This window comes from Scyliorhinus canicula, chromosome 13 (assembly GCF_902713615.1).
Source record: "Scyliorhinus canicula chromosome 13, sScyCan1.1, whole genome shotgun sequence".
Classification (NCBI taxonomy): Eukaryota; Metazoa; Chordata; class Chondrichthyes; order Carcharhiniformes; family Scyliorhinidae; genus Scyliorhinus; species Scyliorhinus canicula.
Window position 1 is genome coordinate 141,149,778 of NC_052158.1, and position 144,179 is coordinate 141,293,956.

At 48.5% G+C, this 144,179-nt stretch overlaps 1 protein-coding gene and 1 long non-coding RNA gene across 7 annotated transcripts; one reads left to right on the forward strand and one right to left on the reverse strand.

The window, feature by feature from the left end:
- Nucleotides 1–549: 549 nt before the first annotated feature.
- Nucleotides 550–70,837, reverse strand: LOC119976176 (phospholipid scramblase 2-like). Of its 6 annotated transcripts, XM_038816453.1 has the most exons (8): nucleotides 57,892–58,002; nucleotides 53,080–53,256; nucleotides 50,232–50,274; nucleotides 47,760–47,980; nucleotides 37,180–37,341; nucleotides 12,860–13,021; nucleotides 975–1,053; nucleotides 550–852 (listed from the first exon to the last, which is right to left on the reverse strand). In XM_038816453.1, the coding sequence occupies exons 1-7, from the start codon at nucleotides 57,928–57,930 to the stop codon at nucleotides 1,021–1,023; spliced, it is 837 nt and encodes a 278-aa protein (XP_038672381.1). In that variant the 5' UTR covers nucleotides 57,931–58,002; the 3' UTR covers nucleotides 550–852; nucleotides 975–1,020. The 6 variants fall into 6 exon arrangements, with proteins under 6 accessions (XP_038672381.1, XP_038672385.1, XP_038672383.1 ...); XM_038816457.1 differs by lacking the exon at nucleotides 12,860–13,021 and having other exon boundaries at nucleotides 57,892–58,036; XM_038816455.1 differs by lacking the exons at nucleotides 550–852; nucleotides 975–1,053; nucleotides 57,892–58,002 and adding an exon at nucleotides 70,793–70,837 and having other exon boundaries at nucleotides 12,670–13,021; nucleotides 53,129–53,256.
- Nucleotides 19,157–23,203, forward strand: LOC119976177. Its single transcript, XR_005462877.1, has 2 exons — nucleotides 19,157–19,284; nucleotides 22,508–23,203. It is a non-coding gene; the product is annotated as an uncharacterized LOC119976177 (long non-coding RNA).
- Nucleotides 70,838–144,179: the final 73,342 nt, after the last annotated feature.

The following is a 144,179-nucleotide window of genomic DNA, read 5'->3' on the forward strand; positions in this document are numbered from 1 at the left end:
CCTCCACCCTATCCCAGAACCCAGTAAAACCCGCCACCCAACACTAAAGGGCAATTTTGGACACTAAGGGGCAATTTATTCGTGGCCAAATCCACCTAACATGCACATCTTTGGGACTGTGGGAGGAAACCGGAGCACCCTGAGGAAACCCACGCACACACGGTGAGGATGTGCAGACTCCGCACAGACAGTGACCCAAACCGGAAATCGAAGCCTGAGACCCTGGAGCCTGGTGAAGCATTGTGCTAACCACAATGCTACCCGTGCCTTCCAACTCTAATGAAAAGTGATCAACCTCAAATGACTTAGACTTAGAAGTCACTGGATTTTGTTGGGATATGGTTCATGACTTAGAATTCCTACAGTGCAGACAGAGGCCATTCGGCCCATCAAGTCAGCCCTGACCCTCCGAAAGAGCACCCTACCGAGGCTGCCCTATTCCTGTAACCCCACCTAACCTTTGGACACTAAGGGGCACTTTAGCATTGCCAATCCACCTAACCTGCACATCTTTGGACTGTGGGAGGAAACCGGAGCACCCGGAGGAAATTCCATAATTTTCTGATTTTTATTTAAGAATATACACACATGTATTCCATGGTGTCGTGTCAAGATCAATTGCTTGTGAACTTTAGAGGAAAATTATTGCGCGTACACCACCATATGATTATCTCTTTTGCTTCAGTGCCTCTTTCTCCCTACACATTCAACATGGTCATACGTCACCTCACTAGGCATCAAAGCCAAAACATTTCAATGAGAAAGCAATGTAAGTAATGTCCTCAAGGAATTGCAGATCCATCAGTAATGGGAAAAGAAAGTCTTGAAAGAACTTCACAACGTAGTTGATCCCTGTAAATGCAATTACAAAAGCAGCAGGGTTATTGTTTGCAATTGTAACAGAGTTACAATGAATTAATGTTGGTAAATTTATGCACAGAGAAGAGAGGAGAATTAGTCATGTGTTTACTCACTCAGATTGTATCTTTCTTCATCTACCACATCCCAATCATCTGCTTCTCATCGTGGTCGCTTTTCAAAGTACATAAAATCCTGCAAAGGGACAGTTTTCATTCAAACATCAATTTGTACAGCATTTTAATGAGGAAAAAGTATCCACAGGCACTTTGCAGAAGCATTATCAGAGAACAACTGACACCGAGCCGAAGAGGAAGAGTCCTAAAGGAGGAAGAGGAGGCTGAAGTTTGGAAGATGTCCAGGGAGGGAATTCTAGAGGGACTAAAGCCCAGGTGACTGAAGGTAGTGATGCCTAATGGTGGGGCAAAGAGATTTTCAGGAGGCCAGAGTTGGCAGAGTTCTTGGAAAGTAAGGACTGGAGAAGCTCACACAGGGAGAGGGAGTAGTGAGACAATGTAGAGTATTGAACACAAAGATGAGACATTTAAATTTGGTGCATTTGGATTGGATTGGATTGGATTTATTTATTGTCATGTGTACCGGGGTACAGTGAAAAGTATTTTTCTGTGAGCAGCTCAACAGATCATTAAGTACATGAAATGAAAAGGAAATAAAAGAAATTACACAATAGGGCAACACAAGGTACGCAATGTAACTACATAACTCCGGCATCGGATGAAGCATACAGTGGTGTAGTATTATGAGGTCAGTCCATTATAGGGCTGTTTTGGAGTTGTAACAGTGGGGAAGAAGCTGTTTTTTAGTCTTTTTGTGCATGTTCTCAGACTTCTGTATCTCCTGCCCGATGGAAGAAGTTGGAAGAGTGAGTAAGCCGGGTGGGAGGGGTCTATGATTATGCTGCCCACTTTCCCCAGGCAGCGGGAGGTGTAGATGGAGTCAATGGATGGGAGGCAGGTTCGTGTGATGGACTGGGCTGTGTTCACGACTCTCTGAAGTTTCATGCGATCCTGGGCCGAGCAGTTGCCATACCAGGCTGTGATGCAGCCAGATAAGATGCTTTACATGGTGCCTCTGTAAAAGGTGATAAGAGTTAATGTGGACGTGCTGAATTTCCTTAGTTTCCTGAGGAATTCCCTAACAGCACTATGGGTGTACCTACTCCTCAGGGACTTCAGCGGTTCAAGAAGGCAGTTCACCGCCGACTGCTGAAGGACAACTGTGGACGTGCAATAAATGCTGGCCTCACTAGCGATGCACACATAAATGAATTTTTAAAATGTTGAACTTGATTTCATCCTCCCTCATCTGTTTTCAGTAAGGGCCACTGGAAATTATTCAGAAGCAGGCGATTCTAACTGCTGTTTGCCGCTTCTCCCTAATGCTGAGATGCGAAGGTCATATGGAGGTATTAACCATTCATGATACTTCTTAAGAATGATATTTAGAAATGTTGAAACTGATGCTTTCTCTTCTACCTTAATTCTGTAATTGAAACTTCATTCCTTCTGGTTGAGGACAGTTGTGTATCATATGGGTCACCATTACTGAGATGGGCTTTCAATTCCGGATTTATTAATCAAATTTAAATTCGACCAACTGCCATGGTGGGATTTGAACCCATGTCCCTCATGCATGAGCCTGTGCCCCTGGATTACTGGCCCTGTTACTCCACCATGACACTACCATCTGCCTCTAATATACATGAAGATAGTTAAATAATTTCCTAGCCTGACCGTCAAAGCTTGGCGTGAACCCTGATTTTATCACGGGGGGGGGGGGGGGTTGGCAGCACGGTGGCCTAGTGGTTAGCACAGCTGGCTCACGGCGCTGAGGTCCCAGGTTCGATCCCGGCTCTGGGTCACTGTCCGTGTGGAGTTTGCACATTCTCCCCGTGTCTGTGTGGGTTTCGCCCCCACAACCCAAAAATTTGGCCACGCTAAATTGCCCCTTAATTGGAAAAAATAATTGGGTAATATAAATTTAAAAAAAGAAGAAAAAAGGAAAAAAAAATTATTACTGGATGGGGATTAGCAGGTAGCGGTGGAAGTTGGTGGTCAACTGTCTAAGGGTCCTCTTGCCATGAGGATTATAGTCGGTATAGGCTAGGCTTTGCTCATTATCATGTCGGACATTAACTACAAAATGCTGAAGGGCTTGTAGCAATGCTTCCTTCTCCATGGTGGAGTACTATTTTTGGCTCAGACTTAGTTTCTTCAGAAAATATCCCACCAGTCTCTCTGTTTCTGACTTGTCATCTTGTAGGAAAACTATTCCCACCCCTGGGTTGCTGGCATCCATGGCCATTTTAAAGGGTTGGAAAAATCAGGAATGGCCAACATTGGGTCGCTTACCAATTTGGTCCCCAATTTGTCAAAAGCTGTTTGGCATTCTGCAGACCATTGAATTTTTGCATTACATTAATCAAAACTTACCGCTATGGTACTAAAATTAGGTACAAATTTTCTGTGAAGCACGCAAGTGCTGAGGAACCTCAAAATCTCCCTTTTCATTTTGGGAACGGGGAAATCTAGTAAATCTAGCCATTACCTTGCCTGTTCTGGATCCTACTCATTCCTGTCCCACAACATGTCCTCGGTAGGTCACATTTGCTTTGGCAAATTCGCTTTTTGCCGAATTCATGATTAAATTGGTCAACTGCGGCAATTTAAATAATTTAATAGACTATTAAGGATATAATGTTGGAATTGTATAAGACACTGGTGAGGACATAACTGGAGTACTGTGTGCAGTTCTGGTCACCGCATTACAGGAAGGACGTAATTACTCTGGGGAGGGTGCAGAGGAGGTTTACAAGAATGTTGCCTGGGCTAGAAAAGTATAGCTACAAGGAGAGATTGGATAGATTGCGGTTATTTTCTTTGAAACAAACAAGGCTGAGGGGTGACTTAGTTGAGGTGTACAAAATTATGAAGGGAAGAGATAGGGTAAAATTGTTTCCCTTGGTGGAGAATTCTAGAACCAGGGTACATAGATTCAAGATAAGTGGCAGAAGATGTAGAGGGACATAAAGAAGAATGTTTTTGCGCAAAGCATAATGAGTGTTCGCTGCCCGAGTTGGTGGTGGAGGCAGAGACCCTAAACGTTTTTTTTAAATACCTGGATCTGCACTGTACATGTTCTAAGCTCCAGGGCTATGCGGGACCGTAGGATTAGGAAGGGCACCTGGGTGTCTTCAGGCTGGCATGGACACGATGGGCCGAATCGCCTCCTTCTGTGCTGTAATTTTTCTATGATTCTACAACTCCTCCAATTGTCCTGCATGCTCCTTCCATGTGTTACTGTAAACCACCACATTGTCCAAGTAGACCACACGGTTAGGCACCCTAGCCACTACTTGATGTATGAGTCATTGAAATGTAGCTGGTGCACTTTTAAATCCAAACTGCGTCACTTTACACTGACACAACCCCTTGATGTCACACAGGTGGATAGCTCTTTAGGCCTAGAAACCTGCTAATACCCCTTTAACAAATCGATCTTTGAAAGGAATGACGCACTGGCTATCCTAGCGATATAGTCCTCCAACCTGGGAATCGGATACAAATCCGTTTTGATGATGGCATTGACCTTCCAGTAGTCTATACAGAACCGTTTGTCCCATCCGGCTCAGGTACTAACACGACCGGCGAACTCCAGGTACTCTGACTGAGCTCAATTAAATGATTCTCCACCAGATAAAGTGATGCAGTTTAGGCCATTCTACCATCCAGTGGTGATGTGACTTCAATCTCTGGTGATTTACTTTGTTCAGCCATTGCTCTGGTCATCACACATGACGAAAAAACATCTGGAAACTGTTCCTGTAACTGTTCTGACTCCATATCTTTTCCTCAGACTCTCAGTTATCATGGGTGAAGCTATAACCTTCACTCCTGCCATATCATTCTCAAAAGTTAATTTCCTCCATCGATTGGTAACCACTTAAGCACACTGACAACAACTGGACCTCATAATAAATCACATTCCAATTGCACTTTATACAATGGAATTGGGATATAATCCCCATTTATCCCATTCACTAACACCTCAGCTTTCATTGAACTCACTGGAGAGAAAACCAAATGCCTCTCCAATAAGAGAGTTTACATAGCACCTATGTCTATTAAAATAGTTATGGGTTTGGCTGCATTATCGGATGAAAATGGGTTGGTCTTCCCCTCAGACAAAAACCCTTCATATCTCACATCTACCTCATTCGCCCTACCTGCTCCCACAGCAGTATTTACCTCAGGTCTCCTAGTTCTAACTAGAACTACAGTCTGCTCTGTAATATTCTCCAATTTAATTCCCTTTTCAGAATCCTCCTTCTGAATCACAACAAGTCCCATGGGCTTGCCTCGCAACTTCCAATATGCTGAACAAATGCGCCCCAATTTATTACAAAGGTAACACCTAGGTCTTCGAGCCTCACCTCCACCCTCAGAACCTTCCTTCCAAATCTCAGGATATCGCAAAGCATTTCCAGCTATCCATTCCTTGCCTAGGAAAGGCTACCTGCCTTCCTTTCCCTCTCCCACTCCCTGTCTTTTAAAAATTTTGGGATTGACGGAACAAAGGTTTAAGATTATTGATTAGCTCATAATCATCAGCAATGATTGCTGCTTGTCTAGCAGTCATCACCCTTTGGTCTTCAACAGGAGTTCTTATCACAGAACGTAGTGAATTCTTAAATTCTTCCAAGAGAATTATTTCTTTCAGAGTTTCATAGGTTGTTTCAACTCCCAATGTGTGTACTGACCAATTAAAGTTGTTCTGCTCAAAATAACTCTGTCCCGGCTGTTTCCTCAAATTCCTCAAATTCTGAAACGTTTGCCAACATGCCTCCAAGGCTAGCACAGTGGTTAGCACTGCTGCCTCACAGAGCCAGGGACCCGGGTACAATTCTGGCCTTGAGTGACTGTGTGGAGTTCCTTAGGGTGCTCAGGGGCGGGATTCTCCGACCCACCCGCCGGGTCGGAGAATCGCCGGGGTCCGGCGTCAATCCCGCCCCCGCCATGTGCCGAAGTTTCCGGCACCAGAGATTTGGCGGGGCGGAAATCGTGCCGCACCGGTCGGCGGGACCCCCCCCCCCCCCCCCCAGCGATTCTCCGGCCCGCAATGGGAAATGGCCCGTGAACGCCCTGCGGCCTCTCTGGGCCGATGACATAGAGGAGGCGTGCACCCAAGACGACCTCGGGCTTGCGGCACAGCTATCTCCCACACCATCCACCATCCAAGAGACACTCACCCCGGTTGGGCTATTTAGTGATGAGGCTCCTGGGTCACAGTCTGGGTCACACATCACAGCTGAGCAGGTACAGCAGGTGGAGGTTGGAGCAGCCGAGGGCCCAGACTGGCGGAGAGCAGGCCAGGCCCAGCATCTAGCTGGCTCCCAGACGTTTTCCGAGTTCCTGGAGTTTCTCAATTCACCCGCACAGCCAATGCATCAAGAAACCCAGGGACACAATGACGGGATGAGGGCTGTCTTCCAGCATCTGCAGACGCAGTTAGAGGAGTCGAACCGCGTCCAGGAGCAGGGAGTGGTGCCGCTCATGGCAGCAACCCAGGCCGACACCGCACGGGTGGCATCCCGCGTGGAGGAAATGGGTCAGGTTATGCAAGGCGTTGGGCTTAATGTGCACACGTCATCCTCGGCCCTGGACAGGGTTGCCCTCTCACAGGCAGCAATGCGCCAGAGCCACCACGACATTGCCGGCGCGCTGCGGGCCTTGGCCGAGTCTCAGCAGGTCATGGCCCAGTCGCAGCAAGCCATGGCACAGTCACAGCAGTCGATGGCACAGTCCCAGCAGTCAGTCGCGGAGAGCATCAACCGCCTGACACACGTGCTGGATGGCGACGTGCACTCACAGGTTGAGATCGCACAGTCCCTGGTGGGAATGTCTAACTCTCTGGACTCCGTCTCTGCAAACCTTCGGATCCTGGTGGATACCGTTGCAGGCCTCCAGGACTGGCAGCGCCAGGTGTCGGTGGCGCGACGGGGCACCTCCCCGCTCGCACCTCTGTCCCACAGTGAGGCCCGGGGGCCAGCGGGCTCCCCGAGGGAGGAGGAGGTTTCGGGGCCCGTCCCATTAACTCCATCACGGGACGTCCCAGAATTCTCGGTCTCCCCCCGTCCCATCCTTGGTGCATCGGGTGGGCAGCGGGTAGGGCCCGTAAGGCAACAAAGAGAGACACAGAGTAAGTTGGCACGGGTGAAGGGCACAGTTTAGTTGTAGGGGCTAGGGCATCTGTAAATTATTGTTAACATTAAACGCACTGTTCTACATTACTTGTAATACCGTGTGATTGTTCCACAGCCACAGGGATTGTGATGGTGACCGAGTGTCGCTGGGGTTGACGAGTGGTGAAACTTCGGTGCCGGGTGTGCAGTCGCTGCCCCTCCCCCCACCCCCTCCCACAGCTAGCCCACGCGGGCACGTGATGGAGTGTCCGTGACGAACTCAGCGGCCACCAAGGTGGATGGTTCAGCTATTGCCATGGGTCAGACTCTCTCTAACGATTCTGAGCTCACAGCTCATCGAAGAGTGGGCTGTCATCATTCCACATGGCACTGATCACACCCGCTGACACAGCCATCAATGTTGTGCCATACCGTCTGGACCCAGTGGTAAGGGTGATGTCGAAGTGGAGCAGTGTACACTGAGAGGGAGTCGGGGGAGGAGGGGGGAGGGTTTGTGGTGGTGGCAGTTGTGCGTTGACCCTCTGCACGACTGGCGATGCAGGTGGTGGTTTGGTGTTCAGCGGGGACGTCGCATGCGACGCGTGAACCGTGCTGCCACCAAGGCGTCGCGTGCCCGCCATCCTCGCCGGGTCCGTCGGGTCCGTCGTGCCGCCTCCTGGGCATCACCAGCACCTGGGTCGTGTCTGTGTGCTGCGCCCGCCACTCCGTCAGCCTCCTCCTCCTCCCTCTCCTCCTCCTCCTCCTCTGTGCTGGCACCACTGCCACTGGCTTCTCCCTCTGCCTCCTGCAGCAGGTCATCTCCCCTCTGAATCGCGATGTTGTGCAGCGCACAGCAGACCACAACAATGCGAGCAACCTTGTCGGGCTGGTACTGCAGGGCCCCTCCAGAGCGGTCCAGGCACCTGAATCTCATCTTCAGGAGCCCAAGGCAGCGCTCCACCACACCCCTGGTTGCTGCATGGGCCTCGTTGTATCGGGTTTCCGCATTGGTCTGAGGCCTCCGTATATGCGTCATCAGCCAAGACCTCAGCGGATAACCCCTGTCGCCTAGCAACCAGCCCCTCAGCCGGGGGGGACGTCCCTGAAACATCGCAGGGATGAACGACTGCGCCAGTATGTAGGAGTCATGCACACTCCCTGGGAACCTTGCACAGACGTTCATGAACCTCATGTGGGGGTCGCATACCACCTGGATAATCATGGAGTATGACCCCCTCCTGTTTGTGAAGACCTCCCTGTGGTGAATGAGATTCACACGGTATTATAAGTTACCAATGTCACTCTGTTCCCATTGTATATATGTACCGATATTGTAAGTGCAGTTGCACTACCTGACCACCAGGGGGAGTAGCTCTGGGAGTACTCGAGAGTTTGTACTGGGCTCCCCCCTTGGCTCTGCCCAGAACTCCTCCCCCTGGAGCTGCTGTATAAAGATCCGTGCCACAGAGCCAGCCGGCCAGTTCATCGAAAGTTCAATGGCGAACAGGTTGGCTCTGTTGTAAGTATATTAAAACCGCTATTCTAATCCTACAAGCACCTGTTCGTAGAATTGATGGTTCCATCACTCCCTATCCCCTGCAGGCGGGCGCATGGAGACATGAACACAATCGATTGCACCCTGCACCATTGGTATCCCGGCCACGCTGGCAAATCCACGAGCTCGTGAATCTTGACTTGCTCGGTCCTCGGGAAAGGTGATGCAGCAGTCCGCGATGGCATAGAGGGCGTCGGTCACATCCGGATGCACCTGTGCACCGATGACTGGGAGATCCAGGAGAGGTCCCCGCTCGGAGACTGGAAGGAGCCGGTCGCATAGAAGTTAAGAGCGACCGTCACCTTGATGGCAACCGGGATCGCGTGTCCTTCCCCCGTTCCACGTGGGGCGAGGTGCGCCACGAGGTGACAGATATGTATCACCGTCCGCCTACTCAGCCGGAGTCTCCTCCTGCAGGTGATGTCTGTCATTGTTAGGAAAGAGATCCGGGCACAGTACACCCTCGGTCTTGGTCGTCGCCTCTGGCGCCGTGGTTGCACCCTCACTCTCTCCTCTTCCTCCTCCTCCCCCCCATGCTGCTCGACGACTGGCAACTCCTCGGCCCTTCCCTCTGCTGCTGCAGCTGGCCCTGCATCTACTGCGGGTTGTGGCTGTGGATGCTGCTGCATCGCCAAATGCAGTACAGCGGCCCCAACCACTGCGCAGAACATAGCCGTTCTGTTCCCATACATCGTGCTAACCTACAGAAGGGTGGTGGGGGCAGAGAAACGGGACATGTTAGACGGAGGTTAGTCGACACCTCGGCAGCCGCCTGCCACGGGATAACTGTGTGTCCCGGTGGCCTGGTCGCGCTGCTGACACGCGGGCAGCCTAACCCCTGGTCACTTTCTGCATCCAACGGGTAGTTAACTACGTCCTCCTCACCGGTGCGTCAGTGGCCTGTGGCCGTAAGCCACAGGGGAACCAGCGGCCGTGTACTCGTGACCGGCACGCCATGGCATGGTGGCAGACACTTTGTAACCGGGGTTGGACGGGCCACTCGCTCACTCTCTCCCTACCCCTCCACTCCCACTCCCCCCCTCAGTCTCCCATTTCCCCCTCAGTCTCCCACACTCCCCACCCCTCCGTCTCCCACACTCTCCCCCCCTCAGTCTCCCACACTCCCCCCTCCATCTCTCACTTCCCCCCTCCGTGTCCTACACTCCCCCCCTCCGTTTCCCACACTCCCCCCCTCAGTCTCCCACACTCCCCCCTCCATCTCCCACTTTCCCCCCTCAGTCTCCCACACTCCCCCCTCCGTCTCCCATAGTCCCCCCTCAGTCTCCCACACTCCCCCCCCCTCCGTCTCCCACTCCCCCCTCAGTCGCCCACACTACCCCCTCCGTTTCCCACACTCCCCCCCTCAGTCTCCCACACTCCCCCCTCCATCTCCTACTTCCCCCCTCAGTCTCCCACACTCCCCCCTCCGTCTCCCATAGTCCCCCCTCAGTCTCCCACACTCCTCCCCCCTCCGTCTCCCACTCCCCCCTCAGTCGCCCACACCCCCCTCCGTCTCCCATAGTCCCCCCTCAGTCTCCCACACTCCCCCCCCCTCCGTCTCCCACTCCCCCCTCAGTCTCCCACACTCCCCCCCTCAGTCGCCCACTTCCCCCCTCAGTCTCCCACACTCCCCCCTCAGTCTCCCTCACTCCCCCCTTTCGTCTCCCCCCCCCCCCCCCCACCCCGCTCTGGACCCCCCTCCCGTTCTTGGGGATGCCTTCCCCATTGTGGCCAGACTCCAGCAGTGCGCTGAGCGGTGCGCTGAGCGGTGCGCTCACCTCCTCGAAGCTCTCGTCAGCCAGCACGACTGGTTGACGAACTTGAAAAGCAGGTGTGTTGGCCGGCGTGAAAACATTGTGTGATGACGTCGGGACTTCGGCTCATCTGGGCCGGAGAATAGCGGGGAGGGGGGTCAATAAGTAGGGCTTCTGGTCGTGTCGGGGGGGTCTGTTGAGGCCTTTGCCGGGAATGCCGACGTGTAGTTTATGCGGGGTTCGGAGAATAGCGGGGAGGGCGTCGGACCGGTGTCACCGTGAAAATCGGCGCGGCCCGCTATTCTCCGAACCGGCGTGAGAGAGGAGAATCGCGCCCATGGTCTTGAACGTTGACCTTTTAATGAGGCCCCTCTTTGGCTTCTGTTAGGTGTGCTTCTCAGCGGTTAAGTTCCCCAAGCAACTTAAAGTGCCTGACACCATGGAAAGAACCAAGCAGGCAGTGTTAAAATTTCTCTAACCTTTATCATGGCAGACGCCTATACACCATTCCTCCATCTGGTGCATCTCTAGGTTTTTCCCAAGAGCTGCTTTATTGTGTTCACTTTGCCTACATTCTGCCCAGACTAATCCCATTCTCTTGCTGTCTCCTCAAAGGCTTTTGCAAACCTCTTCAACTAATGGTCCTGTATCTTTGGTTAATGCTGCAGTGAATTAAACAATCATAGCCACCCGCAACATTCTGATATCTCTGTGAGAAAGATCCTTAAATTTCCTCTTTTATTTACCAACTGCTTTGATTCAACTCGTAGTCTTGTGCACAGCAGGTCCTGTGGCATTGTGGCAGTGTTCTCTACCTTTGGGTTCAAATCTCACTTCATGACCTGTCGGCCACAGAAGTAGGTGTTTTTGTAATGTGGCCAAACAGTTTGTAATTCCTGTAACAGTAACCTGTAACAGGGGCTGGTTTAGCACAGGGCTAAAGCGCTGGCTTTTAAAGCAGACCAAGGCAGGCCAGCAGCATGGTTCAATTCCTGTATCAGCCTCCCTGAACAGGCGCCGGAATGTGGCGACTAGGGACTTTTCACAGTAACTTCATTTGAAGCCTACTTGTGACAATAAGCGATTTTCATTTCATTTCATTTCATTTAAAAGACATGGGGCTGGATTCTCCGCCCCCACCCCTCCGGACTCCGAAATCACGTTCGGCGTCAGGGCGGAGAATCCATTTTGCCGCGTGAAATCGGGACTGGCGCCGGTTTCGCAATTCTCCGCCCCCCTGAAAATCGGCGTACTTGTGGAATATGCTGTGCCGAGTATTCACCGCCTCAGGTCATTGCCTGAGGCCCGCCCAGCGATGCTCCGTCGCCGACCGGCCGAATTCCTGATGGCATGGTTCTAACGTGGTCCAACTGTCCATGATCCTTGTGTGGTGGCTGCGGACTCAGTCCGTGACCGCCACAGTCGGGGAGGTCCGATCGGCGGGCGGGGGGGGGGGGCTTCATTCGGGGCTGGGGTCAATGTGTGCAGGTGGTCCGGGGCGTGTGAGAGGCCGATGTAGGGCACAATTTCGGCAGTCCGCCATGGAGCATGGTTCAGCCGCTGGAGGCCGCCGCTGTGCGCATGCGCAGCCTATGACATGGAAGTGCGGGGGCAGTATTGGCAGCTGCCGCTGTGAGGTCTATGAAATGAAATGAAAATCGCTTATTGTGAAAAGTAGGCTTCAAATGAACTTACTGTGAAAAGCCCCTAGTCGCCACATTCCAGCGTCTGTTCGGGGAGGCTGTTACGGGAATTGAACCGTGTTGCTGCCATGCCAGGGGCTGGTTTAGCTCACTCAGGTAAATCGCTGGCTTTTAAAGCAGACCAAGCAGGCCAGCAGCACGATTCGATTCCCGTACCAGCCTCCCCGGACAGGCGCCGTGAATGTGGTGACTAGGGGCTTTTCACAGTAACTTCATTGAAGCCTACTCATGACAATAAGCGATTTTCATTTCATTTCATTTCATGCCATGGTCTGCGTTCAAAGCCAGCGAATTAGCCCTGTGCTAAACAGCCCCAGCTTGCTAGCCACCAGCAAAATGGGGAATCTGTGGCCTGAGTCACAGAATCCCAAAAACAGAGCATCCAGCCCAGGGGGTGTGATACTCCGGTCCGCCAGACACGTTTTCCTGGGCGATGCGTCTCGCCAGCAGCGGGATTCTCCGTTCCCACCACCTGCCAATGGGATTTTCCATTGTGACCATCCCATGCCTCCGGGTGCACTGCCGGCGCAATGGAGTATCCTGCCGGGAGAGAATCCAGCCCATGGTACCTGGAGGGAAAGGACATTCATGCATATCAACGGAAATAATAATCTATGTTTATCCCTTCAGTTGCTAAAAAAAATATATTTTGAACACTTTTACTAAATTTTCTCGCAATCTTCTTAGTTTGACAAGCTAAGCAATCTTGCTTTGTAATCCAACTCTCTCAGTTCTGCTATCAAGCCGATTAATTGGCCACATGCTTCACCGCAACCTTTATACTTACAATTAAAAAACAGGCGCCCAACAGAGTCGTTTTAATCCTAACATCCAATGTCATTGGAAAGTCAACCACAAAGTTATCTACATCTGTGAGAACTTCAGTAAGCATTCCACTCCAGTTCTTTGCTATCTTCCCAATTGTTTTAGATTCATCAAGGTTTTTAATCTGTAATAAAACAATACAAATTGTATCAGTGCAAGACCTCTATTGTCACCCTTTCCACAAGCATTCACTTCCTCCACTCCCGATGCGTAGTGGCAGCCGTGTGTACCATCTATAGATGCACTACAGGAACTTGTCAAGGCTCCTTTGAGAGCACCTTCCAAACCCATGACCATTACCATCTGGAAGGACAAGGGTAGCAGATTCATTAGAACCCCACCACTTGGAAATTCCCGTCCAAGTCATTCACTGCCCTGACTTGGAAATATATCACAGTTCCTTCACTGTTGTCGGGTCAAAATCCTGGGATTGCTTCCCAAACATGGACTGCAGAGGTTCAAGAAACAATTCACTATCATCCTCTCAAGGGCAATTAGAGATAGTGCAATAAGTGCTGACCTAGCCAGCGCCACCCAGACCCTGTGTTTGAGTAACAAAAAAGGTATTCATGCTGTTTCAAATTGAAAAGAAAACCTTGCATTTGTATGGCACCTTTTATGTCTTCACGATGTCCCAAAATGCCTCACATCCAACTAACTACTGTTGATGTATAATCACTGTTGTGATGTAGGTTGTCGCAGAAGCCAAACGGCACATAGCAAGATCCCATAAAGAGTAATTAGATAAATGCCCACTTCAGCACGGTAGCATGGTGGTTAGCATAAATGCTTCACAGCTCCAGGGTCCCAGGTTCGGTTCCCGGCTGGGTCACTGTCTGTGCGGAGTCTGCACGTCCTCCCCGTGTGTGCGTGGGTTTCCTCCGGGTGCTCCGGTTTCCTCCCACAGTCCAAAGATATGCGGGTTAGGTGGATTGGCCATGCTAAATTGCCCGTAGTGTCCTTAAAGGTAAGGTTAAGGGGGGAGGGTTGTTGGGTTACGGGTATAGGGTGGATACGTGGGGTTGAGTAGGGTGATCATTGCTCGGCACAACATCGAGGGCCGAAGGGCCTGTTCTGTACTGTACTGTTCTATGTTCTATGTTCTATGTTCATTTGATTGAGGGAAATGATATTTCACCTGAGTCAAAAAGTATAACGTCCAAGCTCCACTCCAGGCAGACCTGGTGAGGAGAGAATGAAATATACGCTGTGTTTATATCCAGAGGGCTATCCACGTTCATACAGTGACCAGTGACTCAGTAGTTTAACCACCCGTGAAATAGAAGGTACAGAGTCCACAATCCACTCCAGCACTGGAGGCGGACAACTCTGAATTCTGGGTTGATGTCCAGTGGAGGTTACCTGTGTCCAATAGGAGAAGGTGTTGCCTTCTCTTGCCCACTCTCCAGTACGGGCGGACCCATCCTTTCACCCTTGGTTGCCTGCACCAATAGAAGGTACCACAATAATAAAAGAGGAAAACAACATGAAGCTATCTCAACTCCTCTCCTCAGTAAGTGATCCAAGAGCTTCATGACTCAGTTGGAACTTGTCTGAGAGCAGGACTATTTAAGGCAATTAACAAAAGAAAAGCTGAGATGAGGCGAAATAAAAATGTTGCAGAGTGAAGTATCTGAAATGCACTGTCTGAAAGGGTGGGGGTGTGGTATTTCAACTTGAACCATAATTCCATGTGTATATCCCAATCTTTAGTTTGCTGTCCAGAAAATGAATAAACAGTGAAAGACAATCAGTGCTTTTTACTTCCTGGTTTGCTGTCTGTGTGGATTCTTCAATATGATTAGTTGCTTAGCTTGCTTGATAATATATTACTTTCGCTGGGTGCCAGATAACCGCTGGAGCTGACATCAGAATGAAAGCATGTTCAGGAGCATCTTTCAAAAAATAATTCAATAAATATTTGAAAAAGGAAATATTTTCCATGTTTTGGGAACGAACAGGGGATTGGGACTCATATAGTGCACGCAAAGATTTGGCACAGGCACAATGGGCCGATTGACCTCCTTCTGTGCCACATGAGTCAATTCAATGGCTTCGATTTTACAATTGCAACGATGGCAAAATTGTCAGCATTCACTACCATCGCGACTGAGAACCTGACAGCAAGCTCCGTTGCCTGTACAGCGCATACACGCTGAAATCCAGACATTACCGCCAATGATTCCCGGCAGCTCAAAGGGTCCCGCAGAAGGAAATCTTCTGAAATCAGCTGAAATGACATGAACATCCACTTTTATACTGTGAGACTCGCTATATGGGCGGCACGGTAGCACATTGGTTAGCACTGTTGTTCCACAGCTCCCCGGTCCTGGGTTTGATTCCCGGCTTGGGACATTGTCTGTCTGGAGTCTGCAAGTTCTCCCCGTGTCTGCGTGGGTTTCCTCCGGGTGCTCCGGTTTCCTCCCACAAGTCCTGAAAGACGTGCGTTTTAGGTGAATTGGACATTCTGAATTCTCCCTCAGTGTACCCGAACAGGCGCCGGAGTGTGACTAGGGGCTTTCCACAGTAACTTCATTGCAGTGTTAATGTAAGCTTACTTGTGACACTAATAAAGATTATTATCATACAAAGCTTGGAACATATTATACCACATTGGATGACGCGTAAATGGGTTCCTAACGGCATAATGAGTTTATAATTATTCCTGAACAACCTCTCTGGTCCTGAAAAAGTAATCTTCTCTTTGTTGAATGTCAAATTTCTCGAATTTGAAGACTTCAATTCGGACTGCAACCTTGTTTCTGTGGTTATTGATAGTGCATCATTCACCTGGGAGCTGTCAATGCTGTCCTCCATATAACACGATATGTCGATTCTTGGAAAGAATCAGGCCCATTTGGGTTCACTTCTGGATCCTAAACACAATGATTGGCAAAGGGTCCATGAGGTTCAGGTGGCGGCAATTTCATCAGCCGAGATTATATGTTTCACTCTCTGGGGGTGTAACCCAAGCTGTTTAAACAAGGCTAACTATTCAATGATCTTGAAAGGAAAGTGCAACAAGACTAAAATAAACCACATTTCTTCCCTTTGTTGCCAGTAACATTAATAAGCATAAATGTAAGCAAAATACGGCAGATTCTTGAATCTGAAACAAGAACAGAGGAGATTGGAATAACTCTATCAGGAGAAAACAGTGACAACAATAACAAGCATTCCCAATTCAGCTGCCGTAATATAGTGTGTCAACGCACCACTTGTTCTGATTCCAACCACCCCCCTCCCCCCCATACCAGCCCCAATTACCTCAAGGCATCATGGTACCACCTTCAGTTCCCATCACCCCTCACTCTATTTCAAAGGAATTTTAGTCGAGAATTTACTGGTGATGTTATTAGGCTCTAATAACCTAATAATTCTAATAATCACCCTGACAGAACAGAAAAACAGAGGTTGCTGGGAAATCTTCTCAGGCCTGGCAGCATCGGAGGAGAGAAAAACAGAGTTAACAGCTGGAAAGTTTCAGCTCTTCAAGCTGGGTGGGTGGGGGGGGGGGGGGGGGCGGGGGGGACACACTTCCCGGCTCGCCAATGTGTACAGAGATTTCAATGGGTCTGGCCTCGCCCTGTGGTGATTGTGTGTGGGTCAAGGGTGGGGGGAGGGGTGAGGGGTGGGGGTGGGGGGGGGGCGGTGGAGGCTGGGAAATTCTGGCCAACGTTTCAACCCCAGAATCCAATATCCAATTTTCAATCCTGACACTCCTTTGAGTGACAGCGGAAGATGCCGGAAATACCCAGCATGTCAGGTGACATCTGTGAAGCTGAACAGGTTTCTGTTTTTATCCAATAATTCCAGCATCTGCGGGATTTTGCTTCTGCCCCTCCTTTGTTTGCTATTTTAACGTAAATCACAATGTTTCAGGTGGGTTTATCACTCATTTAAACAACAGAAAGAATAATGTCTCGCATTAAACATGGTTTGGCTAAAAGTAATTTCTAAGCTCCATCTTAATTCCTGAACTATTCTGTCCTTGGCTCGGCGAGTGGCTTTGCTGTTCATAGAGTGAGAGTCATCTGCCCATGAACCTTGACTTGGATATTTAGTAAAGCATGACAGAGGAAACATAGCTCTGTTGCAAGGACTCCTCACGTGGTTATGTGTACTGACACACCCAGTTATTCTGGGGCTTGTCAACCTGCACGCAAAACCTTTGGGTTAAAGGAAATGACTAGTCTAACAACCATGTAATATTGGCATGTAATATCGGCAGCACAATCTATGGCAGACAGGTCGTGGATTCTTTTGTTAAGGCAAGAAATATCTCCTCTACGAAGATATGGGGCGCGGTTCAGTGGGCTCGTTTCGCTCGAGCAAGAGCATATCAAGGCAGTAAATAGCTGGAGAGGCCAAAAATGTGAACTGTGCAGGGCGCCAAACTGACCTGCTCTGGAGGCGAAGTTGGGATCTCGCCGTAGCATGGCGGAAAATGAAAAATCACCACTTAAGCCCTATTCCCATACAAGTAATGGAAGCCACCCCATATCCAACAACCTCCCCAGCAAGTGGTCCCACTGGCGCCGATTAGTACTCCTTTTTGAAAAACGGGAACCTGGCAGAAGTGCTGCTGTGGGCAGCCGAGGAGGGGAGTGGCCATCTTTTTTCACAGGCAGTGAGCCCGGGGCCACTGGACATGCTGCCCGTGTGCTCGAAAAGGGGTGGGGGTGCAGCCGAGGGGCGCAGTCCGGGGGTGGGGGTTGGGGGTGGGCCACCGCATGGGGCTGGGGGTATTGGGGCCAGAGGGAGGAACGGGGCTGAGGGTTTGTGTTCTGCTCGGGGGAACAACCATGGTGGGTCCTCCATGCCGACTCCTGCGCCGTGTGTTCCTGTTCGGGTGGCAACCCTAGTCCTTGCCTGTTTGACTACCCATAATTACCACTGACCGCGGAGGTCTCTGGTCTTACGAAGAAGGCTATTGCTAATAGGAATTTGGAAATTGTGGTTAAGTGAGCACTTCACACATCCGGGTGTACCCCAGGATGTACATCAGAGGAGAGGCAGCCAGCTGTTTATAGTTTGCGGCGTGAAGTCCGCGGGGCCTCATTAAGTGGACCAATTGATGTTCAATTGCATTGCCGGCCTTGCTGGGCAGAGTGCTGGGAAGCCCACGGCAGTTCTCACTCGCGACCACACTGAGAAATCTTTCCGGAGAATCGCGTCCACTGCCTTTAGAAATTGAGAACAGCATCATTTGGCGAGAAATTGTCTTCAGTGATATCTCAAGGCAAGTGGTACCAAACCAATAGCCTGTTTTACTCCTTATTTGATAGTCTTGTCCATCACCATCAACAATTTCCTACTCTAATTATTTACAATGGATGAAATGGTTCAGGCAAATCTATTCCCATTCCAGCTGCGTAGACTTGGGACCTACATAGTTGCAGCCCCCTGGCCCCATGACCCTGAGAATTGTACGAAGGCTATTGTAAACCATCAGTGAGAGAAGCTACGAAGAAAAATGTCTCCTGACGAAGCGCCAGTTGACAACGTGCCAAGGGCCTAGCTTTGGGCAAAGTGCACATGGAATGGAATGTGATCCATGTGATTAATATGTTCTTTTTAAAACATTTTTCATTCCAAACACAACAAGAAAGTCACACAACCAGCCAAAAAACACAGCCAAAGTACAAACTGTTTGTCACTTTTTGTCACACCCGTTTTTTAAACCTTGACTAACTTAACTCTTCCCCCAAAAATCACAAGAAAATAGCCCCCCTTTCCCCCACTGCTTCTCTTGCCGCCCCCCCCCCCCCCCCCTCACCTCTTCCCCCAGCCACTCGCTGGAGACAAACACATCTTTGAACATAGAAATAAAGAGCCTCCATCTCACATGAAATCCCTCCTCTGGCCCTCGAAAAGCAAACTTAATTTTCTCCAATTTGCAGGAATTCCGTCATATTCCCCCAGCCATGCCGACGCCTTTAGTGTTGCTGTTGATGGTGGTGAATGTCTTCACCTAAGTATGAACTGTCTGTATAGTGCTGTGACCTATGTAAGGTATATTCCCCGCGTACGGGGTGGTGGCACCCATCGCTCTGGCCAGGGTGCTTTTGGCAATATGTGTCGTGGTGGCTGCATGTTTGCTCCCACAAAGACTTGGCGCCGTTGGCACCGCAGGGTGAATGTAACTCAGAAGCGATATGCCAAATTGGTGACCCCGACGTTGGGGGGGGGAGTCGAACACAACTCCGTTTAAGATCGCAGAGACAATTAAAAGCCGGCTAAAAAGAAGGTACGGAGTCAAACCTGTTAAATCAAAACTCCAAATTGAAATTTTAAATTGTGTAATAATTGTCTCAGTGATTGAAAAAGGAGACAAAAATAGAAGACGACCATAGCCGGACGTCAAACGCCTTGGGATTGTGACACGTAAGTGTTAAGTTGAACTTAAAAGTCCTTAAGGTGTAAGATTAATGATTTCCTTCGACCAAATATTAGTGATAATATTTACTTAAAGTCTTTACTTAAAAAACTGTCAGATATCAGAAGTAGAGTGAGTCTTTACTTAAAAAACTGTCAGATCTCAGAAGTAGAGTGAGAAGGAAGTAGAGGACATGTTATTACCTTCGACCAAATATTAGTGATAATATTTACTTAAAGTCTTTACTTAAAAAACTGTCAGATATCAGAAGTAGAGTGAGTCTTTACTTAAAAAACTGTCAGATCTCAGAAGTAGAGTGAGAAGGAAGTAGAGGACATGTTATTACCTTCGACCAAATATTAGTGATAATATTTACTTAAAGTCTTTACTTAAAAAACTGTCAGATATCAGAAGTAGAGTGAGTCTTTACTTAAAAAACTGTCAGATCTCAGAAGTAGAGTGAGAAGGAAGTAGAGGACATGTTATTACCTTCGACCAAATATTAGTGATAATATTTACTTAAAGTCTTTACTTAAAAAACTGTCAGATATCAGAAGTAGAGTGAGAAGGAAATAGAATTATTACCTTCGACCAAATATTAGTGATAATATTTACTCAAAGTCTTTACTTAAAAAACTGTCAGATCTCAGAAGTAGAGTGAGAAGGAAGTAGAGTCTTAGAATCGGAAAATTGTTTTGTTGCCTTAGACTGGTTATTAAGAACAGAGATCTGTCACGTGAAGGTCGGGCATTGAAAACAAAACAGTTTTGGATCTATTATCACCGGTTCATAAGAGACTTGAAATATAAATGTCCTTGAAATATAAATGTACTTGAAATATAAATGTCCGGTAACATTAGCGCGCGAAAAGAGCATAAAAATTTAGAAGAAAAATGGCCACTGGGGGAAAACTAATGCATTAAAATTGGGTATAAAATTGACAGAGAAAGAAATAGTTAAAACAGCCAACGTCTTAAAAAAAAAGGACGGCACATATGGGAAAATAACCAAGTCATTAGGCTATCCGCCTTGAATCTGTATATTAATCCATGTGAGTTTAAGCTATATTCAGGCCTTTGTGTGAATATTTTCACCCCTAACATTTAGTGTAAGTCTGGAAGGATTTGCTGAGCTGGACGCCGCTCGAGCCGGTGGACAAGGCGAGTAGTCAAACCTTTGACCGCCTAAAATTAGAATCACTTGGCAAGGCGGACAGACGGTGAGGTAACATCCAATAAATCTAGTATCAAGGCCAAATGAGTAAAAAAGTCAGTTTAAAACATTTTTTTTTGGTTTTGAAGAGCAAAATACTCTGGTTAAAAAAAACAATGATAAAAGATGGGTGTGATTTCTGTGGAACAGAGAAAAATGGTGAGATACACAGAAGTAAAGATAAGACAAATAAAGTTCTAAGCACAAATGATAAATTAAACCTTCATACCATTTGGAAGACAGGCTGGTTTAAAGGAATTGAGCTCTAACTCCTTGAAACAAAGCAATCAAACGGGTAAAGATAGTGTAAAGACCTCACAAAACTGCCAACAATTACGGCTAACAACTGTCCCGGAATGTCTCAAGGAGAGAAAAAAAAATCAAATTAAGTGAAGTCCAAAAGATCAGAAAGGGGCTAAAACACTCAATTGGTTTTGTTCAGGAATATCTGAGGATGACTAACCCCCCCTCCCAAAACAAAAAAACGGGGAGGAAAATCAATACAAGGTTACGGTTAGAAACTTAAGAATGGATACATGTTGAGAATAACTTCAGATCGTTTCAAGCCGTCCAGATAAATTCAGCAGTAATTCAACTCACTTGAAATAAAAGAAAAATAAACATCCAGTAATGTCTCTTTCCAAAAAACCGGTTAAACAACGAACATTGAAAATTGAAAGAAAGGATGGGTAATGTCTAAGGTCACATAGTAGACGGAGATGGCACCATGCCAAGTTCTCCAACACTTTTGATTCTGTACAAAAATTTAACCATTTCAGCAAGCAGGTCATCTGCACAAAGAAATATACATCTCTAAGAAAAGCTAATGCCTCTAAAATTAATCAGTAGAAATTGACTTAAATGGAATGACACAGATAAAGTTTTTGAAGGAGAATGAAAAATTTTGTTCAGTATTTTAATTTTGTTCCATTTTAGAGAAAGAGAGAGACAGAGTTACGTAGAGAGAGTTACGTAGAGAGAGAGAGACTGATAGAGACAGCGAAAGTTGAGAGAGCGAAAAAGAGCGAGTCAGGGAGAGACAGAGAAGGGCAGGGGTAGTTAGATAAAGGTAAAGAGAAAGAGCGACAAGAGTTCCAGAGACAGACACAGAGAGAGAGGGAGAGAGAGTTTTAGGCATCTAAACTTTGTTCTGAACTATTCACAGTCTTTGTATTCAGACTTTGACTTCAGACCTTGACTTGTTACGAGCTGTGATTATTTGAAAGCTTCAAATTGTCTACGCATTGTCTTTAAAGATTATAGTTTGAGTACAGTTAACAATTTTTTTTTCTTTTCAAAGGCTATAATTTTAATCAGGGTGCAAAATCACGTATGTAAAAATAAGAAAATATTAGTTTTATGGTGTTCAGTGGAGGTTAGGATAGTTGAAATACATATGACAAATATGATCAAGCCGGTGTTCATTAGTTCAGGGTTAAAACTTCCCTGACACAAATAATCATCAGTAGGGTGAAACTAAACTGTCTCACAAAGCAGATGTTTTAATTATGAGATTGCAGAATGACTTATAAACAACAGATGGGTAAATGAAATATGTCCATGAGTTTCAATAACATATTGTGTTCCCTGAAAAACTTGATAACGGGAATTTGGCAGCACTCCAACTTTTACTCCCAGCCATTTGAGTGAAAAATTTAAAAACAAGTTTAGAGATGCGAATGGCATCATTCCAATTTATCCACCCACTATACCCCCCTTTTTGTCTCTGCAAGACAGTCAACCCTTTCAACAAGCTTTTGTGTGTAATCCAGAAGATGTCTTGACACTCCCATGCTGGTTTGCCTGCGAGTTCTGGCCTTTTAAATTCTGATAAAGTAATGAACAGTCCACACAGCTGAAGATGCTTTTTAATTGGAACTTACAAATCTTAAGTTTTGAATTTTCACCCTCTTAACGACCCAGGACCCAAGACCAACCCGGAGTGGGTGCAAACATGGGAAGATAGGGAAATTGAAATGAGTCAATATATCAAAATGCTCGGTAACATGGTCACTTTAGTTTCGCAACAGGTGAACAACGCGGCCGGTGACAGCGAAGAAGGACAGGAGAGTCCGATAAAAGAAGGGGACCTGGTGTGTATCAGAAAACCCGGAAAAATCCCGTGGGCTGAGGGCATTCGCCAACCGGGAGGAATTACCTCCTAGAAGAATACTTAGAAGCTGAAATGTGAAACTGGGGGGGGGAAGGGAACGAAAGAAAAACGCGCGGGTTATAAGGGGCAAGGCAAAAATTGTATGTAATGTACACCGCCCCTGGGAAGGACTTGAGACTCCGGAGGGTCGAGCCAAGAGGATTGGGGGGTCCTCACCTTCCTGAGACCTCAAGACCCAACCAGGCGGTATAGAACGCTTGGCAAAAAGGGTTTTTTATTTTCTTTTTGCGCGCGTTTCAAAACATAGGGGGCGCGGGAAGTAATTGTTGTCCTCATAAGAGGACAAAGGAGGGATTGTAAGGTATATTTGTGCAGCTGCTTCTAGCTCTGACTAAGGAGGGCGATGGGGGTGGCGGTTTAGATAACATTTATGTCAGCAACAGTACTGTGAGTGGGCAGCTATGTAACCCGCCCAAGGCCATTGCGCGCGGAACAACCTTTATCAGTGTGTGTAACTTGAGGCTCGGCAGAATGCGCCTTCTCCAGCCATGACTTGATGGCTGTACGTGTTACAATCCTAAGTAAAAAACTATTTGATTGAAGCCTTACTGTGTCGACTCACTCATTGAACTGAGATTTAGCCTAACACCTATGACCTTGTACTGGAACCCCGGTGGGCTCTGCCTCTGGCTCCGCCCTCCCCGGGGTGATATATAGACCGGCCACCTGTGGGTGGCACTCATTTGTACAGCAGACACTGGGAGGCGAGTTCCTGGATAATAAAGCCTTATATTCACTTGTTCTCACAGTCTTGCAGTGAATTGATGGTATAACAATTTATTATCCATTGACAGCACCATGGAAGCCGCTCTAAAGGCAGATAAACTCGAACTCGACGCGCGAGTGACAGAGCCCAAGGAGATCTTCTCACACTGGCTTCGCTGTTTCGAGGCCTACCTCGACTCCTCCGCAACGCCTCCCTCTGAAACCCTCAAGCTGCGACTCCTCCACGCTCGGGTGAGCCATCGAATCTCCGTGATGATAGAGAAAGCTGCCACGTATGAGGCGGCGGTCGCGACCCTCAAGGCGCATTTCATGAAACCCGTAAATGAGGTGTTTGTACGACACCTCCTCACTACTCGCCGGCAACGTGCCAGTGAATCGCTGAACGAGTACCTTGAACACCTGACCCTACTCGCGAGGAACTGCAACTATCGGGATGTAACGGCAGAGGAGCACATGAAGCTACAGATTCGGGAAACCTAAGTGGCTGGGGTCCGATCGAACTACATCAGGCAGCACCTGCTGGAAAACGGGACCACTGACCTGCAGGACACGGTAAAACTAGCTACCTTGTTAGAGGGGCCCACCAGAGCCTCAGTGCATTCCCCGTGGACCCGGCGAACCCCTCGTGGACACCATAATCGCAGCCCCCATCGAACCCGATTTCATCACAGGCCTGTGCTGCGCGGCTGCCCGTCCAGCCCAGGGAACCGCAGTGCTATTTCTGCAGCCAGGGTCAACACCTCCGGCAGCGTTGCCCAGCCTGCACAGCAACGTGTAGCGACTGTGGCAAAAAGGGGCACAGAGTCTGTCTGGGCCGACCTAAAGCCCAGAAGTCAAAAACTCACCAGGCCCGACCCATGGACTCACAGGCCCGTAGACCACGCAATGTGGCTGCATGTCAGCTGGGAACGCCCCCTTCAGATGCGTCACCAGCCTTGTGCGACTCGTGGGGGCCGCCATCTTGGTCGTCGGCTCCAACACCGACCGACACGTGCGACTGAAGGGGGCGGCCAACTTGGTTGTCACTTTCGACCCAGCCCGACATGTGTGACTCATTGGGGCCACCATTTTGTGACCCCGATACCGCCGACCACGCAGGCTACCCGCAGCTTGGCACAGTCACCTTCGACCAGTCGCAGCCAAAGCACCTGACAAATTCTATGATGGTCGTCCGGGTCAACGGAAACAGCGAAGCCAGTGTGAGAAGATCTCCTTGGGCTCTGTCACTCGTGCGTCGTGTTCGAGTTTATCTGGCTTTTCGACTCCGGGAGCACGGAGAGATTTGTTCACCCTGACACGGTAAGGCACTGCTCCCTTCACTCTACCCCGCATCCCAAACAATCTCCCTTGCCTCCGGATCTCATTCGGTTCAGATCCAGGGGTACTGCATCGCTAACGTCGCGATGCAGGGCTCCGAGTACGCTCGCTTTAAGCTGCACGTCCTCCCTCACCTCTGCGCCCCCCCTACTGCTTGGATTAGACTTCCAATGCAGTGACCGAAGCCTGACCCTACAGTTTGGCAGACCCTTACCCCCGCTCACGGTATGCAGCCTCGCGACCCTCAAGGTTCCCCCCCCTTCGCTCCTTGCGAACCTCATTCCCAACTGTAAGCCCCTTCCCACCAGGAGCAGGCGGTACAGTTCCAAAGACATGATTTTTATCAAGTCGGAGATCCAGCGACTGTTGAGGGAAGGGATCATCGAGGTCAGCAACAGCCCCTGGAGAGCACAAGTGGTGGTCCGGATCGGGGAAAAGAATCGGATGGTTGTGGACTACAGCCAGACAATTAACCGGTTCACGCAACTGGATGCATACCCTCTGCCCCGCATAGCGGAGATGGTCAAACATATTGCACAGTACCTGTGTTCTCAACGGTCGATCTGAAGTCAGCCTACCACCAGCTCCCGATCCACCCGAAGAGCGCCACTATACTGCTTTTGAAGCAGCCGGCCGACTCTTCCACTTCCTCTGGGTCCCTTTCGGCGTCACTAACGGGGTCTCTGTCTTTCAGAGAACGATGGACCGAATGGTGGAGCAGTACGGGTTGCGGGCTACATACCCGTACTTGGACAATGTGGCCATCTGCGGCCATGATCAGCAGGACCATGACACCAACCTTCAGAGGTTCCTCCAGGCCGCCCAATCCCTCAACCTCACATATAACAAAGAGAAGTGCGTTTCCCGCACAACCCGACTAGCCATCCTCGGCTACGTCGTGGAAAATGGAGTCCTAGGATCCAACCCCCCCCGTATGCGCCCCCTCATGGAACTACCCCCTCCCTACAGCCTCAAGGCTCTCAAACGATGCCTGGGGCTCTTCTCCTACTATGCCCACTGGGTCCCCAACTGTGCGGACAAACCCGCCCAATTATTAAACCACCACATTTCCCCTGACGGCTGAGGCCCGTTCGGCCTTCAGCCGCATCAAGGCCAACATCACGAAGGCCGCAATGCACGCGGTGGATGAGTCCGTCCCCTTCCAGTTAGAGAGCGATGCGTCAGACATCGCACTGGCCGCCACACTCAGCCAGGCGAGCAGGCCTGTAGTATTCTTCTCTAGGAGCCTCCACGCTTCCGAAATCCGAAACTCCTCGGTTGAGAAGGAAGCACAAGCCATAGTGGAAGCCGTGCGGCCCTGGTGGCACTACCTAGCCGGTAGGAGGTTCACCCTCATCACCAACCAGCCTTCATCTTTGACAACGCACAACGGGGCAAAATAAAAAATGACAAAATCTTGAGGTGGTGGATCAAACTCTCAACCGACAATTACGATATCAAGTATCGTCCTGGGAAGCTCAATGAGCCCCAGATGCCCTGTCCCACGGCACATGCGCCAGCACGCAAGATGACCGACTTCGGGCTATCCACGGTGACCTCTGTCACCCGGGGTGGTCACCCGGCTTACCCACTTTATTAAGGCCCGCAATCTGCCATACTCCACCGAGGAGGTCAAGGCCATGTCCATGGACTGCCAAGTCTGCGCGGAGTGCAAACTGCACTTCTACCGGCCAGACAAGGCCCTCCTGGTAAAGGCCTCCCGGCCCTTTGAGTGCCTCAGTATCGACTTCAAAGGGCCCCTCCCCTCCACCAACCGTAATATATACTTCCTAACCATCGTTGATGAGTACTCCCACTTCTCCTTCGCCGTTCCCTGCCCCAACATGACCTCGGCCACTTTGATAAAGGCACTGCACAGCATCTTCACACTGTTCAGTTTTCCTACGTACGTCCACAGTGACCGGGGCACATCATTTATGAGCGATGAGCTGCGTCAGTGCCTGCTCAGTAAGGGCATCGCCTTGAGCAGGACTACGAGCTATAACCTGCAGGGAAACGGGCAGGTGGAGAGGGAGAACGCGACGGTATGGAAAGCCATCCTTCTGGCCTTCCGGTCCAGAAGTCTCCAGATTCCCCGCTGGCAGGAGGTCCTCCCCGATGCCCTGCACTCCATTAGATCACTCCTCTGCACAGCCACGAACGAGACCCCTCACGACTGTTTGTTTGTCTTCCCTAGGAAGTCCATTGCCGGGATCTCGCTTCCATCCTGGCTGACAACTCCGGGACCTGTCCTTCTCCGGAAGCATACGAGGAGCCATAACACTGACCCCCTGGTCGAGAGGGTCCAGCTGCTGCACGCCAACCCCCAGTATGCCTACGTTTCGCACCAGGACGGACAGCAGGATACGGTCTCCCTACGGTACCTGGCGCCAGCTGGTTCCCCTGCCAACGCGCCCCCCTCCCCACTGCCTTACGCCCCCTGTGTCTCCTGTCTTGTCCCGCACCTGCACTGCCGCCACCCACCACCCCGCTGCCTAACCCCACCCCTCAACCGTCTCCAACACGCTAGACTGAGGCTCAAGCTCCAGACACCACGCCCCCGGAGTCACCACCTGCAACAACCATGCCCGCCGCATCGCCAGAGCCGAGGAGGTCTAAAAGAACGATCCGGACTCCAGACAGACTGAATATTTGATGACCCCACGTCACCCCCACTGGACATGATTTTTTTTAACATGGGGTGAATGTGGTGAATGTATTCACCTAAGTATGAACTGTCTGGATGTGCTGTGACCTATGACCTTGTACTGGAACCCCGGTGGGCTCCGCCTCTGGCTCTGCCCTCCCCAGGGCGATATATAGACCGGCCACCTGTGGGTGGCACTCATTTGTACAGCAGACACTGGGAGGCGAGTTCCTGGATAATAAAGCCTTATATTCCCTCGTTCTCACAGTCTCGCAGGTGAATTGACGGTATAACACTGACTTCCACACTATCAGAATTCACTGCCGGGGAATCAGTGAGGCGAAGGCCACGACACTGCCCCCACCCCCCCCCCCCCCCCCCCCCCACCTCCATTATCTCCGGCAGCTCCGATATCCAAAAGATCGCCACCAACGGGCATGGTTCCACCCATGCCCACACAATCTCTGACAGCGTCTTAAAGATCAGGACCAAAACTTCTGCACATATTCTCTGGCACCCGGTGCATTTCTCACACCTATTCGCCACCTGAGGGAAGAACCTCTCCGAGTCCGGGTGATATGAACCCTGCGGACTAGGCTCCTGGCACAGGAGGAAGTCAATTTCACCCCGAACAATATTTCAGCCTAGGCCCCGCCCCCCAGTTCCACTTCCAGCTCCTCCTCCCACTTCCCCAATATTTCTTCTAATGGCCCTTTTCCCAGTTCATCGTACGGTAAGAACCTATCCAGCAGAGTCTGCCTTGGCATCTGAGGGAATGTCGGGAGCTCTTTTTGCACGGTCCCGTAACTGCATGTACCTGAATTCACTCCCCATCGGCAGCTAGTATAACCCTCCAACGCCTTGAACCTCTGCTCCATGAACCAGTCCCTAATCCGTGTAACCCCCTCCTGACTCCAACTCCTATATGTGACGTTCACCCTGTTGCATTCGGTGTTCGATGTCAAGCAAAGAATCCACAGAACTGCTTGTGACTTGCCCAAACCAGGATCTTTATTAAAGCACACATGGAGTTTCTTTATACGCTCTTGGAACTACCCCTGTCCACAACTGTCCTCATGTATGTCTTATGACCCTCTGAGCATCACTAGATCTGCCGTCACTTATATGCGAGTGCCTTGTCACATGCCCACTGTCGCCAGATTGCATGGTGGATCTGTACCACCACCAGTTGGTTGGAGGTCGCACCACCAACTATCTGCAATATTGTTTACAGGCATATCACTCCCCCCCCTCCACCGGTGCAAACCGATGATTCCCAACCGCCACCCCCTCTGCAAGATAGCCCTCCAAATCCTAGGTGTTTTGCCTGCCCACACAAAGGCCGAGATTAATTTACCCACTCAGAAAAATGCCGAGGGGAGGAATATCCCATGGAGAGGGACCAAAACAAGAACACAAACCTGAGGAGAATGTTGATTTATATGGTCTGCGCACTCTCTGCCTAGGACAGTGACAGGGCTTCCCACCTCTTCTGATCCCCTCTCACCCCCTCCACCAAACTGGCCAAGCTCCAATTGTGCATCAATTATGAGTCACATGAATCGCTAAATACCTAAACCTTGTTTTGGTCATCTTGAACAACGGGCTCCCAAGTTAGCACTCCCCCAAACTTCCCTAATAGGCTCATTATCTTCTCCATGCACGCAAGTGGTCTGAGACATGCAGCAACAGGTCAACTGCATAGAGCTGCTCCCTATCTCCTCTTTCAACACCCTTCCACTCCTTTGACGCCCGCAACTCAATGGCCAGAGGCTCAATAGCCAATGCAAACAACAGAGAGCAGCACCCCTGTCTCTTGCACCAATGCAGCCAGAATGTATCTCGAGCTTTCAGAATTTGACCTTACGCTCACCATGGAGATGGCACAGTGCAATCTCATCCAAGAGATGAAGTTAGCCCAAACCCAAGCTGCCCTGGGACCTCAAACAGGTCCCTGTTTTCTACCCAGTCTAAAGCCTTCTCCGCGTCCATTGAAATAACCACTTCTGGCACCTTCCCCCTTGATTTAATCATCACCGTGTTCAACAGATGCCTGTTGTAACTCGACAATTGTTGCCCCTTGGCGAAACCCATCTGATCCTCAGAGACCACCTCCGGCACACACCCCTTCAATCTCCTCGCTAACACCATAGCCAGCACCTTCAAATCGACGCATATTCCACCCCCTCAATCCCTGGGCGTTTTGATTTCCCCACCACAAAAAAGTCTATTCGTGAGTATACTCTATGTACACGAGAAAATAAGGAAAACTCCCTCTCCTCTGGATGCCTAAACCTCCTCAGATCCACCCCCCATCTGGTCCATAAATATCTCCAGCTGCTTCGCTATTCCCGATGATGGGTTCGATCTATCCCATCCTGGGATCTGAAACAGAGTTGCAATCGCCACCAATAACCAGTTGATTCGACTCTAAGTCCAGAATGGCCGCCAACGTCTTTTTAATAATTTCTGAATGATCTCAATTGGGTGCATAATTATTAACTAAGACAACTGGTGCTCTCACAAGACCCCACTCACCATTATGTACCACCCTCCCTGGTCCCGCGCCTGAAATGCCAACACAAATACAACCTTCTTACTAAACAAAATCGGGACCTCTCTCGACTTAGAATCGAACCTCGAGTGGAAAGGTTTCCCCATCCAACCCTTCCTCAACCTCATCTGGTCCTTCACCCTCAGGTACGTCTCCTGCAGGAAAACCATGTCCACCTTTCAACTTTTCAAACGGGCAAACATCCCGCACCTCTGAATCGACCCCCTCTATTAACGTCCGCCATCCCAACCTAACAAGAATCTCCCACTACCTCCGGGCTCATCTGTTTTCCGGGCCCTCCCACAATGGCCATCACCTCCATTCTCATCTGCACCCATCACAAAGCCACCTGCATCACCTGCTCCTCCCCCTAAATCCCATCTCCTCTCCCACCACACCCCTCTCCCTCTCGAGCCTCCGATCCAATCAACCCCCGTGCCTCTCCCCTCCTACCTAACTGCTGTCCCCCACCCCTAGCTACACACTGCAACCCCTCCCCTACATTGCGTCCATTTATTAGCATCCCTGCTAGCATGGCAGCACCAGCCTGGAGATCTATACACAAAGGACTTCACCCACAATACCCAAACCACCCTTCCCCCAACTCCTCCTTCCCAACATTCACTCTTTGGTCAGTCCCTGCCCTGACCCCTCTCCTGACAGAGCTCCCAATCTCCAGCTGAAGAAAAAACTCAGGAATCGGAACCTACCCCCCATTGACCACAACAAAAGAAAACCATAACACTTCCAAACATTCACATTAGAAACATACCAAAACCATGAATTCCAACTATGCTTCCCGATAAAGTAATTTGCCTCCTCTCTAATCGTAAAATAATGTTCCTTGCCCTTAAATGTCATGCACCAATTAATTGAACGCGTCTGTGCCCGGAAGGGTAAAACCTCTAGTTAGATTCATGCCGGTCAAAAATGTTGGACTGTGTGGCAGTTAGTTAAGTTCCAGCTATAGAATATAGAACAGTACAGCACAGAACAGGCCCTTCGGCCCTCAATGTTGTGCCGAGCAATGATCACCCCACTCAAACCCACGTATCCACCCTATACCGTAACCCAACAACCCCCCCCTTAACCTTACATTTTAGGACACTACGAGCAATTTAGCATGGCCAATCCACCTAACCCGCACATCTTTGGACTGTGGGAGGAAACCGGAGCACCCGGAGGAAACCCACGCACACACGGGGAGGACGTGCAGACTCCGCACAGACAGTGACCCAGCCGGGAATCGAACCTGGGTTTCTATTGTGTTTAGAGAGTTATGGTATGACTAATAGATAAAAAGCACAAGCTTGCGAGTTTTTCTTAGCAATTATAGCCTTGTAAGATAGAGACGATTTTAAGATTTAGCTGAATCTGTGAGGCAGTTGGATTCAGATGGTGAGAGAGACGGAAGTTCGCACAACTCTGCTAGAAACAATTGGTTTAGAAGGCTAGAGAGGGAACATCTTTCACAGCTTTATTGGAAGAAAAGCCAAACCATGGAGTAATGGTTAAGAAAACACGTGCAGCGATCCGAAGAGCAGCTATTTAATAAAATGAATAAAAAGGAAGAGAAGTTTCCAAGAAGTTTGAGGTCAAAGATACTAGAACCAGAGCACTGTTCAGTAAAGACAGACTGAGCTGCTGAGAAGGCTGAGATGCCAGAAGGATATTTGAAGTGATTTTCAGGTTTATTTTGAGATTTTATTACAGCCTGTGGAACATGAGTAGAAATAACTATGGAAATCGGTGACTGGATCTGGAGTTTGTCTAAAAGCAGAAAAGGCAAAAGAAAGCTCAAAGGCAGTGGTGTGAAATTCTGGACTGGATATGATGTTAAAAGAGCAGTGGAGGGTTGTTTAAAAGAGTCATTTGTAAAACATGGACTGGATTTCGGAATGCAAATCACGAAGGGAAGATATTATTATGAAATTATGAGAGAAGAATTTAAAGTATGTTTTTTGGAGTGGAGTTTGAAACTCTCATACAATTATCTTCTGGGAGGATTCTGAGGAGAAACCTCCAGACACTAATTCGGGTTCAGAGCGGAATGCATATATTTGACCACAGTTATTTTGTGAGCTTAAAAAGGACCTTTGTGTTAATTAGACCATTGTAGCCAAAGAAGTACTTTGTAATGTTAATCCTAAAACATACGTGTAATTGTTAAACCAAGGTGGGAATAAAGGTGTATTGTCTCATAATCTAATTTTTTCATGTTTAACAATTTTTTAAATTGTTGTTAAAACTAATTCCTCCATGTTTTAGAAAAAAAAAAGGGCATGATTTTATGGCTATGCTGTGCTCGAAAGCAGCTCACTTCAGCGCAGCTTGGCCAATAGAAGCCAGGAGGTCAGCCTTCCAGTATCTACCCGGCTCGTAATGCCTTGCGATATCACTTTTTTACCAAATCTGCATATTAAAGCGAGGCAGCTAGTTTAACTTTAATGTGCGTGGCAAGGGATCATTCCCCTTCGAGAGCACAGGCGAGCGCTGTTCAGTACAGGTTTCCAGAAATGGGGGCCAGATGGAACAATACTTGTGGGGGGTCTCCCAGGAGATCGGAGACTCCCAGGTGCATTTGGGCAGGGTGGCACCTTGGCACTACTAGTGCCACCCGGGCACCCAGGCACCGCCAGTCTGGCATCCACTGAAATCCCCTATCAAACACAAGTGGAGTTTTATTGCCTTGTATTTCTCAGCACTGTGAGCACTGGGAAACACGTGGCTAAACATGCTCACTATGGGACTATGTTCCCTTTTAGTAAAATCGTACCATAAATAAAAGTTATGTTTTTTCAGCCACCGTTCCATTCTTGGATCTTCCCATCCCATTGTAATTGCATAATTGATAGTACAGCAAGAATTTAGAGGTTTAAACTTCTCAAAAGAAAATTTAAGTCTGACATCAGGCAGTTTTCATTCACATGATTGACTCATAGAATCAACCCAATTAAGGTGGAATTATTGAATAATCCAGAATTATTTGCGGTGGGACGAGGGTAGTGTATTTCTGGATGGATGAGCTAAGAGATGCCTAATTGCCTTCCTCACATGCATCTATTTTATAAACATTGGTGTATGGTGACTCCCAGGAATCAACACTTCCATCTATTCCTCTGGTACAGTAAGGAGTCTGACATCACCAGGTTAAAGTCCAACATGTTTGTCTCAAACACTAGCTTTCGGAGCACTGCTCCTTCCTCAGGTGAATGAAGCGGTATGTTATCTCTTCATTCACCTGAGGAAGGAGCAGTGCTCCGAAAGCTAGTGTTTGAAAGAAACATGTTGGACTTTAACCTGGTGTTGTAAGACTTCTTACTGTGCTCACCCCAGTCCAACGCCGGCATCTCCACATCATTCCTCTGGTATCTTCAAGTTACTACCCACAAAAAAGCACTCTCCCTCAACATGTCCACAATTACCAGCCTGTTCTCGGTTGGTAACACATGTGCCTGCATTCGGACTTGTCGTGTCAATGGCTATTCTAGAGACTTAATAATAATAATCGCTTATTGTCACAAGTAGGCTTCAATGAAGTTACTGTGAAAAGCCCCTAGTCGCCACATTCCGGCACCTGTTCAGGGAGGCCGGTACAGGAATTGAACCCGCGCTCCTGTCTTGTTCTGCATTACAAGCTAGCTGTTTAGCCCACTGTGCTAAACCAGCCCCAGAAATTGAACATGCAATCAAGGTGGTGCAGTAGAGAGAGAGTGCTCCCATTTTTCTTTGCGGTCCTTGAACTTGTATTTAGAAACATGGTATATACATATATTATATATATGACATACAAGGATCTATGACATAGTCTACATAATGTTTTGGCAAATGCTTATTTCCTGACAAAAACAGATTGGAGTGATATTAGCCCTATCTGCTTAGCAAAAACTGGGCAGGTGGGCAGTGAACCACCAGGAGCTGGATGACTGTAATTTAGACCTGCTCTCTTTAGCAGGCAGTGAGGATATCTGCCCAAGGTTAGCGAGGCTTGTGTTATCCTATTTATGATGCTCCTTGATGAAATGAAATGAAAATGAACATCGCTTATTGTCACGAGTAGGCTTCAATGAAGTTACTGTGAAAAGCCCCCAGTCGCCACTTCCGGCGCCTGTCCGGGGAGGCTGGTACGGGAATCAAACTGGTCTGCTGGCCAGCTTGGTCTGCTTTAAAAGCCAGCGATTTAGCCCAGTCCCGGCACCGAGGAGTGGAGTGAACCACTCCGGGATCGGGCCGCCCAGAAGGTGCGGAATCCTCAGCACCTTCAGGTCGGCTAGGCAGGTGGCGGTGGGGTTGGCACCATGCCAACCGGCGCGGAAGGGGCTTGGAGCCATGCCAACTGGCGCCAAAGGGCCTCTGCCAGCCGGCATGAGTTGGCGCATGCGTGGGAGCGCCAGCGTGTGCTGGCATCATCCCAACGCATGCGTAGGGGGGGTCATCTTCGCTTCGGCCATGGCAGAGGTCCACAGCCGGTGCGGATGGAAAGAGTGGCCCCACGGCACAGGCCCGCCCATGGATCGGTGGGCCCCGACCGTGGGCCAGGCCACCTTGGGGGCACCCCCCGGGGCCAGGTCCCCTCCCCCCACGCCCCCCGAGGACTCCGGAGGCCGCCTGCAGATCCAGGTCACGCCAGTAAGTACCTGGTCTCATTTATGCCGGTGAGATCGGCCTAAAACGTGCAGTCGCTCTGCCCATCGCGGGCAGGAGAATCGCCCAGGGGCCACTACCAGCGGCCGCCGACCGCGGGGCGAGATTCCCGCCCCCGCTAAAACCCTGGCGCCAGAGAATTTGGCAGGATTCACACCGTCCCTTTGGTGATTCTCCGGCCTGGCAGTGGTTCGGAGAATCCCGCCCTCATAACTAAATGCAGAATGTCCATTTCACCCATCCATCCAGAGGAGGCTCCTCTATTATCAGGAGGAATGAGGAATGATACCAATGGTGAACTTTTAAAGAGAATTGTTGTACTAGAAGCCTTGAGCCGGGATCGAACCTGGGACCTCGGCACCGTGAGGCAGCAGGGCTAACCTTCTGCACCACCGTGCTGCCCGCTGATCCCCTTATTAATCAAGAACCTATCTACCTCTGTTTTAAAGACATTCAGTGATTTGGTCACAAAGAAGTTCCACAGATTCACCACCCTCTGGCTGAAGAAATTCCTCTTCATCTGTAAGGATCGTCCCTTTAGTCTGTGATTGTGTCCTCTGCTTCCAGTTTTTCCTACAAGTTGAAACATCATCTCCATGTCCATGTCCACCCTATCCATGCCTCGCTGTATCCTGTAAGTTTCAATAAGATCTCCCCTATCTATCTAAACTCCAACGAGTACAGACTCAGAGTCCTCAACCATTCCTCGTACGACAAGCTGTTCATTCCCCTAGACCTCCTCTGGACCTTTTCCAAGGCCAGCACATCTTTCCTTAGATATGGGGCCCAAAACTGCTCACAATACTCCAAATGGGGTCTGACCAGAGGCTTATACAGCCTCAGAAGTACATCCCTGGTTTTGTATTCTCTCCCTCTTGACATGAATGCTAACATTGCATTTGCATTCCTAACTGCCGACTGAACCTGCATGTTAATCTTAAGAGAATCGTGAACAAGGGGAGGAATTCTCTGACACCCCAGGTTGGAAAATCGCTGGGGCGGCGTGAAACCCGCCCTGCCGCTCCAAGCCAGCTGCCGAATATTCCGACGCCATTTTTTTGCCGGGGGCGGGGATCGCGCCGTGCTTTCGGGGGCCGTTGTCAGTGCCCCCCCGCCCCGGCGATTCTCCGGTCCCCGATGGGTCGAGCGCCCGCCCATTTTCGGCCAGTCCCGCCGGCGTGGATTAGATCAGGCCCATAGTCGTGGGATCTGGCTCTGAGGGCGGCCTGCGGAGTCCTTGTGGGGGCGGGGGGGGATCAGGCCCCGGGGGGTGGGGCCCCACGGTGGCCTGGCCCACGATCGGGGCCCACCGATCTGCGGGCAGGCCTGTGTCGTGGGGGCACTCATACCCTCCGCGCAGGCCTGTGTAAAGCTCTGCCATGGCTGGTGCGGAGAAGAACCCCCCTTTGCGCATGTGCAGGAATCACGGCAGCGGTTCTGGAAACACGCTGGCGCTCCTGCGCATGTGTCAACTCGCGCCGGCCGATGGAGGCTGTTCAGCGCCGGTCGACGCGGCGTCAACCACTCCAGCGCCGGCCTAGCCCCCGAAGGTGCGGAGGATTCTGCACCTTCCAGGTGGCCCGACGCCAGAGTGGTTCATGCCACTCTTTGGTGCCGTTACGGCCCGCCCCACTAGATACCAGAGAATCCCGGCCAAGGACTCCCAAGTCCCTTTGTGCTTCTGATTTCCTAAGCATTTCCCCATTTAGAAAATAGTCTATGCCTAAATTCCTCTTTCCAAAGTGCATAACCTCACACTTTTCCACATTGTATTTCATCTGCCAAATCATTGCCCAGTCTTCTAGCTTGTCCAAATCCTTCTGCAGCTCCTTTGCTTCCTCAATACTACCGGTCCCTCTACAGATCTTTGTATCAGCTGCAAACTTAGCAACAGTGCCTTCAGTCCTTTCTTCCAGATCATTAATATATATTGTGAAAAGTTGTGGTCCCAGGACAGACCCCTCAGGCACACCACTTGTCACCGGCTACCATCCTAAAAAAGACTCCTTCATCCCCACTCTCTGCCTTCTGCCAGTCAGCGAATCCTCTATCCATGCCAGGATCTTACCCTTAACACTATGGGCTCTGAACTTATTTAACAATCTCCTATTTGGCACCTTATCAAAAGCCATCTGGAAATCGAAAAAAAATCATGTCCACTGGTTCTCCTTTGTCTAACTTCTTTGTTACCTCCTCAAAGAACTCTAACAGATTTGTCAGACATGACCTCCCTTTGACAAAGCTGTGCTGACTCAGTCCTATTTTACCATGCACTTCCAAGTACTCCGCAATCTCACCTTTAATAACAGACTCTACAATCTTACCAATGACCAAAGTCAGACTAACCAGCCTATAATTTCCCATCTTCTGCCTCCCTCCCTTCTTAAATACTGGTGTTACATTAACCACTTTCCAGTCCTCTGATCCAATGATTTAATTGTTATTCCGAACAAGTGTTGCACTGGATTTGAAACTCAATTTGTACAGAAGCTCAATTTGTGCAGATGCAGCCTGACCTGCTAACAATCTCCAAAATGTTATGTTTTTATTTCAGATCCCCAGCTTTTCTTTCTTTGTACAAGTTGGACCAATGTAAATAACACACCCCTGGCATCTTGTAAAGGGCATACCTTAAAGTTAATTGAATGGCCGCAGCTGGACAGACAGCATGGACCACGGATCTTCAAAACAGCAGCTTTGTTTTCATCTTGAATAACAAATTTCAGCAAGCACGGGTGCCATTTTTGGACAATGTATCCTATGGGCTCACCAGGCGGGGCTTGCACTTCCAACTGTGAATGAAATAGATTAGAGCAAAGAAAATAAAACAAAGTTGTGCAAACAGTTGCATAGTTGCATATCAGTACTGGATTTATTGTATCGTGGGTAAGTAAGCAGCTTCAAGCTCAAAACTGTGCGGAAATATTTCACGAGAATGGCTCCCAAGGATAATGGACTTCACGACGGTAGATTGGAGAAGTAAGAATTATTTTCCTTTAACAAAGAAAGGCTAAGAGGAGACTTGATAGAGGTATTCAAAATCATGAGGGATCTCCATTTGTCACAATTTTGCACGTTGGTACAGTGGTTAGCATTGCTGCCTCATCGTGCCAGGGACGTGAGTTCAATCCCACCCTTCGGTTACTGTGTGGAGTTTGCACGTCCTCCCTGTGTCTGTGTGGGTTTTCTCCAGGTGCTCCGGTTTCCTCCCTCAGTCCAAAGATGAGCAGTTTCGGTGGATTGACCATTCTAAATTGCCCCTTAGTGTCCAAAGGTTAGATGGGGTCACAGGGATAGGACAGGGGAGTGGGCCTAGGTGGGGTGCTCTTTCGGAGGTTTGGTGTTGACTCGATGGGCCAAATGGCCACCTTCTGCACCGTTGGGATTCTATGAAACAATTCCCATTTAGTCTGTTGTTAATTGTTACACAATAAGCATTCCTCACACTAGTACTGGAGTAGGATCACTCTAGGCTATTGGCTAAGAAATTCCTACTTGCGAATCTCAATGTGAGAAAGCTATGTAAGTAAGCCTTTTTGTTTACTTCATTATGGGTCAAAATGTAAGGCAGATGTATAACTTGTCCGGAATTCTCCAGGTGTTGGGATTCTGTTTAACTGTTGGCAGCAGCACTCCCCCCCCCCCCCTCCCCCCCCACCACCACCACCACCTCTGTCTGCGGCCTGGGGTAGCTTCAATGGGAAATCCCATTGACAAGAGGCGGGAGGACAGAATCCCACCCCCAGCGAATGACACGAGGGCCTGGGAGACTGGAGAATCCAGCTCCTTTTATCACATTGCAGCATGTGCAATGTTGGCATACTGCTAATCTCACCAGGCCCGTGACCAGGAAATGACCTGAGGAAGGTGAGTTCAAATTCAAACATGATAGCCGATGGAATTTAAACCAAATTAATAAATCCAGAATATAAATCTACTCTCTGTAATGGTGGCCATGAAACTATCATTGATTGCCATAAAAGTACAATTCATAAATCTCCCTTCAGGGAAAGAAATCTGGTCTAAATGTGACTCCAAATCTACAGCAGTGTAGAGTTGACTGCATTCTATCATGGCCTTGCCAGTACAAGGCCTTACCAATGAGGCCCATGTCTTCTGAAAGAATTTTTAAAAAGTGATACATTTTGGGCAAGTATTCCAGACAGTTTTCTTTGGACACTGACGCTATCTAGGAAATGTGGCAGATAATCTGTATTCAGCAAGGTCCCACAAACAGCATTCAATAATGGCCAGATGATCAGCATTTTTCCAGTGAAGTTGCTTGGGAACAAACACTGGGTGAACTACTCTCCTCTTCTTTGAGATAGTGCTAAAGGGATCTTTTACAATCGACTGGAACCTAAATTTAGCATTTCAACCGAAAGACAGCACCAGCTCCAAAGAGTACAATATTTTCCTCGGTGCTGTATTGCACAGTCAGCATAGATCTTGGGCGGGAATCTCCCAACGGGAGTCTAAATGCTGACGCTGGAGCAAAAACCGGAGTGTTTTACTCCGGCGTTGGTACCTGTTCCCAGACCCCATTCTGGAGCCAATGTGGGGCTGGCAAGGGAGTGGCGCGATTTGCGGGGGCGGGGCCTTGGCACGGCGTCGGAGACCCGGCGCAGCGTAAAAGACACGCCGCCTTGGGTCCCGCGCATGCGCGGTTGGGCAGGCACCGGCGTCAGGGCTCCAATTCTCCGGCCCGGAGTGGGACCTGAACTCTCAACTTTCATGACCTAGAGGTACGTGTCCCGCCAGTAAGCCACCAATTGATCACAGTGGAAAAGAAAATTGGACAGGCTATAAAATGGACACAATGGATAGGAAAGAACATCGGGGTTCAGATGGTAGGGGGAAATCAATGGCACATTGATCAGCCAAGGCCAGACACACATTAATTTGTAATCTTACATGGACTAAGAAGTAATAAAAGTAGATGTCTTTTCAATCATCACTAACCTTAGGAGCTGCAAATGGGACAATAGCATATTGTGTGTCTATCAGGACCTGAGCGTGGAGGTGGCCAGAAGGAGGGCAGGCTTCAAGCAAGTTAAGGAGATCCTGTTTAAGAAGAAGGTGAAATTTGGGCTGCTCTACCCGGCGTGTCTGTGGGTTACGCACGAGGACCAGAACCATTATTTCGAGTCGCCCGAAGACACGATGGACTTTGCAAAGAAGAAGGGGCTGGCGCAGAACTGAGAACTTTTTGGTTTAAGTTGTAACTTTTCCGAGTGATGTTTATACGTTTTGATTGTCGTTTTGCTTCTGCTTCGAAGTTTGGGTGAAGATGGGGAAGTAAAAGTTATTCGGTTTCTCTGGGTTTTCGGTGTTTTGGTGGGGATGGCTGGTGGGGGCTTTTTACTTTTTTATTACTTTGATTTGCACTATTGGGGGGGTTCTTTGGGGGTTTTTCATTTTGGGTTGTCTCCTATGGTAATTGGGAGATTGTTTGGTCTCGGTTTGAGGAGGGAAATAGTTTCGATGAGCGGGGGTAAGGGAACAATAGGTGGAGACTTCTTGGCGGCGGAGGCGAGGGTCACCAGGCTAGCTGGGTGAGCTAGTCTCCGGAAGCACAGTGGTGAGGGGTCATAGATCATAGATCATAGAATTTACAGTGCAGAAGGAGGCCATTTGGCCCATCGAGTCTGCACCGGCTCTTGGAAAGAGCACCCTACCCAAGTTCAACACCTCCACCCTATCCCAATAACCCAGTAACCCCACCCAACACTAAGGGCAATTTTGGACACTAAGGGCAATTTATCATGGCCAATCCACCTAACCTGCACATCTTTGGACTGTGGGTGTATATGTTCAATATATGGTAGGAGTTAGGTTACAAAGTGGTGTTGCTGGGGTGCGGGGGGGGGGGGGGGGGGGATAGTTACTCTGCTGACGATGGAGGGACTTAGGTTTTGGGACAGAAAGGAGGTCGGGGGTGGGGGCTGCCAAGAGGCGGGCCGATGGGGGCACGGCGCATGGGCTGGGGATGGCCCTGGAAAGGGGATGGTTGATCGGCGGGGGGGGGGTGGGAGGTAGGGGATGCAGTGCCCCCCCCCCCACCCCCAACCAGGCTGATCACCTGGAAGGTTAGAAGGTTGAATGGGGCCGGTCAAGAGGGCACGTGTGTTCGCACATCTGAGGGCTCCGAAGGCGGACATGGTGATGTTGCAGGATACACACCTGAAAGTAGCGGATCAAGTTAGGCTAAGGAAGGGTTGGGTCAGTCAAGTCTTTCACTCGGGGCTGGACACCAAGACTAGAGGGGTGGCGATTTAAATCAATAAGCGGGTGCAATTCCAGACGGGCAGTATAGTCTCGGACCGGGGAGGTGGGGGGGGGTGGCGTTATGTCATGGTGAGCGGTAAGCTGGAGGGGAGGAAGGACTCACCAGGGAACTGACTGCCTCCGTACCAGCCCGCATTCTGCAAATGCATATGTGATCTTTAAACACTGGCAGGTGTGTTTTAATAGCTATCTGACTACTGCAGCCGGCAAGCCAGCCAAGGAGCAGAAACTCCACATCCTCCACTCATGCGTGGGCACATCGGTCTACGCAATGATCTAGGACGAAGGCGATTATGATGCGGCCATGGAGATTCTCAAAGGACACTTTCTCCGGCCGGTCAACGAAGACAACAGTTCCCTGGTGAGTCCCTCGACGAGTTTTACCAGGCCCTCACAGCTCTAGGGAGAATGTGCGCATGCATCCAGGTTTCGGCAACTGAGCACATGGAACTTCTAATCAGAGACGTTTACGTTGCTGGCATGCAGTCTCCTTCTATCCGCCAACGATTGCTGGAGAAGAACACCCTCAGCCGAGCTGAGGCACGGACTCTTGCAACCTCCTTGGAGGTTGCTGACCTGAACGCCCGCGCATATGCCTCCGGCCGAGCAGCAACCCCTGACTTCACGGCACGCGCCACCCCCATCCTCTGTGGACCCCGACACCCCCAAGCCTGCGCCACGGGTCGATCCGACAAACTAGCGGGGCCCCGTTGCTATTTCTGTGGCCTCTCAAAGCAACCCCACCCGCGCTGCCCGGCCCGCTCCGCTCTGTGTAAGAGCTGCGAGAAGAAGGGCCACTACGCGGTGGTCTGACAGACCAAGTCGGTCGCTGCTCTTCCGCGCAGCGACCGCGGATCCCCCCCCGGGCCCCCCTAGGTCCTCCCGATCCGCTCTCCCAGCTGCCCCGATCGGCCCGCAGACGCCGCTGACACTGCCTCCAGCCGCCACGAGGCTCCCACGGGCGCCGCCATCTTGGGCGCCCCGGCTCCACATGCGAGTCCTGGGCACCGCCATCTTGGGACCCCGACTCCACGTGCGGGTCCTGGGCGCCGCCATCTTGGGCCAACACGGAAGGCCCTGCAAGCGATTACTCTGCCACTGAGGATGATCTGGAACTCTCACCACGACTGGCTTCCATCAGACTCGACCAGTCGCGACCACGCACGCCCGCCAAGACTACGACAATGGTTCAGCTCAACGGACACAAAACGAGGTGCCTGCCGGACTCCTGGAGCACGGAAAGTTTTGTCCACCCTGACACGGTAAGACGCTGCGCGCTCTCCATCCACTCAGTTAAACATAAAATTGAATTGGCCTCAGGTTCGCACTCCGTCCAAATCACCGGGTGCTGCATAGCGGACCTCACGGTCCAAGGGAGGGTTTTCACAAACTTTTGTGAAAAGTTTACGCAGCTGGATGCGTATCCTCTCCCCCGTATTTCCGACCTGGTTAACAGGATCGCGAAGTACAAAGTCTTCTCCACGGTGGACCTTAAGTCCGCCTACCACCAGCTCCCCATCTGCGCGAATGACCGAAAGTACACTGCGTTTGAGGCAGATGGGCGCCTCTACCACTTCCTCAGGGTTCCATTCGGTGTCACAAATGGAGTCTCCGTCTTCCAACGGGAGATGGACTGAATGGTCGACAAGCACGCTTTACGGGCCACCTTCCCGTATCTCGATAACGTCACCATCTGCGGCCACGACCAGCAGGACCACGACATCAACCTCCAAAAATTCCTCTGAACCGCAAAACGCCTTAATTTAACATACAATAAGGATAAGTGCGTGTTTAGCACCGACCGTCTAGCCAACCGTGGCTATGTAGTGCGTAACGGAGTGATAGGCCCCCATCCCGAACACATGTTCGATAATGCACAGAGGGGCAAGATCAAGAACGACAAGATCTTGCGGTGGCGGATCGAGTTGTCCACGTACAACTACGATATCTTGTATCGTCCTGGGAAGTTCAACGAGCCTTCCGATGCCCTATCCCGCGGTACATGCGCCAGCGCGCAGATTGACCGCCTCCGCTCCCTCCACCCGGACCTCTGCCATCCAGGGGTCACCCGTTTCTACCATTTTATTAAGACCCGCAACCTGCCCTACTCCATTGAGGAAGTCAGGACCGTCACCAGAGACTGCCACGTCTGCACCGAGTGCAAACTGCACTTCTACCTCCCCGAACGAGCGCATCTGATCAAGGCATCCCGCCCCTTTGAACGTCTCAGTATAGACTTCAAGGCTTCCCTCCCCTCCACCAACCGTAACACTTATTTCTTGAGTGTTATCGACAAATACTCCCGCTTCCCATTCGCCATTCCCTGTCCCGACATGACCACGACAACCGTCATAAAGGCTCTCCTATCCATCTTCTCCTTGTTCAGTTACTTCGCGTACATCCACCGCGACCGGGGGTCCTCCTTTATGAGCGACGAACTGCGTCAATTCCTGCTCAGCAGGGGCATAGCCTCTAGCAGGACGACCAGTTATAACCCCCGGGGTAACGGTCAGGTCGAGCGAGAGAATGGCACCATTTGGAAGACCATCCTGCTGGCCCTACGGTCCCGAGATCTCCCTGTTCCCCGTTGGCAAGAGGTCATACCCGACGCCCTGCATTCAATCCGGTCTCTCCTCTGTACTACCACTAATCAAGCACCTCATGAACGTCTTCTTGTTTTCCCCAGGAAGTCGTCCTCAGGATCCCCTCTCCCGACCTGGCTGGTGACACCCGGGCCCATCTTGTTCCGGAAGCATGTGCGGGTGCACAAGTCCGACCCGTTGGTTGAGCGAGTCCAGTTACTCCACGTCAACCCGCAGTATGCGTACGTGGAGTATCCCGACGGTCGGCAAGATACGTTCTCGCTTCGGGACCTGGCACCCGCCGGCGTGCGGCCTTCTCCCCCTACATCAACACCTCACCCCCAACTCCAATTCCCCCAAGCTCCCCCCGCGCCCCCACGACCCAGCGCACATGCCCCGTCTCCCCCGATTACAGCATCTCCACCACCGGCCCGGGGTACAGAGACACATCTACGACCGACGCTCCCGGAGGCAAGGATGACCATCGGCCCGACGTCACCGGCTCCACTGCGACGGTCCTCCAGAACACCACGTGCACCCGACAGGCTGATCGTCTCCATCTAATGCGGCCATGGGACTTTTTTTGTGTTATTCTGTTGTTAGTAGTGGTAGTATTGTTTTGCCACGAGCCAGTGGGTAGCCCACTCTTATCGATTTTCGCTGCTGATACCACCAGTCCTCGGACCACCCCCCCTCTCTCTCTCTCCCACTTACACCCCCCCCCGCCTTCTTTCTCCACAAGGGGTGAATGTGGTGGTATGGATATGAGCACTGCCATTGGTGCAGAGCACTGGCTTCCCATTGGCTCTGGCTGGTCATGTGCCTCTCGTCCGATTGGTTGGGACTAGTCATGTGACTGCTCTCCAATTGGTTGAGAGGCAAGTAGGCCCCGCCTCTGAGGCGGGGTATAAGTACCCAGAGTTTCCGGCGCTCGGCCATTCTCTGTAGTCGACCACCGGGCTAACAACTAGCTGATTAAAGCCACAGTTCGGATCCTAAATGTGTCTTGAGTCGAATTGATGGTACATCATGACTGCATGCAATACGTGTGACACGAATATAATTGATTGATTGTATGTAAATGAGAAAACAACTAATTCCGCCCCTTAAATCTGTATATTAACCCGTGTGAGCATTAGCTCAAGTGGGATAAGGTGCTGTCAGGGGCTGCAGAGTCCCCAGACCTTGTCTCCCAGAATTCTGACATATTAAATTGCTTTTTTTATTCATACTCAGGCCTTTGTGTGAATATTTTCAGCCCTAACAAGGAACATGGGGAGAAGGCCAGCAGAATGATGACACAGCAGCTTAGGAAGAGGGAGGCGGCCAGGGAAATAGAAACGGTGGTCGATGGGGACGGGAACCTGGTTAGGCGAGGGATAGAGTGTGGTGCTGCCCCCGACTATGTCACAGGCCTCTATTTTGTTAATATTGAAGTGGGACAAGAACCCGGATCTATGTGGCTCTTATAGGCCGATCTCACTGCTTAATGTGGACTTGGCTGGGCTAAACAGGGCCTTCAGGGACTCTCACAGCAGACTATCGCTCTGAACCCCCCACAGGGCCCGAGGGGATGAGGACTGACCTTCCCAAGGGTGGGCAGGGAGCTGGCGGATGGGCTGGGGGCCCCAATAAGGACCGAAGAAATAGCTGAGGGCTTGATGGCTGAAGTGTTGGACAATGTAGACTTGCGAAGTTAACATATGCCACCAACACTGAAGATGGTTCAACTCTATTTTATTAATTAATTACAAACTAATCGGCATACGAGAACTGTGGGTTTAAACGATGCTAGTTTAACTAGAGACCTGTGCCTGTCCGAACCAGTTGAATCTCTCAGCACGTGGTGTGAGTCTGTACTAAACTTGATGAGCTCTTGTGCTTCTGAGAGACAGCATCCAGAATGAGCAGGAAAAGTGATGCCCTCTGCCTTTACAATGTGTGTATTCTAACTGGTGATTGGCTGCGGTGTTTGTGCATGTTGACTGGTCCCAGTGTATGTCCATCAGTATGTGTCTGCACCATGATAGACTGGTGTATATCATGACAATGGCAATGCAGTCGGATAAGGCCCCAGGGCCGGACGGTTATCCTGTGGAATTCTACAAGAAATTCTCGGGGGTATTAGGGCTGTTGTTGGTCAAGGTTTTCAATGAGCGAAGGGACAGAGGTGTGCTGCCCCCAACGATGTCACAGGCCTCTATTTGATTAATATTGAAGCTGGACAAGAACCCGGAGCTATGTGGATCTTCTAGGCCGATCTTGCTGCTTAATGTGGGCGCCAAGCTGCTGCTCAAAGTTCTGGCCTCCAGGATTGAAGATTGTGTGCCGGATGTGATTATGGAGGATCAAACCGGGTTTGTCAAGGGCAGGCAGTTGGTGGCCAATGTAAGAAGGCTGCTCAACGTGATTATGATGCCCCCGGAGAATAGGGAGGTTGAGGTAGTGGTGGCCATGGATGTGGAGAAGGCGTTCGACCAGGTGGAGTGGGACTATCTATGGGAGGTGTTGGGGCGATTTGGGTTCGGTAGGGGCTTTATCGTCTGGGTTTCGCTGTTGTAACAGACCCCGGAGGCTAGTGTAAGGACGAATAGGACAACCTCGGACTACTTTGGACTGCACCAGGGGACAAGACAGGGATGCTCCCTCTCCCCACTGCTGTTTGCGTTAGCTATAGAGTCGCTGGCAATTGATCTTAGAGCTTCAAGGGGATGGAAGGGACTGGTTTGGGGGTGGTGGTGGTGTGTGCAACATAGGGTCTCGCTGTAGGCGGACGACCTGCTCTTATATGTAGCCGATCCAGGGGCAGGGATGGATGAGATCATGGCGCCTTTGGGGGAATTTGGCCGGTTTTCAGGATATAAACTGAACATGACAAAGAGCGAGATGTTTAGTTCAGGCATGGGGGCAGGAGGGTCGGCTGGGTTAGTGGGGGACAGTTTTAGGTACCTAGGGATACAAGTGGCACGCGACTGGGACCGGTTACACAAGTTGACCTTGTCTCGGCTGGTCGAGGAGATGAGGGGCGAGTTTCGGAGATGGGATGCGCTACCGCTGTCGCTGGCTGGGAGGGTGCAGGCGGTTAAGATGACGGTCCGACCGAGATTTTTATTTGTATTCCAATGCCTCCCAATTTTCATCCTGCGGTCCTTTTTTAAGAGGATGAATATGACGATGCTCGAGAGGAATCGGGGGGAGGGGGGGCTTGCCCTGCCAAATTTCAGTAATTACTACTTGGCGGCCAATATTGCTATGATAAGGAAGTGGGTGGTGGGAGCGGGGTCGGTTTGGGAGCGGATGGAGGCGGCTTCATGTCGGGGCACCAGCTTGGGGGCGTTGATAACGGCACCTCTGCCATTCCTGCCAGCGAGATATTCCACCGGCCCCGTGGTGGTGGCGGCCTTGAGGATCTGGGGTCAGTGGAGGAAGTACGTTGGAGCAGGGGGAGCATCGGATTGGTCCCCAATATGTGACAACCACCGGTTTGCCCCAGGGAGCCTGGATGGGGGGTTTCGAGTATAGCGAAGGGCGGGAATTGAGAGGATGGGGGATCTGTTCCTGGAAGAGATCTTCCCTAGCTTGAGTGCGCTGGAGGACAAGTTTGGGTTAGCAAGAGGGGACGACATCAGATATTTACAGGTGCGGAATTTTCTGCACAGGCAGGTGTCATCCTTCCCATCCTGCCACTAAGGGGGATCCAGGATAGGGTAGTGTCTAGGGGATGGGTGGGGGAGGGGAGTGTCTCGGACATCTACAAAGAACTAGTGGGGGCTGAGGAGACGCAGACCGAGGAGTTGAAGCGAAAGTGGGAGGAGGAGCTTGGGGGGGAGATGGAGGACGGCTTGTGGGCAAACGCGTTGAGTCGAGTCAACGCACCTGCTACATGCGCAAAGCTCAGCTTGATCCAATTCAAGGTGGTACACTGGGCCCATATGACAGTGGCCCGGATGAGCAGATTCTTTGGGGTGGAGGACAGGTGTGTAAAATGTGCGGGGTGACCAGCGAACCATGCCCACATGTTCTGGGCGTGTCCAAAGCTTTGGGGATGTTGGCAGGGGTTTGCGGACGTCATGTCCAGAGTATTGAAAACAAGGGTGGCAATGAGTCCAGAAGTGGCGATTTTTGGGCTGTCGGACGATCCGGGAGTCCAGGAGGAGAAAGAGGTGGAAGGGTACGGCAGCGGAGAGTAGAGGGTTAAATAGGCGGATCTTGGAGGGTCGGGTGTCGGTGTTTGCACTATGTTTATTGTTCTTTGTACACTGCTTTTATACTGTTGTTGTTTGTAATGCCAAAAAATACCTCATTAAAATTGTTTGTTAAAATAACAAATCATCACAAACCTTTTGCAAACAGCATGGACACCAGCAGCTGGTACATCGCACAGGCCGTCTCATGCGTATTACTTCTGTCCCCATATTGTCCATGATGTGAATTTTTAACGATCGCCGTGACCCACAGATCAGTTTGCAGCAGACGTTAGATGATTCAGCGGCAAAGTAGATCTGTTGGCCGATCTTGTTTTTAACTTCGTATTTGTTGTTCATCTCAAATCCCAGCAAGGCTGAAAGCAAAGAAATTTACAGTGGCTGCTAAGAGCAGTGTGGCACTCGCAGGCAGAACATATCATTGGGGTATTGCAGCAGTCATTGTTGAAGTCCTTTCATGAGACCAGAGAGCTTGATGTCATTAGGGCCACATTAATAAGGGATTTAGGAAGGCTGACAAATCAATATTCTATTTATCCTACGGGAGGCGGAGGGTGGGCCAAGTTATTCAGGATGGAGCTGCAGGAACAGGTGCACAAAACAAAATCCAAATGCAAGAATAAATGACCTGGTCCCCATTGTCCCTGGAAGTGGCAACGTCAGCAGATTTCCAATACTTTTATGCATTCTATATTTGTGGGCCATCACAGCTGAGCCTGAATTCACTCTCCCCTGACATGCACGCGTGCAAGCCTTCCAGACAGAGCCTTGGCTGGTTTTAGTCCCCTTCTGATACCCGGGGCTGGTTTAGCTCAGTGGGCTGGACAGCTGGTTTGTTATGCAAAACCTAGGCCAGCAGCGCAGGTTCAATTCCAATACCAGCTGACGTTATTCATGACTTCAACCTTGCTCCTCAGGTTAAGTCACCACTCGTCAGCTCTCCCCCCCTCTCAAAGGGGAAAGCAGCCTATTGTCATCTGGCAACTTTACCTTTATCAGGGGCATGAATGACAATCCTTCCATCTGTCTTTCCTGCAGTCACTCTCATCTTCCCTTGGGCAAAAGTTTCCCCTTGCGTCACTGACAGAAATTGGGTTTCTGCTTTGCTGGAGGAACACCATGTTGACCAGACTTTCCAGCCAATGTATTTTTCCAGCTAACTCTGAATGCCATTTGGAGGAAGCTATCTTTGACGTTCCAGAATCGGTGAGTGGACAAGTGAACATTTCTAATCAACTGCCCATTTTATACTTTTATTCCCAACTGGGATAAAAATGCTTGTCGCTGGTCAATAACTTGCAACACAGGGCGAACAATATGAGTGTTGGGTCAAAATCATTTGGAAGACATTGGGGTATTTGGGCAGTTGGACATTGGGGTATATGACATTTGGGCAGCACGTTAGCACAAGTGGATAGCACTGTGGCTTCACAGCGCCAGGGTCCCAGGTTTGATTCCCCGCTGGGTCCCTCCCCCACGGAGTCTGCACGTTCTCCCCATGTCTGCATGGGTTTCCTCCAGGTGCTCCGGTTTCCTCCCACAGTCCAAAGATGTGCAGGTTAGGTGGATTGGCCATGATAAATTGCCCTTAGTGCCCAAAAAGGTTAGGAGGGGTTATTGGGTTACGGGGATAGGGTGGAAGTGAGGGCTTAAGTGGGTTGGTGCAGACTAGATGGGCTGAATGGCCTCCTTCTACACTGTATGTTATATTTTCTATTCACACAGTCAGCCAGGGAGGAGCCGCAACACTTATATCATTTATCCCAATAAAAACAATGGCAACTCAATCAAAATTGGGGCAGATACTGGGTCAGAATGCCTTGGCTTGGTAAAGTCAGCAACAGTTGCAATATCGCAGGTTTGCCTATTAATACAGTACGCATAAGGCAGATTTTAAAAAGTGCCTTTTCACCTCAAAACAGCTGGCAGCATGTCTAAGGGCAGAGCACAGTGACTGGTGTCATTTAGGGACTTGTACCATGAAGACTGTGCCAACAATATTTGACAAACAACAATGAGATGAACCTACCAATCTGCCATTCTTTTTGGTGTTGATTGGGGAAGAAATGCTGGCCAAAATTTGGGATGGAATGTCGACGGCAGATAGAACATAGAACATAGAACAGTACAGCACAGAACAGGCCCTTCGGCCCTCGATGTTGTGCCGAGCCATGATCACCCTACTCAAACCCACGTATCCACCCTATACCCGTAACCCAACAACCCCCCCTTAACCTTACTTTTTTGGACACTACGGGCAATTTAGCATGGCCAATCCACCTAACCCGCACATCTTTGGATTGTGGGAGGAAACCGGAGCACCCGGAGGAAACCCACACACACACGGGGAGGACGTGCAGACTCCGCACAGACAGTGACCCAGCCGGGAATTGAACCTGGGACCCTGGAGCTGTGAAGCATTTATGCTAACCACCATGCTACCGTGCTGCCCATAGGACTTTCATGCTTTTATTGAAAACTCTTACATACACAAGCTATTTCAATTTTCAGGGAGTGAAAGAAAAAAGTTAGTACAGTGTACACAGTTCAAACTGGAACTGAAGTTGATGTGCCCCTGCCACCTCGTATGCATCTGCAGTCACTTACCTTCCACAAGCTCCAACTGCTGACGAATCAGAAAGCCTTCTATCTGTGAAACAACAGACATGAATTGATTTTCTATTTCCTTCATACGTGAACATTACTGCCGGGATAGTTTTTGTGGGTTATTACTTAATTAAGCATAGTTTTGGCACGACTGTTTTTGTGTAGTTTCCTGCTGTTTTATATCACATGTCTCAATTATCTTTCACGCTTTGCATCTCTCATGAGGTTGCTTTGCAAATTTGAAAGATAATGGATAAAATAATCCAGCATTAGGACCTGTCCTTTATTAATAAATAATCTTTATTAGTGTCACAAGTCAGCTTACATTAACACTGTAATGAAGTTACTGTGAAAATCCCCTAGTCACGACACTCCGGCACCTGTTCGAGTACACTGAGGGGGAATTAAAAATGTCCAATTCACCTAATATCACGTCTTTCGGGACTTGTGGGAGGAAACCGGAGCACCCGGAGGAAACCCACACAGACACGGGGAGAACGTGCAGACTCCGCACAGACAGTGACCCAACGGGGAATCGAATCTGGGACACTGTCGCTGTGAAGCAGCAGTGCTAACCACTGTGCTACCTTGCCACCCTACAAGGCCAACATAAAATGACACTGGCACCTTTGTGTCTTCTCTTCTCCTCTATAAAAAATAATGAGATATGGGGAAAAGAGGCACTCTGTGTCCATTCATTCCTTTCAACATGCAATGGAGCACTTTTATCCAAAGGTGCTCTTGAGGACAAGGTAGAATGTTTGCTTGGCATCCCAACCCCTTCCTTAAACATACACTCCCTCCACCACTGATGCACATTGGCATGTGCATCCCATCTCAAACTTCATTGTAGCAACTTGCCAAGGCTCCTTCAACAGCACCTCTCAAATCCACAACCACTACCACCTAGAAGGACGAAGGCAGAAAATGCATGGGACCTCCAGCTGTTGCAAATTCCCCTCCAAGCCACACCCCATCCTGACTGGGAACTACTTTAGCATTTCTAAATTGTCAAAATCCGGAAATCCCTTCCTAACAGCACTGTGGACATTTCCACTCCACCTGGATGGCAATGGTTCCTGACAATAGCTCATTATCTTCTCCAGGGCAATTAGGGATGGGCTATAAATGCTGGCCCAGCCAGCGATGCCCACATCCAATGAACCAAGAATAAAATGGCCGAGCCTTGGTTACTGCACGAGGACGCACAATCCATGTGATTCTCCATCTGTTAACAGGCACAGGGAGAAAAGCATAAGGAAATAGCCTGCATTTCTTGTTTAGTGCGATTTCATGCAATTCCTGCTAATGTTCCAGAAACATCCCCACTTATGGTTGATACAAGAACAATTTGCTTCTACTTGTGATTAAAAACCCAACTGTGTCAGGAGGCATTTTAATAAACTTGTACAGTGACTGGATACTGTCAATGACTTGTCAAGAATTACAGCCCAATCCTTTTTGTTTTTCTCCTCTGCCCATTGATATAAGGCTTGACCCTGTCAGTGATCAGGACCTCCTGGCTCGGAGGAAATGTGGCGATGTGCAGGAGTGAAGCTGCTGATTTCCATTCCATTACTTTTAATCTTAGACTTAGAATTAGAACAGTACAGCACAGAACAGGCCCTTCGGCCCTCGATGTTGTGCCGAGCAATGATCACCCTACTCAAACTCACGTATCCACCCTATACCCGTAACCCAACAACTCCCCCTTAACCTTACTTTTTAGGACACTACGGGCAATTTAGCATGGCCAATCCACCTAACCTGCACATCTTTGGACTGTGGGAGGAAACCGGAGCACCCGGAGGAAACCCACGCACACACGGGGAGGACGTGCAGACTCCACACAGACAGTGACCCAGCCGGGAATCGAACCTGGGACCCTGGAGCTGTGAAGCATTGATGCTAACCACTATGCTACCGTGCTGCCCCCTAGTCTTATCATTTCCAACTTGGCATTAGGGTGAGGGCTAGTCATTATTGGAAGCACTTGCTCAGAGAACCTATAGAATTTTTTTTCATAGAATTTATAGAATTCATAGAATTTCATAGAATTTACAGAATTTGCAGAAGGAGGCCATTCGACCCATCGAGTCTGCACCGGCTCTTGGAAAGAGCACCCTACCCAAGGTCAACACCTCCACCCTATCCCCATAACCCAGTAACCCCACCCAACACTAAGGGCAATTTTGGACACTAAGGGCAATTTATCATGGCCAATCCACCTAACCTGCACATCTTTGGACTGTGAGAGGAAACCGGAGCACCTGGAGGTAACCCACGCACACACGGGGAGGATGTGCAGATACCGCACAGACAGTGACCCAAGCCGGAATCGAACCTGGGACCCTGGAGCTGAAAAGCAATTGTGCTACCACAATGCTACCGTGCTACCGAACTAATCCTTTCATTTCTCTTTGAGGCAACTAACTGTGCCCAGACAGAGAAAAGCACCGTGACAAGGCGCTCTGTGACGGCATCCATGACCATCCATTCTCAGAGTAGCAAAGTTAGTATCAATTCTTAATTCTGACCTGCGAGGACACCCTCTGGGGGGGGAGGAGGGGGAGGGGGGGGGGGGGAGGGGGGGGGAGGGGGGAGGGGGGGGGAGGGGGGGAAGGGGGGGGGAGGGGGGGGGGAGGGGGGGGGTTGTTGGGTTACGGGTATAGGGTGGATACGTGGGTTTGAGTAGGGTGATCATGGCTCGGCACATCGAGGGCCGAAGGGCCTGTTATGTGCTGTACTGTTCTATAAAGGCACGGTACAGGTTCAGCTGCCTGCTGTTCGCAAAGCCTAATCTTTCTAGTTATTGAAGGAAGGTGAGGTGAGCATCACCCTTACGTACCATCGTAAAAAGGTTAAAAATGAGCAATTGGCCAAAGTGCCTTTTGTACCTCGAGAAGATATTCCAGCCCTGGTGGGCAGATTGCGGGAAATGGAGACACCGGTTGTTCAGCCATTCCGGGTGGTCCTCGTGGGAGTTGAAGACCAGGAAATTTGACGAGGCGCAATCCCGGGTCAGCTAGATTGAAGCAGAATTCAGTGATTGCAGATAATTTTTTATTAATGGAGAACACTTTAATCTTTACACAACACAAATGCTACCACAGATAGAAGGATACATAAATGTACAAATTTTCAAAGATTAAAAATGGGATTGTAAATTTGACATATAAGCAGCGACACAGATTGAGGGTGCGGATGTGGGGGAGGAGTGGGGGCTGGTCATGGGTGTGGCAATATGCATCACTGTAGATACACAAGGGGTTAATGTAAATACACATAGACTAGATAGACACTAGAGGGAGCACTGGAGACATGACAGACATACATTCATCCAATAGGCCAATAAGATAGGACACGGCCAATGGGCATTCATGATACACACAGAGGTGACACTACCACAGGGGGGCATTACACCAACCCATATATAAAGGACACAGCACACATGATCTTCCTCTTTCCAGTGGAGACACTCAGTGAGTACAGACACAGGGTTGATTCAACACATCATACCCACCACCTGGATTGTAGCAGACTGGTTTGTCAGTCTGAGTAGCTATAGAAGGATTAACAGTAGAGGCGAATCCGAGTAGGAGAATTGTAAATAGTTTAATAAACGTGTTGAAATTATCTCCATGTCTGAACCTTCCTTTGTCAGAGTGAACATCAAGGAAGCAGCTTATGCTATGCCAAGAGCATAACAAGACATGGTACCAGTTGAGTGACTGTTTCAATCCATATAGTTACAACTCAGCAAACAGTGACAACCAGCAACAACAGCCAGGCAAGACGATGTTCGGGATTCCGGTTCCGCAGCAGCTCAGGTACCAAGGGAATCTCAGTGAAAACTGGTGTTGGTTCAGGCAGAGATTTGAGATCTACCTGGTAGCGTCCGACCGAGATAGCGTGTGGATGCAGAGAAAATAAAGCTTCTACTCACCATCGCGGGTCTAGAAGCAGCTGAAATCTTCCAGACCTCCAAATACTCAAAGGTGCAAAACAAGAGCGATTTCCAGCCAGTCCTGGACAAATTCCAAGAATTCTGCGAGGAGAACACAAGAAAAAACGGTAAAAGAAGCAGCAAAACTCACCATGAGGTAGGCTTGCAGCAGAAATCTGCAGTTTTGAATTGCAGCCATCTTGGTAAAGGTGCTGCACATGCGCAGTGGAGAAAAAGGCCCCAAGTAAAGGAACAGCGATCTGAGCATGCCCAATCGCTTCCTACGATTGATGTTACACGCTTCGTGACGTCAGAGGCCCCGGACCATGCCCACTAAAAGGGCAAATGTCCCAAAACACGAAGAAAAATTCTTAAAGTCGTAAAACAAAATTTTCCACCTGGAACGACAGCACAATGTCTGAAATTCGACCAGTAGCTTAAAGTAACCTCCGCAGAACCCTGCAACAAGCAGTTTGCACCGCCCAAAGATATGATACAGTCCTTGAAGACTATGGGCGCGATTCTCCCAAACAGGGAGAAATCGTAAGGCTGGCGTTAAAAACGGGCGGGTTTGACGCCAGCATCCCTCTCCCCGACCGGGAACCGATTCTGGTCCCCGGTCGGGGCTAGCATGCCGCGGCCGTGAACTCCGGCATCGCGGGCTTAACGAATTTCGTTAAGCCCGCTTGCCAGAGTTTGCGACGGCTGACGCGTCATATGACGTCAGCCGCGCATGTGCGGATTGGAAGACTCCAACCCGCGCATGCGCGGATGACGTCATCGCGCATTTGCGCGAAACCCGCGCATGCGCGGGCCGGGATGCCCCTCAGCCGCCCCGCGAATTGATACAGCGGGGCGGCGGAAGGACAAAGAGTGCGCGGGAATCGGACCCGCTGCCCGCGATCGGTGGGCACTGATCGCGGGCCCATGGCACCCTGGTCGTGGTACTGCCGTGCCAATCGGTGCCATGGTTGCCAAGATCGGGACTTTACGGCCGTTTTTACGAACGGCGAGACCAGGTGTGTTTGCCGTTCGTAAAAACGGCCGTAAAGGGCTTGGACTTCGGCCCATCGGCCAGCTGAGAATCGCTGCTCGCCGTAAAAAAACGGCGGCAGCGATTCATGTCGGGAGTCGGGCGTGGGGGGGGGGGAGAATAGCGGGAGGGCGTCAGACTAGCGTGGCCGTAAAAATTTACGACCCCCGCTATTCTCCGCACCGTCGTGAGTGCGGAGAATTGCGCCCTATGACTCAGACCTTGAATTCTTCTTTGGACATCGCGAGTCCAATGCCAGTTCCGACACAAAACGTGATGATATGGTCTTGGAAGACAACGACTCAGACGAAGCTTTCACTTTGGGAGGCTACCCCAATACCAAATCCGAACCACAACTAGACGTGTTGTACATTCAAGACCCCGATGACGAGCTCTTTGGATTTGAGGATCTTCAGCCCAGCATATACGAAATCCCGACTCGTGAGTGCAGGATTATGCTGTGGCCTGTCACCAAGACACAGAGAGCGGTACAAGCCTCCACAGTGAGCTCGTGGACAGACTACACGACAGAAGAAACGAAAGACTCCACACCGCAGTCTTTGCATGAACAAGAAGTGACTCGAGTGACACAAACCTCCACAGCGAGCACGTGGACAGACTCCACGATAGAAGCAACGCAAGACTTTAAAGCGCAGTCCTTGCATGAGCAAGACCATGAGGGTCTAGCAACCTCCTCTGAGCAACCAGCAGCAGACGATGCAAGACTCCCACACTCAAGTAAACAACAGAAAGACTATGACAGTCTGCCACGCTCAAGTGCACAGCAAGACGACTATGATAGTCTACCACGCCCCAGTGAACAGCAAGATGACTATGACAGTCCACCCACATTGTTTGAGCCACCAGAAGAAGAATCTGACAGTCTACCCAGCCCAAGTGAACAAGAAGCTACTGAGGCTCTACCCACTGTATGTGAGACAAGTGATGACAGCATCCCACTTCCCATACAAGATGTGCAATGTGACAGACCTCAGCTAGTGTGTACAGAGGCACTCGACGATCACAGTGAGACTACTGGTGACTCCGGTGACACCACGTTACTTCAAACCTCATTCGCTCGAGCCTCTCCACAAGCAAATGCATTTCTGAATGCTTTGACTCCAGACATGGATCATCAAGAAATCTCAGCTGACTTCAGTGAACCTGCTATGACTCCAGACGGGGAGCATCGACAAACCAAAACTGACTCAGGTGACACAGACCAGACTCAAGATGGGGAGAATCAAGAAGCCAAAGCTGATTCAAGTAAGACGGACATGACTCCAGACGGGGAGTGCCACAAACTCAGTGACTGCACGCTCAAGAAAACAGCAGATGCCACAAATCAAGCTGACACGAGTAACTGTGTGAAGGATCCGTATTATCCACAGAGTGTGGGCCTTGAGCGCAGCAAACACGGCAACAAAACCAACCAACACAACATCACAACCTATGAAAACCATATCAAAGACAACGACATGCGCGTACCAAAGGCAACATCGTCGACAGCAAGCACGACAAAGACTACACCAATGGAACTACGTCTGGTACGACATGTTACAACTCTGCCCATGAGGGACACTGTTACTGCTCAGCTCAGTACAATGACATACCATGGCAGGACGATGCATCTTCCCAATTCACGTTTGCTGCACTACCAACAGGCAACCTGGCTTTCAGGACAGATGCCATCCAACATCGCTACCACAAGCATCGGAAGAAAACAAGACTCCAAATCAGACAACAAAGTGATTTGACCACTTCTTGGTTCCTTACGCACAGGGACACTGACGGCGTTTACAAAGCAATGCCACCATCAACATCAGCACCTCACCAACCCAACAAGAAAGACACTCGACCATAATAATTGATGGGTTTTGGACTCATACATATGAATTGGACTTATTGTTTAATGACTGTTCTCATAACTTGTACAGAGCATCGCTTATCTACCTGTTTTATTTTGCTCAATTTTCTTTAAGTGTACAGAAAATATGTAACACGAAAAAAGGGAGGAAGTGGTGATATGCATCACTGTAGATACACAAGGGGTTAATGTAAATACACATAGACTAGATAGACACTAGAGGGAGCACCAGAGACATGACACACAGGCATTCATCCAATAGGTCAGTAAGATAGGACACGACCAATGGACATTCACGATACACACAGAGGTGACACTACCACAGGGGGGGCATTACACCAACCCATATATAAAGGACACAGCACACATGATCTTTGTCTTTCCAGTAGAGACACTCAGTGAGTACAGACACAGGGTTGATTCAACACATCATACCCACCACCTGGATTGTAGCAGACTGGTTAATCAGACTGAGTAGCTATAGAAGGATTAACAGTAGTGACGAATCCGAGTAGGAGAATTCTAAATAGTTTAATAAACGTGTTGAAGTTATCTCCACATCTGAACCTTCCTTTGTCAGAGTGAACATCAAAGAAGCAGCTTATGCTACGCCAAGAGCATAACAAGACAATGGGGCGGGGGAGGAAAAACACTTTGCTCCCGGTAGTTTTCCATCCAGGTGGGTCAGTTGAAGTGCGCCGCCCCAGGAAGTGTCAATGGGGAAGGTGAAGGTGGGAATAACCAATTCCGATTACAACGCAGCTCACTCAAAGCCAGCACTAATATTTAAGTAATGCAACACAAACATGTTTACCCAGTGTTTGGAACAAATCCACCAGGGAGTGCATAGCATCTGTGAACTGCCTCATAACAGTTCTGGGCATCAAAACAATCACCACATTAAACAAGTCATCCTGATCTGCTGATCAGCTGTTGTTGGAATTGTTCTCTTTTGGGTTGCAGGGTAAAAACCCAATGACAACAATCAAAATGTAATTGTACATATACACAGAAATTTTTTTTAAAAAACAACATATTGTGCAACTAATGGACCAATCGTCACTGGTGGTGATTTAACCTGAAGATCACCACACCTCAGGCAAGGGGAAAGCTTGAGAAGGCAGGGCCTTCATGAATAACCTCAGCCGGTACGGGGATTGAACACATACGCTTGGCCTCGCTCTGCATCATAAACCACGTGTCCAACCAATTGAGCCAAACTGGCCCCCTTTACTGGATTACCAGTTCAACATTAGCATTATGCATTTTCATCATGTGATTGTGTTGAGCTATGCTGCATGGCAGTAAAAGATCATTTCTGCAGCTCTTTGGCACCGGGTCCAAATCCCTTGCACAAAACAAACCTGATATGGGCAGTTGAGTCATTGCTATTGAATGGGAGGAAATGAAAGTATTGGATTTGGAGTTGGGGACCAAGGGTAATGTGTCCAAGTTTGCAGATGACACTAAGATGAGTGGTAAAGCAAAAATTGCAGAGGATACTGGAAGTCTGCAGAGGGATTTGGATAGGTTAAGTGAATGGGCTAGGGTCTGGCAGATGGAATGCAATGTTGACAAATGTGTGGTTATCCATTTTAGTAGGAATAACAGCAAACGGGATTATTATTTCAACAATAAAATATTAAAGCATGCTGCTGTGCAGAGAGACCTGGGTGTGCTGGTGCATGAGTCACAGAAAGTTGGTTTACAGGTGCAACAGGTGATTAAGAAGGCAAATGGAATTTTGTCCTTCATTGCTAGAGGGATGGCGTTTAAGACTAGGGAGGTTATGCTGCAATTGTATAAGGTGTTAGTGAGGCCACACCTGGAGTATTGTGTTCAGTTTTGGTCTCCTTACTTGAGAAAGGACGTACTGGCACTGGAGGGTGTGCAGAGGAGATTCACGAGGTTAATCCCAGAGCTGAAGGGGTTGGATTATGAGGAGAGGTTGAGTAGACTGGGACTGTACTCGTTGGAATTTAGAAGTATGAGGGGGGATCTTATCGAAACATTAAAAATTATGAAGGGAATAGATAGGATAGATGCGGGGAGGTTGTTTCCACTGGCGGGTGAAAGCAGAACTAGGGGTATAGCCTCAAAATAAGGGGAAGTAGATTTAGGACTGAGTTTAGGAGGAACTTCTTCACCCAAAGAGTTGTGAATCTATGGAATTCCTTGCCCAGTGAAGCAGTTGAGGCTCCTTCATTAAATGTTTTTAAGGTAAAGATCGATAGTTTTTTGAAGAAAAAAGAGATTAAGGGTTATGGTGTTCGGGCCGGAAAGTGGAGCTGAGTCTGTAGAAGTGGATTTCATTTGGAACTTCGCTGATAGGGTTAATATAACAGTTCTGAAAAGCTCTGTGAAAGAGATGTCAACAGGTCAAGGGATGAAATAAAGGGAGCGTGTTCTGACCGGCATCTGTGAAAGCAGAGATGTCAGAAGGTTATGGGATGGAAAGAGGGGAGTGTGGCTTTGGTACTATTTAATGTTCTGACCCGCATCTGTGAAAGCAGAGAGGTCAAAAAGTCAAAGAATGGAATGAATGGGAAGCGTTACTTTATTGCAGAGATAACGCACTTAAGCTCGTTTGACCAGTTGAAACAAATAAACATGAAAATGAAAATCGCTTATTGTCACGAGTAGGCTTCAATGAAGTTACTGTGAAAAGCCCCTAGTCGCCACATTCCGGCGCCTGTCCGGGGAGGCTGGTGCGGGAATTGAACCGTGCTGCTGGCCTGCTTGGTCTGCTTTAAAAGCCAGCGATTAGCCTTGTGAGCTAAACCAGCCCCTTGAGATTGAGATGTAAGAGGAATGGGCTTTGGAATGAGATAAGCCAGATGGCCATGGGATACAAAAACCTTTGTATTAATATTAATAGTGACTTGTGCTAATGATTATGTCAAAAATAACCTCCCGACCTCGAAGAATAATTCCATATATGTACATGTTCTGGATCCTTGCCAAATCATAGGTGTATCTAGGAATTTAAGGGGACCACCCCTAAGCTGTAAAATGTATAAAAATACAGTCCTTATTCTGGGATTTTGGCACTTCTCAAAGGTGGTTACCCGACTGCTTAGAGATTTGTCCCGGCCGTAAATAAACGAATATTCGTTACTGACGTGTTCGAGTGTTTTACTTCTGGACTGACGATCAGATACGTGAAAGCGCAATTCACATTTGGTGGCCCGTACGGGGATCTCCAGAGGGGTCTGCGCAACTAACCGGCGTAATCGACTGAGCTCGTTCAAAGTAGAGGACGAATTTGGCCCCCAACGTGAGTAAAAATTTGTTTTCCACCTTGGTATTCGCCTACTACCAGTTTGATCGTTGCTCAGCCTTGCCGTTGGTTTGTCGAGAAGCCTCTGCGAGATCCAGGTCAGTCCAGCGAACCCGTTTTAAAGAGGGTAAGTGAGTGAACCCTGCGGTTATCGTCTCTAGGGGCAGCCTGGAACTGCCGCCGTGATTCCAGGCAGCGTTCGCTGGAGTTACGGGCGGGGTGGCCAGGACTGCTAGGGGCAGCCTGAGACTGCCGCCGTGATTCCAGGCAGCGTTCTCTGGAGTTACGGGCGGGGTTATCAGGACTGCTAGGGGCAGCCTGGGACTGCCGCCGTGATTCCAGGCAGCGTTCGCTGGAGTTACGAGCGGGGTGGCCAGGACTGCTAGGGGCAGCCTGAGACTGCCGCCGTGTTTCCAGGCAGCGTTCGCTGGAGTTACGGGCGGAGTTCTCAGGACTGTTAGGGGACGATTCCGGGCTGTGGGCTCCGGACGGGACTGCCGCCGTGATTCCAGGCAGCGTTCTCTGGAAGTTACAGGCGGGGTTCTCGGAGCTTATCCCCCGGTATAACCCATACTTTCACCGAAGAATTTTACCTACTTACCCCTTAATAGCATTGGTGTCCTGGGTCCTGCGTTATTAAGGAAGTGAAGTAAGCTAATAACCACTTAAAATCTGGTCTTCTTGAGTTGTATTAGCTGTTTAAACTCGGCTGCTTTCCTTGTCTTTCTCCAGCAGGCTGCGTCTCTCTCTCTCTCTCTCTCTCTCTCTCTCTCTCTCCTGTTGCTGTTGCAGAGTGCTGCTGCTTCTGCTCCCTGGGTTTATATTCTCTTTCGAAGAGTTATTAAGTTTTAACGACTGTATTGTATATGGGCTTGTTTCACTTTGATAGTTTAAAAGTATCTTTGATGTAAACATCTTACAACAACTAATTATTCATTTCAGGCATATCGTCTCCTCACAGATTTGATTTAAAAAATTGCTTTCGTTTTAATAGTTAACTTTTATTTCTGTGATTACAAATCGTTTAATATTCCAATTGTCTACCGAATTAGATTTCCACCATGGGTAATACGGTAGACACTTGTAATGACTCGGGCAGTGCGCTCCAAACTCTGTGTGAACAATACCCTGAACATTCTAAGCAACTCCGACAATTGTCGGGGGCCCTCCATAAGAGCCTAGGCGAAGATAAATGGCCTCTGGGGGGACCTAAAGATTTGGGTCCTGTCCTGGAGGCCCAACAAGTAATCTGGAAAACCAATCGCGGTTCCACCGCAAAGAAATTAATTGCCTTGTGGAGGGAATACTGTCAGTCAGTGAAAGATGCCTCTATACTGGCTAGCTGGCAGGCAAATGCCTCAAAATTGGGTATTGGCCTCACCAAAGGGGGAATTGTTAAAACAGTAGAGGTCTTAAAGAGGGAATGTAAAGAATATAAAGAACGTAAGAATGCTACTCCTACCCCGGCGCCGGTCAGCAATGCGAAGCAAGGTTGGGAGGAAGGGGACGATGGGGATGAGGAACATCTGTTCAATTGCAGGGGACGTCAGAAGCCTCCCCAGTCTCCACCTAACGCGCCCATTCAGAATCCACCACCTTATGCACCACCGCCCCAACCAGCATATCAACCCCCGGCCATGAGTACAAGGTCGAGAACAAGGGGAAAAGGGAGACCATTCATGCAATTAGTCCAGTTAAAGGAGGAATTGGGAAAACAATTAGATAGTCTTTTCCAAGACCAGGATGAGGACGAGGAGGTACCTCCTCCTCCTCCTCCTCCTCCTCCTCCACCAGCCCTCGACCATCCCTCACCCCCACCACGACAGATGCCAATGCGCCAGGTGCCAAATCCTGCCTATGACCCTAATGCAAACGCGGGCAACCCTAATGCTGAACGTACCATGAATATTTATTTTCCGTGGAAACCCAATGAGATCATGTCCCTACTGGCTGGAATACCAGATAGGAAAGTGTCCCCTAGTGCCTTTGTTGACCAACTCCAATGCACAATTCGTGTATATGAGGCCGAAGCACGAGACTTATGGGCCTTGGTCCAGCGGGTCTTGCGCCCAGAGGAACACGTTCGCTTCTGCAATGTCTTACAACAGCAGAATCCTACTATTACCCTCCCTGTGTCTTTAGCGTCCCTTAACGTGCTCCACCAGGCGGACCAGCTACGCCAAGATGCTATTTTTGCTGCCTTAGACACTACTCTTCAAAAGCCTGTAGATATTACTAGAATACTTGAGACCAAACCCCGCAAGGATGAGGAAGCCGACTCCTTTTTAGAGCGTTTTAATGAGGCCTACCGTAATCAAGCCGGAGACGCTAATTACCGTGCTGGCAACAACAGCCCACAGTATTGTGCCATGCTCTTGAGCTGCCTGCCCATCTCCTTATCAGATGCAATTAAGACTAACAATATGGATTGGTCCGATAATAGTCCCACCCAAATGGCACGAGCTGTGAGGTACTACTGGAAAAACAGCTCACCTGAGGGTCCGTCTAAAGTAACCCCTAAAATTAAGACTGAGTATGTCCTTAGAAAAGACGCCCAGGAGGTACCAACACCCTCCCGGGAGCCTGATAACACGGGCTGCCAGGTGGAACCTCAGTGCCGCGCCCCTGCTTGGGTGACCCCACAGGGTGGAGGATATACCCCCCATCCAAACGGGCCCCAAGCACCGCTCTATGGGCCTCCGTATGCCCCCCCGGGAGCAGTGGCGGCCTACGCGCTACCCCCCTTTTATCCCTATGCCACACCCTACCAGTACCCCCCCTTCCCCCATCTCCCTATTATTCACCAGCGCTGACCCAGGTAGCACCTACCCCCGCACAACCACCACAACAGGCAAGGCTCTGTTATAGTTGTGGTCAGCCAGGGCATTATGCTCGTAGCTGTCCCACGCACCCTAACCACGGCGGAGGGGGTCGTAGAGGGGGAGGACGGGGCAGGGGAGCGCCCGCAGTGGCTGCTCCAGTCACTACTCCGTTCACTCAGAATAACCCCTTCCAACAAAACTGACAGTCGATGTTGCCTTCTCGTTTAACCTCCCCTGATTCTGAACCTGTTCTTTCTTTAACCATTTACGGTCACTCTTACCCGTTTCTCATAGACACGGGCGCTACCATGTCTTCTGTACAGGCTCACCTCAACCTTCCCCTCTCATCAGGGACCCAGCAACTATCTGGTTTCCAGGGACAGGTAGCTAGTTACCCCATTTCTTTCCCTGTGCCCGTTTCCTACCAGGGCTACACCCTCCAGCACCGATTTATTGTTACAACCGGACTAGATTGTAATCTACTGGCCCGAGACCTTCTCTGTGCCTTTGGAATACATCTGGAATGTGGGGATAACGGGATCACTGCCCATTCACCCAGCATACCACGCCAGTTGCTCACCCATGTGCACCCGCAATGGTGGGCACTTCATTTGATGCCTGAGCGGTTGTTCCATGTCACGCTGGCTTACGACTCGACCGGAGCCGATGAAGGCCTGGTCGATTCTTACAGCCCTCATCTTGAACAAGAATTCTCAGTCACCCTTTTTGCTTCTGTGAGCGGGCCCCAAGGGACTGCGGATGCGGCGCAAGTGCCTGCCTGGCTATGGCGCCAAGACGGGTACACCGCCCCGCATGTCACCCGCCATGTCCACTACCCCCACCATGCCAAGGATCTAGGGCCAATGGTCCGACAGGCGTTGGACCAGTCTGACCCCTCTCTTCTGGAACCCCAACTCCTCCCTGGCGGTCTCACCATTACATACATGTCACAACCAGCTACATCCCAGTCCATTCTTTTACACCATCGCGCCCGGACCGATGCGACTGTTTCTCCCCACGTATGGGCTGCGGATAAGTTTGATGTTGGTCTCGTCCCTACCCAGCCTATCACTATTCCTCTCCTCCCCGATGTTCAGCTCCCTTCGATCCGCCAATATCCCATTAAGGCACAAGCTCGCCACTCCATCGATGCACTCATAGCTAAACTTCTCGACCAGGGCATCCTAGTTCCTTGTCAGTCTCCGTGCAATACCCCCATCCTAGCGGTGCCCAAACCTGGGAAACCAGATCAGTACCGCCTCGTACAGGACTTACGTGCTATCAATTCTATTGTTCAACCTCTCCACGCCCTTGTTCCTAACCCTGCTCATATTCTCGCCCAGGTCCCTGCAGATGCACTATTTTTTTCCCTTGTAGACCTCCAGCATGCCTTTTTCGCTCTGCCACTCGATCCATCATGCCAGTATCTCTTTGCATTCACTTATAATGGCCAACAATATATTTGGACACGGTTGCCTCAAGGTTTTATTCACTCTCCCACTCTTTTCTCCCGCTGTCTCCAACGCCAACTACAATCCCTCTCCTTCTCCCAGGGCTCCACTCTTGTTCAGTACGTCGACGATCTCTTGATCGCTAACCCGACTGAGGAGGGATGTCGGGCCGATACTCAACTTTTACTCAATTTTCTGGCTTCCCTTGGTTACATTGTCTCTCCCTTGAAGGTTACGATTGCTCAGCCTACTGTTAAGTTCCTAGGTGTTAGGATGTCTGCCACCTCTCGTTCCTTAGATCCAGACCGGATCCGCCCTATCTGCGATTTCCCACCCCCAACGACGGCCAAGCAGCTCCGTCAGTGGCTCGGCATGGTCAATTATTGCCGTCAGTGGATCCCGAATATTACTCTGGATTCCCGCCTCCTTACCCCCTACACCAATGAACCCGGTACTTTTTCCTTGTCCCCGGAAGCCGCACTGGCCTTTAACCGCCTCAAGGAGGCACTCCTCCAGGCCCCTGCCCTTGGTCGACCCTTATATGATCGCCCTTTTCAGCTCTATTGCACAGTCCTTGCCGACTGCGCCACAGCTGTCCTGACCCAACGCCACGGCGACCGCTGTCACCCGGTTGCATACTACTCCTCTAAACTCGATCCGGTAGCCCTTGGCTATCCTCTCTGTACCCAAACTCTTGCAGCTATCTACAACAGCCTGCAATCGGCTGCTAATATTACCCTCCAACAAGATATCACTGTCTATAGTTCCCATTCTGTTACGGCCCTTTTGGGACAGCTACAGACTCAGCATCTCACGATGGCTCGTCAGAACAAATATGAGATTGCTCTCCTTAATAACCCGAAAGTCCAGTTTGCCCACTGCACCACTATCAACCCTGCTGACTTTTTGACGCATCCTCCCACAGACATGCTCGACCCAACTCATGACTGTCTGCAACTGTTGCAGGAAGTCTCCTCGGTTCGAGACGACCTCTCCGATATACCCCTCCCAAGTGCAGATTGTTCCTTTTTCACCGATGGAAGTTCTTCCGTCGGCGTAAGGGGGGATAGACAATCTGGCTATGCAATCATCGATCAAGACGGTGACGTAGTAGAAGCAGCAGCATTTGAAGTTCCCTTTTCTGCCCAACAGGCAGAATTGTTTGCATTAATACGAGCATGCATATTGGCACAGGGGAGGAAGGTTAATATTTATACAGATTCCCGATACGCCTTCGGGGTAGTACATGATTTCGGGCAATTATGGAAAAACAGAGGATTTCTAACCTCCGCTGGTACACCCATCTCACACCAGCAGTTAGTAACCCAGTTATTGCAGGCCCTTATGCTCCCAGACAAGATAGCGGTGATAAAATGCGCAGCGCATACAAAAGGCACAGGACTGGTGGAAACGGGCAACAGGAGAGCGGACGAGAAGGCAAAAGAAATTTCTAAATCTGGCAAACTAATGGTGCCTAGAATGATGAGGCAGACTAAAACTCCCCCGGAAAAGTCTCCCTCTGAAAAACCTATGCCAACCATTGCTGACATAATCCAAATGCAGGAGGACGCTCCTGCAGCTGCTGTAAATATGTGGAAAAACTTAGGATGTATATATGATATCGAAAATAAGCTGTGGGTCACCCCGGTAGGACAAACATGTATGACCGATGCATTAGCAGCCTGGGTGACCGAATGTGTACACTTTGCAACTCACTGTGGAGCTCGTGCCACAGGGGACATATTGTTAAAAAGCTGGTGGCACCCACGACTGCAAGAAATGGCCCAACAAATTAGCAGTCGGTGCCTAATCTGTCAACAGCACAACCCCGGTAAGGCCGTCCCCTGTGATCCTGGCACAACCCCCTTACCTGAGGGTCCATTTGAGACCCTACAAATGGATTACATTGAGTTGGAAAGATGTCAATGCTATAAATATGTGTTAGTCATTATGGACACTTTTAGCAAATGGATCGAGGCCTACCCGACTACGGATAACAAGGCCTCGACAGTAGTTAAGGTGTTAATGCGAGAAATTGTTCCGCGATTTGGAATTCCAGCCCGGCTGAGCTCTGACAATGGTCCCCACTTCATAGGTCAAATCAATAAGGAATTCTGTGCTCTGCTTGGAATAAAGCAACAGTTTCATTGTGCCTACAGACCACAAGCCGCTGGAGTGGTGGAAAGGGCTAATCAGACTCTAAAGACTAAACTCGCTAAACTACAAGCAGACACTGGGGCCACTTGGCTCAAACTCCTGCCTTTAGCACTCTTCCAGCTACGTGCCACCCCCGCAGGAAAAACTCGCCTAAGCCCAGCGGAAATACTATATGGCAGACCCTTTCGAACGCCTTGGGACAGCAGTGTTCCACGGAATGTTCAATTCCATTACATGACTACCGAGATGGCTAATTATATATTAACACTAACTAGAATTTTGAAAGGATTACACTCCCGAGTTTGTGCCACCCAGGAAGAAGTCCCCTCCATTACTCATGACGTCTCCATCAACCCTGGGGATTATGTCCTAATTCGAAATTGGACACGTAAAGGTTTGGAACCTCGATGGGAGGGTCCCCTCCAGGTTCTACTCACTACCCCCACTGCAGTAAAAGTGGAGGGCCGGAACGCATGGGTACATATGCACCATTGTAAGTTAATTAAGTATCCATGATGTTCTAAACTTTTCCTTTAAGTCCTAGGAACACGAGTACCAGGATGAGGCCCCTCTTCGCCGTCACAATACTCGCCACCCTGCTCTCTCTCGCTGCATCCGAAAGAAGGAGATGCCTGTACGGAAGCCGACACCCACCCATGTGCCGGGAAGGAACCCCACGATGTGGAACAACGACAGATCTCCGATGGATCACCACCGCTATCAGAAACTGCCCGACCACCGTTCCTCCCGACGACCAGAAGCGCCGATTCCTGATTACGTACATGGTTCTAATGTACGATCGCCGCACATGCAGGTGGAACCACCGGTGCATTGATAAGGACAGGGTACAAATTTTACCACCAAGGACTACTCACCCCTACTCGCCTTCCAGAAGGAAGCGGGCAACGCACCATGTAACGGCAAATTCATTTCTGTTTATGTCCTATGTCTATGCTAAGAAAGTGGGTGTCTCCTCTTGCTGGGTATGTACACAGGTCCCGACCCATGCCCATGGAGGCGTTCCCTTGATATCTGTTCCTTTCTCGATCGAACAGACGGCTGAATGGGTTATATTCCAGAACAGGACAGTAACTAGTCACTCTGCCTTACCAACCAGGGCCTCCAGGTCCTCCTCTGTAAACCACAGGGAAGCAGCCCAAGAATGGCTGAGTGCCGGCTACCCTTTGCGGGATTTTTTTGGTTGGCGACAGCCATCTTACTCAGCAGATCGCACACCCCCATTCTTCAATATCCAGAACCCCCAGACCGGAACGGTCTGCTTACTCCGGGAAGTACGAACTCCTGGAACATATGTGTTAGGAACCAGTTCATGTAAGTACACTTTTGGTCTTACTGACTGGAAAGGCCACGCCATCATCAATAACATTATTAACCACACAGGGGGCCCTGATTGGACCCAAATATGGACCTCCTCGATGGTAACTAGCCTCACCTCCTATAATGGCACCTACTTCATTTGTGGCCATAAGGCTTACCCCTGGCTCCCCACTGACTGGGCAGGGTCGTGCTACTTGGGTTTCGTTGTTCCGGGTACTACACACTATGCCCAGCTCGAACATCATCCCCACTTTCGAGCCCAGAGGTCAGTACCACCGTGGGAGATGGTGACTTCCCTCTTATGGCCCCAAATAGGCGCCATCTGGTCCCTCAAGAAGTACGCGCTCCTCCGCGACCTATTGGAACAGGTTGCAAATGACACCGCGGAGGGATTTAGTGAACTCAGTGCAGAGTTGGTAGCCGTACGAACGGTAGCCCTACAGAATCGCATGGCCCTGGATTATTTACTAGCCAAAGAAGGGGGGACCTGTGCTATCATAGGGACCGAATGTTGCACTTACATTCCAGACAGTTCAGAGAATATCACGCGTCTGGTAACCCATATCAGAGATGGAGTACAGCGCTTGCAACTCGCCGGTCAGGCTGACTGGTGGAGCTGGATGTGGTCCAATTCTTGGGCCACTTACCTATTCCATGGGCTCATTATCTTCGTTACCATCTGTTTGTTGCTCTGTATCATAGCTACAGGTGTGAAATGCCTATGCAACCGTTTGGGTGCCACTGCATTACCACAGATGCTTCAGAGATCCGCCCTAGACGAAAAAGAAAAACTGGTTCCACCTACCCCTGACCTATATGAGGAAGTGGCATCCTGCCGGAGCCTAGTAGAGGAGGAGTACCTCCGCCTCGCTCTCATTTCCATCTAAAGTATCCTGAGTGTTATGTGATCAAGGAATGATCAAAGGGGGGAATGTAGAAGTGGATTTCATTTGGAACTTCGCTGATAGGGTTAATATAACAGTTCTGAAAAGCTCTGTGAAAGAGATGTCAACAGGTCAAGGGATGAAATAAAGGGAGCGTGTTCTGACCGGCATCTGTGAAAGCAGAGATGTCAGAAGGTTATGGGATGGAAAGAGTGGAGTGTGGCTTTGGTACTATTTAATGTTCTGACCCGCATCTGTGAAAGCAGAGAGGTCAAAAAGTCAAAGAATGGAATGAATGGGAAGCGTTACTTTATTGCAGAGATAACGCACTTAAGCTCGTTTGACCAGTTGAAACAAATAAACATTGAGATGTAAGAGGAATGGGCTTTGGAATGAGATAAGCCAGATGGCCATGGGATACAAAAACCTTTGTATTAATATTAATAGTGACTTGTGCTAATGATTATGTCAAAAATAACCTCCCGACCTCGAAGAATAATTCCATATATGTACATGTTCTGGATCCTTGCCAAATCATAGGTGTATCTAGGAATTTAAGGGGACCACCCCTAAGCTGTAAAATGTATAAAAATACAGTCCTTATTCTGGGATTTTGGCACTTCTCAAAGGTGGTTACCCGACTGCTTAGAGATTTGTCCCGGCCGTAAATAAACGAATATTCGTTACTGACGTGTTCGAGTGTTTTACTTCTGGACTGACGATCAGATACGTGAAAGCGCAATTCACAAGTCCACAAAAGATCAGCCATGATCTCATTGAATGGCGGAGCAGGCTCAAGGGGCCAGATGGCCTACTCCTGCTCCTAGTTCTTATGTTCTTATGTGATGCAGATACATGTTTAATAAAGATGTGAGAAACACATTCATTTACCACAAGCAATAGAATTGAAAACTACAACCACAAGCCTTGACATTGCATGTTGCAACTTGTTTGCAAGTTTCCTTCCGACCCGACGACGACTAGATGTAAAATGCTTTGGGACGCCTTGAGGCCAGGGATGCTTTTTAAATATATTTCTTTCTTTTCATCACAAATACCGACAACTGGCTTCCTGCAGATCCAGAGCCGTCTTTCCTCCAGCTCTGTAGGTGGGACACTAAGGGAACAGGTAGGCAAACTACCTAAAACAAATACGTTGTTCAGCCCATTGCATTGTTAAAGTGGGTGATAATTACTAGCTCAACTACTGGTTCATGGAATCCGAACAGTGCAGAAGGAGGCCATTCGGCCCATTGAGTCTTCACGGGCTCCCCGAAGGATCACCCTACCTCAGCCTACTCCCTCCCCGCCCTGCCCGCAAACCCACCTAACCTGCACATCTTTAGACACTAATGGTCAATTTAGTTTGGCTGATCCACCTGCACATCTTTGGATTGGGAGAGGTACGCCAGAGGAAATCCACGGAGACATGGTGAGAACGTGCAAACTCCACACTGACAGTCATCCAAGGTCGGAATTGAACCTGGGTCCCTGGCGCTGTGGGACCTGCCTTCTCAACCTTGCCTGAGGTGTGATGATCCTCAGTATAAATCACCCACCTGTCAGCTCTGAAAACAGCCTACGGTCATCTGGGACTATGGCAACTTCACCCCACTCCTGAAAAACAGAGTCAAAATGCAAATAACCATTAAGCAATATTCTGTATCCAAAGCATTGAGCCAGGATAAAGAGAGGGAGTAGGGATTATGAGCATTAAACGTTGATTAAAAATAAACAAAAACAGCCGCAAACAACATTAAAATAGTAGCCCAAGATAACTTACAAATGTTTTGGCATGTAGCCCTGTCGAACTGGCAGTTTAACTGACTCTCTGAGAATCTTGAAGTGAAACTGTTCTAAACCTATGACTGAAATGGAATGTGCCTTCCTGTTGAACATTGATATCAATTTTGTCCATTGTGCATACATGCAGCAATACTGGTGTTGCAGAAACCCGCATCTCACACTTTCAAAGCAGGCCTGTACTGACGTAGTTGATCTGATAGTCAGGGTAAAATAGTTTCCTGAGTGAGCGAGCTTTCGCATTAATACTGATCGCAATCGGGTCAACGTCTGCACGATAGAACAAAGTACAAGAACAAAGAACAATACAGTAAGAAGATTCACCTGAGGAAGGAGCAGTGCTCCGAAAGCCAGTGATTCGAAACAAACCTGTTGGACTTTAACCTGGTGTTGTAAGACTTCTTACTGTGCCCACCCCAGTCCAACGCCGGCATCTCTAGATCAAAGAACGATACAGCACAGGAACAGGCCCTTCAGCCCTCCCAGCCTGTACCGGTCATGATACCAGCCTTGGCCAAAACCCCCAGCACTTCCTTGTGCCGCATCCCTCTTTACCCATTCTGTCCACACATTTGTCAAGATGCCTTTTGAACGCTGTTGATGCATCTGCTTCCACAACCTTCCCTGGCAACGCGATCCAGGCACTCACCACCCTCTGTGCAAAATACATGTCTCGCACCTCTCCTCTAAACTTTGCCCCATGAACCTTAACCTTACGCCCTCTGGTGACTGACTCCTCCACCCTGGGGAAGAGTGCCTGCCTATACGCACTATCCATGCCCCTCATAATAGTTGTGATATTGGTGTGGGGTCAGATTAGGCTTGGCCACGGCTACTTCTTATTAAAGATTGTTAAATTAAAATTATTAATAATTAAAATTCAAACAGTTGAATAGTTAGTGATGGGGGGGAAGGGAGGAGGGTTTAGGTTTAGGTTTTTCTGTTCCTGAACCTGTAATAATTCTTTTGCGGGGCTAAAGAGAACACAGGATGTGGGTTGTGGGCGGAGGGGGAGATTTGGTGCTCTCATTGAGGCACTGCTCCCTGGTGATGGGTTACCCAATTTCAATAATTTACATAAAGCGTTTCTGTTAGTGGAGGAGCTGTTTTACCTTGACACGACGGTTGGTAACCAAGGGAAACTGATATGAGATCATTAGCAAAAGAATCGGAGGGACACGCGGACATTGGCTTTCACCCGCATGTTGATATGAACTAGCTAAAAGAATGGAGGGAGGAGATTCGATTGCAGTTTTTTGAAAGGATAGATTTTCGAAAAGGAATTCATTGCAGAGCTATCAGTGAAGATTGAGGGGCTGGGTGGGTGGGTGGGGGGGCAGGGTAACTAATAGGATAGCTTCATTTGCCACAGATACACTGGGCCAAATATCGGGCGCAATTCTCCGCTCCCCACGCCGGGTGGGAGAATCGCGGGAGGGCCGGGCGAATCACGACACGCCGCCCTGGCACCCCCGCGATTCTCTCCCCCCCCCCCCCCCCCATGGCGTTTTTCATGGCGACCGGCGATTCTCCGGCCCGGATGGGCCGAGCGGCCGGACGAACCCAACCGGTTCACGCCGGCGCCAACCACACTTGGTCGCTGCCGGTGTGAACATCGCGCGACAGGTAAGTTTGGGGCCTGTGGGGGGCGGAGAGGGGATCGAGCACCACGGCCGTGCACGGGAGGGGACTGGCCCACGATCGGTGCCCACCGATCGTCGGGCCTGCGTCTCTAAGAGACGCACTCTATCCCCTCCACCGCCCCGCAAGATCAAGCCGCCATGTCTTGCGGGGCAGCGGAGGGGAAGACGGCAACCGCGCATGTGCGGGTTGGAGCCGGCCAATCTGTGCATGCGCGGCTGACGTCACTTAGGCGCCGCCGTCGCGTCATTCTCGGTGCGCCGCTTTGACGCAAGCGTCAAGGCCCGGCAGCCGAGTTTCTCGCAATGCCGCTGCTAGCCCCCTGGGGTGGGGGGGGGGGGGGAGAATAGGGTGCGAGGAGCGGCCTCCGACGCCATCGTGAAACTCGGCTGAGTTCACGTCGGCTTTTCCGATGCCGCGCGGCATTGGAGAATCGCGCCCATCATCTTTCTGCGATGCCTGATTTGTCTTATTTAAATCTGAACATGGAATGTCGCCAGCACTGGCAAAAACCAGCATTTGGCATTGTGAGTTCTTTGTCAAACTGGTCAGCATATCTCTTATACATGATCCCTCAGCTACGTCGAAAGTATTGCTCAACCTTCTGGTCTGTTTGCACGAAATACTGGAATTTAGGACCCGATTTCAGCGATTCCCTTGAGGGAATTTGAGACTTTAACAAAAAAAGGCAAAAGAAGAAAGTCCAGTGAAGCAACTGAGGAAACTTTACTTTTTTACATAAATGTTTTCATTAAGGGTTTTTATTATACGGAACAAATGTAGTCGTGCACGTACTTGGAAAACAAAATAAATTTTTAAAAAAGGAAAATATACATACATCGACCATTTTTCATTATTTATAATAGTTCCAGCACTCGTTTTACGTTCTCTGCTAGGCATTCAGTTCTAGCTGGTTCCCCTGATTTGCTCTTCCCCTTTTTCTTCCTGACCCCTCTTCCCTTCTAGTCGTCTGGCCTCAGCTCTTCCCTCATCAGCTCTTATATCGGACAACCAATCTGCAGCTTTGGGTGGTGCAGTTGATTGCCAGTCGAGCAGGATTCTCCGGCGGGCGATTAGGAATGCAGAGACAAGGGCGTTGTCCCTCCTCCCCATGAAGAGATCTGGCTGTTCTGATACCCCGAAGATCGCTAGTCTTGGGCATGGCTCCACCCCCATCCCCACCACCTGGACATTGCTTCGAAGAAGGCTGTCCAAAACCCGGCAAGTCTGGTGCAAGACCAGAACATATTGCCGTGATTGGCCGGGCCTCCTTGGCACTTTTCGCATTTGTCATCCACCTCCAGGAAGAACCTACTCATTCAGTTAAGTGGGCTCTGTGTATCACTTTCAGCTGCATTAGGCTTAGCCTTGCGCAAGTGGAGGTGAAGTTGACCCTGTGAAATACTTCGCTCCAGAGTCCCTACCCTATTTCAAACTCCACCTTCTCCTCCCACTTCCTTCTTGTCTCGCATGGTGTCGAGCTTTTAGAGTGTGGTTGGAGCTGCACTCATCCAGGAAAGTGGAGAGTATTCCATTACACTCCGGACTTGTGCCTTGTAGATGGTGGACAGGTTTTAGGGAGTCATGAGGTGAGTTACTCTCTGCAGAATTCCGAACGTCTGACCAGTTTTGTAGCCGCTGTATTTATAAGGCTGGTTCAGTTTTTTGTCAATGGTAACCCCCAGGATGTTGGTAGTGTGGGATTCAGCAACAGTAATGCCATTGAATGTTAAGGGGAGGTGGTTAGATTCTCTCTTGTTAGAGATGTTCAGCGCCAGGAGCTGGTCAAAGGGATAGGGAACATGCAGTCGGGGAAGGCGCCGGGGCCGGATGGGTTCCCGGTTGAATTTTACAAGACATATGCAGACCTGCTGGGCCCCCTGTTGGTTAGGAACTTCAATGAGGCAAGAGAGGGGGGGCTTTGCCCCCCGACGATGTCTCGGGCGCTGATCTCCTTGATTCTTAAGCGAGACAAGGATCCCCTGCAGTGTGGGTCGTACAGGCCGATCTCACTTTTGAATGTGGACGGCAAGTTGTTGGCAAAGATCTTAGCCACGAGGATAGAGGACTGTGTGGCGCAGGTTATCCATGAGGATCAAACGGGGTTTGTGAGGGGGAGGCAGCTGAACACTAATATACGGAGGCTCTTGAACGTTATCATGATGCCGGCGGTAGAAGGGGAGGCGGAGATAGTGGTGGCGCTGGATGCGGAGAAGGCCTTTGATAGGGTCGAGTGGGGGTACTTGTGGGATGTGCTGGAAAGAACCTTTCCAGGGTTTGGGGTTTGGGGAGGGGTTTGTCTGTTGGGTGAGGCTGTTGTATGAGGCCCCGATGGCGAGCGTGGCCACGAATAAGAAGAGGTCGGAGTATTTTCGACTATACCGAGGGACGAGGCAGGGGTGTCCTCTGTCCCCCCTACTTTTTGCGCTGGCAATCGAGCCCCTGGCTATGGAGCTGAGGGAGTTGGGGAATTGGAGGGGGCTGGTGCGGGGTGGGGAGGAGCACCGAGTGTCACTCTATGCGGACGACCTATTGTTGTATGTGGCGGACCCGGTGGGGGGAATGCCGGTGGTGATGGGGATTCTCTGGGAATTTGGGGATTTCTCAGGGTATAAGCACAACTTTGGGAAGAGCGAGCTGTTTGTGGTCCACCCGGGGGACCAGGAGGGGGGGATTGGGAGGCTCCCACTGAAAAGGGCGGAGAGGAGCTTCAGGTACTTGGGGGTTCAGGTGGCCAGGAGCTGGTGGGCCTTACATAAGCTAAACCTCACAAGGCTGGTGGAGCAAATGGAGGAGGAGTTTAAGAGGTGGGACTTGCTGCCGCTGTCTCTGGCAGTTAGGGTGCAGTCAGTCAAGATGACGGTGCTCCCGAGGTTTCTGTTCCTATTCCAGTGCCTTATATCCTTATATCCTTACATATCCTTATCCCGAAGGCCTTTTTCAGGCGGGTTAACAGGAGCATTACGGGGTTTGTGTGGGCACACGGGACTCCGAGGGTGCGACGGGTGTTCTTGGAGTGGGGCAGGGATAGGGGGGCTGGCACTGCCCAACCTCTGTGGGTATTATTGGGCTGCCAACGCAGCGATGGTGCGTAAGTGGGTAATGGACAGGGAAGGAGCAGCATGGAAGAGGATGGAGATGGCGTCCTGTGTGGGCATGAGCCTGGAAGTGCTGGTAACGGCGCCGCTGCCGCTCCCTCCAACGAAGTATATCACGAGCCCGGTGGTGGCAGCTACCCTCAAAATTTGGGGGCAATGGAGGCGACACAGGGGGGAGGTGGGGGCCTCGATGGGGTTCCCGATACGGGGGAACTACCGGTTTGTTCCGGGGAGAATTGATGGCAGGTTCCTGAGTTGGCACAGGGCAGGTGTCAGGAGGCTGGGGGACCTGTTCATAGACGGGAAGGTCGCGAGCCTGGGTGAGCTGGAAGGGAAGTTTGGGCTCCCCCTGGGGAACACCTTTAGGTACATGCAGGTAAGGGTGTTTGTGAGGCGGCAGGTGGCGGGGTTCCCTCTGTTGCCGCCACGTGGTGTCCAGGACAGGGTGCTCTCGGGGGTATGGGTTGGAGAGGGGAGGATCTCGGAAGCGTACCAGGTGATGCAGGAGGTAGACGAGGCCTCGGTGCAGGAGCTGAAAGGTAAATGGGAGGAGGAGCTGGGTGAGGAGATTGAGGAGGGGACATGCGCGGATGCCCTAGAAAAGGTGAACTCCTCCTCCTCTTGTGCGAGGCTTCGCCTCATACAGTTTAAGGTGCTGCATAGGGCTCATATGACCGGGACAAGGATGAGCCGGTTCTTCGGGAGTGAGGACAGGTGTATTAGGTGCTCTGGGGGCCCAGAAAACCATGTCCATATGTTCTGAGCATGCCCGGCGCTGGGGGAATTTTGGAAGGGTGTAGCAAGGACGGTATCGAGGGTGGTAGGATCCAGGGTCGATCCAGGCTGGGGACTCACAATATTTGGGGTTGGGGTAGAGCCGGGAGTGCAGGAGGCGAAAGAGGCCGGTGTTCTGGCCTTTGCGTCCCTAGTAGCCCGGCGGAGGATTCTTCTTCAGTGGAAGGATGCGAGGCCCCCAAGCGTGGAGGCCTGGGTCAACGATATGGTGGGGATTATTAAATTGGAGAGGGTGAAATTTGCCCTAAGGGGATCAGTGCAGGGGTTTTTCAGGAGATGCCAACCATTCCTAGATCTCCTGGCAGAACAATAAAAAAAGAGATCAGCAGCAGCAATCTGGGGAGGGGGGGGGGGGGGGGGGGGGGGGGGGGGGGGGGGGGTTGTCTCTTTGTTTTGTTTTGGGTTGAATATTTGTTCTTTGCCAATGACGGGGGTTAATTTATTTTTTCTCTTTTGTATATATGTATATCATGAGATATGTATGTAGGGTTCTGATCTTTTTGTTCTTAGTATTTTCTGTTATTGTTGTTTTTTTTGTGAAAATGTGAAAATTTGAATAGAAGTTATTTAAAAAAAAAAGAGATGTTCAGCACCTGGAACTTCTGTGGAATGCAAATTAGATGGACTCCTGTACAGATCCACCATCTCGTATTGTCCAGTCAACTCAAAAACAGGAATGGAATGATTTTCCTCAGCCAGCCAGTGTTGTATTCTGTGACCTTACCATTGCAATGATGCACACAGAACATCTGGTGACTTAACTAGAATGGTGATTTATTGATTAACACATGGAAAGATAACAAACAGAGTACTCTACAGACTAGGTTCCTATTTGAGTTCTATGAATGCTCCTGGAACTACCCTATGTGCGACTGTCCTGCTGTACGCCTTACTACCAACTGGCGAGTGTCTCACGTCACGTGACCGATGTCTGATGCCACCAGCTGGTTGAAGGTCGCATTGCTAACTATGTACAATGCTATTCACAGGCAAAGCACCACAACCAGTTTTCCCCTCAATGACTTCCAATGGATGAGTCACTATATAATGCCTCAGCCGCCACTAACAATACTTACTAGATTGCCAGCGCTATCTCAAGGGATGTTCTCTGTCATGCCTACTTAAGTGGGCTTGGTTGTTTTCTCCTTTCCAATATCAGCTGCTTCTGGATTACAGTAGGGTCAGGATATTCCCCAGGGGCCATGAATTTATCCTCCACTGAAATGTTACATGACACATCTCCTTAGCGCTGCACAATACTAAAGCCAGTTCTTCTCTCTCACTACTCTCTGGGTCTTGAGCTGTGTGTCATCCACTCTGTTCAACAGTCACATCATATCTGCTAATACTGTGCTCTGTAGTGGTAACTGGGAGTTTTGGTCTCCCCTGGCAACAGCAGAAGCTCATTCATCACCTGTCGCTCTCAATCAGCTGACTTCATCTTTTCCATCAGTGAGGAGCTGACAGAAGATCTGGATGACTGGCAGACTTTCCTGTGCTAAAATCTTCCTCTTTGCTTTCCTGCCACACTGATGACGTGGATTAATGTTGATCTAACTGAAACCTATTCAAACTAATGGCAGATTTGACACACTCCGCTAGCTTGCTCGAATCCAGACTCCTGTTAGAGATTCAGACAATTTGAATGCATATTAAGAATTGGCGACAGAGAAACCAGTGGGCCTTCCATGAATATAAATGGAGAATTATACAGAACACACTGAACCTCCACGCTCTCCTGTCAGATGTCCGCTAATTCATATAACGTAAGGGAGCACGTGAGAGAAATAGATAAGGATTTTTAAAAATATATAAATTTATAATAATAATAATCTTTATTAGTGTCACAAGTAGCCTTATATTAACACTGCAATGAAGTTGCTGTGAAAATTCCCTCGTCGCTACACTCCGACACCTGTTCGGATACACGGAAGGAGAATTCAGAAAGTCCACTTCACCTAACAATCACGTCTTTTGAGACTTAGAGTTCCTAATATTATTTTTCCCAATTAAGGGGCAATTTTAACTTGGCCAATCCACTCACCCTACACACCGTTTGGGTTGTGGGGGTGAGACCCATGCAGACATGTGAAGAATGTGCAAACTCCACACTAACAGTGACCCAGGGCCAGGATCGAACCAAGGTCCTCGGTGCCATGATGCAGCCGTGCTAACCACTGCGCCGCCCTTAGATAAACAAATAACTTGCAATCATGCAGTGCCTTGAAAATCCTCAGAAGATCCCCAAGTGCTTCACAGACAAGGGAACACTTTCCTAGCGGAGTTTTTAATATATGCAAGCGTGGCTATCAATTTGTACGCAGCAAGCTCTCAAAAACACATTAATGATCATGAGATTTGGTTGTGACATAAATGTTGGTCTGGATGCTTCCCTTGTATTTTTTCCCCCCCAACTCCTCATCCACCTGAGAAGAAGCCAGGGCCTTTGTTTAATCTCTTGTGTGAAATATATAGGCTGGATTCTCCAAGAATGGGGCTATGTCCCCACACCAGCATCAAAACGCTGGTGTTTCACTCTGGACTTTCCTTAACAGTGCCCAGAGTGATTCTCCTACCTGCAGGGGGCTTGCAGGGTCCTGGAGTGCTTCACGCAGCTCTGGCTGCGGATATGGGGCCCTACACTTCAGGTCGGGAGTCCGTGCATGCGACATGGCGGACTCGCACCGCGGAGTGGCACCAAAAATGTAGGCCAGCCCGAGATCGCGCGTGCCCGCGGATCGGTGCCACCCGATCACTTGCCTGGCCGTCCATGAGGCCCCCCCCCCAGTGAAGGAACCCCCACCTGTGGTTCCCGACGGCCAATCTCGGGACGTCAGGAACTCGGCAGTTACCCTCGGTGAATCGCGGGGGAGGCGTCTCTGTCAATGTCCCTCTACCCGCGCTGGTAGACCGCTTGTGCGCGATTCACGAGTGATTCTCCAGGCTCGCTTCAGCGGCGCCGGCCACGATTCCAGCGCAAACGCCCATTCTCCGACCCCGCGCCGAACGGGATTTTGGCACGGAGGCTCAGAGAAGCCAGCCCAGGGCCTCCCGTGGTGTATCTTACATTCGACCACAACCTTCCAGGAATAGTGCCACCACTGAACAAAGGTTTTCAATTAGGCTCTGGGGTATATAACCCATCATCAGAAGTGAAATCCAACAGCATCTTGCCGAGATGTGAACTCATCCTCCAATTTTGCACATTGGTTAACCTATAGCGTTCTTTTATCTTTTCATTGAAAATTTGGGAACATTTCCTCAGATTGCGCTATCTGTTCTTAAAAATTGAAAAGCAGAATACTGCAGTTGCTTAATCTCAGGTAGAAACAGAAAAAAGTGCTGGAAATGCTCAGCATGTCTGACAGCTTCTGTGGAGACAAACAGTTAACATTGCGGGTATTCTCATGAAAGGTATAGGTACTCAAGGATGAGTCTGGAAAGGGAAGTCAAAAATGGTTTATTTTTCAACCCTTGGTTTAGGAAAAGTACATACATGCGACAGCCGGGACTACACTGGGAACTCGGCTCCTAGCTGGTTTTACCCTGTGGAATTAATGAGCGTGCTGTTGGGCCTCCGCCCATCAGTGGGGAAGCTCGTACTCCCGATGTTCCCGATGGTGTGGGTGTCCAGACCAGGGGTCACAGCCTGAGGTTATGGGGTAGGACAGAGATGATGAGAAATTTCTTCGCCCAGAGAGCCTTTAACCTGTGGAATTCGTTACCACAGGAAGCAGTTGAGGCACAATCACAGAATAATACAGCACAGTAGAGGCCCTTTGGCCCATCGAGTCTGCACCAATGCACGAGGAACACCTGACCTGCTTACCTGATCCCATTTGCCAGCACTTGGCCCATAGCCTTGAATGTTATGATGTGTCAAGTGTTTTCAAGAAGCAGTTAGATAAAGCCATTGGAATGGAGGGGATCAAAGGTTATGGGGGGTGAAAGGGAAATTAGACTATTGAATTGGTTGATCAGCCATGATCATAATGAATGGCAGAGCAGGCTCGAGGGGCCGAATGGCCACAAGTGCTGCCTGACTTGCTGAATATTTCCAGAATTTTCTACTACCTATTCTCACTCAGCCTCCCAACCATTTGTGAAGGTCTCAATAAGATAAATAATCAGAAAATCTGTTTTTGTAGTGATGTTGGTCGAAGGATAAATATTGGGCAGGACACTGGGGAGAACTCCCTGTTGTGATCTTTGTTTTAGTTCTTTCAGGATGGTGAAGGTTGTAGAGCTAAGAAAGAACAGCAAACTGTGTTTAATAAACAAAGCTAATTTATTACAGTACACTGAATTAGATTCAAAAATATTACTAAGAAATTAGTTAAGTAAAGATTACATCTACTCTATCAATTACACTATTACTTCAACTATCTCACAACTACTCTGTCTTGCTGTCTCTCACTCTCTCCATCTATATCTGTCTTCCAGAAGTCATGGAGGCATGTAATATTTATGGGGTTGCGCTATCGCACCATCCAGTGACTAGAATAGGAACATTACATTAACCCTTTATGTGGTTTACAATATCTACACATTGTGATATTCCCCTGCTCTTCAGGGAAGTGTCAGGGGATCTCTTACAAACACCTGCGAGAGCATATGGACTTTTGGTTCAGCATCTCGCCTGAAAGATTCCACTTCCAGCAGCACAGCGCCCTCTCAGTACAGCGTTGGAATGGCAGTCCAGAATTCTTCTCCGAGTTTGTGCAGTCGTCCTACCCACTGAGTCGCTTTTGACATTAAAACCTTAAAGTGAGGGGCATCGTGTTTGTTTTTTCTGCACAGGAGGAGTAAGGCCGATGTTAATGACACAAATCCTTTTTGGCTTTTTGCACGCAGTGCTCCACAATATTGCTGACCCCATTTAGTCGAGCAGTGATGACCCTGTATGGTGGAGGGGTTAAAAATTGTGTTTAACTATCCTATGGCGAGTCGTCCTTCTATTTCGCTGGGTAATTTGTACCTTTTTTTCATAAGAAAACTCCCGCTTCTGGGTTAATGTAAAACAGAAGCTTGGGGTCAAATTTGACTTTCTTTTTCAAAGTTAATATCACATTCTGACCCATGGAGATTGGTATCAAAGGACAGAGTTAATTCCTGCCGAGAAGTCACCAAATCCTCTGGCTCAAATTAGCAGGTTCTTGCACGTTGAGGGGGCAAACATGACCTCGGTTTAACAGGTCAACTAAAAGTCACGGCCTGTGACTGTACAGCTCTAAGATAGAGTTACTGCAACAAAAGGAATCACAATATCGAGAGCAGGCCAATCAAAGACTTAAATTAGATAATGTTGGCCAAATAATCCATTTCAAAATTGATATTTTCTCCACACTTTGCCTCTTCCTTGGAAGCATTATTGCACTCTTGTGTTCGTTATGTAAGACAGATACAAGGACCTTCATGTAACTGAAACTATCCAATAAGTTACTGCACTCATGATCCTGCAATGACACTGGTCGGGCATTATTACATGCCATCTGACACCCATGCAACTAAACCTCTCCAGTAATTTACTGTAACATAAAATCTAGATTCCACTTAGCAATTTCCTGAAATATGAAGCGAATTCACTGCGTTTGTGACTTCTGATCACAAGTATAAATACGTATGACGAATGGACCCCCTCTAGCCAGCATCTCTGCAAATCCCTTTTCACCCAGTGCTCAGCTGACATTCGCCTTCGGGTGAGCCATTCAGCCGCTGGCATTTTAAGCACACTGATCAGGAAACTAGGAGAGCTACAGTGCTGGGGTTTTAGGAACTTGTAGAGGTCTGTGCCTGCCAACAACCAACACCAGCCCATTATCTTCCTTTTTCAAGTCACACAAGACAGCCCATGCACCCAATTACCCACTGAATTACCGGCAGAGTTTTAAGCAGACATGGACATTAGATGGAATAATGGACATTGTGCTTTCTATAATTCAGTAGCTTCTTGGCGCCTGCATAATATGGAATGATAGCTGGCAGTATCTAATGGGGATTTATTAAATTACATGTTGGATACTAGATACTTTGAGTACTGAGTAATCCATTAGGAAGTGTCAGATGGCATGTAATAATGACAGGCCAGAGTAGTTGCAGAATCAGGGACACAGTAATGTATTGGAGAGGTTCAGTTACATGTGTATACTGTGTACAAAGCACTGAGTACAACAGCAGGCAAAAAAAGGAGAAAATATAATATTGAATCGGTTATTCAGACAAGAGTATGTCCATTAAAAAAAATCTTTTACTCTTGGATCTCGATATTGTGATTCCTTTTTCTTGGGGGGGGGGGGGGGGGGGGGGGGTTTGTTAATTGCATCTCAGAGGACTGCTGTCACATGTCCAATCTTTTACAGAAGCTGCAAAACTGATGTCACGTTCAACGTCTCAGAGAGACATAAACTGTCCCAGGATACGATTGTGGAGGAGATTAGGGAAGTTTTCCCGGTACTCACGATACGCAGTGTCGTTTTTACCTCACCACTATTCTTAGAATTTCCCCCTATACCAGAAAAGGGTCAATGTATTCTAACTGGGGAGCAGGGATTCGAACTCCCTGACTCCTATGCAGACTTAAGCAGATGCTATTCGGGTCAAACTAATGTTTCAAGTTATCCCCCGGCATAACCCGTATCTTCGTAGAAGAATGTTATGTACTTACCACCTAGTAGCTTACCTACGGATCCGGCTTGCTAAGTAAAGTAAACTTTCAAAATGGTAATAATAACCACTCATTCAGGTTATCAACTTGAACTTAACTTTATTTTCAAGTTAGAAAAGATTAAATTACTTTTTTTAGAAAGGTAAAAAAGATCTTGTCTTGTTGGGACCAGTTGCAGACTTTCAAGTCTTGCTTGACAATCAGTTTTCTTTAACTTTGGATCTTCTGCTCATTTCTCTGGGTTGCTCGGTCTTCCGATGTTACTTTCCCATCACCGAGTAAGGTTCTCTCTCTCTCTCTGAGTTCTCTCTGAGTTCTGGGGTGGTTCCTGCTCTGGTCTCTGGGTTAATATTCTCTTTCTAACAGTTAATATGTTTTAATGGCTTCATCATAAAGTAATCTTTATTTCACTTGGATTATTTGCCTGTTTGGGAGAAGGAATCCTGCTCTTTGCAGCTGCTGTTAACCCTTCGTGCGATCTTTCCCTGTCTCCTCTCATGTTTCTCTCAGGCCAGATATTGCCAGACTTCCATGTTTCAAATGACACATCTTTCCACATTTTCAATTACAGCAGACAAAAATAACAGCTCATTTCTCTCATTGCTGTTTGTGGAGCTTTTAAAAAGAATTTAGTGTACCCAATTTTTTTTTTCAATTAAGGGGCAATTTAGTATGGCCAATCCCCCTACCCTGCACATCTTCGGGTTGTTGGGGGGTGGGGGGGTGAGATCCACGCAGACACGGGGAGAATGTGCAAACTTCACACGGGCAGTGACCCAGGGTCGGGATTGAACCCTCGGTGCCGTGAGGCAGCAGTGCTAACCACTATGTCACCGTGCTGCCCCAACTGTTTGTGGAACCTGACTGTGTGTAAATTGATTGCTGTGTTTTCCCACAAACTAATAGCAACTAAACTTCAAAATAATGCGAAGACTGCCACTGGAACACCCGGCAGATGTGAGAGATTTAAACATGCACATTCGTCCCTACTTTCATATCAGCAGCTATTTATTTTTGAGCAGAAAAGGTCACCGAATGGATTTGTAACGCAGAGTATTTTAAAAATTCTTTGACAGGATCTGCGATCGGGTGCGGCAGGCGGTAAAGAAGGCAAATGGCATAGCGAGAGGATTCGAGTACAGGAGTGAGAATGTCTTACTGCAATTATACAGGTCCTTGGTGAGGCCGCACCTGGAATATTGAGAGCAGTTTTGGTCTCCTTATCTGAGGAAGGATGTTCTTGCTCTCGAAAGAGTCCAGCGAAAGTTTACCAGACTGATTCCTGGGACGGTGGGACTGATGTACGAGGAGAGATTGAGTCGGTTAGGATTACATTTGCTGGAGTTCAGAAGAATGAGGGCGATCTCATAGAAACCTATAAATTTCTAGCAGGACTAGACAGAGTAGATGTAGAAAGGGTGTTCTGATGGTGGGTTGTCCAGAACCAGGGGTCATAGTCTAAGGATATGGGACTGAGATGAGGAGAAGTTTCTTCACCCAGAGAGTGGTAAGCCTGTGGAATTTGCTATCCCAGGAAGTAGTTGAGGCCAAAACATTGTCTGTTGTGAAGAAGGAGTTAGATGTAGCTCTTGGGGCTAAAGTGGTGAAAGGATACGACGGGAAAGCCGGAATGGGTAACTGAGTTGGATGATCAGTATTATTGAAAATATGGAAAGATTTGTCATTTGAAACATGGACGTCTGGCAATATCTGGTCTGAGAGAAACATGAGAGGATACAGGGAAAGATCCCACAAAGGGTTAACAGCAGCTGCAAAGAGCAGGATTATAAAATGCAGATTCTTTCTCCCAAGCAGGCTTAGCAAACACACAGGATTCTTGTATGGAGCTAAAAGAATGGCTCACACCTTCATTGAAACTAACTATCTCAGTAAGCAGCTGAAAAGGAAAGGATGAGGGTCAGTTGAATTTGGTGACAATTCTAGGTGTGAAGTTCTGCCGATATCAGGTAAATGAAAGAAAACTGGAGACTATCAGTCTACAAGAAACATAATTTAAAGCCAAAAGCAAAGTCAATATTATGAGCTGAGGACACAATTAGAAAATAAAACTATAGAAATGACAGGAACCAAACCAAAATTCACACCTCTATTGAAACCAAAGCATTTTTGAATATCCCAAAGAAACTTTGAACATCACAAAGGAAACAATGTAATCAGAGACCTGAGAGGTGAGGTTATGTCAAAATGAATACTTAGTTGTATTAGAATGTTCAGATCAAAGATACTTTTACAATCAAAGTGAAATAATAGTTACTTTACAATAAGGTCATAAAAACTTAATAAGTGTTAGAAAGAGAATATAAACCCAGAGACCAGAGCAGGAACTACCAGTACCAGAATTCAGAGAGAAGGATAGAAGCAAGCAGAGTCAGCTGACAGCCAGCTCGGTCATGGGAAAGATAAGACATAGTAGCTGAGCTAAAACAGCGAATACATCTAAGGAAGACAAGAATTTAAAGAGGAGGCAGTCAGCTCAGAGTCAGCTCAGATAGCCAGCTCTCATAGCTCAGTACATGGGATCGACAAGACACAGCAACCAAGCTCATCGGCGAATACATCTAAAGAAGACCAGACTTTAAAGAAGATTGATTGTCAATGTGGGCCTGAATGTCCCTTCAACCAACGAGAAGGATACAGAAGCAAGGTCCTTTTACATTCCTGTAAAGACAGTGATTGCAGCTTTTAAAAGAAAAAAATATATTAATAAAATAATTTAATTTAACCTGAAATAGTGGTTATTCCTAAGTCTACTTTACTTACTTAGCAATGCGGGACCTAGGATCGATGCTACTAAGTGGTAAGTAGATGAAATCTTCGGTGAAGGTATGAGTTATACCGGGGGATAACTTGAAAATATAATTTGACCTGAATAGCACCCACCGAAGCCTGCATCGGAGTCAGGGAGTGAGAATCCCTGTTCACCATTTAGAATGTCGGCCCTTTTTGGTATAGGGGGACTTCTAAGAATAGTGGTGAGTTTTCAACAACATCAGGTGGAGCAGGCTTGAAGGGCCTCCTCCTGTGGGCATCACTGGCTCAGGAAGCATTTGTTGCCCAGCCCTAATTGCCCTTGAGAAGGTGTTTGTGGGCTGCCTTCTTGAACTGCTGTAGTCGATGCGGTGTGATATACCCACACTGCTGTCAGGGGCAGGGTTCCTGGATGTTGACCCAGCCACTGTGGAATATGACAGCATCATTCTAAGTCAGGGCGGTGTGTGACGTGGAGGGGAATTTGCAGTTGGTGGTGTTCCCATGTAACTGTTGCCCTTGCCCTTCAAAGTGATAAAGTTTGAACGTTTGAAAGGTGCTGTCAAAGGGGTCTTGGTGAGTTGCTGCAGTGCATCTTATAGGTGGTACACACTGCTGTCCACTGGTGGCGCAGAGAGTGAGTGTTTCTGACAACGGATAGAGTGCTGATGAACCTAACTGCTTTGTCCTGGATCATCTGGCCCAGTTACATAGAAACGTAGTGATGAGACCATCAATTCACAAGACACGTGATTGGAAGTAAACCGTGGTTTTAATAGTCTTACAACTGAGCCTGCCTGCGACGAAATGAACATAGAGCAGGCTTACGACTGCAGTGCTTTATACTTCTGGTTAGTGGGAGGAGCCATGGGCGGAGCCAAGGGTGGAGCCCAGTACAAACTCCTCATCTCCCCCAATGGGCAGAGCCGCGCAACGGCTCGTATACAGAGCCCACAAGGACACAATACATGTAAGGCAATACAGTGTGAATTAACGAGATATATAATTCACCACACGTAGAAAATAGGAGCAGGAGCAGGTCATTTGGCCCTTCGAGCATCCTCCAGCATTCAATATTTTCATGGATGATGCTTTACCTCGATACTCCCGTGCTCTACGCATATTGCTTGACACCTTTAGAGTCTAGAAATCTGCCAATTTCCTACTTTAAAAAAAATAACTTTAGAGTACCCAATTCTTTTTTTCCCAATTAAGGGGCAAGTTAGCGTGGCCAATCCACCTAACCTGCACATCTTTGGGTTGTGGGGGCAAAGCCCACGCAAACACGGGAAGAATGTGCAAATGCCACACGGACAGTGACCCAGGGCAGGCTCGAACCTGGGACCTCAGCGCCGTGAGACAGAAATGCTAACCACTGTGCCACCGTGCTGCCCTGCCAATTTCCTTCTTAAATAAATTCAGTGATTTGGTCTTCTGTGATAGAGAATTCCATGGGTTCACCACCCTCAGAATGAAGAAATTTCTCCTCAGTTCAGTCCTAAATGGCCTATCCGTATCCCGATCAATGGTGGCTTCCAGGACATTGAAGGTGGGGGACAGAGACGGTAATACCGTGGCATAAAGTGTCTGCGTGGGTTTCCTCCGGGTGCTCCAGCTTCCTCCCACAGTCCAAAGCTGCGCAGGTTAGGTGGGTTTGTGGGGATAGGGCGGGGAAGTGGGCCTAGTTGAGGTGCTCTTTCAGAGGTGCAACCCCTTTGGGCCGAATGGCCTTCTTCTGCACTGTATGAATTCTATGATTCTACTTATTAAGCTGGTTGCCTCGGGATTGAACTGGTTTTCAAATCTTCAACGAGCTTCAGTCATCACAGGGAAAAGCACCCAATCTACATTGCAACACTGCCATCTGCTGTTCAGAACTAGCAACACAACCCGGCTGGAGCAGGATCAGCTGAATGATGTTTGGTGGCTTGGTTAGAAATACAGAAACATCAACAGAGCATGTCAGTGAGGGAGGTCATTCAGCTCGTTGTGTCTGTACTGGCTCAGAATAATTATCTCGCCTAATCCTACCTTGCAGCTTGATGAGCCATCAATTGCACGAGAGACAAGTTGCTTTACAAAAGTTAGGCTTTAATAAACTAGAACTTAGCCCTGCGGTTGTCTACAATAAAATGGACGACCGCCGGGCGTTTGACTATTTATACCTCGGCAAGGAGGCGTGGTTAACTCAGCCTCTCGACCAATCGGAGAGCTGTCACATGACTGGTCTCAACCAATCGGTCGAGAGGCACATGACCGACCAGGGCCAATGGTAAGCCGGTATTCTGCCCCAATGGCAGACAGCTATGCAAATCATATCACCACACAGCTTTTGTTCCCAGCCCTGTAAGCTTACAGTGCTTCAAGTGCCTTTCCAAATGATTTTTAAATGAGAGGAGTGTTTCTGCCTCCACTGACCTTTTCAGGCAGTGAGTTCCAGATCCTATCACATTGTCTCTGGGTGAAAAAAAAACACTCCTCGCTTCCCCTGTGATCCAGCTGGCAATCACTTCAAACCTATGCCTCCAGCTACTGGCTTCTGCTAATGGAAATACGTCCTTTCTAATCCAGGCCCTTCATAATTCTTGAAAACAGTCCTTTTTCCAAAACAAATGAAGTACATTTTTTGGGTGGTATGGATGAAATGTATCTTAAGTTGCCTTGCAGCAAAACACCTTCTATGCTAGTGGTTTCCGGACAGTTGCCATAGAATCATCGAATCCCTACAGTGCAGAAGGAGGCCATTTGGCCCACCGACCCTTCAAGCTAGCACTCTACCCATGTCCACTCACCCATCCACCCCGCCCTACTCCCGTAACCCCATAACCTGACCCGCACATCCCTGGACACTAAGCGGAAAGTTAGCATGGCCAATCTACCTAACCCGCACATCATTGGACTGTGGGAGGAAACCTGAGCACCCGGAGGAAACCCACGCAGCCACGGGGAGAACGTTCATACTCCACACAGCCAGTGACCCAAGGTTGGAATTGAACCCAGGTCCCTGGTGCTCTGAGGCAACAGTGCTAACCATCGTGCCACACTGCCGCAGTTGTGGAACCTGCATCTGCAAATGTTCGTCCAGTTCAAGTCAACAATTAAAGATTCCCAAGGTCATTCAGTAGCTACGGTGTTGTCAGATTCCCTCTTTGCCTTGCATGGGTTTCCCTGAGGCTGAAGATGTGTGCAAATCAGAGCAGAGTTTGGAAGTAGCGGCAATGCGCCTTCAGGTGACGTCTTCATGTAGGCAATGAGTTAAAGCGCGTCAGTTGGTGCTATCCAAAGACAGAGAATGAGCGACTCTGTGGGAAAATAATGATCTGGACAGTAATCATTTGCAGTGATTCATAAAACGTGTACAGTTATTTGCGAAGCCTCGAGTGTTGTATAGCAAGACTCTGTGGAAACTTCTTGTGAATGCGTGATGCGTGAGGCTTCAGTAGGTCTATCTCACCTGTGATTTGCTGAATTTCCAATGAGCAATTTCTACCACAAAGGTATTGTTCCTTCAACAGTGACTAGTGGCAATGAGCACCTGCTTTTTATCAATGAAGCAATCCAACGATGAGAAGACCCAGCTGCTCTGTACTCAGCGAAGACAATCTCAAACTACAATCACAGCCTCACTCCCTGAGGGGGAGACATTATGCCCATTATATTCAACAACGTTTTCTTAATCAATCTCCTCCCCAAACGATTTACAAATCAAACATTCATTACCTTTTAAGATTGTGTCAAATTTGGCTTGTTGTAATTGAAGAAAGTGCAGCCAAGACTTAACGTCGGCGGTACATACCAAGCTACTCTCAATAGGTCTGAGCTGAGTTGTCCCCTCACCTCAGGAATCAAACGATTCCACAACACTTTCACAAGATCTCGGCTGAAATTTTAGTGTAGGAAGTCCTGCATTGCTGGACGCGCCATCGGTTGGACAAGATGCTGCCTACTCCCTCTGGCAAACGTAACAATATTTCGACAAAGAGCAAGAGAGAATTCCCCGGTGTTGCGACCAATATTTATCCCTCCGCCCATGAGCCAAAAGCAGGTCCTGCTCAATAACCCATCGTTGGTGGGGCTTTATGGCACTGTGTATAAATTAGCTGATGTGTTTCCTGCATTGTAAGTTACTGCACTTTGAAAGGACTTCATTGGCCATTCGACAGCTTGGGACATCCTGAGGACGCGAAAGGTACAGCGTAAATCCAAGTTGTTTTTTTGTGAGCAATTCACCACTTACGTATGGCAGCTGGTTTTATCTAATTCCTGAAAAAAATAATTTTGTCAAAGTTTTGCATGTTGCACTCATCAGAACAATGCACAAGAATGCCAAATGTAAGTTCATTTCCCCTGACATTGGCATTCTGCAATTTGTCCTGATGAGTCATGATGAAAAACTTTGACAAAAAATGTCTCTCACTTTTCTTCAGCAATAGGCTGAATTCCAACTACCACTGAAGGATAAATCGTAATCCATGGAATTCTGTTCCGCTCGCTTCTCTTTTAGAATTTACCGGAAGCTGCATTCCCTGTATATTCTAGAACATGCAACGTGAGTGAATGTGATTGGTCTGTCTTTTTACTTCTCCTGATGAGTTTTGACAGCCACAGACTGATTCTCTGCCATTTCCCTGTAGTGTTTAGAGTCACAGGAATAGGTTTCCAATTTACAATCTGCCTGAAGAGCTGCAAATCGGTTGGGCATTAGCAAATTGCTAGATTTCCATGTCAACCAATTTCAGTGGAGATAGAAATTGGACGGTTTTGACAACAGGCAGCCAATCCAAAACAGCAGATTTCCATTCAGAAAGCAAGCCGAAAATCTCACCTAATATCACCTCATTATATGAGGACAATTGGGCTTTCTCTTGTCTCTTATTAATGTAAATCCATTAGTGTTTCACTTTCACTTTCATGCAAAGTGGGTGACTTGTCCTTGACGGCTGAATCACTCCGGACTGATCACCACCAGGTTTTTGTCTTTGTATTTGCTTGGCGTCGGAATAAGATCAATCAAAAATCTTGTGTGAAATGTATTTATTTTTGTAGACAGAATAGTTTTTCCTGTTGTATGTTGCAGCAATTTTAACATTACAATCGAATCACAATATCAGAAACACCAGGACTGATTAACTAAAATCTCTCTTGCTGTCCTCTCTCTATCTCCGTGAAACTTTTGTTTAGATTCATTTTGTTTCTGGTTCTCATTGGGGTAGATCTCAACTTTGTGCGATTCAAAGTGGAGGTGGTGAGTTGGCAGACCGTTCCGGTTAAGCTCAGTGGGCTAGACAGCTGTTTCGTGATGCAGAGCGAGGCCAGCAGCGTGGGTTCAATTCCCGTACTTGCTGAGGTTATTCATGAAGGCCCTGCCTCATTAACCTTGCCCCTCACCTGAGGTGTGGTGACCCTCAGGTTAAATCACCACCAGTCAGTTCTCCCCCTCAAAGGGGAAAGCAGCCTGTGGTCATCTGGGACTATGGCGACTTTATTTTTTAGCAATTCTTAATTCCATCAAAATGGGGAAGAGTTGTAAAATGGGCTATCAACTCACTTTCACCTGCTTCACAATATTGAATGAAGGCAAGATCCCAATCCACTCTGTGCTATCTCCAAATCTTTCTCTTTTCTCTTTATATCTGCCTGATTGTTTTTGTCTTTCCTCTAACTGGGCACCTCACATTGTGATGAGAATCCACAATCACCGTCTCTCACTCTATGTGAACACCTTTTGCTTGTCTATCACTTAATCTTTATTATCTTTATAATCTTTACATCTATGGTGACTTCTGTCACCTAAACTTTTGGTGTTTACATAATTGTCCTTACCATTTTTTGTCCTCCACTCCACACTACACCTTCCTTCTCTATAACAAGTTGGTTCCCTGTACCAACAGATGCACCATACTGGCCAACTTTAACATACTTAATGTTCCCATTGGAGGCCAGCTGCTAGTTCCGGAGATCATAGGCTGCTCGAGGATCACCATTGACATCGAATCTTACTTCATCCCCGAAAGTTGTAAATTTCACCTATGCAAAGAAATCACAGAATGTTCTTTTATATTTTTATACCTGTCATATTTTAAGCCTGAATTTGGGCAGCATGGTAGCATAGTGGTTAGCACTGTGGCTTCACAGCGCCAGGGTCCCAGGTTCGATTCCCTGCTGGGTCACTGTCTGTCAAAAAGGTTAGGAGGAATTATTGGGTTAGGGGGATAGGGTAGAAGGGAGGGCTTAAGTTGGTCGGTGCAGACTCGATGGGCCAAATGGCCTCCTTCTGTGTGTTCCATGTTATCTATGTTAATTGTGTCATTTAAATTCACTCTGGGGCTGATGTTATGCTGGTAACTTTCTCATAGATTTGAAGTGACTTTAGGTGCATTTTAGATATTTGCATCTGAGACACACGTTCGGGGGTTCAAGTGTGACTCCAGAAATGTTTAAAAATACATTTTTATTCCAAACGTAGCAAAACAAGACAAAGACAATACAACTCACGGACAACATTGCAACAAGTATATGTAGAACCCCCCCCCCCCCCCCCCGCCCTCCAACTCTCTCGTTGCTAGAGCCGAACAGGTCCTTAAAGCCGGTAATGAACTGCTTCCACCTGGAGCGGAATCCCCTTTCTCTGATCCCCTCCCCAACCAGCTTCCTGAGGATCTTCGGGATGTACTCGGTTGGGCTCTTACCTCTGTGCCCTCCGGTAGTCGACAATCCGGAGGTTCTGACGCCGAGACCGGTTCTCCTGGTCATCAACTCTGGAATCCACCACCTTTTGGGTCGCTGCCAACATGGTTATTATTGCGAGGCACCCCATCAGCCTCTCCGTCGAGGACTGGGATGGTATCGATGACTCTGCCATGTGTGCCATGTTCAACCTTGTGCTGCCACGTGGAGCCACTGACTCCTAAGCGGGGGTTTTGTTCTGTTCATTTTTATTCCCGATGCGTCTCGTTTGGTAACCCGCCGATATTCCAAACTGGCGGACAAGGGTCAGGTTTGTACAATTTGTTTAATGTTTGGTGCCTATTCATCGGTCCAAAATGAGGTTCCAGGTGGGAGCGCCCTTTGTGCAGACACTTAGCTCATGGGCCCCACCGGAAGTCGGTGTGTGAAATTGCGAGCCCAATTTCGGCGCTTGCTTTCAGATGTCTGGCATAATGGGAACCTGCACCTTTTTTATCAGACATTGCACAATCCTTGGCGCCATTGCCAAAAGTGTTGCTCTTGACATGGTAGTTGCAATCTGCCACCCATTATGTAGGCTGCCCAATGTACATTGTACTCAATGGGCAGGATTACCTGGTCCAGCCAATGGCAGGCATCGTTGTGGATGGGACAGCCAAACGTTGTGGCTGCTTTTCTAGTTTTCCCATCCCACCCACGGCGATACCCACGAAGGGAAAGCTGGAACAAAAGGAAACCATTCAACCCCTCAAATGTGTCCTGCAAGTCAAGGACACCATAGCAACCAGCACCTGAATGTTATTTTCCCACCCTTGCTCCATATCATTTGATAATCTTACACGGAAACATGTAAAACAAGAGTTGGCCTTTTAGCCCCTGGAGCCTGTTCTGCCATTCGATCAGAACATGGCTCAGAGGGAAATATGCATTAGCGGCAGGAGTAGGCCACTCGGCCCCTCAAGCCTGCTCTGCCATTCAGTAAGATCCAATAATCCTTCATCCCCCCCTTGTTAATACTTGTTAATCAAGAATCTATCTAGTTCTGCATTAAAGTATGTAAAGATTTTGCTTCCACCGCCTTTTGACGAAGAGATATCGAACAGATGGTCACTCTCCAACCTCCTGGATTGCATTTCTGCTGCAGTTGAGTGTTACTGTCCACCATGCAGAAACTGGTCACTTCCTTCATCCTTTTTAGCTTAAGAAAGCCCGCCTCTCATTGGTGCATCCCCTGGTTCACTGCCAACATCACAAACTGCAACCTGGTAACCCACGTGAGTGGTGAACATTATTACATGGAAAGTGAGCCACTTGAGGATTGGCCAGGGAAATCTGGCACTTTCTTCACACAATGAGCATGAAGAACGGCTCTAATTGTCAAACCATCATCCATAAACCGAACCTCCGCCCTCAGAAATCCACCCCTGGTGACATCACAACCATTCACATTGGATCAGCTAAAGCCATTGAATGGACTGTTAACCTCGACATCAAACTATACCTGGTTTCCCAGCCATACGAGTAAAAAAAAATACTTGAGGGAAAAGGTACTATCTGTTACGCTTGAACTGCCCTTTGTTCTGTTAGTTTGAAGTTCAGCCTCTGTCCCTGTTGAGAAATGAAATAAAAAGCTTTTAAACAGCATGGGGTTTGGGAGACAATCACAATCTCTTCAAGGACCTGTCAGGGATGTATCATCCCATTGATTCCCTCCCCTCCTCCTATCTTCTTCTCTTATTGCCTTGAATCTTTCCAGATGGATTCATTTGTTGACTGTTGGAATGAAATTAGGATTTATAGATGTGGGTGGAGGGGACATTTAGCAGGGAGGTTGTTTCAGACCAGCCGATGTCAAGGCAAGTGTCAAATCCCCAAACACCACCGGATGGCAGTGATTTGAGGCCCTGGGTAATTTAATTCCTCCTGTCCACCTGCCCACCTGAAGTGGCTGTAAAGAGTCGGGTAGCTGGCAAATGGCAGTCGATGCTTTGGTACTCAACGAGTGCCAATGAAGAGCCACTTTAGGCCTCAGCCTGCCGCCACCACTAGTATGAGAAGAGTGGTGGGGTAGGACTATACCATGTGTGCAGGCAGCCAGGAGGTATACCATGACGGGCCTGCCTGCAACCTGGGTGAAGGGGGGGATCCCTCCTGTGTGGGCACCCTGTGCCTAATGGAAGGAAAGGCCAATGGAAAAAACATCCCTGCAGGAAGACCCCTTTTGCCAATTAATCTGATTCTCCCTTCCACCCATTACTGGAGTCTTCCTGACTGACTGCCTCACGCGAGGCCTAGTTTACCTCTGTTCTGGTGCCCAGTGGCTGCTCGTCCTCATGGCAACTACTGCAGTACCAGCAGTGGACATAACTCCTGGTGGCACTGCTGGCACTAAAGAGCTGCTGGCTTCTGATTGGCCGATAGCTCTTGGAGATCCTCCCAGCCATAGAAACCCCGATGTCAACCAGATAAGTGCCTGATTGGCTTTTAATAGCTTCGGGTTTCCAGAAATGTCCTCCCTTTGAATACAACTACACCATTTACTTCAAGGTCTGGTTTAGCACAGGGCTAAATCGGCGGCTTTGAAAGCAGACCAAGGCAGGCCAGCAGCACAGTTCAATTCCCATTCCAGCCTCCCCGAACAGGCGCCGGAATGTGGCGACTAAGGGCTTTCACAGTTGCTCTCCAGCGGGCCCACTGGTGGTGGATAATGATTCCAGGCCAATGTTTCTGCTTGTGGGGAGGCTAAACTCGAGGCCCTGATATAACTTGGTCACTAATTGGGAAATCAGAAGAAGCCGCTTTAACCAAAGAATGGTCAGAATGTTGAACACATCGCCAATGAAGTAGTTGAGGTGAATAGCAAGGATGCGTTTAAGGAATAGCTAGGTAGAGAAATGGTGAGTGAGCACTAAAACGATTGTTAATATATGGTCAGAAGAAAAGCGTGGGAGGAGACTCCTATGAACATAACACCGAAACAACCAGTTGCGCCAAATACGCTATATGTGTTGATAGACTTCTGGGCCGGGATTCGTCCCTACCCGGCAGGCGGGGGGTCCCGGCGGGATGGAGTGGCGTGAACCACTCTGGCGTCGGGCCGTCCCAAATGTGCGGAAGTCTCCGCACCTTAGGTGCTAAGCCCTAACCTTGAGGGGCTAGGCCCGCGCCGGAGTGGTTGGCGCCCCGCGGCCCGGCGGGAAAGGCCTTTGGCGCCACGCCAGCCGGGGCCGAAGGGACTTCGCGGCCGGCGGAAGTCCGCGCATGCGCCAGAGCATCAGCGGCTGCTGACGACATCTCCGTGCATGCGCAGGGGAGGGGGTTACTTCTGCTGTCCGCCATCGTGAATGCTATGGCCAACGTGGAAGGAAAAGAGTGTCCCCACAGCACAGGCCCGCCCGCCGATCGGTGGGCCCCGAACGCGGGCCAGACCACGTGGGGCACCCCCCGGGGCCAGATCGCCCCGCGCCCCACCCTAGGACCCGGAGCCCGCCCGTGCCGCCAGTCCCGCCAGTAAAGGAGAATCGCCGGGGGAGCCGCCGACAGGTGCGGCGCGATTCCTGCCCGCTGCCGAATCTCTGGTGCCGAACACTTTGGGAGATGACGGGGACTTCGGAGACAGATGACCAAAGGTTTTGTTAAAAGGCATGTTTTAAGATGTATCTTAAAGGAGAAAGTGAGGTAAAGAGATAGGGAGATGCAGAGGGATGGAATTCCGAAACTTAGCACTTGCTGAAGGCATGGACACCAACGGTGGCACATTTATTATTGAGAATGCACAAGAGGCCAAAATTAGAGGAGCGCAGATATCTCAGGGAGTTGTGTGATTGGAGGAGATTACAGAGATAGGGAGGGATGGAGCTATGGAGGAATTTGAAAACAAGGCTGAGAATGCGCTGCTTCGAATAAAGTGGACAATGCAGAATTTGCACCCCAAATCACTGGTTAAAATCAAAGATATCACGTAATAATTTAGGTTGCTTGACTTGGAAATCAATGTAGGTCAGCGAGCACAGGGGTGATAGCGGACTTTGTGTGTGCTAAAACGCAGTCAGCAGAGTTTTGGATGACCTCAGTTTTATGTCGGGTAGAATATGGGAGACCAGCCGGGAGTGTGTGTTGGTATAGTCGAGCCCAGAGGACTGAAGGCACGTATGAAGGTCTCAGCAGCAGATGAACCAGAAATTGGTGAAGTCGGGAAATACTACGGAGAGGGGGGTGGGGTGGGGGGTGGATAAAGGCTACTTTGGACGTGGCACAGGTCTGTGGCAGGGAGTTCACCTCAAAATCAAATGTGACACAAAGTTTGTGAACAAACTGGATTCAGCCCTCTCCCTGGTAACAGTCTGCAATTGAACTTGTAGTTCTGGAATTAAGTTTGAATGGGACACTGAAAAAAGTGGCTTCAGTCTTCCCAGTAATTTAATTGGGGGAGTTTCTTGCTCCTCCAGTACTGTATGTTGAACAAGCAGTGGGATAACTTAGTAACCGCGGGGGAGTCAGGAAAGGAGTTTGGGAGGTGGGTCGGGAAAGTATACTTTTCAGATAACTGAGTTGACAAGTAGGTGGCAATAGCATCAAGTTCTTCGTAATTCCTTAGTAAGTATCGAAAATGCCTGCTGTAATAAGGTTTACTCGATGGACACTTGTGCATTGAAATTACTTGTTTTTATTGGCGACGGGAAGATTAGGCTAAGGTCTGGAGGACATGTCCATGAATCTCCTGCTGATTGGCCTGTGGAAAATGACCCCTCTAGAGTTCAATTAAGATGTCAACCCCCCACCCTGAGCAGATTATTCTATCACGCAACAACTGCAAACTCAATTTCCTTTAAATAACTAATTCCACATTTTGCTAAGATATAATGAATAAAATATTAACATCCTATGCCAGTGGCTCATTTAAATGAATCTGTGTTGCAATTTCATTATAATAGATGTTGAAGCAAAAAGCATGGGAGTAAGACATCCACCTGTCACATGAATAACATAAAACTGTTTCATTATATTCATCTGGTCAGCACAATCCCCTGGAGCAGTTTTCCTATATCTTCAAAATAAAGGTTAATCCTTTGTGGTGTGTGTGTGTGAGTTGGGGTGGGGGGGGGGGGGACGGGGGGGGGGGGGGGGGGGGGGGCAGGGGGCTGGATTTTCAGGGTAACAACTAGTTTGAGGTTTCAGTACATAATGGACAGAGAAAGGATTGCCCACCTTGTATATGCCGCACTCATTATTCAGACTTCAACTGAGGTCAACACAATTATATACTGTGTCGGTCATATTACAGGTGGTTGATATGCTCTCACTATCTTGCACTACAGTTTAGAAGCAAGATCTATAATTCTGTCTTTTGCAGGCCAAAAGGACAAAAGATCATCCGCACTTTTATCCATCTTGTCTGCTTTTCATTTCCATTGAAGACATGGAAAGGAAAATTGGGGTATGGGGTCTATTGGATGAGAACAGGGTTTGGGGGGCGCAGGGTTTAATTTGTCCAACCTCTTCCGCTGAACACTAGTTGTACAACAGAACGGTATTTTCATCTTGTTCAGAGAGACAACGGGATGGTGCAACTGTTTTCAAAATTCATTAATCAGGAGCCAGACATCCTTAGCCGTGTTTAAGCATTGCAAAGATGATGATTGACTAATGGCTTTTAAACATATCTCAGACTGGTAGCTGCACAGTTTTGAAGTGAAGAGAGTGGCAGAAGTTTTGAGCAAATGAGCTTTGTTGTGTTCCATCCCCGACTGGTTCGAAGTTACTGGGAGTGAAATCCTCCTTCACGCAACCTCCGGCCCTGACGACATCACTTTTGGGGACAGGATGGTGGGGTTGCCAAGGTAATCCAGAAGGTTCTGCCAATTCTGCTCGTTCACACGCCTGTACAGAGCTATTTATGGACAACCTACCTTTAACTCCCAGCATGATCATTTAAAAATATTCTTCCTGGGATATGAGCATAGCTGGCATGGCTACATTTGTTACCCATGCGACTTGCTCTTGAGAAGGTGGTTAGTGAGTCTTGAACTGCTGCCGTCCATGTGGTTGCAGGTACGCCCAGAATGCTATTCGGAAGCGGGTTCGAGGATTTTGGTCCCATAACAGTGAAGGAATGGCGATATAGTTCCAAGTCAGGATGGGCCGGTGGCTTGCTGGGAAACTTTCAGGTGGTGGGGCTCCCATGTGTTTACTGCCCTTGTTTCAGAAGGTGGTAGGGTCTTGGAAGGTACTGTTGGAGGAGCCTTGGCGAGTTTCCGCAGTGCATCTTGTCGATGTTATTCATTGCTGCCATGATGTGCCTGTGGCGAGGTGAGTGATGTATAAGAGGGGTGCCAATCAAGTGGGGTGTGTTGCCCGGTGTATTGCCGAGCGTCCTGAGAGCTGTTGGAGCTGCAGCCACCTGGGCAAGTGGAGAGATTTCCATCACACTCCCGACTTGTGCATCTTAAAATACTACTGACAAAACAGCACTCCTGCAGTACCACACTGAAATGTTGGTCTTGATTACGTGCCTCAGCAAATCCTAGGGCAGGATTTTGCAGAGCTCTCCACTGGCGGATCATCTAGTCCCACCGTAATCAATGGGGAATTGAGTAGATCACTGCATCCGCTGAGGGAACATCTGTAGCTGGCATAGACATAGATTTACAGTGCAGAAGAAGGCCATTCAGCCCATCAGTTCTGCAACAGCCCTTCGAAGAGCACCCCCATCCCGTAACCCAGCAACCCCACCCAACCCCCTTTGGGACACTAAGGGCCAATTTAGTATGGCCAATGCACCTCACCTGCACGTCTTTGGGACTATGGGAGGAAACCCGAGCACCCGGAGGAAACCCACACAGACAGAGGAGAATGTGCAGACTCCGCACAGGACAGTGACCAAGCCGGGAATCGAACCTGGGACCCTGGAGCTGTGAAGCAACTGTTGCTAACCACTGTGATACCATGCCGCCCAATGACAGGAAAGACTCAGTGGTGTGGTGGGCAGGGTTTTTGGCCCACAACTTTTGGGATTTCAGTGGCAAGAATGCAACTCGTTTACTGTCTTTACTGTGTTAAGTATTTAAATTGGAGGTCTGATTCTCTCAAACATGGGAAGTGCCTTATTTGATACCGAGCCAAAGAGAAGAACTACGAGGTACAGATGATCAGAAACCAGAGGCAGATTTGAAGCAGCGGGTTGATAGGAGGAGACAGATGCAGAGAGGCAAGAAGCTTTAAGGGAGGAATTTTAGAGATTTGAGACAGAGGCAACTGAATGAGGAGTGGCTATGTGTGGCTTGCAGTGCAAGTGCCCTTGAGAATGGCATGACTGTCAGGCGTCTCCTCATTCAGGTACATTTCTCCTCGAACCAAGGTGAGAGGCATGGCGAGGAAAGGGGCCTGGAGGACACAGCCTGAAACACCTACTCACTACCCGCCAGCGAAGGAGCACATCTGTACAGGGGCTTTGACCTCTTCATGAAGGGTCCTGTTATGTCTTTGACCACCTCATACTGTGGTATTTTTGTAATGATATAAAGGCGCTAATCATTTATAAGGGATTGCACCTTTACTTCATTATAGGCAAAAGGGAATGTCACAATCATAGAATCTGTGGCATGGTTAGCACTGTTGTTTCACAGCCCTAGGATTCCAGGTTCGATTCCCAGCTTCGGTCACTGTCTGTGCAGACTCTGCACAACGTCCCCATGCTTGCATGGGTCTTCCTCCGGTGTGCTCCCGTTTCCTCCCACAAGTCCTGAAAGACATGCTTGTTAGGTAATTTGGACATTCTGAATTCTCCCTCTGTGTACCGGAACAGGCGCCGGAATGTGCAACTAGGCGATTTTTCACAGTAACTTCACTGCAGTGTTAATGTAAGCCTACTTGTGACAATAAAGATTATAAGATTATTATTATTATGGAGACAGGCCTTCGGCCTAAACTGGCCATGCCAACCAAAAAGCCCATCTAAGCTGACCCCATTTGCCTGCATTTGGCATAGAATCGATACATAGACTTTACCATGTCACAGAAACACCTCTGCACTTCATGCACGCCACTCCCCCCCCCCCCTCCCCCAGCACAACGTACCTAATCTTAATCCTTTTATGCAACCCAGAGAATTGCCCAATGCAGCATTTCCCAAACTGAGTTCCACAGAACCCGGGTGCTCCATCGGAGACATCGGCAGTTCCCGCAGGAGGTCCAACCGTAATTTTGATAAAGGTTTCCCTCCCAGCTTGTTTTTCAGACTGCGTTGGACACTAATAGGTGCAATAGTCAGCCTATCAGCAGCCATTGCACTGGGAGCCAACCTCTGCTCGACGATCTGGAAATTCAGTATTGAAGGATCAGGCAAGGGGGGAGAGTGAAGGTGACAGTAGAGATAGGCAGGACGCAGCCACAGGCAGGAAAGGATGTGAACTTAGAGCTATGGAGGGGGAAACAGCCTCAGAGCAATGGAGGGAAAGTGGACTTGGAGGATGGGAAGGGAAGCAGCTTCAGGGCAACAAGAGAGAGGTGAGAGTGTGTGTGCATGAGACAGGTGAGAATGTGGTGTATAAGAGAGAGACGAGAGTGTGTGCGTGAGGGATAATTAAGATTGTTGTGCATAAGAGAGGGGTGAGAATGTGTGTGTGAAAGAGAGAGAGGTGAGAGTGTGTGTTGAGAGAGAGGAGATTTTGAGTTTGTATGTGAATGAGAGTGTGGGGTGAGATGTGAGAGTGTGTGTGAGGTGTGTGTGTGTGTAAGAGGTGAGACTATATGTTGAAAGAGAGGTGAGAGTGTGTCCGTTTTTGTATGAGTTGGGAGTGTGTGCGAGCGGGAGGCGAGCTTGTGTGAGGTGTGTGAGACATGAGAGTGTGTGTGAGATGTGAGAGTGTGTGTGTGCAAGAGGTGAGACTATGGCTGGGATTCTCCGGCCCTGTGTCGGGTCGGAGAATCCCTGGGGGGAGGGGGGGGGGGGGGGAGGCGTGAATCCCGTCCCACCGTCCCAACACTGGCTGCCCTAAACTTCAGTAGCATTTGTTGGGGGCCGGCGCGATTCCCGCCACGCCGGTCGGGGGCCGTTGACAGCACTCCCATTCCCTAACGATTCGTCCTGGCCCCAATTGGCCGAGTGGCCGTAAAGTTTTGGCTAGTTCCACTGGCGTGAATTACTCACCTCACGCACGGCGGGACCTGGCAGGTAAGTGTGCGGGGTCGTCCCTGGGGGGGATGCAGGGAGATGTGACCCTGTGGGGGGGCCCCCACGGTGGCCTGGCCCGCGATCGGGGCCTACAATCTGCGGGCGGACTGGTTCCGGGGGGGACTTCTTTCCTCTGCGTTGGGCAGCTGTAGGGCTCCGTCATATTGCCTGGGGGCCGGCGCGGAGAATGGAACCCCCACGCATGTATGAAAATACGCCGGGCCGGTCCACGCATGCGCTAGATCACAGCAGCCGTTCCACGCATGCGCTAACTCGCGCTGGCTTTTCGGCACCTAGCCCCGAGAAATTGGAGAATTCCTCACTTTCGGGGGCTGTTGACGCTGGAGTGGTTGGCGCCGGTTTTCCCACCTGCTGGGGACATAGCCCCATTTTCAGAGAATCCTGCCCCATGTGTGTGAAAGAGAGGTGAGAGTGTGTGTGTTTTTGTGAGAGATGTGAGTGCGTGTGTGTGATACTGTGTGTGAGAGAGGTGTGAGTCTGTGTGTGTGTGAGAGAGAGGTGTGAGTATGAGTGTGTGAGAGGTGAGAGAGTGTGGGTGAGAGAGGTGTGTGTGTGTGTGTGTGACAGAGAGATGTGAGTGTGTATGTGTGTTAGAGAGATGTGAGTGTGTGTTAGAGAGATGTGAGTGTGTGTGTTAGAGAGATGTGAGCGTGTGTGTGTTAGAGAGATGTGAGTGTGTGTGAGTGTGTGAGAGAGAGAGGTGAGAATGTGTGTGTGTGAGAGGTGAGAGAGTGTGGGTGAGAGAGGTGTGTGTGTGTGTGACAGAAAGATGTGAGAGAGTGTGGGTGAGAGAGGTGTGTGTGTGTGTGTGTGACATAGAGATGTGTGTGTGACATAGAGATTGAGTGTGTGTTAGAGAGATGTGAGTGTGTGTATGTTAGAGAGATGTGAGTGTGTGTGTGTTAGAGAGATATGAGTGTGTGTGAGAGAGAGGTGATAGTATGTGTGTCAGAGAGATGTGAGATTGTGAATGAGAGAGAGAGGTGAGAGTGTGTGTGTTTTTGTGAGAGATGTGAGTGCGTGTGTGTGATACTGTGTGTGAGAGAGGTGTGAGTCTGTGTGTGTGTGAGAGAGAGGTGTGAGTATGAGTGTGTGAGAGGTGAGAGAGTGTGTGTGAGAAAGGTGTGTGTGTGACAGAGAGATGTGAGTGTGTGCGTGTTAGAGAGATGTGAGTGTGTGCATGTTAGCGAGATGTGAGTGTGTGTGAGAGAGAGGTGAGAGTGCATGTGTGTGTGTGTTAGAGAGGTGTGAGTGTGTGTGTGAGAGAGGAGAGAGAGTGTGTGTGTGTATGTGTGTGAGAGAGAGAGACGAGTGTGTGTGTGAGAGAGAGAGGTGAGAGAGTGGATGTGTGTGTGAGAGAGAGGTGAGAATGTGTGTGTGTGAGAGAGGTGAGTGTGTGTGTGTGAGAGAGAGAGAGAGAGAGAGGGGTGATAGTGTGTGTCAGAGAGGTGTGAGATTGTGAATGAGAGAGCGAGGTGAGAGTGTGTGTGTCGGTGAGAGGTGAGAGGGTCATGTGTGAGGTGAGAGTGTGTGTGAGAGAGGAGAGAGTGTGTGTGAGTCAGAGAGGTATGAATGAGTGTATCCGTGAGGTGAGAGTGTGTGAGAGAGAGGTGGGAATGTCTGTATGTGTGTGAGAGAGAGGTGAGTGGTGTGTGAGAGAGATGTGAGAGTGTGTGTGTGTGAGAGGTGAGAGAGTGTGGGTGAGAGAGGTGTGTGTGTGTGTGTGTGACAGAGAGATGTGAGTGTGTATGTGTGTTAGAGAGATGTGAGTGTGTGTTAGAGAGATGTGAGTGTGTGTGTGTGAGAGATGTGAGCGTGTGTGTGTTAGAGAGATGTGAGCGTGTGTGTGTTAGAGAGATGTGAGTGTGTGTGAGTGTGTGTGAGAGAGAGAGGTGAGAATGTGTGTGTGTGAGAGGTGAGAGAGTGTGGGTGAGAGAGGTGTGTGTGGTGTGTGTGACAGAAAGATGTGACAGAGTGGTGGGTGAGAGAGGTGTGGTGTGTGTGTGACATAGAGATGTGAGTGTGTGTTAGAGAGATGTGAGTGTGTGTATGTTAGAGAGATGTGAGTGTGTGTGTGTTAGAGAGATATGAGTGTGTGTGAGAGAGAGGTGATAGTATGTGTGTCAGAGAGATGTGAGATTGTGAATGAGAGAGAGAGGTGAGTGTGTGTGTGTGTTAGAGAGGTGAGAGTATGTGTGTGTGTGTGTGAGCGAGAGAGGTGATAGTGTGTGTGTAGGTGAGAGTGTGTGTGAGAGAGGTGAGTGGGAATATGTGAGAGAGAGAGAGGTGAGTGTGCATGTGAGAGAGAGAGGCGAGTGTGTGTGTGAGGGAGATGAGTGTGTGTGTGCGAGAGAGACGAAAGTCTGTGTGCAAGAAAGAGAGAGAGAGGTGAGTTTGTGTGTGAGAGAGAGGTGAGTGTATGTGTGAGAGCCGGGTGAGAGTGTGTGTCTCCAAGAGAGAGGGGGGTGAGTGTGTGTGTGTGAGAGAGAGAAAGGTGAATATGTGTGTGTGTGTGAGAGCGAGAGAGATGAGTGTCTGTGTGAGAGTAGTGAGAGTGTGTGCAAGACTGAGAGAGTTGAGAGTGCATGTGAAAGAGAGAAGTAACAGTGTGTGTGTGTCTACGAGGAGGGAGGTGAGTGCCTCTGTGTGTGAGAGAGCAGGTTGAGATAATGTGCAAGGGAGAGAGAAGTGAATGTGGGTGTGTGATAGGGAGAAGTGATTGCGTGTGTATCTATGAGAGACAAAGGAGTGACAGTATTGTGAAAAAGAGAGAGGTTAGAGTCTGTGTGTCTGTGAGAGAGCGAGAAAGGTGAGAATGTGTACAAGGGAAAAAGAGGTGGGTGTGTGTGTGTGTGTGAGAGAGAGTAGAGAGTGTGTGTGAGGGAGGTGAGAGTCCTGTGTGTGTGTGTGAGGAGAGTGAGTGTGTGTGAGAGAGGTGAGAGTATGTGCAAGGGAAAAAGAGGTGGGAGTGTGTGTAAGAGAAAGAGAGGTGAGGAGAGTGTGTGTGTAAGAGAAAGAGAGGTGAGGAGAGTGTGCGTGTGAGAGAAAGAGAGGTGAGTCTGTGTGTGCGTGTGTGAGAGAGTGGTGAGAGTGTGTGTGTGTGAGAGAGAGAGAGGTGAGTCTGTGTGTGTGTGTGTGAGAGAGAGGTGAGAGTGTGTGTGTGTGAGAGAGAGAGAGGTGAGTCTGTGTGTGTGTGTGTGAGAGAGAGGTGAGAGTGTGTGTGTGTGAGAGAGAGAGAGGTGAGTCTGTGTGTGTGGTGTGAGAGAGAGGTGAGAGTGTGTGTGTGTGAGAGAGAGAGAGGTGAGTCTGTGTGTGTGTGTGTGAGAGAGAGGTTAGAGTGTGTGTGTGAGAGAGAGAGGTGAGAGTATGTGCAAGGGTGTGTGTGAGAGAGAGAGGGATGAGAGTGTGTGTGTGAGAGTGTGTGCGGGATTTACTGTCTGTTCGTGCTGGTGGGATATTCCGGACTAAATTTACATTCCAACGATCAAGGTTTCTGTGAAAAGATCAAGTGTACCCAATTCATCTCTTGACAAAAAAAGTGCCTATCAAATGAACACCATCGTCAACAATAACTGCATCAACATATGAGCCTCCAGCAAAAGCTTTGTGGTGCCATCTGTGATCTAATTGGAAGAAAACTGAACCCAACTGATATTAAGATGATCCTCGAAGTTCCTTCACACGAGAGGTTTTGTATTCACAGGAGGAAAGGATTTTGTTCTAATGTGTTTAAATTGTAGAGCAATGTTTGCCTTGGGAAAGATGGAATGGAGAGTTGGGGTAGGGTTGGGAACGCTCCTGTGAGTTTGTATCCCAAAGGTTGCTTGAGAACCCTTTTTTTTGCATCAGGCACATTGTGGTCATGACATAACAACGCAAGGTGATCAAACAAAGACCTTGAAGAAACACAACAATCTGAATATTATTCCTGCTTCTGCATGTCAAAGAAAGCTCCTCCTCATTTGAACATGAACAAGAAAGGTGACAGGAATTACGACAGAGAGAAGATGGAAGTAATAAATGTTTTCTGCCTGAACAGTGAATGATGCAATTTTATGTTTGGAGACAGCAGCAAAGAACAAAGAACAGTTGTGGTGAACGTATCGCTACTGCAATTCACCACTGTATTGTGTTGTATTATGTTGATGCCCTTTGGGTTCTGCCTGTGGCTCCGCCCCCTCAGGTGTGGTATATAAAGCTGTAAGCCTGTAGGCGGCACTCAGTACAGAGCAGTCACAGGCAGGCACAGATCTAGCTTACTAAAACCTCTGTTCACTTCTACTAATTGTCTCGTGTGAATTGATGGGGCTGGTTTAGCACACTGGGCTAAGTCGCTGGCTTTTAAAGCAGGCCAAGGCAGGCCAGCAGCACGGTTCAATTCCCGTACCAACCTCCCCGAACAGGCGCCGGAATGTGGTGACTAGGGGCTTTTCATAGTAACTTCATTGAAGCCTACTCGTGACAATAAGCGATTTTCATTTTTTATTTTCATGGTCGCATCAACAATACAACCCAGGAGCAGGCCCTTTGGCCCTCTAAGCCTGTACTGGTCATGTTACCAACCCTGACCAAAACCCTCAGCACTTCCTTGTGCCGTCTCCCTCTATACCCATCCTATCCATGTATTTGTCAAGATGCACTTGGAGTAAAATATTTTCTTCTACTTTTGGCACTGGGTGCCAAGCAGTTGCTGGTTAGATATAGGAAGGAAAGTGTTCTCCCGGTTGTTATGTGTAAATTGGCATCTTAAACATAGTGGGAGGACTTCCCTTGATAATTATTTCCAGCAAAATTGTAAACCCTACTCTTTTCAAATACTTCTAATATTTTGCTCAAAGTATCAAACTTTCTGTATACTTCTAATGGCGGCAATGATGATGCACGCTCACAGACTTCTTCAGAATCATGAGAGGTATTTATCAATGAGAAAAACTGTACAGAGGCCAGCAGCCTCCCTGCTGCCCTAGAGCAGCCTACCGACCACCTTAGTCCCTACATGTCCTTTACACGTCTTCCAGATTTATTCTGCCTATTATAGAACTCCAACCCCTGGGGCGATTACCCACTCTTGATCCCAATTGGTCCCTCAAGACGGGTGACGCTCTTCTGTTGTGCTGCCTTAAAGGGATTATCACCAAAATCCTGACAGCAGCCAATGGAAATCTGCCTCTCAGTGCTAATTTATATATAGGAACCCAAGGTACTGTGATGAATGTAAGAAATGGATTTGTATATATATTGTATTTAATATCTGTTGCAGTAAAGTTTTTTCAAAGCTTGGCTTAGGGTATATACGTGTTGCAGTAATATTATTAAAGAATCTAGGTTAAGGTATTCAGGCTGTGGGTCTGCTAAAACTGTAATTAGGAGTCACAAAATGTGAGGTCATGATTGATTCCAACCATTTCTTGTTTACAGAGTGATTCATAATGCAACATAGTTATGATTGCTGGAGATTCCCTCGAGTGTAGATAATTTATGGGGGAGGGTGTTCAGTCCTAGCTAAGCAGATGATGGAACATTATAGTGGGATACAGTTAATGTAATTAATGGAAGGAGCCAGATCTGTCTGCAGTTTTTTTTGTAGTGTGCTAAAAGATTTTAAGTTGAACGGCAGCTTTGCCAACTGCTGTCAGATTGAGCAGGAGCTTCTGAAAAGACAGAGGATTTTCAGGTTGTTCTTTAAAGGTTCCCTCTCCAAAATGTCTCCACACAGATAAGCAAGTAAATCTGTTTTGTTAACTTTAATTATAAGTGGTATTTGAACTGTATTGGGGTTGCTTCATTGGAGTTAGTGAAGGTGTAAGGCGTAAGTTGAAGTTTTTCTTTGTGTTTCAGAACCGTTTATCGATAATTATCAAGCAAGATGATTTTGTGGTTAATTCTATATTTAAATTAAAGTTTATTTTAACATAAAATATATCTATTGCTCAGAGACATAGGCAGTTAGATATAGCACTTGGGGCAAAGGGGATCAAAGGTTATGGGGAGAAAGCAGGATTAGGCTATTGAGTTGGATGAGATTGGGGCAGCACGGTCGCACAAGTGGATAGCACTGTGGCTTTACAGCGCCAGGGTCCCAGGTTCGATTCCCTGCTGGGTCACTGTCTGTGCGGAGTCTGCATGTCCTCCCTGTGTCTGCGTGGGTTTCCTCCGGGTGCTCCAGTTTCCTCCCACAGTCCAAAATGAAAAAAAAGTGCAGGTTAGGTGGATTGGCCATGATAAATTGCCCTTAGTGACCAAAAAAGGTTAGGAGGGATTATTGGGTTACGGGGATAGGGTGGAAGTGAGGGCTCAAGTGGGTCGGTGCAGACTCAATAGGCCGAATGTACTCCATCTGCACTGTATGTTCTATGTTTCTATCGGCCCTATAGGCGCTGTAATTCCTTCCCTAAACCTTTTTGCCTCCTCTGTTGTCACTTGAAGACATCTGGGTGTGGTAAGTTTATTCCAAAGGGCCCACAATCCTTCTGCATGATTACTGCCCAGGTGGTGAAGACAGATGTCTTTCCCTGAGAAAGTGCCACTTGTAAAGCAAAAATGGAGGACGCAGTCCCTAAGGTTGGATGGCTCTCCAAACACTTTGCAAAACTTACCTTTAGATATTGGCAAGAACATTTTCTGAACTTTCTTTCGGAAGTTAACTGAAACTGAGTAAAGCTCATTGGGACTGCGAGTGGACAATCACCCCTGGTAGTGGAGTCCTCTCTTCGGGGAAGACATCGAGAAGACATTCAAGTTGTGTAGGGACTGGGGCAGTCTGTGGGTTTCTGAAGGGCATCTGGGGGAGGGGTGTCTGCTGGTCTCTGTAAAGTTTTTTCTTATTAATACATAACCTTTGTCTTCCTGGCGAAGTCTGTTTGCGTGAAATTATTACATTGGCGATGAGGATGAGGTAGGTTATGAGGACACTGCCTCTGGCCTGAGACACTTGAGTGGTGAAGTGTTGAGATTTTGCCAAACCTTGAGGGACAGACACAGAGCAAACTTGAATTGACCGGTACAGTCATAGGTTCACTAGACTAATTGGTGGGATGGCAAGACTGACATGTGAAGAAAGACTGGATTGACTGGGCTTGTACTAACTGGAGTTTAGAATAATGAGAGGGGATCTCATAGAAACATATATAATCCTCCTGGGACTGGACAGGCTTGATACAGGAAGAATGGTCCCAATGTTGGGGACGTCCAGAACTAGGGGTCCCAGCCTACGAATAAGGGGTAAGCCATTCAGGACTGAGATGAGGAAGAACTTCTTCTCTCGGAGAGTTGTGAACTTGTGGAATTCTCTGGCACAGAAAGCTGTTGGGGCCAGTTCACTGGATATATTCACGAGGGAGCTGGACATGCCCCTTGCGGCTAAAGGGATCAAGGGGTATGGAGAGAAAGCGGGAGTGGGATACTGAATTTGCCTGATCAGCCATGATCATATTGAATGGTGGAGAAGGCTCGAAGGGCCGAATGGCCTACTCCTGCACCTATTTTCTCTGTTGGTAAATATTTAGAAAAAAAGACAAGAGATAATAATCTTCAGAAGCAAGAACTGTGAATTCTAGTGAAAAGAAAAAATGGAACTTAAGAAAGAAAAGGCAGTTGTTTTGTTTGAAGAGAGAAAGCAAAGAGCAGACGGATCAGTGAGTTGCGTGAACGGGGGAAAATTGTCACCAAGGAGTTGCCCCAGAAACATGGGAAAATGAAGAGACTGAGATTGCCAAACTCTGATCCGCGAGAGCCTGGTTTGGGGGCGGGGGGGGGGGGGGGGGGGGGGCGGGGGGGGGGGGTGTGTGGAGGGTGGGGGGAGGAGCGGGAGTAAGGTTCTGGGTAACAGTCACTGCACTGAAGGACTGCAGTGTTTAAAAGAAAAGTTAAAAATTGATAAAACAGCCCCTTGGACCGGGGGGTCTCCAGTGAATCCAACAAAACCGACACATCACAGAGCAAAGGGAAAACAGACTCTTCAAATGGCCAGGAGATGTTTCGAACAAGCCGCAGAGATCGCTTGGAGGGCTTTCTACCAATACAAGGGAAGTTCAAAAACACGGGAAAAGCACCGAAAGAGAACTGATAGCTGCTGATAGGTTTTTTTTAAGCTGCCAGTCTTAAAGCGGTAATACATTCAATGTGGCAATGCATTTAACACAACAACCACAAGAAGAAACCGAGGTCAATGGACAGGAAATTTTGGAGAAGACCCCAGATAGAGGGCAAACTTCAAAATGGTTCACAAGCAACGAAGACCTCAGGGAAGAGGCAATGTAAGACTCTGGAAGGAGGACACCGAAAGTACCCTTCCATCCATTGGGATTGAAGGCGGAGAAATCCCCAAAGCCTGATAATCTGCATCCCAGAGTGCTTAAGGAGGTGGCTCTGGAAATAGTGGATGAGTTGGTGGTCATCTTTTGGGTTTCTATAGGTTCTGGAGCAGTCCCTGCAGATTGGAGGTTAGCTCATGTCACTCCAATATTTAAAAAGTGAGGTGGAGCTAAAACAGGGAATTATAGACCAGTAAGCCTAACATCAGTAGTGGGGAAAATTCTTGAATCCATTATCAAGGACTTTATTGCAGAACATTTAGAAAGCAGTGGTAGGATCAGTCAGAGTCAGCATGGATTTATGAAGGGGAAATCATGCTTGACAAATCTGTTGGAATTATTTGAAGATGTAACAAGTACAGTTGACAAGGGGGAGCCAATCGATGTGGTATATTGGGACATTCAGAAGGCGTTTGACAAAGTCCTGCATAAGAGATTATTGTGCAAGATTAAAGTGCATGGGATTGGGGGAAGTGTATTGAGGTGGATAGAAAACTGGTTGGCAGAGAGGGAACAAAGGGTAGGGGTTAATGTTTCCCTCTCGAATTGGCAGCCGTAACTAGTGAGGCCCACAGGGATTGGTGCTGGGACCCCTGCTATTCACAATATATATTAAGGATTTGGATAAGGGAACAAAATGTAACATCTCAAAGTTTGCAGATGATACTAAGTTGGGTGGGAGGGTGAACTGTGACAAGGATGCAGAGATCCTACAGCAAGATCTGGAGAGGTTGGCAAGTGAGCAAATCAATGGCAGATGTAGTATAATTTGGGTAAGTGTTAGGTTATTCACTTTAGAAGCAAAAACAGGAAGGCAGATTGCCTGAACGGTTGTAAATTAGGAGGGTGTGTGCAGCGGGACCTGGGTGCCCTTGTGCACCAGTCGCTGAAGGTAAGCATAGAGGTGCAGCAGACGATAAAGAAGGCTAATGGGACGTTGGCCTTCATTGCAAGAGGTGTTGAGTACAGGAGCAGGGATGTGTTGTTACAATTATACAGAGCCTTTGTGAGGCTACATCTAGAATATTGTAAGCAGTTGTAGTCTCCTTTTTGGAGGAAGGATGTCCTTGCTCTCGAGGGAGTGCAGCGAAGATTTACCAGACTGATTCCAGGAATGGTGGAACTGTCAAATGAGAAGAGATTGACTAAGTTAGGATTGTTCTCGCTGGAGTTGAGAAGAATGAGGGGCATTTCATAGAGACTTATAAAATTCTAACAGAACTAGACAGGGTAGATGCAGGGAAGGTATTCCCAATGGTGGGTGTGTCCCAAACTAGGGGTCACAGTCTGAGGATTCAGGGTAAACCCTTTCGGACAGAGATGAGGAGCTATTTCTTCACCCAAAGAGTGGTGAGCCTGTGGAATTCATTACCCCAGGAAATAGTTAATGCTAAAACATTGAATATATTCAAGAGGCGGCTAGATAAAGCACTTGGGGCAAATGAGAACAAAGTTTATGGGGAGAAAGCAGGTTTAGGCTATTGAGATGGATGATCGGCCATGATCTTGACAAATGGCGGAGCAGGCTGAAGGCCAAAACGCCTCTACCTGCTCCTATCTTCTATGTATCTATGTACCCAGAAGGACACCAAAAGACCCCAGAAGTGCAACAAAAGACCCTAAAAGGAGCGCAATGACAAAATAGAAATTATACTATTTCACATTTATATCTGAGAAATATAAAATTGATACATTGGTGTTCAATCAATCTGTCTGTAAAATATATATATATAATCTCACATCTATGGACACTTCATCCTTGCAAAACCTTAATGCCTGTTACACTTTTCTCACGCTTGGGTATCAACTTTTTCTATTTTAATTTCCGATCTTCACATTTATAATGGAATCTACCTGTGTAAACGTGCCAAGCTCTAATTACATCCTGACAATGATATTGAAGCAGGATCGCCGTTTGAGTCTGCTTTCCAAATTACCATACATTAAGCTATGTAACTAAAAGTAGTAATAACATAAATTAAAATATTCAATTAGTATCTTTTAAGGTTGCTGTAGAAGTCTCAACACTGCATCCAAATATATACTGACCAATCACATGAGATTTTGTCGAGTAAGTACCCATGTTAATAGTGTCATCTTTTACAGGTATGCCTGGATGTGGTGGTGTGATTGATGGGTGTTGAATGGCTGTCATCTATTGCTAAGTCCAAAGTCTAAAATTGTCACTGCCTTCTGGATTTGAAACTCAGATTGCACTTTCAGCACAAAGATTAATAGGTACTGTAGAAGAGTTGGGTTCCCAAACAATGACAATGTAGACTTGTAACAAATAATACTTTATTCACTAGCTGAGTTACTACTCTGTGCTTGTGCACTGCCCGCACCCCAGGGAGAACCCCCAGGTTCCTGACGTGTGACACGTTTTGTAGCCGTGTCATCACAACATCTCATGACCACTTGGTCTACATCTTCTCCATTTAAGTTGGGACAGCCGGTGGTATTGAGATGTAACAGTGTGTGCGCATGGAAACGGTGTACTAATAATTTTATTACACAGAGTTCAAACAGACAAACAATATATAACTATTTGCATGTGATGAAATATGGATTACACTGTTGCAGCTAGTACATACCAGCCTCCCCAAACAGGTGCTGGAATGTGGCGACTAGGGGTTTTTCACAGTAATTTCATTGAAGCCTACTCGTGACAATAAGCTACTGTTATTATTATATTATTATTATTATTATTACATAGCCCATCGCATCACCTTCCCCTCCCCCCTTACTCGTTGTGTAAAGGTGAGACTCAAAGGCCAGTTGCAGAACAGAGGGTGATATAATCATGGAACCTCAGGTTTGGTTTGCTCAGGGACCCCGTGGGTGTATTTTTGTCAGTTGGTTGTGTTGTAGTTTTTCTAGGGCGGATACCTCAGTGTGGACGAGCTGGAGCATTCAGTCAACGTGTTCAGTGGGTGCAGGGCTTACTACATAAGCCTCTGAGGGAGTCTGCGTATCCACTGGTGGGGAGGGCATGTGTTGAAGGCCAGATGACAAGAGTGCTGTGGCATCTGTTGGTGCTGGTTCTGAGATCTGTAGGAGGTTACGGCAGTTGCATATATAGTGGGCACCATCTGAGGCTACCATGTACCTCTTTAGTTGCGGGACAAGGCTGAGTATCACTGCCAACTGGTCCAAAGATGTGCAGGTTAGGTAGATTGGCCATGATAAATTGCCCTTAGTGTCCAAAATTGTCCTTAGTGTTGGCTGGGGCTACTGAGTTATGGGGATATGGTGGAGATGTTGACCTTGGGTAGGGTGCTCTTTCCAAGAGTCGGTGCAGACTCGATGGGCTGAATGGCCTCCTTCTGCACTGTAAATTCCATGATAATCTATGATGGGGCTGAATCCTGACTGTCTGACCAGGCGTTAAAGGGCCAAGTCTGAGGGCACATCTGTCATAGTGCATTTTGCTTCTCAATCGGCATTACATGAGGCTTTCATTCATGGTCGTTTCACAGCCCATTGGTGCGACGATACTTTGACATTCGAGCACCTGTATTCATATCAGTAGATGCCTGCCAGTACAGACTTGGTGCAGTCTTCATCCAGAATGTCAGATCAATAGCCTTTCCTCACTGACACTGGGACTCATTAAGCACAAATTGAAAAGGAACCCCTCTCTCTAGTCTTCGTCTGTCAGAACTTTGTATATGGTCGTCCTCTAACTGCTGAAAGAGATCACCATAACTATCTTTAAAAATGCCTCTTCACATTAAGTTTACAGGGCTGCAATGCAAAATGCCAACGCTGCAAAGCTATAATCTCAGTGTCATCAACAAAGATGGAAAGGAGTTGTACTTGGCTGATGTCCTCTCTCGAGCTTCCTACCTACTACAGAGCAGAGAGATCATGAGGAAGACGTAGACATCATGACTATTGTGGTGCCGTTGAATCATGGTCATTTCAAGTCTGGGATACAGCGGAGCCTTCGCAGTAGGAATCGTGGTCCTGGTATGCCAGGAAAAGAGTCATTGTGTTGATGAGGGAAACCTCTGTCATGGAGAATTTTGAGGAGTAGGCGACAATCTACAAATTTCTCGAGAAGATGCTTAGCTGAGCGTAATGCCTGTCCCACCAACCATTGGACTGTATGTATATAGACCTACTTGCGATATGCTCAAAGTCCCATGTGTCATGTGAGAATACCTTTAAGAAATGGGTGTTTAAGAAATGTATCTTTAAGAAATGAGTGTTTACCAGTGATGTCGGAGTGTCGGTGGAGCTGGGCTGTCTGTCGGTTTTTTACTTTTGTTTTAGGCTGCTTGCTGCAGGGTGTGCTTTAGTTTCGTTTTCAGAGCTGGATAGCTGCAGTCACAGCCTGAAGGGGTATTAGAGTTTCTCCCTGTAATCTAAAGACTGTAAATCGATCCTTTGGTGATTTAAAACTAATAACTGCTCTCAGCACTGACTTTATCCTGATGTGCTTCTGTTAAAGGTTTTGTTTTTTTAAGTCTTATGGATGTTCAAAGGAAAGCTTAAAGGATTACTTAGTGTTGTAGTCCTTGGGGGATGTATTTGAATGAATGGTTGCTAAGATGTTCACTGTATGTTTTAAAAAGGTTAACTTGAGTTCATAGAATAAACATTGTTTTGCTTTAAAAAATACTTTACCATTTCTGCTGTACCACACCTGCAGAGTGGACCGTGAACTCCACATACCACAATCTATTAAAAGTTGTGGGTCAGGTGAACTCCATGATACACTTTGGGGTTCTCTAAACCCTGGCCCATAACACATGTGTGTACAAAGTTTCAAAATTCAGTTGCAATGAATTGGCGATTGTTGTCTGTCATGAGTCTCTGTGAGATGCCATGTTTGGAGAAGTATCTCTTGAGTTTGATGATGACTGTGTTACTCGTCATGTTTGGTAGGTAGTCAAGTTCAAACCACTCAGAATATGAATTGACTAAGACTAAATATTCTTTGCCATTCCATTCCATTCGAAGATGTCAGCTGTTGTAAATGACTATTCAAGACCCCATATAAATGCAGCAGTTCTTTTACATAGAAACATACATAGATAATAGGAGCAGGAGGAGCCCATTTGGCCCTTCGAGCCTGCTCCGCCATTCATGATCATGGCTGACCATCAAGTTCAATACCCTGATCCCACCTTCGCCACATATCCCTTGATCCCTTCAGCCCCAAGGGCTATATCTAATTCCTTCTCAAAATTACACAACATTTTGGCCTCAACTACTCTGTGGTAGTGAATTCCACAGATTCACAACTCTCTGGGTGAAGAAATTTCTCCTCACCTTAGTCCTAAAAGGCTTACCCCTTATTTTCAAACTATGACCCCTAGTTCTGGACTTCCCACCATTGGGAACATTCTTTCTGAATCTACCCTGTCTAATCATGTCAGAATTTTACAAATTTCTCTGAGATCCCCTCTCACACATCTAAACTCAAATGAATATAATCCTAACCATTTTAGTCTTGACTCATACGTCAGTCCTGCCATCCCAGGAATCAGCCTGGTAAACCTTCGCTGCGCTCCCTTCACAGCAAGAACATCCTTCCTCAGATAAGGACACCAAAGCTTCACACAATACTCCTGGCCTCACCAATGCGCTATACAATTGGAGTAAAACATCCCTATTCCGAAATTCAAATCCTGTCACTGTGAAGGCCATCATATAATTTGCCTTCTTTACTGCCTTCTGTACCTGCACACTTACTTTGAGTGACTGATACATGAGGATATCAAAGTCTCGCTGAGTATCCACCTCTCTCAATTTATGCCCACTCAAATAATAATCTGCCTTTTTATTTTCAGTGCCAAAGCGGATAACTTCACATTTATCCCCATTCTACTGCATCTGCCATGCGTGTGCCCACTCACTCAGCCAGTTCGAATCCCACTGAAGCATCTCTGCATCCTCCTCAAAGCTCACCCTCTCACCCAACTTTGTATCATTTGCAAATTTGGATACCCTGTCCAAATCATTAATACATAATGTGAACATTTGGGGTCCAAACACAGATCCCTGTGGCACCCCACTAGTCACTGCCTGCCAATCAGAAAAAGACCCATTTATTCCAACTTTTTGCTTCCTGTCTACTCATCAGTTTTCTGTCCATCTCAAGCCACCATCCACAATCCTGTGCACTTTAACTTTACACAGTAATCTGCTATGTGAGACCTTGTCAAAAGCCTTCTGGAAATCTAAATAAACCACATCCACCGGTTCTCACTGGTCAACTCTACAAGTTACATCTTCAAAGAATGCTGGTAGATTTGTCAAGCTTGATTTCTCTTTCCTAAATCCATCCTGACTTTGTTTGATTATACCACTGTTTTCCAAATACTGTGTTATGAAACCCTTGATAATGGACTCTAGCAACTTCCCTTCTACCGATGCTAGGCTCACTGGTCTATAGTTCCCTGTTTCCGTTCTACCGCCCTTTTGAATAGCGGGGTCATATTAGCTACCCTCTAATCTGTAGGAACAATTCCAGAGAATTTTGGAAAATGACCACCAATGGATCTACTATTTTTAGAGCCACTTAAGTACTCTGTGATGAATATTATCAGGTCCTGAAGATTTATTCGTTTTCAATCCCATTAATTTCCCCAAAACCATTTCTTTACTGATATTAATTTCCTTCAACCTCTCACTGAAACTAATGTTTCTTTGAACTTCTGGTACATTATTCATGTCTACCTCTGTGAAGACCGAAGCAAAGTACGAATTTAGTTCCTCAGCCATTTCTTTGTTCCCTGCTATGAATTCCTCCGTTTCTGACTGTAATGGGCCTACATTAGTTTCTTTAAATCTTTTTTTCTTTACATACCTATAGAAACCTTTACAGTCAGTTTTGATGCTCCCTGCTAGCTTACTTTCATGTTGTACTTTCTCCTTATTAATCAATCCCTTGGTCCATCTAGCTGAATTTAAACTGTTCCCAATCCTCAGGTCTATTGCTTTTTCTTTGAATCTAATACTATGTCTAATTTCCCTTGTAAGTCATGGTTTGGCCACAGTTCCCTTTCTGCTCTTGTGCCAAATAGGAATAAACAACCTTTGGAGTTCACCTATTCATTCCTGAAACGCCTGCCATTGCCGCCACTGTCCTTCCTTTCAGTAATATTTCCCAGTCCGTCATTGCCAGCTCATGCTTCATTCCATCATAGTTACCTCTATTGATGTTCAGGACCTTGGACAGCGAATGAACTATCTCACAATCCTCCTTGTTAAAGAATTCTAACATATTATGGTCACTCATCCCCAGGGGTTCTCTCACAGCTAGATTGCTAACTAATCCTTTCTCATTTCACAAAACCCAGTCCAGGATGGCCTGTTCCCTTGTTAGTTCCTCAATGTATTGGTCCAGAAAACCACCCCGTATACACTCCAGACATTTTTCCTCTATGTACTTGTTATAATCTGTCTGCTTACCACTGGTTGGGGACTAATGGCAATCCCATAATCCTTTGGTAATATGAGCTTCCCCAATGAGGGGGGTGGAGAAATCATTAGCAGATTCCCTGCATAAATAAAGCTGGCCAGTTTGGAACCAGCTAAAGAGGAGTGAGAATCAAGGGAGTTGCTGCTGCTGTTGTATATATATGTTATTGTAAATAAATCTTATTTATTTCTATCCTTCAACTCGTGCTGGATTCTTGGTGGCCCTCACAAAAGTACTGCGATTAATTTGACTCACCCAATCCATCTGCAGATTAAAGTCACCCGTAATCACAGATGTTCCTTTATCACATGCATCTCTGATTTCCTGTCAAATTCTATTTAGGGGAGGCAGTGTTGTGGTGGTATTGTCAGTGGGCTAGTAATCCAGAAACCCAGAATCATGTCCTGAGGACCTGGGTTCGAATCCCGCCATGGCAGATAGCGAAATTTGAATAGAATAAAACAAATCTGGAATTAAAATTTAAAGATGACCATAAAGCCATTGTCATTGTTGTAAAACCCATCTTGTTCACTAATGTCCTTTAGGGAACAAAATCTGTCGCCCTTACCTGGTCTGGCCTACATTTGACTCCAGACCCACAGCAATGTGACTCTTAAATGCCTCAGGCATGGGGGGTAAACGTTGTCCCAGCCAGTGAAGCCCACATACAATGAACGAAAAAAAAAAATTCCCAACATTACCCCAGCAGTTTTGTAGTTTGTGTACCACCCCTACAAAAGTATTTTGTCGCTTGGTGTTTCTTAACTCGACTCATACAGATTCCACATCATCTGTGCTAATATCTTTCCTCCATATTGTATCACCATCTTCTTTCATCAACAATGCACCTTTTCCTTTCTGTCTGTCCTTTTGAAAAACTGAATAGCTCTCAATATTTAGTTCCCATCCTTGGCCGCGGCTTGATGTGGCTTGAGTACATTGCATGGTGCACACCTAGAAACTTGTCCTTTCGTGTCTGTGTACATGGAGGGCCAGTCCAGTGATTTTGTGGCTCTGTATCTGGATGCTTCCAACCCGAGGGTTCCCCTGCTCCTTATGTTGAATGTAGCAACTCTGAAGAAAGTCAGGGGGCAGCACGGTAGCCTAGTGGTTAGTACAGTTGCTTCACAGCTCCAGGGTCTCAGGTTCGATTCCCAGCTTGAGTCACTGTCTGTGCAGAGTCTAGGTGCTCCGGTTTCCTCCCACCGTCCAAAGATGTGCAGGTTAGGTGGATTGGCAATGCTAAATTGCCCTTAGTGTGGAAAAAAAGGTTAGGTGGGGCTACGAGGATGGGGTGGAGGTATGGGCTTAGGTAGGGTACTCTTTTCAAGGGCTGGTGCAGACCCGATGGGCTGAATGGCCTCCTTCTGCACTGTAAATTCTATAAGTATTGATGACGAATCGTTGGCCACACAGTATCAGTCCAACCTGTACAGTTAGTTCACCTCTGACGGCAAATAATGTGCGGAGCCCATGGGAGCTCCCTTGAGGACTCAATCCAGCCTCTCATGATGATGTTGTCCAATTGTTTGTATGTGATGTCCGTCTGGGAGGATTCTTTCAGTTCCTGGATTTTACGAGAGGACAGCACCTCTATTGTCTTCCTCACAATCTGCCTGGTGTGTAATGGATAGGAAGGCATTAGAGAGGACATCAGCCAAACCACGCTTGTTGACGATGCTGAGATTGTTGCATTGTAGCTTTACCATTGTGTATTGCAGCTGTGCAGACACAGAGTGAAGAGGTATTTTTAAGATAGTTATAAGTGGCTGATGATATGTTCCAACAGTTACAGGACGACCACATACAAAGTTATAGAATTTCTGACAGGCGAAGACTAGAGCGAGGATTTCCTTTTCAATTTGTACATAATGAGTCTCAGTGTCACTGAGGGCCCTTGAAGCAAAGGCTATTGGTCTGCCATTCTGGATGCAGACGGCACCAAGTCTGTACTGTCAGGCATCTGCTGATACAAGTACAGGTGCTTGAATAGCAAAGTGTTGTAGCACTGATGGGTGCTTGGTTGAGTCTGTTGAAGACCGCTGTGTGGTGTTGCCTGCCAGCACCAATCGACCTCCAATGGAGGAGCTGCCGAAGAAGCCCAGTGACCACATTATAACATGGAATGAACTTAGAAAGATCATTTGTGATACCAAGGAAACGCTGTAAGGCGTGATTTTCCACAGGAACCGCCATCTTTCCTGTAGCCACTGCCTTGTCTGAATTGGGCTTTACACCATGGGCTTTGAGGGAATGATCCACGTAAGGAACCTGGTTAACCCTGAATCAGCGTTTTGAAGAGTCACATGCTGCCAAATCAGAGGTGTAAGTGAACCAGAAAAGTCCTTCTCTAAAATCCATTCTTGGGATATTTGTAATGCTGCTCCGGCCAGCATTTATTATCAATCCCTCATTACACTCGAGAGGGTGGTGGTGAGTTGCCTTCTTGAACTGCTGCAGTTCACATTTAAACTTAATTCAAGTCAACGGTTCGACTAATGTTTTGAACTCGAGGATCAGAGAGTTTGTGTGTAAGAGAATAAAAACTGTGATTTTGTTGAGCAGGAGTTGAATCCCCAAATTAGCATTGAGTTGTATTCTCAATGTGAAATTTTAATGGGACACCCTAGTGCTAGATGTGACTGAGGACTGCTTGGTACTCTCAATGAAGGGCAATGGAAAAATACTTAGCATTTTCCAGCTGTGTTATCCTTCACTATAATGAGCACTTTAAAACAAAGAGTGACGAGCCTCTTTGTAACAACCTGAGACATTGTATAAATTTTGTGTAAAATTATCCAGCGAACAGCGGGAAGATTTCTTTGGGATTGATTTTATTTTTTTGGATGTACTATTGTTCTGACAATCAAACTGAGGACCTCCAAGAATGAAACCTTGCTGTCACTTCCTGTCCAAGTAGTAACCGCTTTTATATCAGATACAGCAGGTATCTGGAGCTCGCAGTGCCAACATTGAACCCCTATGTTCAACCTCAAAAGAACATTATGCAAGTTATTTGATTTGGAATTACTGAACTAAATGCCACATATTTCGAAAATGCCCTGCACTTGATAAATGAAACATCACCATGCTCAGCATATCATGCAAACTCCCCCTATTTCCCAATGTCATCGAGTTTTACAGTAAGAAGTCTTACAACACCAGGTTAAAGTCCAACAGGTTTGTTTCAAACACGAGCTTTCGGAGCACGGCTCCTTCTTCACCTGAAGAAGGAGCCGTGCTCCGAAAGCTCGTGTTTGAAACAAACCTGTTGGACTTTAACCTGGTGTTGTAAGACTTCTTACTGTGCTCACCCCAGTCCAACGCCGGCATCTCCACATCATCGAGTTTTACAGCGCAGAAAGAGATCCTTCGGCCCACCGTACAGGTGCTGGCTATCAAGCACCTATCTATTTTGATCCCGTTTTCCAGCATAGAATAATAGAGTTTACAATGCAGAAGGAGGCATTCAGTCCACCGAGCCCACACCAGCCCCTGGAAAGCGCATCCCACCCAGGCCCACCCCCCCACCCCATCCCCACAACCCAGCAACCCCACACAACCTAACCTTTTTTTGCACACTAAGGGGAATTTTGCATGTCCAATCCACCTAACCTGCATATCTTTGGACTGTGGGAGGAAACCAGAGCACCCGGAGGAAACCTACGCAGACACGGGGAGAAAGTGCAAACTCCGCACAGGCAGTGACCCAAGCCGGGAATCGAACCTGGGATCCTGGAGCTGTGAAGCAACTGTGCTAACCACTGTGCTGCCATGCACTTGGTCCATAGTCTTGTGTGTTCTGATGTTTCAAGTGTTCATCTAAATGCTTCTTAAATGCTGTGAGGGTTCTTCCCTCTACCACCCTTTCAGGCAGTGAGTTCAGAATTCACAGCAACCTCTGGGTGAAAACGTGTTTCCCTAAATCCCCTCTAAATCCTCTGCTCCTTACATTAAATCTATGTACCCCTGGTCATTGACCCCTCGAAGAAGGGGAACGGTTTATTCCTATGTACTCTGTATATATCCCTCGTTTTATAAGGACACGGAATCCACACCAAGTTAATTAAGAACAAAGCTTTATTTACGCAGACGCTAAGTACATTCTCTGGGCGATGCCTTACTGGCCGACCTTATATACATAGGTTAATTGATATACTCCATCCTTAGCGGGGGAGCTCGTACTCCATAAGGAGCACGGGGAAGACAAGCATTCCCACTCCGTAGCTCCCATGTGTTTTGTTATGCTCTTGACATAGCATAAGCCGCTTCCTTGATGTGAACTCTGACAAAGGAAGGTTCAGACTTGGCGATAGCTTTAACACATTTATTAAACTATTAACAATTTTCCTACTTGGATTCGACTCTCCTGTTAATCATGCTATAGCGACTCAGACTGACGAACCAGTCTGCTACAATCCAGGTGGTGGGTGTGATGTATTTCAAATCAACCCTGTGTACTCACTGAGTGTCTCCTCTGGAAAAAGGAAGATCATGTGTGCTGTGTCCTTTATATATGGGTTGGTGTAATGCCCCCTTGTGGTAGTGTCACCTCTGTGTGTATCGTAAATTGGTTGTGTCCTATCTTACTGACCTATTGGTTGAATGTCTGTGTGTCATGTCTCTGGTGCTCCCTCTAGTGTCTTGTTAGTCTACATGTACTTACATTAACCCCTTGTGTATCTACAGTGATGCAGATCACCACATCTCCCTTTTTTTCGTGTTACAGATTTTCTGGTGGGTGTTAAAGAAAATTGAACAAAAACAGGTAGATAAGTGATGCTCTGTACAAGTTATGATAACAGTTATCATTAAACAATAAGTCCAAATCATATTCAGTAGTCCAAAATTCATTAATTATTATGGTCGAATGTCTTTCTTGTTGGGTTGGTGAGGTGGTGATGTTGATGGTGGTGTCAGCTGAGATTTCCTGATGCTCTCCATCCAGAATCACGTCAAGTTCACTTGAGTCAGCTGAGGTTTCTTGATGCTCCACGTCTGGAGTCAAAATATTCAGAAATGCATTTGCTTGTGGAGAGACTCGAGCGAATGAGGTTTGAAGTAGCGTGGTGTCACCGGAGTCACCAGTAGTCTCACTGTGATTGTCGAGTGCCTCTGTACACACTAGCTGAGGTCTGTCACATTGCACATCTTGTATGGGAAGTGGGATGCTGTCATCACTTGTCGCACATACAGTGGGTAGAGCCTCAGTAGCTTTTTGTTGTTCACTTGAGCTGGGTAGACTGTCAGATTCTTCTTCTTGTGGCTCAAACAATGTGGGTGGACTGTCATAGTCGCTTTGTTGTTCACTTGAGCTGGGTAGACTCAGAGCCTTCTTCTTGTGGCTCAAACAATGTGGGTGGATCTTTCTGTTGTTCACTTGAGAGTGGCAGACTTGCATTGTCTGCTGCTGGTTGCTCAGAGGAGGTTGCTAGACCCTCATGGTCTTGTTCATGCAAGGTCTGTGCTTTGGAGTCTTGCGTTGCTTCTATCGTGGAGTCTGTCCAGGAGCTTGCTGTGGAGGCTTGTGTCACTTGAGTCACTTCTTGTTCATGCAAGGTCTGCGCTCTGGAGTCTTGCATTGCTTCTATCATGGCGTTTGTCCAGGAGCTCGCTGTGGATTCTTTCATCGCTTCCTGTGTGGAGGCGGGGACCACTCTCTGTGTGGAGCCGGGGACTCTTCGTGGTGCATGGACCACTCTCTGTGTGGCAGCAGGCCGCTCTCTGTGGGCTTGTACCGCTCTCTGTCTCTTGGTGTCAGGCCGCAGCATAATCCTGCATTCACGAGTCGGAATGTCATATATGCTGGGCTGAAGATCCTCAAATCCGAAGAACACGTCCGCGTCTGTGTCGGATTCTTCACTGTAGAACACATCTCATTGCGGTTCGGATTTGGTACTGGGGTCGCCATCTCGAATGATGGAACCTTCATCTGAGTCGTAGTCTTCTAGGACCATATCATCACTTTTTGTGTCGGAGCTGGCATTGGGCTGGTGATGTCCAAAGAAGAAATAGAGGTCGGAGTCGTGGTATTCAAGGACTGTATCATCTCTTTGGGTGGTGCTAACTGCTTGTTGCAGGGTTCTGCGGAGGTTATTTTCAGCTACTGGTCGAATGTCAGGCATTGTGCTGTCGTTCCAGGTGAAAGAATTAGGTTTTACAGCTTTAAATTTTTTTTTCGTGTTTTGGGACATTTCCCCTTTAAGTGGGCCCGGTCCGGGGCCTCTGACGTCACAAAGCATGTGACGTCGGTCGTAGGAAGCGATTGCGCATGCGCATATCGCTGTTCCTTTACCGGGGGCCTTTTTCACAATTGCGCATGCAGGGCTTCTCGCGCATGCGCAAACGGACTTTCCCGTTCTGTGCGCTTCTCGTGCAACTGTGCATGTGCAGTATCTTTTTCAAGATGGCCGCCGATCAAAATTGTCGTTCACTGCTCCGGGAACTTGGCCTCGTGGTAAGTACTGGCGCCTCTCTTACCGTTTTCTGTTGGTTTGTTTGTGTTTTCCTCGCAGTATTTACCGAATTTGTCCAGGACTGCCTGGAAGTCGCTCCTGTTTTGCCCTTTGGAGAACTTGAATGTTTTGAAGATCTCTTCTGCTCTGGCACCGGCGATGGTGAGCAGAAGTTCGGTCTTTTCGGCATCGGCCACGCCTTGTAGGTCGGCTGTTGCCAGAAAGATCTCAAATCTTTGCCTGAATGCATGCCAGTTTTTGCGGAGATTGCCGTGGCACTTGAGCCGCTGTAGAACCAGAATCTCGATCATCTTGCCTGGCTGTTGTTGCTGGTTGTCACTGTTTGCTTAGTTATAACTATATGGATTGAAACAGTCACTCGCTGGTACCATGTCTTGATATGCTATTGGCGTAGCATAAGCTGCTTCCTTGATGTTCACTCTGACAAAGGAAGGTTCAGACGTGGAGATAACTTCAACATGTTTATTAAACTATTTACAATTCTCCGACTCGGATTCGCCTCTACTGTTAATCCTTCTATAGCTACTCAGACTGACGAACCAGTCTGCTACAATCCACGTGGTGGGTGTGATGTTGAATCAACCCTGTATCTGTACTCACTGAGTGTCTCCACTGGAAAGAGGAAGATCATGTGTGCTGTGTCCTTTATATATGGGTTGGTGTAATGCCCCCCTGTGGTATTGTCACCTCTGTGTGTATCGTGAATGCCCATTGGTTGTGTCCTAACCTACTGACCTATTGGTTGAATGTCTGTGTGTCATGTCTCTGGTGCTCCCTCTAGTGTCTATCTAGTCTACGTGTACGTACATTAACCCCTTGTGTATCTACAGTGATGCATATCACCACAACACCAACCCTTTCTCCTGTTGATTTATAGGTTTCAAAGATACAAAAATGGGACTGCTCGGTCTGTAACAATGACTGCAGGACATGCTAATCGAATTCCCTTCTGGAAGAAGGAAGCCATTTAAAAATGAATTCTGCCAAGCAAAAGCAGGGAAGAACAAGCAGGAGGAGAAAAATAGTAAGTAATGTAAAACTCTCCTGGAAAATAGCTGGAAAGATCTCTCTCGCTCCCTCTCTGGAAGCTTCAACGAAGTGCAGAGCTGAACAAAGTCAACTCCAGAATTCTACAGCCACTAACTTCAAATGGCCACAACACTCAACAACTCCTCAAAGATAAGCAAAGGACTTAATGGTATATTCCTTTTAACTTTTAATTAGACTCTAGTTTTCTTACTTTTGAGACCTGTGTGTGTGTGTGGGTCATCATTTCTTTATTGTGTTTTTTGAATTTGGTAACATATTCTTTCATGCACATGCCAGATTTGATTGGCTCCTTAGTAACAATTGACTACATTTTTTTTTTTTTTTTAGAACAGTACAGCACAGAACAGGCCCTTCGGCCCTCAATGTTGTGCCGAGCAATGATCACCCTCCTCAAGCCCACGTATACCTATACCAGTAACCCAACAACCCCCCATTAACCTTAATTTTTAGGACACTACGGGCAAATTAGCATGGCCAATCCACCTAACCCGCACATCTTTGGACTGTGGGAGGAAACCGGAGCACCCGGAGGAAACCCACGCACACACGGGGAGGACGTGCAGACTCCACACAGACAGTGACCCAGCCGGGAATCGAACCTGGGACCCTGGAGCTGTGAAGCATTTATGCTAACCACCATGCTACCGTGCTGTTGGTTTGGGAAAGACATTTAAAGGGAAAATATATTTTAAAACCTTTGATGGTATCAACCAGGAGAACTAAATAAAAAAGGAACCAGCTTACCCATTCGCAACAAGCTATGGACGGGACTTAGAGGCCGCACTCGGCATCTGCGGGATTGGCAGCGTAGGTGGAAAATCTTGTGAAAATCAGGAGACGCTATCCTCTCCGGAGAGGTCATGTTTCTCACTTTTCCCCACTCCTTGCTGGTGACATCACGGGATTCATGTTCACAAAGGGCGCAAACACAATATTAATAAATTTGAATACATTTCAATGTTATTAGTTCCCCCTCCCCCATTAAATTATCCACCCCACTCTCACTAAATATTCATTCTTCTCCGATGTGACACCACGTCGGCGAGGTTTACAACAGATTTGGCGAGTGGTGAGGAAGTTGAGGGGATCCCTCCGAGGGTGCAGAGGTAGGTATAGCCCCCAAAGGGGGAGAGGGTCATGCCCATGCAGTTCTCTGGCACTCCCCCTGTTACAGTTTGGGACCACCTGGTTGGCAACCTGGCAGTGGTAACCTGACAGTGCCAACCTGTGCCAGGGGGCAGTGCCAGGGGTGGACCCTTGTGGGAGCCCCATGGGGGAGGGGTGCGTTGCTGTATGGTGGGGGGGGGGGGGGTGTGGGGAAGAGAGCGGACACTGAGGATGGGGGGGGGATAGTGCCGGTAATACTTCTGCATTGTTAGAGGGGGTTGAAATGCCAGTGAGGATTTTCGCGAAGGCGGAGAAGTAGGGATGCTGACGACGAATGTCATTGATTGAGGGGGGGGGGGGGGGGGGGGGGGGGGGTTTGCCGGCAATGAATGTTGGGCGCTGTGGGGAGAGCCCTAATATCTCAGCGATGGCCGCTGGGGGCCATGTTAAGCAGCAGCGCTGATTGAGGCTCCGCCCCTCTAGAATGAAGGCCTAGACCATACCCACTCATTTATTTTGTGAAAGAGGCTTAAGGTTCCGTGATTGTGTGCCCTGGAGAGTTCCACACTCGTTTCCTGTCCGAACCTGACACTTTTCATTTTCTAGTAAAATTCTGCCCAGTGTAATATATTGATATTAATATATGTATTAAATTGAGATTAGGTCACCAGCAAGTGAATTCTACATATTAAGCTATTAGCAGCATTCTGTTTTAACGATCAGGATTGCAGTAAAATATTTGTTTTATTTATCATGCCAATACCCGAATGCGTATGATTCTGTACCCAGTAAAAAACTTAAGAAGTATACAGCTTCTTCTCAATATGTGATATACATATACAATTTAATACAGCTCCAACATCATTGTTGCTCTGGCAATTACACGACAACATTGGAAATTAAACCACTTGCCAAAGTTTCACGTATTTTTCTTCCATCCCCTATTCCCATCCCCATGACAGAAGCCTGGGATTTAGTCCCTGATAATTAAACACAAGATCCTGAAGGGTGTTGACAGGGTCGATGCAAATAGGCAGCGGGATCCTCCGTTGTGCCGGCAGCGCACCCATGCCCGCAGATGTCCCGACGGCGTGGGGTTGCCACATTGGACACTCCATTGGCCGGCTGCGGGAAAGGAGAATGCCACTGCCGGTGGGGGCGTGCCGTGCCGGAAAACGCGACTGGCGGACCGGACAATCCCGCCCAGGATGTCTACTCTTGTGGGGGAATCTAGAACTAGGCAATCACTGTTTAAAAATAAAAGGTCACCCATTTCAAATGGAGGTAAGGCAAAATATTTTCACCCAGATGGTGAAAAGGTGTCGGAAGCAGTCTTTTTCAAGGCAGAAGTGGATAGGTTCTTGGTAAGCAAGGGGCTGATAGGTTATCAAGAGTAGGTGGGATGCAGATCTGAGGTTATTATCAGATCAGACATGATCTTATTGAATGGCGGAGCAGGCTTGAAGGGCCGAATGGCCTACTCCTTGTCCATAGGTTTGTCTGTGTATGTTCGTAACATTTTACAGAAATGAATACAATTGCAGAAAAAAGGTCTTGATTTGATTTCCCCGCTACTCCTATTTGATACGATTTCCAGTTGTGGTCACTGAAGTTAGTCCCTGATATTGTTGACAAATGTTGACCTGCTTTGTCAGACCATCAAAATATTAATGACCAACGTGGAACACTGGTTAGCCTGGACTATGGAGCCTCCCGCAATTGGGTTTACTGTACAGTGCACAATCAGATTTCAGTGCAGTGGATCTGTTTATGATTGTGTCGCCTCGTATCCGAGTGATGCTTTTCTTGGGCATCCATTTTTGATAGATCCTAATTGTTAGCTTGTTATTTAGAGTCTCCTGCAGTTAGTCACACATGAAGCAGCCCATTTCTTTCCCTGCTGTCTGTCCAGGGCAAGGTTTTCGATTCCGATCGGAGTATCATCTCGCCTGGTCTTCTTAAGCAGTGTGCTCACTGCAGGACAGGCTTTGCTGATGCTGTACTGAATCAGCTGCCAGGAGATGCACTACATTGCCTTGCAATGTTTCTCTCTCTGGTGTTTTCTTCCCCGTGGAGAAATGGTTTGTGCATTGCTTTCCTGCAGTGATATAGCTGAAGTTGGGGGACTCCGAGAGTGAACAGCCGAATCCTGCAGCTTGCTGCCATTGTGCATTGACCCTCTGAAAATCTCTGCCAGCACACTTCACAAACCCCTTTTAAAAGACCATTGTGTCACATTGTACCGGGCAGGCCAGGGACATGCCAGGTTGAGTCAAGCAATTCAAAGCAGCAGTGTGATGTTGTAATTTGCTTCATTGTCTTTCTGGTAGAGATAATAGGAATCAGCGAAACTGGCCAGCTCATTAACCAGGAATTACTTCTGGAATATGTTGTGGGAAACCTGGAACTATTTTCTCCTAAAACAGTTGTCAAGGCTGAGGGTCAAATGATAATTTTAAAACTGAGATTGGTAAGTCTAGAAATTTGGTGGCATCCGTTTTTGGACGTCTTTCCTCGAGAGTGAGAACAGCCTGTGTTCAAGGGGGTAGGCCTGAGGCAGGTGGGATTTTCGACCTCTGACCTCATTAGCATGTGGATGGCACAGCAGTTGGAGCTCACCCAGGTTTGTGGGCCCATTTTCGGAGAAGGGTCTGAAGGAGGAATGTTTGGGCTTTGGGCTGCCTTTCGAAGGTTTTTAGGGATTGGGGAAGAAGATCACCGTCCTCTGGAAGAGAATCCGAAGGTTGTCAAGGACCAATGAAGATGATTGTGGTGCTCTGGAGTATTTGCGGGGTGGGGGAGCTGGGGCAGGATGGAGCAGTAGTGGGAGTGCTGCCTGTTGGAGGTTAAGAAGGCAAGATCGGAGGGTGGATCGAGGGCAGTGGGGGCAGGGGTGCGAATGGTTCCTGAAGATCGGTGACTCAAATGTGAGGCAGGAGATCGTGGGATTGGAAATGGCGGTGATTATGTTTGTGCTTTATATTTTCCATTCTCTGCTGTTTATGGTTTATGGTTTCCCAGGACCATTCAGCAATGGTGCTGGCTGTGTCAGGTGCAAATTAATGTTGTAAGAGGAACAAAAACATTCATTTTGACATTTATCTGTGTATGTGAATGGTCTAACACCTACTTCAAATATGGATAAAGGCCTGGCTTTTACCAAAATGACATCCATCACACAGCATATAACATGTGTGACATTTATATAATTTCTGACACAAACCAGGCACTATAGAGTCCAATTTGAGCCCATAGATTTATGGTTAGCTACAGGTATAAGAGTTATGGAACCAAGATGGGTAACTGGAGTTAAGTTACAGATTGGTCAGGATATAATTGAATGGCAGATCTAAACATAAAGTGTTGAATGGCCTCCTCCTATTCCTATTTGTCATGACAGGCACGTATTGGAGCAGATTTTCTACCCCCCTCACCCCGCCGCGCCGTGTTTTACGTTGGGAGAGGTGACGCACCAATGGCCCGTGGCAGAAGCTTCAGTCCCGCCACCGTCAAGGGGGACTCCTGCTGTTCACAGCTCCTGCCACAGAGGACCTCATGGCAGGGGGTCGTTATCGGTGGGCTGGTGATCCTGTGGTTGGAAGCAGCTGGAAAAAAGTGGGCTGTAGCTTTAACTTGCTAGTGAAATAGAATCCATGCAAACCCTACAGTGCAGAACAAAGTTATCTGGCCCATCGAATCTGCACTAGCCCTCTGAAAAAGCACCCTATCTTCCCCGACCTATAATAAGAATAATCTTTATTATTGTCGCAAGTAGGCTTATATTAACACTGCTATGAAGTTACTGTGAAAAGCCCCTAGTCGCCACATTCCGGTGCCTGTTCTGGTACAGAGAGGGAGAATTCAGAACCGCTAAATTACCTAAGAGCACATCTTTCAGGACTTGTGGGAGGAAACCGGAGCACCCGGAGGAAACCCACGCAGACACAGGGAGAATGTGCAGACTCCTCACAGACAGCGACCCAACCCGGGAATCGAACCTAGGACTCTAGGACAGGAGCTGTTCAGCACAGGGCTAAATCGCTGGCTTTGAAAGCAGACCAAGGCAGGCCAGCAGCACGGTTCAATTCCCGTACCAGCCTCCCCGAACAGGCGCCAAAATGTGGCGACTAGGGGCTTTTCACAATAACTTCATTTGAAGCCTACTCGTGACAATGAGCGATTTTCATTTCATTTCATTTCTGGCGTTGTGAAGCAACAGTGCTAACCATTGGGCTACCATGCCGCCTGCAACCCCACCGAACCTGTGCATCGTTGGACACTAAGGGCTACAATCTACCTAAACTGCACATCTTTGGACTGTGGGAGGAAACCGGAGCACCTAGGGGAAACACGGGGAGAACGTGCAACCCCACACAGACAGTCACCCAGGCCAGAATTGAACCCGGGTCCCTGGTGCTGTGAGGCATCAGTGCCAGCCACTGTGCCACCGTGCCATCCTGAGTATCCACTGAATGAATACCTTGAATAGGTGCCACTGTGTAGAATAGCCACCGGGGTGTGGTACAGGATGGATGGTCGTCACTGAGCCTTACTTAAGTCTGATTCAGGAACATCAGGAGAGAAAATTGGAGGAGGGGGTAGGGGGAGGGGCAGTGCCTAGAAAACCATTTCAAAACCAAATCATTTCGGTACGAGGAAAATTATTAATTTTAATAACTGTGTGTTTCTTCCGTCTGAACCTATTTTTCTGAAGGGGGTGTGTGTGCGTGTGTGTGGGGGTGGGGGGGGGGGGGGGTAGCAGTGGTGGAATATTTGCTTATTCAGCAAGGCACAACAGATGTTTTTGAGAGCAGAATTCAGCAGGAGTTACTGAGTGTGACAATGAGAGGAAGCTGGATTAATGTCAGGTAGGGACAGTCATTAACCCACGAGTGCTTCAGCGATCATTTCACTTCAGCTCCCTCGCACAATTTGGCATAACACAGATTCACATTAGTGGTTCCCCATCCCCCCCACCCTTCCCCCAAGATGTCATCATCACTCACTGTTTAAGCAAAGACATTTAAAACCTGACAGTGGTGGTCAGGGAGGAACAAACAATGGCTGGGACTGTGCAAACAGCATCTCCACTGTTTTAAGGTGCACTCCACTATTCTCGGAAAATATTAATATCGATCATAATTCATTTGCACTGATTTTCGTTTTACACATAATGAGGTCCTGGTCGCGAGATTTATTCTTTAATAATCAGAAAAATGCATAAGAAATTTAGTGAAGAGTTATTGCACCCACAAATTGGCTCCAGATGTCAGTGTTAACATGTGGCCCTGAGTTTATGTGTTCAAATATCCTCGAAATGGAATTGTGTCTGTGTGGTGTATGTCACATGTTAGCTGCGGAAAGTATAATTGATATTCAGTAATAGTAATTACCCTGGTAATTGCTCTGTGAGGGAAAATACGAGCAATCTTTAATCTCAATAAAGAGCTTCACTCGGGATGCAGTCCATGAAAATCTGACATAAATAAGAGGCTGGGTTTGTTTTAAACAGGATCACAGGAGCAGCAGATGCAAATCCTCCCAAGCATCTCTAAATCATGCATCTGCAAAACAAGCACATCTTGTTGGTGACATTCTCCTGCTATTCCTGTGCAATTTCCATGTGGAATAGAACAACACTGGTGTGTTTTTTTTCTAGTTGGATTAAAGCCTTGTATCACTACTGCTATCTTGAGGAACGGCTGCGGCTAAATATAAACAGCTTCAAACTGCCAACACAACTAGTCACCAGGGGGACTAACTATAATTATATTGGAACCAATCCAAACCAGCCACTCTGTTTGTGATCACGGCTCCTATGAAACATATAGATAGCTATTTGCAGTCTTTGGGAATTGCTTTTAATATTCAGTAGAATATCAATTTCGCTTTCAACTATGAGTAGCCATTAGGATATACAAGACACTGTCAAATAGCCATATGCTCTTAAGATGACATTACACATCGCTCTGCTTCTGTGAAGAACATTTGCAAGTCTGTGGTGTTGTATCTTTTCTCTCCCTTTGCCCCCAATTAATGTATGCAAGGCTCCTCCCTTAATCGTTTCACATAACAACTATCTCTACCCATTAATTTTTCAACTTTAATGTGAGAGTGTTGCGGAGTCTTTGCCCAGATGCCTCACTAAACAAAATTAGATTCAGTGGTACGGCTTGAAATGAAGGCATCACAACAGGTCCATGGGGCTCATTAGGCACAGGAAATGAAGTTACAGTAAATTGTATTCCACAGTAATGGACTAAAGAATTGTAGAAAACTGTACAGACAGCACAATGTGTGACTTGGGCTCATATTTTATAGAATCTGTGCAATGTGTTTTAATGGCTTATGTTCCACCATTCTACCATGCATTGCTGCCTCCTTTCTGAGTGGACTATTAGATGCGATGCAGTTTTATAAATATATACATAAAGTCTTATTTTAAAGAAAAAATAACCTGTCAAGATGAGGTGCTGTCATTTGCCATTCCTTGTATCAGTGAACATGTGGCGATGAAACACAATGAAAATCTAAAATAATTACCACTTTGAATGGAGCCATTATAACATTTTATTATTCAGTCCTTGATCACAAAGGAGAACTATCTTCTTTGACAAGGAACAATAGTTATTTTGAGCTAATTGTATTGCTTCATATTCCACCCCTCCCTGCAATGCTTATAGTATTGATTAGGCCCCACCACCCTCCTCAAATTTCTGGGTGCCAGGTGTTACTCTGAGGCTGTGGAGATAAGTGAATGATCTGCCTCATGAGTTCTGTTGATAATTTAGTATAACTGCCAACTTTGAGGCAAGGAAGAAAGGTACTGTGATAATCCACGCAAGGATCACGAGGGATCACCCATTGGGCTCATGGAATATGAGTTCCCATGGTAACGGGCAGAGGTCCACCCTGCTGGGACTCATTATCGAACCTTTTAAATACCGTCCCAGACCCTTTGACAAAGGGTCATCTGGATTCGAAACGTTAGCTCTTTTCTCTCCCTCCTGATGCTGCCAGACCTGTTGAGATTTTCCAGAATTTTCTCTTCGATCCCAGACCCTGATTTGGAGTTTCCTGTCAGTCCCGGGCTGGGACACTTGTGTTGTGTACTGCGGGTGTGGCTTTCCTTTTGAGTTAAAATAAATTTGGTTTAACATTTATCTTTGTGTCTCCTGGATTACTAACGGTACTGTTGGATTCACAGCCTGACTCTTCCCAACGTGTGTGAGAAAGCTCACTTCTTTACCTCCCTGAACATGGGCAAGTTCTGGCACTCCCTTTCTGATAATTGGCAAGTGCTCGACCATCCTATTGCGATGTACCATTGCCCAGTGGCGGAGCCGTGCTGTCCCTTGTCTTCTACAGAAGCAGAGAAACTAAGTCTGAGTAAGTCAACTATCCTATCTCATTGATGCTCAAACATTGTGCTTGAGAGTTCATCATAGATGGAAAATGCAACGTAAATCAGTCAGTGCAGCACCGAATCTATTTTAAATGATCGTCAATTATGCAATAGGTTCCTGATCCAATGTCGATGATATCAATTAGTTGTTGAGAAGTTGTTTGAACCAATGTTTGCAATGATGGTCCGTTATTCAGAAGGGACCTGTTCAGATCTCTATGATGATGATCCGCTGTTCAGAACTCTTCCTTAAGTTGTGGGATTCAACAACAATGCCAACATTTATGTTGACCGGAGGTTGCCGTGTTTTTTCCTCCCTAACAGCATTGTGGGTGTACCTGCACCACATGGACTGCAGCAGTTCAAAAGGTTGGCTCATCAACATCTTCTCAAGGGCAATTATGGATGGACAACAAATGTTGGCCTCGTGATTCCCACATCCTGTGAAAGATTTAAAAAACCCAGAATGAAATGATGCCCATGGAGATTTCCCTAATTGTGTGCTTCATGCCAGCCTTGAGGAGTTCCAGTGAACTGGGGGAGAGAGAAATCTGTGCGCACTTCAGTGGGGTAAGTCACAGTGCAGAGGCAATAGAATAGATTTTCAATTGGACTTGCACGCATAAAGCTGGTGGTGTGGATTTATGATTGCAATGGGATTAAAATTGAGACGTTAATGTCAAGGAAATCCAGAAGCCCTGATTAACACCCAGAGGGAAGTTTAAAGATGTGATGCTACATGTTTCTTTGTGTATTGTAACAATCTGATTTGGGACCGGTTACTTCTATTTAAAGTAGATAAAGTATGAAATCCAAGTTACTCACTGGGAGAATAAATCTATGCTCCTAGATTCTATGCTTTTAAACAAATAAAATAAACTGCACTATACAGAGTTAGAAAATCAAAGCAATCTACAATGTTAATCTTGCCACTTCAAAATATTAGCATGAATCATGAACTAAATATTTGTCATAGTGTTACAGAGAAAGCTGGTTCTGTGCAGTTTGCCTGAAGACCATAATATCACACCTGCCTCTTACCCCATCCCCTACCTACCAGAATTGGGTTCCCCATGTCCTCACCTTCCACCCCACCAGCCCCTGTATTCAATGGATCATCCTCTGCCACCTCCAGTGTGATGCCATCACCAAACACATCTTCCCCTCACCTGATCTTTTTTAAAATAATAGTAATAATAATCCTTTATTGTCACAAGTAGGCTTACATTAACACTACAATGAAGTTACTGTGAGAAGCCCCTAGTTTTCACATTCCGGCGCCTGTTCGGGTACACAGAGGTAGAATTTAGAATGTCCAAATTAGCTAACAGCACGGCTTTCGGAACTTGTGGGAAGTAACCGGAGGAGCTCCCGGAGGAAACCCACGCAGACAAAGTGCAAACCCTGCACAGACAGTGGCCCAAGCCAGGAATCGAACCTGGGACCCTGGAGCTGTGAAGCAACAGTGATACTTACTGTGCTACCGTGCTGCCCTCGTTCATCATTCTGAGGTTCCCTCCTTGACATCCTGATCCACTCCTCAATTATCCCAGTATTCCTCCCCTTCTCAGGAGATGCAACACCTTCCCCTTTACCTACTTCAACTAAGACCTCGAACGCTCTGTCCAGATTAAACAGTGTTTGTCCACTAACTTTCATAGGGTATGCTCCATTCGTTGCTGACAATGCAGTCTGCCCTATACTGGGGTAACTTATAATAATAATCTTTATTGTCACAAGTAGGTTTACATTAACACTGCAATGAAGTTACTGTGAAAAGCCCCTAAAACCCCTAAAACTACACACAGATTGGTGATCGCTTTGTGGAACACCTCGTTTCAGCCAACCAAGGTGACCCTGAGCTTTCAGTTGCTCACCATTTTAATTCTCCACCCTGCTCTCACATTGACATCTCTGTCCTCGACCTGTCGCAATGTTCCAGTGAAGCTCAACGAATGCTGAAGGAACTATACCCCACCTTTCTAGGCATCTGACAGCCTTTTGGACTAAAAATTGAGTTCAGCACTTTCAAATCGTAATCATTTGTCATTTAATATCCCCCCATCTTCCGCCCTATCCCAGACCTCTCCTTTTCCTCTTTTTCCACCTACCCTATTTGTCCTACTTAAAACCTATTACATTTTGAACACATTTCAGTTCTGGTGAATGCTCACTGATTTGAAATGTTTGGAGGGGTTTTCTGCACCCCACAATGTGTTTCATGGGGGTTGAGAGCGGCCCACCATTGGCTGGAGGTGGGATATTCTGGTCCCACCGCTGTCAATGAGATTTCCCATTGATTCCAACCCCCCCCCCCCCCCCCCCCCCCCAACCCACCCAACCCGCGGCGGGATTTCGACAGCCGCGGAAGATAACACTGTCAAGAACAGCTGAAAAATCCTCCCCCCATAAATCTCCTTTTCCCTCTTCACAGATGTTGCCAGACCCGGGGACTATATATTCAGCATTTTTTTGTTTTCACTTAGGACCTCTGGTTTTTCTGATTGGAAATTAGGAAAAGAAAGACTTGCATTTACATTGCACCTTTTACGACCCCAGGACAATCCAAAGTCCTTTACAGTCAATGAAATACTTGCGATATGTAATCACTGTTGCCATGTCGGTAATATGACAGCCAATTTCTATATGGCCGGACTTCCGGTTGCGGCTATGCGGAGCTAAGCCGCACGTTCGGCAGCTCCCGCTACTTAAGGACTTTTGGGCCTATTTGAGGGCCCCAAACGACGCTGTTTCGACAAATCCTGGTGGGGGAAGGTGTCTAGAGGAGCATTCCCCATAATTTATGGTGCTCACCCGGAGTGGGGCAAAGGAAAAGGCTGCAGCAGCTCACCAAGAAAAGCGGGGGAAGGACAAAATGGCGGCCGGCGGAACACCCGAGGACTGGTGGAAGTGGGCGCAGGAGCAGCAGGCTTCTCTTCTGCGCTGTTTTGCGGAGCTGAAGGCTGAGTTGCTGGACTCCCTGAATGCGACTACCAACAGGCTGCTTGAGACCCAGGCGGCCCAGGAGGTGTCCATTCAGGAGTTGCAGCAGCAAGCCGCTGAGCAGGAGGAGGAGGCCGTGGTCCTCGTGGGGAAAGTGGAGTTGCACGAGGCACTTCACAAAAAGTGGCAAGACCGCTTGGAGGAGCTGGACATTCGCACGAGGTGAAAGAATTTGAGTATCCTGGGCCTGGCGGAGGGGCTGGAGGGGTCGGATCTTCCGTCTTATGTCACCACGATGTTGAGCTCGTTGATGGGGGTGGGGTCCTTCCATTTGCCCCTGGAGTTTGAGGGAGCTCACAGAGTGCTGGCCAGGAGCCCAAGACAAATGATCCCCCGAGGGCGGTGCTGGTGCGGTTCCATCGATTCAGCGACCGGGAGTGTGTGCTGCGCTGGGCCAAGAAAGAGAGGAGCAGTAAGTGGGAGAATTCGGTAGTGAGAATCTACCAGGACAGGAGTGCGGAGGTGGCTAAGCGGCGGGCCAGGTTCAACCGGACGAAGGCTGTGCTGCATGCCAGGCAGGTCAAATTTGGAATGCTGCAGCCTGCGTGTCTGTGGGTGACATATAAGGACCGGCACCATTACTTCGAGTCCCCGGAGGAGGCGTGGGCCTTTGTACAGGCGGAGAAGCTGAACTCAAACTAGGGCCTGGGGACACACTATGGCCGTTGCTGTTTTTGCTGTTGCTGTTTTGTAATTTTGACATGTTTTTTTTGCTGGTTTTTTTTTGCTCTGTGTTCGGGTGGGTCTGTCTGTTGGGTATGGGTGTGGGGTATGTGGGGAATGTTGAGGGTTTGTATTTTATATGTTCTCTTCTGTACGGGGCTGGGGATTGAGGGGAAACTGGATTTTGGGGAGCTGCGTCAGAAGGGTGGGGTGTGGCAGTATGAAAGCGCGGGCTTTCCTTTGGTTTCCCGCGCTGCGGGGCAGGGGGGTGGAGCTGGCGGTGGGGGCGTGGCCTCTACTGGTTTTTTTTCCCACGCTGAAGCGGTGCCAAGGTGGTGTGGCAAGAGGAGGATGACCCCATGCCGGGAGGGGATGGGTTTTGGCAGGAGCTGCCAGGGTCAGCAGAAGTCAGCTGACTCACGGAAGTACCATGGAGGGTGCGTCGCGGCTAGGAGGGGGTCCTAGCCTGGGTCGGGGGGGGGGGGGGGGGGGGGGGGTGGGGGGGATACCGGGTTGCTGCTGGAATGGCCAGAAAGGAGCTGGTGTGGGCCGGGGGGGTAGAGGAGAGGCGTTATCGCCATGGGGAACGGGTCGGGCGGGGCGCGCTGGCCTGGGGCGAGCAGTCGATAAGCTATGGCTAGCCGGCGGGGAAGGGGGGCGGGTTGCCCTCTGATCCGGCTGATCACCTGGAACGTGAGGGGGCTGAATGGGCCGGTTAAGAGAACTAGAGTATTTTCTCATCTGAAGGGGCTGAAGGAGGACGTGGCTATGCTCCAGGAGACCCACTTGAAGGTGGCGGACCAGGTTCGTCTGAGGAAGGGGTGGGTGGGGCAGGTTTTTCACTCAGGATTGGACGCGAAGAACCGGGGGGTGGCGATTCTGGTGGGGAAGAGGGTGGCGTTCGAGGCGGCTGAGATGGTGTCGGACAAGGAGGGCAGATATATTATGGTGAAGGGTAGGCTGCAGGGAGAGAAGGTGGTGCTGGTTAATGTATATGCCCCGAATTGGGATGGTGCTGGCTTCATGAGGCGCTTGTTGGCCCGCATTCCGGACCTGGAGGCAGGGGGCCTGATCATGGGGGGAGACTTTAACATAGTGCTGGATCCCCCACTGGACCGGTCCAGTTCAAGGATGGGTAGGAGACCGGCGGCGGCCAAAGTGCTGAGGGGGTTTATGCACCAGATGGGAGGGGTGGATCCCTGGAGGTTTGGGAGGCCGAGAGCGCGGGAGTATTCCTTTTTCTCTCATGTCCATAGGGTTTATTCCCGAATAGATTTTTTTGTCCTGAGCAGGGGATTGATCCCGAAGGTGCAGGATGCCGAGTATTCGGCCATAGCAATTTCAGACCATGCTCCGCACTGGGTAGATCTGGAGATGGGGGAGGCGCGGGACCAGCGCCCGCTATGGCGCCTGGATGTGGGGATGCTGGCTGATGAGGAGGTGTGTAGGAGGGTCCGGGGAAGTATTGAGGGGTATCTTGATACCAATGATAGGGGGAGGTCCGGGTGGGGATGGTCTGTGAGGCTCTGAAAGCAGTGATCCGGGGGGAGCTGATCTCCATCCGGGCCCATAGGGAAAGGAGGGAGAGGAGGGAGAGGGAGAGACTGGCGGGGGAGCTCCTGGATGTGGATAGGAGGTACGCGGAGACACCGGAGGAGGGGTTGCTGGGGGAACGGCGTAGTTTGCAGGCCAAGTTCAACTTGTTGACCACCAGAAAGCCCAGGGGGCTTCTTGGGCTATAAGTTAAATTTAGGCAAGAGCGAGGTATTTGTAGTACACCCGGGTGATCAAGAGGAGGGAATTGGGAGGCTCCCGTTTAAGAGGGCAGTGAAGAGTTTCAGATACCTGGGGGTGCAGGTGGCCAGGAGTTGGGGGACTCTCCATAAGCTTAATTTTACCTGGCTGGTGGAGCAGATGGAGGAGGAATTTAAAAGGTGGGACATGGTGCCACTATCGTTGGCGGGTAGAGTGCAGTCCGTCAAAATGACGGTTCTCCCGAGGTTCTTGTTCCTCTTTCAGTGTTTGCCCATCTTTATCCCTAGGGCCTTTTTTAGAAGGGTGACTAGCAGCATCATGAGCTTCGTTTGGGCGCATGGGACCCCGCGGGTGAAGAGGGTCTTCTTGGAGCGGGGTAGAGATGGCGGGGGGCTGGCGTTACCCAATCTCTCGGGGTATTATTGGGCGGCCAATGTGTCGATGGTGCGCAAGTGGGTGATGGAGGGGAAGGGGGAAGCATGGAAATGGATGGAGAGGGCATCCTGTAGAGATACAAGCCTGGGGGCCCTGGTAACGGCGCCGTGGCCGCTCTCTCCTACGAGGTATACCACGATCCGGTGGTGGCGGCTACCCTCAAGATTTGGGGGCAGTGGAGGCGACATAAGGGAGAAGTGGGGGGCTCGATGGAGGCTCCGTTAAGGGGGAACCATCGGTTTGTCCCGGGGAACATTGATGGGGGATTCCAGGGTTGGCACAGAGCGGGCATCAGACAGCTGAGGGACCTGTTCATTGATGGGAGGTTTGCGAGCCTGGGGGAGTTGGAGGAGAAATTTGAGCTCCCTTCGGGGAACATGCTCAGGTACCTGCAGGTAAAGGCGCTTGCTAGGTGGCAGGTGGAGGGATTCCCTTCGCTTCCCGCGAGGGGGGTGAGGGACAGGGTGCTTTCGGGGGTCTGGATGGGAGAGGGGAAGATATCTGATATCTACAAGGTAATGCAGGAGGCGGAGGAGGCGTCAGTAGAGGAGCTGAAAGCTAGGTGGGAGGGGGAACTGGGGGATCAGATCGAAGTCGGGACATGGGCTGATGCCCTGGAGAGGGTTAATTCTTCCTCCTCATGTGCGCGGCTTAGCCTCATCCAATTCAAGGTGCTGCACCGGGCCCACATGTTCGGGTCTAGGATGAGTAGGTTCTTTGGGGGCTAAGACAAGTGCGTCAGGTGTTCGGGGAGTCCAGCGAACCATGCTCATATGTTCTGGGCATGCCCGGCACTGGAGGAGTTCTGGAAGGGGGTGGCAAGGACGGTGTCGAGGGTGGTAGGACCCAGGGTCAAGCAGGCTGGGGACTCGCGATTTTTGGGGTTGGGGTGGAGCCGGGAGTGCAGGAGGCGAAAGAGGCCGGTGTGCTGGCCTTTGCGTCCCTAGTAGCCCGGCGGAGGATCTTTCTACAATGGAAGGATGCGAGGCCCCCAAGCGTGGAGACCTGGATCAATGAGATGGCGAGTTTTATTAAGTTAGAGAAGGTCAAATTTGCCCTGAGTGGATCGGTACAAGGGTTCTTTAGGCGGTGGCAACCTTTCCTCGACTTTCTGGCTCAACGATAGGGTACTGGGACAGCAACAGCAGCAACCCGGGGGGGGGGGGCCAAGAGGGGGGGGAAAAGGGGGGGGAGAGGGGGGGACGGACGATGACTATGTTTGTTTTTTTAATTTTAATTTATTTTTTAGTTCTCTTGTTGTTCACTGGGTTTGGGGGGGTGGGGGGGATGTGATACATGCGTTGATACGGTCTTGGGGTGTTACAGTTATTATGGGGTTATTTTGTTGCATTTCATTGTTTGTTGTCATATTTTCTGTAAAAAATTCCAATAAAAATTATTTTAAAAAAAATAAGAAATTCTACATGACCAGATCATCTGACTGCAAAAGAAAAGAAAGGTATTAGAATTTACTTTTTCATCTGGACCCCTTACTGTACATTCCATTGGGAAACTAACAGAAGCTTCTGGAAAATGACATAGACCCAATTATTTTGGATCTTTGCATATTCCAGAATTTCCTGGTCATTCCCCTGAGGGGCGGAGCCTGGTCACATCCTTCACAAAGCCAATGACATCAGGGATTGGAGTCAAGGGGGACTCTATCCTTGTTCTGGGAGGGAGGGGCGGGGGCTAGGGTAGTGGTGCGGGAGATGGGCCGCACACTGTTGAGGGTCCTGTCAACAACTGTAGATGGGAAATCACGGTTGAGGAAGAAGGAACACCCACCTACAGTTGTTGACAGGGCCCTCAACAGTGTGCGGTCCATCTCCCGTGCCAATACCCTCGCCCCCTCCCCTCCCTCCCAGAACAAGGCTAGAGTCCCCCTCGTTCTCACATTTCATCCCACCAGCCTCCGTATGCGAAGCATAATTCTCCACAATTTTCACCAACTCCAGCGTGATGCCACCAGCAAACACATCTTCCCTTCACTCCCTCTGTCAGCATTCCTCAGAGACCATTCCCTCCGAGATAATCTAGTCCACTCCTCCACCATAACCAGTACCTCTCCCATCACCCATGGCACCTTTCCATGCAATTGCAAAAGGTGTAACACCTGCCCTTTTACCTCTTCCATGCTTACCATCCCAGGCCCCAAAACACTCATTCCAGGTTAAGCAGCGTTTCACTTGCATCTCTTCCAATCTGGTCTATTGCATTCGCTGCTCCCAATGTGGTCTCCTTTATATCGGAGAGATCAAACACAGACTGGGTGATTGCTTTGCTGAGCACTTTCAGTCTGTGCGCATCCAGGACCCTGACCTTCCCGTTGCTTGCACAAGACCCTGCTCCCATGCCCACATGTCTGTTCTTGGCCTGCTGCAATGTTCCAGTGAAACTCACAGCAAACTGGAGGAACAACATCTCATCTTCCGGTTAGACATGCTACAGCCTTCCGGTCTCAACATCGAATTCAACAACTTCCGATGATTAGTTCTACCCCACCTCGACCCATTTGTTTTCATCCCATTTCATTTTAACTGTCTTTTACCATTTCTTTATTTCTTGTCTTTCTTAATATATATTTAACACCTCCACCTTATCCACCTTTCCTTACCCTTTCTTCCCTTTGTTTCGCCCTTCCCCTCCCCCCACATCTACATCTGTCACAGTTTACCCTCTGATGTTAGTTTCTCTGCTGTTTGGCCTTTCACACTGTGGTGGTATGGATATGAGCACTGCCATTGGTGCAGAGCACTGGTTTCCCATTGGCTCTGGCTGGTCATGTGCCTCTTGTCCGATTGGTTGGGACTAGTCATGTGACTGCTCTCCAATTGGTCGAGAGGCAAGTAGGGGGCCTCTGAGGCGGATAAGTACCCAGAGTTCCCGGCAGTCGGTCATTCTCTGTAGTTGACCACCGGGCTAACAATTAGCTGATTAAAGCCACAGTTCGGATCCTAAATGTGTCTTGAGTCGAATGGATGGTACATCAATTTAATCAGCTAGAATTTTGGAATGGAGCTTCGCATCAAGCCTGACTGCCACGCACCAGCCCGCATGCTGCAAATGCGTCTGCAATTTTTAAACACTGGCAGGCGTGTTTTAATAGCTATCTGACTACTGCAGCCGGCAAGCCCGCCAAGGAGCAGAAACTCCACATCCTCCACTCATGCGTGGGCACATCGGTCTACGCAATGATCGAAGACGAAGGCGATTTTGATGCGGCCATGGAGATTCTCAAAGGACACTTTCTCCGGCCGGTCAACGAAGTTTACGCACGGCATCTCCTGAAGTCCAGCCAACAGTTCCCTGGTGAGTCCCTCGACGAGTTTTACCAGGCCCTCGCAGCTCTAGGGAGAACGTGCGCATGTCTCCAAGTTTCGGCGACGGAGCACATGGAACTTCTAATCAGAGACGCTTATGTTGCTGGTATGCAGTCTCCTTCTACCCGCCAACGATTGTTAGAGAAGGAAACCCTAACCCTAGTTGAGGCACGGACTGAACGAGATGCTGACCTGAACGCCCGCGCATACGCCCCCAGCCGCGCAGCAACCCCCTGGACTTCACGGCACACGCCACCCCCATCCTCCGAGGACCCCGACATCCCCAAGCCTGAGCTGCGGGTCGCTCCGATAAACTAGCGGGGCCCCGTTGCTGTTTCTGTGGCCTCTCAAAGCATCCCCGCCCACGCTGCCCGGCCCGCTCCACTCTGTGCAAGAGCTGCGGGAAGAAGGGCCACTACGCGGTGGTCTGCCAGACCAGGTGGATCGCCCCCCCCCGCCCCGGGTCGCCCCAGGGCCCCACGCCGCACACCAACCTCTCCGGCCCGCCTCCCGGCTCCCACAACGGCCCCACAGTCCTACCGACCCATGCCCCCAGCTGCCTCGACTGGCTTGCGGACGCCGCTGACACTGCTTCCAGCCGCCACGAGGCTCCCACGGGCGCCGCCATCTTGGGCCCCGGACTCCATGTGCGGGTCCTGGGCGCCGCCACCTTAGATCAACTCAGAAGGCCCTGCAAGTGACTACTCGGCCACTGACGAGGATCTGGAACCCTCACCATGACTGGCTTCCATCAAGCTCGACCAGTCGCAACCACGCTCACTCGCCAAGAATACAACGACGGTGCAGCTCAACGGACACAAAACAAGGTGCCTGCTGGACTCCGGGAGCACGGAAAGTTTCGTCCACCCCGACACGGTAAGACGCTGCGCGCTCCCCATCCTCCCAGTTAAACATAAAATTGAATTGGCCTCAGGTTCGCACTCCGTCCAAATCACCGGGTACTGCATAGCGGACCTCACGGTCCAGGGGAGGGTTTTCAACAATTTCAAACTCCTCATTCTCCCCCGCCTATGCGCTCCGGCACTCTTGGGCCTGGACATCCAGTGCAACCTGCAGAGCTTGACTTTTCAATTCGGCGGCCCTATTCCTCCTCTTACTGTTTGCAGCCTCGCGTCCCTCAAAGTGGACCCCCCTTCCTTGTTTGCTAATCTCACCCCAGATTGTAAACCTGTCGCCACTCGGAGCAGACGATACAGTGCCCAGGACCGGACCTTCATCAGGTCCGAGGTCCAGAGGCTCCTTAAGGAAGGAGTGATCGAGGCCAGCAACAGTCCCTGGCGAGCCCAAGTGCTGGTAGGTCGGACTGGGGAGAAAAACCGGATGGTCATCGATTACAGTCAGACCATCAACAGGTTTACGCAGCTGGATGCATATCCTCTCCCCCGTATTTCTGACCTGGTTAACAGGATCGCGAAGTACAAAGTCTTCTCCACGGTGGACCTTAAGTCCGCCTACCACCAGCTCCCCATTCGCGCGAGTGACCGAAAGTACACCGCGTTTGAGGCAGATGGGCGCCTCTACCACTTCCTCAGGTG

Excerpts from the sequence above, each read along its gene's own strand:
- LOC119976176 (XM_038816451.1), bottom strand. The coding sequence starts at position 57,930 with ATGCTATGCACTCCCTGGTGGATTTGTTCCAAACACTGG. Across the intron at positions 50,275-53,079 it reads TTTTTAACCTTTTTACGATG|ATAGAAGGCTTTCTGATTCG; the intron begins GTACGTAAGGGT and ends GTTGTTTCACAG. Across the intron at positions 13,022-37,179 it reads GCCATTCAATTAACTTTAAG|ATTAAAAACCTTGATGAATC; the intron begins GTATGCCCTTTA and ends GTTTTATTACAG.